This window comes from Meriones unguiculatus, chromosome 4 (genome assembly GCF_030254825.1).
Source record: "Meriones unguiculatus strain TT.TT164.6M chromosome 4, Bangor_MerUng_6.1, whole genome shotgun sequence".
Lineage (NCBI taxonomy): Eukaryota > Metazoa > Chordata > Mammalia > Rodentia > Muridae > Meriones > Meriones unguiculatus.
Window position 1 is genome coordinate 113,874,230 of NC_083352.1, and position 139,852 is coordinate 114,014,081.

The 139,852-nt window shown below is 50.4% G+C and overlaps 6 protein-coding genes and 2 long non-coding RNA genes across 12 annotated transcripts in view; 5 read left to right on the forward strand and 3 right to left on the reverse strand.

The window, feature by feature from the left end:
* Slc2a10 (solute carrier family 2 member 10) overlaps positions 1-2,426 on the reverse strand; it is a 14,709-nt gene extending 12,283 nt beyond the window's left edge. The window contains exon 1 of the mRNA XM_021638138.2: positions 2,204-2,426. Within this exon, the coding sequence (XP_021493813.1) occupies positions 2,204-2,207 (4 nt within the window). The 5' untranslated portion in view covers positions 2,208-2,426. The remainder of the gene's footprint in view (positions 1-2,203) is intronic.
* Positions 2,427-12,382: 9,956 nt separating this feature from the next.
* Positions 12,383-15,541, forward strand: Tp53rk (TP53 regulating kinase). The gene is made up of 2 exons (XM_021638149.2): positions 12,383-12,734; positions 14,775-15,541. The coding sequence occupies exons 1-2, from the start codon at positions 12,467-12,469 to the stop codon at positions 15,251-15,253; spliced, it is 747 nt and encodes a 248-aa protein (XP_021493824.1). The 5' UTR covers positions 12,383-12,466; the 3' UTR covers positions 15,254-15,541.
* A 13,371-nt stretch (positions 15,542-28,912) lies between these two features.
* Positions 28,913-94,183, forward strand: Slc13a3 (solute carrier family 13 member 3). Its single transcript, XM_021638162.2, has 13 exons — positions 28,913-29,075; positions 51,076-51,341; positions 53,873-54,036; positions 61,824-61,890; positions 64,224-64,403; positions 67,348-67,473; positions 72,334-72,429; positions 73,506-73,610; positions 75,025-75,122; positions 79,765-79,877; positions 88,120-88,281; positions 90,811-90,948; positions 92,669-94,183. Exons 1-13 carry the CDS (start codon positions 28,965-28,967, stop codon positions 92,843-92,845), a joined length of 1,803 nt encoding a protein of 600 aa, XP_021493837.1. The 5' UTR covers positions 28,913-28,964; the 3' UTR covers positions 92,846-94,183.
* LOC132653739 (uncharacterized) lies at positions 69,848-72,047 on the reverse strand. Its single transcript, XR_009591581.1, has 3 exons — positions 71,254-72,047; positions 71,034-71,147; positions 69,848-69,923 (listed from the first exon to the last, which is right to left on the reverse strand). It is a non-coding gene; the product is annotated as an uncharacterized LOC132653739 (long non-coding RNA).
* Positions 94,184-94,597: 414 nt separating the features above from the next.
* On the reverse strand, positions 94,598-97,171 carry LOC132653740 (uncharacterized). The gene is made up of 4 exons (XR_009591582.1): positions 97,098-97,171; positions 96,735-96,821; positions 95,067-95,087; positions 94,598-94,683 (listed from the first exon to the last, which is right to left on the reverse strand). It is a non-coding gene; the product is annotated as an uncharacterized LOC132653740 (long non-coding RNA).
* Positions 97,172-98,119: 948 nt separating this feature from the next.
* Ocstamp (osteoclast stimulatory transmembrane protein) lies at positions 98,120-102,922 on the forward strand. Of its 2 annotated transcripts, none has more exons than XR_009591583.1 (3): positions 98,120-98,622; positions 100,313-101,994; positions 102,143-102,252. XR_009591583.1 is itself a non-coding variant. In XM_021638675.2 (3 exons), exons 1-3 carry the CDS (start codon positions 98,579-98,581, stop codon positions 102,548-102,550), a joined length of 1,452 nt encoding a protein of 483 aa, XP_021494350.1. In that variant the 5' UTR covers positions 98,121-98,578; the 3' UTR covers positions 102,551-102,922. The 2 variants fall into 2 exon arrangements, 1 of the variants encoding a protein (XP_021494350.1); XM_021638675.2 differs by having other exon boundaries at positions 98,121-98,622; positions 100,313-101,312; positions 102,143-102,922.
* A 7,839-nt stretch (positions 102,923-110,761) lies between these two features.
* Znf334 (zinc finger protein 334) lies at positions 110,762-122,248 on the forward strand. 3 transcript variants are annotated; one of them, XM_060382828.1, is made up of 5 exons: positions 110,762-110,925; positions 111,835-112,048; positions 116,073-116,199; positions 116,476-116,568; positions 117,397-122,248. In XM_060382828.1, exons 2-5 carry the CDS (start codon positions 112,034-112,036, stop codon positions 119,196-119,198), a joined length of 2,037 nt encoding a protein of 678 aa, XP_060238811.1. In that variant the 5' UTR covers positions 110,762-110,925; positions 111,835-112,033; the 3' UTR covers positions 119,199-122,248. The 3 variants fall into 3 exon arrangements, with proteins under 3 accessions (XP_060238811.1, XP_060238812.1, XP_021493860.1); XM_060382829.1 differs by having other exon boundaries at positions 111,890-112,048; XM_021638185.2 differs by having other exon boundaries at positions 111,991-112,048.
* A 7,530-nt stretch (positions 122,249-129,778) lies between these two features.
* LOC110549475 (zinc finger protein 33B-like) overlaps positions 129,779-139,852 on the forward strand; it is a 15,319-nt gene continuing 5,245 nt past the window's right edge. Inside the window, exons 1-6 of one of the 2 annotated variants that reach the window (XM_060382830.1) lie at positions 129,779-129,997; positions 131,244-131,391; positions 132,029-132,114; positions 133,166-133,210; positions 138,595-138,721; positions 139,156-139,239. In XM_060382830.1, the coding sequence (XP_060238813.1) occupies positions 133,196-133,210; positions 138,595-138,721; positions 139,156-139,239 (226 nt within the window). In that variant the 5' untranslated portion in view covers positions 129,779-129,997; positions 131,244-131,391; positions 132,029-132,114; positions 133,166-133,195. Of the gene's footprint in view, positions 129,998-130,351; positions 131,392-132,028; positions 132,115-133,165; positions 133,211-138,594; positions 138,722-139,155; positions 139,240-139,852 lie in introns of those variants that run through there. The other variant, XM_060382831.1, reaches the window with a different exon arrangement.

The following is a 139,852-nucleotide window of genomic DNA, read 5'->3' on the forward strand; positions in this document are numbered from 1 at the left end:
CAATGAGGTGTTCTAGAAGTAAAAACACTTGCTGAACAAGCCTGACAACTGGGGTTTGAGTCCTGGAGCCCCAGAAAGCCAGACGTGGTGTCACATCTGTAATCCCAACATTTCTCTGGCAAGGTGGGAAGCAGAGGCAGTAGACTCACACAGAGGCTTGGGGACAGCTATCCTGGAGCTCACAGAGCAACAAAAGCGGCCAGAGAGACCCCACTGAGGTGGTGGGAAGAAAGGTGGTTACCAAAGGCTGTTTATTCACTGACCTCCATAAGCTCAGCATGGAACATGTCTTCTGTGCTCCTCTTCCCATCAGTCTACATCATCATCATCATCATCATCTCTCCCCCCCCTCTCTGTCTCTTTCACATACACACACACACAGGACAGAGAGAATTTTTTTTTTTTGGAAGTGATTTTTAAACAACTAAGCTGAATGGAAATTTCAAGGTAGTCCAGTGTTCAGGCTATGATACAGCCATTGCTAGCTGCTTTTTGCCAGGTTTACAGGGAGAGTTGAGAGAAGAGCAGAAGAACAGCCTAGCTTGGGAATCCTGTGTAAAGTCAGGGCTGAGAAAGGCAAGGTCTCTGAAGAGATTCACATCATTAAAAACAAGCCAAGCACACTGTACTGGGACAATAGGTAAGAGGCTTTGCTGGCATCTGAGAAATCCCATCCATTGCAGCAACAAAACTATAAGCTTAATTAAAAGGCTTTCCTTGAAGAGGAAGGAGTCTCTGGGGGATACCATGCTGGCCCAGAGCTACCTAGGAAGTGGTTTCCTAGGGGTTTACATCACCATGATCAGCCAGCCAGGGATTCTGAGGCTGCTGCAGCAGTGAATCCCAGAGGACCTGGAGTTGACGGCAGAACTTTGTCATGGAGACCTCAGGAAGTCAGAGGAACCAAACCCTCCACCAAGGAAAGCCACAGAAGAGCCGGCGCAGAAAGAGGCACGTGGTCTTTAGTGTCTCTGTTGATGGAGATAAGGTGGTTCAAGCCCATGGACACTCACCTCATCATGGTGTGAGTCCTGGATGCTGGGCACGGGTCTCCAGGAAGTAAGTACTGACCAACTTTCCGGGTTTGGTTCTCGTTTTGGCTCAAGTTTTCCTTGCTATTCTCCCTTTTAGAATGAGGGTATTTATTCTCTGACAGGGCTCACAGAATGAGCCTTTCTGAACCTCATTATCTACAAATGGGATAACAGCTATCTCACAGCCAGTGTTAGCTACTATCAGTCTCCACAGTACGCTCGGTACTCTGGGTAGAGCTTTCACAGACAACTCAAGTGACCCCACCTACCACCACAGCTGAAAACCTCCAGCTTCTGCTGTCATTTGGAACGACATCCAAAGTTCTCTTCACAGCCCTCAGAGCCCCACACAATCTGCCCGGCACTCACCTCTCAGACCCCACCCCTCATTCACTGAGTTGCTTGGACCCCACTCTGCATTCCTTCCACAGGGAAGCTCTTCCCCAGGTCTCAGCAAAACCCTCTTCTGGACAAGGTTTCAGGGCCGCCTTAGCCCCCTATGCTACACAAGGAACACACCTCCTACCCCTCATAACCCCGTGAGTTCCACGGCATCTAGTCCACTACCTGTCCCCGGCTCCTCGCCTCTGAGACCAGAGCAGTCTCGCTGGGTGCCCCAGCCCTTGTGTGTGGCCTGAACTACATGTCACTGAAGAACGAGGAACTGACAGTCCCTTTGAGTTTCTGAATCCAGAAAAGATAATAGCAATCTTGCTCCCCTGCAGGGGTACAGACATGTCCTCCTGGCTGGAACCCCTGCATCAGCAGACCTGCCCCCTCTCACTGGAGTCAAACCCAGCACAGGAGTTCTGTATAATCTGTACCTCTCGGTGCCCTGGCCTGGAGCAGTACCCAGCACTGAGGTGCTTAGCAATCTGCCGGCTGGCTTGGCTCCTGGGTGTACGGGCCCCATCTGCAGGACTGGAGTGTCCCCAGACCTGTCTGCAGAGCCCCCAGCATCCTGAGCACCCCGAAGCGACCCTGTCTGCACGCAGAATAGTCTCATTGGGGCTCCTGGGGGCTCCCTGTGGCCAAGCCACTCCCCAGGAATTCGGACGGACAGCAGGGGTGGGGGGTGGGCGAGCACCCTGCCTGACGGGGGAGGGGGAAGGAGGGCGCGGCTCAGGCCTGCAGCTTCCCCAGCTCTGAGCTCCGGGCCAGCGACTTACCCATAGCTAGCAAGTGGCGGGCCGGGCTCTGGGCCCCTGCACGTCCGGGTCAAATCACCGCTGTAGCAGTGGCCGACAAACTTTCCCCAGAGCTGGGGCCTGCGCCCTCCCTCCGCCACGTTGGCCAGCCCGACTTGAGGCTGGGGGGCGGGACGAAGGGGAGCCCGGTACCGCCCCGAAAGCTAATGCTGTGGCCGCCCTGCTGCTCCACAAGGGAGCTTACTTCAAGTTTCCCAGGAGAGACTGTCACTCTGCAAATAGTTTCCGCAGTCACTGCGGCCCACCCTTCACTGGCCTTCCCAGTGTATACACACACACACACACACACACACACACACACACCCTATATTGGCCTCTCCCATGTACACAAACACACATACAGCCTGTGCCAGGCCTCTCCCATGTGTACACAACCCACCCCTCTCCTCCCAGCACCTCTGACATCCCAGGCATTCAACACCATTCACATCACCTGTGGCACTTGCAAGCCATAGGAACACTCGCCTAGACTCGGGGTGGCCTAGGGAACGGGCAGACAAGTTTCTTGTTGCTAAGGAGCTTACTTCTAAAGTAGGAGAAAATGAACTGAAGGAGTCAGAAGAGCCCTGAAGCGTAAGGAAGGGCAGGGCAGGGCAGAACACTAGCCTGGGCTCTGAGCCAGGCATTTGGGGACTGCTGGGTTGATTTGTCTAAGGAGGGGAACCTTCAGCTGGGGCCTGATGGACCAGGCAGGCCCTGGGAAAGGCAAAGGAGCTGGGGTGGGCTGGGCTCTGGGGCCTGCACGTCCCAGTCAAATCCGGGACTGGATTTGAAGGTGGAGGGTCTGGAATCTAGGGATTCAGAGAGGTCAGGTGGAGGGGAGTGGATGGGCTGAGGAACCATCACCTGAGATCTTGGGCCAGTGTCAAGAATGTGGGGGAGTGCTGGGAGTTGAACTTAAGGCCTGTATGCTGGTTTGCTCTACCGCTGAGTGTATCTCCAGCCCAGGAATGAGGAGTTGAGCTCTGATGGGTACAGGGAACAAGGCTGGGAGCTGGGCAGTGGGTGCAGGACAGATGAGGACATTTTGGTTGGGATGGAGACAGGTAGGCAAATCAAAGGGAGACTTGGGAAGGACTGGGTGGGGAATGCCGTGGGGCGTGGGGCTGGGCAGGGAGCTCTGGCACTCCCTGCTTGATGCTGTATGGCTCTGGGCAACCATATGGAATTAGGGGGGCAGCTGGATCTGCACCTAGCCCAGGGATAGGGTCACTAAGCCTCACTCCGAGACCACTCAAGTAAGCGCAGCCTTCCCCAGCTTCTCACGTGTTCTCATTCATGTCTTCATACCAACCCACCCTCAGACTTTCTCCAAGAAGGCCCAAGTGCCGTAGACACAGACAAGTATTGGCATCTCTTGACAAAGAGGGTATAGAGCAGACCCGCTGAGGCAGCAGTCTGAAAAGAACAGCGGTGAGGGCAGTTTGACCACACGGCTCCGAATACTTCACTCTCTCCCTAGTGTATGCACACCAGGAGATTGCATGGAGCAGGAAGCTGTATGACTGCTGGGCTGGGACACCAGGACACGGGGACCCTGAGCCTCCGGGTGAGTCTGACTAACTGGGCATGGTGGCACACACCCGTAACCCTGGCAACTGGGAAGCCAAAGTAGGAAAATGGAGGGCAGTTTAGGCTATTTGTCTTATAGAGCTGACAATGACAATGACAAAGTCCAGCCGTCAGCCATGCTGTGAGGAAGCACACGCTAACAACAGTGACAGGAAAATGGCCTCAATATATAGTCCTAGCTGGTGGGGGCGGGGGTCATCTTGAAGCCAGGCTCTGCGTGATGATCCCTGCCCCCAGGAGCTAGCCCAGGCCTTAGACAGTATGAAGCAGTGACAGTTGAAATTCAAGGCCTCCAAATCCCATGCACAACTATAAGAAATGCTTGGTTAATCTTCAAGGCTTTCAATCAGATTGTACAGTAAGAATAACTGAAAACTGAAACCATGATATGAAATTACTTTTGATAACCATCTAACATTGTTGGTGTTTTATTTCTATGTTAACCCTACCATAGCCTAAGGAGGTAGAAATTACTACAATCTACCCCCATTTTGGGGACAAGAAAATTGAGGCCAAGGGAGATGGCACATTTGCTTGAGTCAAGCCTGGATACTTTGGCAATGCTCTGGCCTAAATAACCAACAGAATTGGCTTACGGGAGGGAAGGTTTAGTTTGACTCATGGTTTTAGAGGGATTTCGGTTCATCCCAGCAGGAAAGGCATTGTGGAGTAAATTCTGGCATAAACCTGTGTCTGAGGCATTGTCACATCATGACAGACAGGAAGCAGAGAGCTCTGGGCCAAAATGAACGGTGGGAATAACCTTCAAAGGCCTCTGACAAACCACTTCCACCAGTCAGCTCCATCTCTACTCTCCACAGCCTTCAAAACAACCGGCAAGCTGGACCTTCAGACTCGCAGGAGCCTGTGGGGGCATCTGGGATTCAAACCACAGCAGCGAGTTACTGGGAGATGGGGTTTCCTGGTGTGTCACTTTTAACTGTCCCACTATATCGCCATTCTGCATGGCCTGACTCTTGGCCAGTCCCCTGTGGTGGCTCTAACCTTCCTCTTCGAAACTGTCACCATCTGGTTCAGCATGGGCTGCTCTGCCTCTGTGGTATCATCCATAGAAGTTGTGTGGCCTCCATGCATTTGGTTTTCGTGGCTTCTGTGGTGCAGTGGGGATGGGGCATGCCTGCCACCATGTCTGTCTCTTCCAGAAAACTACGGCCTCCCTCCTCTTTTGCTCCTCTCAAGGAGGAAGCACCTTTCTCAAATGCATCCCAATGGTCCCTGCCCACTGGTATTCAAGTCCTAGGGCCATCCACTTCCTTGCCAGTAGTGTCAGAGACCTGGTGACAGGCTTCTAACAAATAGAAGATAGACAAACTGCCACTTACAATCTGGTTTTACGAGGCGGCACTGTCAGCCTTACCCTTGGTATCCTGGCCACTTAACCATTCCATCTGACCAAGCCACTAGCCACAGTGTGAGGTGCCCTGTGGAAGCCCCCTCCCCCCACACACCTGGTCCTCCAGGGCAAAGCTCTACTGAATCAGTGCTGATGCGTCCAGGCACTAACAGGTGGGAAACTGAGGGCCTTAGATCAGCTGCCTGTGAAGAACTGAACCTCAGCCAAGACCGCAGTGTGCCACTTCCCCAGGCCTGCCTGCCTGGCAAGTCTGCTTTGCTTTCAGCCTTTGCCATGCATTAAACACCATAAGGGAATTAATTTTGCTTTAAGTCATTAGGTTTGCAGTAATGTGTTATGGAAGGATAGATAGTGCATATTCATCACCATCAATTACCTTGGTTGAAAAAAGGAGAAAGTCACCTAAAAGGAAAAAAAGTGTGAACCAGACTGTACAGACACAAGTAACTGGGGGTGAGAGGATGGGGGCTTGTTTGCCTTTCTAAGACACAGCTACAATATGCTAGAGAGATGGCTCAGAGGTTAAGAGTACTGGTTGCTCTTGCAAAGGTCCTGAGTTCAATTTCCAGCAGCCACACGGTGGCTCACAACCATCTATAATGAGATCTGGTGCCCTCTTCTGGGGTGCAGGTGTACATGCAGACAGAACACTGTATACATAATAAATAAATAATTAAAAAAAAAAAGACTTCACTACATCAGTCACACAAACCTGTGACCTTGGACACCCTAAGGCTCTGATTTATTTATTCTGCCACCCCCACAAAAATGAAACCACATGAATGGAAACTTTTTAGAAGTCTCTTGTATTTTACTCTTTGCTCCAGCATGAGGTTCAGAATAAAACCTGAATGGAATCTGCCCTGTACACAGCCAATGATCAGTGACAGCTGTTGAGTGGTGTTTGCTTTCCTTGTGGTCCTCTAATTACCGGCTTAGAAAATGTCCTGGTGTAGACCCATAAGAAAACTGTAGACAAAATGAGACAGGCAGAGAGATCCAACCCTCCCCAGGGCACTGAGGCAGGAGCTAAGTACCATTAAGCATTGTTAACAACTTCTCAATATTTAGAGACTGTTAGTTCTAATAACTGTTAGTTTTAACAGTCTAAATTTCTTTTCTAAGTACTCTCTTAATAGGTTATTTTGTTTGTTTGGGTTTTTTTTTTTTGTTTTCTAAAGAGTAAAACCGTCTAGAGCAGGACTATTCAGACCTGTGAGCGGCAGCAGACAGGACCCTCCCTCAGACCTTAAAGCCTGGCAGGAGAGCCATTAACTGAGAAGTTATTTTTCTAGCAAGTGACTGGATTACTCTGATGGTGGGCTGGCTGTTTTGGATACCCATGCTCACTCTGAGGAAACTGTAGCCTTAAGGATCAGTGTGGCTGAAGCCAGAATTCCTGCCCCCCAGGAGGCCTTGTTCCAATCAGGTCTGCTCCAGACATCCTGCAATGGCCGCCAAAGGCAGAACCTAGATATCAGTGTGCTCTCTCAAAATGGAATGGGGAGCCCTTCCTCATTAGTCCAGAATTTCAGAGGTGGTGAGGAAGAGACTGGGAGATGACAAAGGCCAGTGGAAGGATGGAGAAGACCATGAAGAGCTAGGATCAGAGACTACAGGCCTGTCTCTGGAAGAGTTCCTGGGATCTGCCAAATCCTGAGGAAAAGGGCTCCAGCATCCAAAGCCCCAAGCTAACATTACTTGCTGTAAACGCTGAGCACTGACACCTGAGGCTCGGGTAGCCATAGCCACTATGGGAGCTGAGTGTCCTGACACCTGGTGGTAAGAATAAATATGCTTTCCCAGTGAGAAATCACTCCAAGCACTTAAGAGATTAATAAAGGAAAAACCCTTTAATAATAGCACTCGCTAATCCTGGCTAACATACAAAAGGAAACCAGCCCCAAACAGGAAAATTTGCCGGTGTATATAGGCCTTGGGCATATACATTATACATACACTATCATCCTTAAATCTCTTTTAAGTCCTGGCCTCAAGCCACACTCCTAATGATTTAAAAAAGATGACAAAGCAATTTCCTAAATTCGCCAGTGTTGCTCATTCAAATATTTTTTTCCATAGGAGAACCTGGGTTTGACAGCAGACTGAAGGCTGTTCTACGGTGAGGTCCCCTGAGTGGCATGTTCTTTGATATGAAAATGGACTTAATGCTGGGTTGTTAAGAGGACTTAATTCCGAAGAGCAAGCCAGTTCCAATCAGTGTTATGTAGCCTCCTGGGGCACCAGCCAATCCTAATCAAGGTTACGTAGCCACAGTAGGAATTCCCCTTTGTGGCTTTAAAAGGGGTCTTTGAGCTCCCCTGCATGCTGGAACTCTGCAGAATACATACTCTTTGCTTTTACATACTACGTGAATCTGGGTCTTTCCGCCAGTGAATTCTAGACCCTGACATCGGAAGTCAGGCTTGTCTCCCTTTGCTGTGGGAATTGAGTCTAACTGGAGGACAATCTTGGGAACAGAAACCTTAACAGAAAGCATAAACTTCAATTATGGCGATGGACTATAATGTGAATTTATAATCCAAGCAAACTATTTTCTCCCTGAGTTGCTTTTGGTCCTCGTGTTTCCTCACAGCAATACTAATTGTCTTAGTGAGGATTTCATTGCTGTGAGGAGACACCATGACCACAGCAACTCTTATAAAGGGAAACATTTTAACTGGGGCTGGCTTAAAGTTTCAGAGGTTTAGTCCATTACTGTCACGGTAGGAAGCACGGCAGCCTGTGGGCAGACACGGTGTTGGAGAAGGACCTGAGAGCTCTACCTTTGGATCCCCAGGCAGCAGCAGGAGACTGTTTGCCACACCAGGCGTAGTCTGAGCATATACGACCCTCAAAGCCTCCACAGTGACACACTTCTTTCAACAAGGCCACACCTCCTCATAGGGCCACTCCCTATGGCCAAGCATTCAAGCACATGAATCTATGGGGCCATTCCCATTTAAACCACCACACTAACCCTGAGACTTTATATTTTCTAAGCAAAATCCTTTAGAGCATCAACTTTATTCCAGTTTCCCCTGTGTCACTGAGGCTAGGGAACCGTGACACTAGTTGATCCTGACTGCTGCTATGAAGAGCCGAGAAACACACTAGTTGTGGAGTGCTGGGCCACTGGCAATCCAAAGCCAGAGCAACAAGCCTCTAACGTGGGCACCTGGAGCCATAGGTCTTGGCGCTAGAGCCTGGAATCTCAAGCTTCCTGGTGTCAGGACTTGAAGCTGTAAGCCTCAGTCGGCCACACCCATCAGCTTTTGGCACACATGAGTCCCCGTCTGCCAACACCAGAAGAGCCATTCCTAACTTGTAAGTTGTGATAGAGCAAAAGGGCCCAGCCAGCTGATAGGTGAGGCAGGCATTGCAAATTCAAACAACAGTCTCCGTGCAAGTCCACAAGTCTCACAAATGAGGGAGCGAGCTGGCCAGCAGGGAGTGCTGAGGAGTGTGGCCAACTGAAGGCTACAGGTCCCCGGCAGGAGGCAGCAGAGCACAGCCAGCTGTCCGTGTTGTTCATGAGGCAGGCAGCCCTGCCCACTCATTTACACAGTGCCCTGTGGATTCTGCAGGGCACAGAGGGGCAGAGGGAACGATCTGCATGGTCTTGTCTGTAAAGCTGTCTGAAGATTCCGAGGATGAAGAGCAAATCCACAACTGTCTTGTTAAAGCAAGCTTTATTTTACGTGTGTACCTGGAACTGGCCAGCCAGCTGTCACACCCTTAGTAGGGATTTTAGAGAGAGAGCCCTAGATGTGAGAAAGACACGGCTGTCATAGCTCAGGGGGTTTCCAAATGGGGGATTTGGTGGGCAAAATAGGTGGGTTACAGGAGCAGAACATAAACATGACCAGTTAGCCATAATGACCCCTGAAACAAAGACATGGTTGCCACTCCTGGAATGAGCAGTCCAGAACCATTTGTAGTTAAGATTCAGCCGGGACATAGCCCAATCCTTAAGACACAGAGGCTTAATCATAAACAGGAATGAATGAACTTAGTTTGTCTTTATTATAAGATGGCTTTCAAGCCTAAGATGGAAGCAGGCTGGTTCTTCATGACATCATAGAAGGGATTTGACAACCATAGTCTGGACTCCCCTGAGCAGCAGAGCTGGAGGTCAGCCTGCCATAGCCAGGGAACCTGACGCCTAGTGTGTACATTCTTCTACCATGGAGCCTTCTTTTTTTTTTTCTTTTCTTGTCTTGCCTTTCCTTTTTTCTCTCCTCTACTTCCCCTATACCTTTCACCTCCTTGACAGGGTCTCATGTAGCCCAGGCCTGCCTCAAACTCAAAGAAGACCTTAAGCTCTGCCCTGCCTCGGTCTCTCAAGTGTTGGGGTTGCAGGTGTGTGTGTGCCACCTTGCCCAGTTTATACAGTGCTGGGCTTCGTGCCCATCAAGCCCATGAGCTGGAGAAATTTAAGGTAAGGAAGGGAGAAGATCTGAGAAGAACCAGGGTGCCAGCGTGGACTCTGTGAGGGAGCCTGGGGGCCAGCATGTGCCCTGGTATGGTAATAGGCACCAGAGACAGCCGTTTGTCTCTTCTGCCAGTGATAAGGCAAATGGCTAGGTAACTGCTTACCAACTGATGTATGTGCCTAGACCTGATTTTAGTGGCAGTTGTCTTAATTAGGGTTTCTATTGTTGTTGAAGAGACACCATGACCACAGCAACTCATATAAAGGAAAACATTTAATTGGGGCTGGCTTATAGTTCAGAGGTTTAATTCATTATCATCATGGCAGGAAGCATGGTGGCACACTGGCAGACGTGGTGCTGACGAGGTGGCTCAGAGTTCTACATCCGTGTCCACTGCGGGCAGCAGGAAGAAAGAGTGGCCCCAGTGACACACTTCCTCCAACAAGGCCACACCTCCTAATAGCACAACTCCCTCTGAGTTCATAGGAGTCACATCAGTGTTAGAATTCTAACAAGCTAGGAACGCTACATGTTCAGAGCTAGCTATGAGGCGAGCTTTCACAGCTGTTAGTGACAGCCCTTGTCTTAGATGGAGTCACTCTTTGCTGCGGGCCTTCAACCCATTTCCATTCCTCTTCCTGGACAAAATTTCCATATTCTTAGGACCTCTCCCCTAATAGGGCACTGGCTCTCTTCGCTGGCTCTTGTTCTCAGTGGGATATTCGCTGCTCCCTAGCATAGCTGGCCAACCCACTTCTCACTGGCAGTCTCTCATCCCTACCTCACCCCTTTCTGACGTATTTCGGGATGAAGCTTGAACACATGACTTCACACTCAAACTTGCACTTGACTACTGTCTGCTCCTGGAAATGACCAAATGAAGAGGGACCCAGCCATCCCCCTTGATCATCAGCTTCCTGCTCTCCTGCCAAGTTACAGGGGCCAGCTGTGGACCGGCCTGTCTCCCATCACCCCAGCCAACTCATTTTCTCTCATTCAGTGCCATTAAGGTCTCCACCCACATCGCTAACTACCCTTTCAGCACTCAGATAGACAAGAAGCCATCAATTCCACTTCACCATTCAGCGCTTAGAAAAAAAAAAAGTCACACACAAAAAAAGATAACAAATATTTTTAAAAGGTCAAAGTTTGAATTTAAGTATCCGCATCTCCAGGCTCACTAAGCATCAGGCTTGCAGCCTGCTGCTTCAGTCTGTGAGTGCTGGGATCACAGGTATACACCAGCATTTTGTTTTTTTTTCCTTCTCTTATCCCTAAGACACTCTAGCGGTGCTCACCTCTCCGTCCCCGGGGGAAGGGTGGGAACCCCACAGTCCTCTGTCTGATCACTAGCTACATAGTGGGAAGCTCCATAGTGGGAAGTAGGCATCAATCAAGCAGTCGCATTGCCAAAAACAAAGGGAATCCGAGACAGGGCTGGAAACTAGAAAATTGGGGCTGATAAAAGCTGGACTCCTCAGAGAGACCAGAAAGGGCTTGTCTGGGGAAGTGACCCTGGACCTGAAAATAAAGGATTTCTATGGGGCTCTCGGTGATGAGGAGGGCGTGGAAGAACAGCTCCCTCTCCCTGCCCAGCAGGTGCTCTGGGCAGAGGGGAGGGGGGCGCTGACGAGGGGAAGGGTCTATAAGGAGTTCGTGGCTGAACTAAGGTTTAGATCTTTATCCTCAGCACAGTAGGGAGTCTTTGGATGGTTTGAAGCTGGTTTAAGGAGCTAATCCAGCCTGATTTAGCAAGCCTGGCTCTATCAGCGCCTTTGCATAGATTTCTAAGGCAAGAGTTTGGTCACCATAGAGATGGACGTGAGGACACAATTACGATAATGAAGCCACACACTTGAGCACTGGGGGAATATGAACGGAACCGGTCCTGGGTGAATTTTGCTGGAAAACACATTCTGCCCACACAGAGTTTGATGTATGAAAAGGGACCTGTCGTGAGTATGAACGAAACCCAGGGACCACAGGGCCAGGATGCTGGTGCCATAGCAACCCTGGACCTTCTCTTCTGTATTTCAACAGGGGCCCAAGGAGTGTGGGGCAGGAGCAGGGAGCTCAGAGGCCATGTGAAGAGGGCCCCTATCCACCAGCGCCGCGTAATCAGCCTCTTATTTAATTCTGAGATGGCTTCGCCCCCGGAAGAACCAGGAACCCTCATTCTGAAGACGAGGAAACCGAAACTCGAGAGATGGTGCTGGCTGTTGATGCTAGGCACTAGTGGTGTCGCCGGTTAGAAAATTCTGCCTAGCCCCTTCATTCCTCCGGGCTTACCAAGCATATTTACATGGACTGAAGAAGGAAGATCACGAGTTCAAAGCTAACCTGAGCTACACAGTGAGACCCTGTCTCAAAAAAAGAAAAGGAAAGGAAAAAGGGAAGGAAAAAGGAAAGGAAAGGAAAAAGGAAAGGAAAGGAAAGAAAAAAGAAAAGAAAGAAAAAGGAAAGAAAAAAGATAAGAAAAAAGGAAAAGGAAAGGAAAAACTAGTAGAAAGGAGCAGAACATCCACAAAAGTTTTCCCAAAAGAACCTCCAACTTGGAGGCGGGTCCCAAAGCCTGAGCATCACCAACGAACTTCCGGAGAAAACCGATCAGTGAGAAGCTGTTGACCGAATGTTGCCGAGAGCTCACGGAAATAGCCGAAGAGCTGGGGGACGAACCAAATAGCGCGTCCGGAGAGGCTCGGCTGAGTCGGAAAGGTCGGGAGGCGGAACCACTCTCTCAGGGCGGCAGTGTGTTGGGGGCGCGGTGTTCGTGCCGGAAGAGGCCGGAGGCTTTCCGAACCGAACGGAAGCGGCGCGGCTGAGTCTGCAGAAGCAGAGGGCATGGCTAGCGCGTCGTCGGAGCCGGAGCCTGAAGGGGAGGCCGAGGCGCTGGCCGCGGCCCGCGAGCGGTGCCACCTCTTCCTGAGCGGCCTGGAGCTGGTACAGCAGGGCGCCGAGGCTCGCGTCTTCCGCGGCCGTTTCCAGGGCCGCGCGGCGGTGGTGAAGCACCGCTTCCCTAAGACCTACCGGCACCCGGCGCTGGAGGCGCGGCTCGGCCGGCGGCGGACGGTGCAGGAGGCGCGCGCGCTGCTCCGCTGCCGCCGCGCGGGTGAGGCGGACGGGACGGGGGGCTGTCTGGGACAACGGTCCGGATGGGACAGACGGGGCTCCGAGGCCCGGGGGACGGGATCGGACGGCAGTGCTTATGAACTCAGGACACGGCTCCGCAGCTGTCTCTCAACTTGTCGTTTAGCGTCCGGAGCCTCAGTTTCCCCATTTTCATCATTTCCGCTTACCGTCCTCCCCTCTCCATCTGGTAGCTTTTAAGTAGCAGGTGTCCCGACGGGCCCGTTTCTGGAGCTCGTATCTCTGGATTCAGATTCTCCCTAGGCTGCTTCCCACGTGGCCCTTTTCCTTTTATGTAAAGGGAATCTCAGGGCTGATGTGACCATTACGGCGTATGCATCACCTGTGTGTATGCTGACATGGTGGTCAATAAACGTCTGATTTCATTATATTGAAAGAATCAGACTTAACTTTGTAACCTATGTTTCTTTAATTGCCTTATAACTTATATTTTCAAGTTTTAGGTCCATGTTAATTAAAGCCTCTTAGTGCTTCTCCAGAGAGCTGAGGAATGTAAAAGTTTCTGACATTAGCCATCTGTGAGGGCAGAGATAAGGAAAAGAACAAGCAGAGATCTCTGCTAAATGGAGAGAAAATCACCGGCTGGCGCCTGTGAGATGAGCTTTATTTGGAAACTGGGCCAAATGGCCCCAGTCCTTCTCCTGACCTTTGATCCAAAGCCTGTAACCCCCACTCCTCAGAACAGACATGGTATGAGTTAATCACTCTCCCACCTGTAACTGTGGCTATATCTCATATGGCAGGAAATTCCAAACTGACTTGAAGATCAGATATTTACGACAGGGCTGACCAAACAAGGGTGCCCAGAACCAACCAATTATTTTAAAAGTTAAATACTTAATTCAATCATGAATTGCCAAGAAGGCAACCCCTAGAATTTCCCACGCCTTGTCTTTTACAAACCTAAGGTCTTTGTCTCCTGGTGCCACTCCTTGCTGACCAGCAGGGGTGACCCCATTGCGCAATGGTCAAAATGAACCTCTTTCGATTTTGCATTGATGGATGATTAGTTTCCTGGGTTCTCTTCATACCTTCTTATATTTAGGCTCTTGCTGGGCCTAACAATATCATTTATGTTTTTCTTTAAAAACCATTTACACCCCTAACAAAAACAAAAGACTATCCTCCAGAGAAACTAAGGCACAAAGAGGGAAAGTGCCCGAGCTTCCACAGCTACCAGGAGGCCTGTCTGTGGCCCAGAAGCACTGTTCCTTTGCTTTTTTTCTCCCTACTGGTTTTTAGGTGCCTACTTTGCACCAGAACACTGAAAGATGCCAGGCAATCTAGTGAAACCTGACAAGCCAGTACTTTCTTGCCCTGGCAGAGTTACTGGAGTTATAAAGTAGTGTTTATACTTTCTGTTTTACCTTCTAAGTTTTATCAGAAAACAATGGTGGCTACCTCCAATCTCATTGACAGGTCTCCAGTTTCTAGGAAAGTGTCCTGAACATGGTTGGCATTCAGGAGAGACTCCTGGAGTTAATTGGAAGTATTGCTACCACTTTACAGTTGTGGAAACTGAGGCATAGAGTAGCTAAGGAAACCTTGAGGTTTCACAACTAACAAGGAGGAGCTGGGATTTGAACCCACCTGTTCGACAGAGATGAGTCTGTGAGATGACACACACTTAGCCTTCTGTCTGTGTCCTTGTCAGGTAGAAACTGCTCAGACTGTTGGATGCTTTCCTCTGGCTTCTTGTGTTTTTTTTTTTTTGTTTTGTGTTTTTTTTGTTTGTTTGTTTGTTTTAGGGAGTAACAATGAATTCCAGTCCTAAGATGGCTGGAGAAAGGAGGAGCAAACTTTGATACTTCCAGACTTAGGTGGGTTGCTCTCGGGCCATAGTCCTGCAGGGCTTAAGCAGGGCAAGCTTCTGGATAAGCTGAATCATTTCCCACACATTCGTGGACCCTGTTTCAAAGTAGGTGAATGTAGACTGAACACCTGCGTGGGGGGAAGCCCGCCTTCATAAGGAACACACTCGCTAACCCAGTGTCCATTGCAGGGATAGCTGCTCCAGTTGTCTTCTTTGTGGACTATGCTTCCAACTGCTTATATATGGAAGAAATTGAAGACTCGGTGACTGTTCGGGATCATATTCAATCCACTATGGAGACTGAAAAAGACCCCCAATGCCTGTTCGGCTTGGCCAGGAGAATCGGGCAGGTTCTGGCTAGAGTGCATGACCAGGACCTCATTCACGGGGACCTCACCACCTCCAACATGCTCCTGAAACGGCCCCTGGAGCAGCTGCACATCGTGCTCATTGACTTTGGGCTGAGTTTTGTTTCAGGACTGCCAGAAGATAAAGGTGTTGACCTCTATGTCCTGGAGAAGGCCTTCCTCAGCACTCACCCCCACACCGAGGCTGTATTTGAAGAATTTCTCAAGAGCTACAGTGCCTCATCCAAGAAGTCCAGTCCGGTGCTGAAGAAGTTAGATGAGGTGCGCCTGAGAGGGCGGAAGCGGTCCATGGTCGGGTAGCACAGTGCTGTGGTGACGCTCACAGTGATGGATGCTGTGGACGTGGCTGGACCTCAGCAAGGCTGCGGGGTCCTTAAGTGGTCATCTGTGGCTCACTGTCCTCAGGGGTTTAATGCACATAAGGCTTGTTCTTGGCAGAACTGAGTGAGTAGCCCAGGCTGGCCTTGAATTCATAGCAACCCTCCTGCTTCAGCAAGGGTGGAGGTTATGAGCCACCGTGCCTGGCTTTGAACTGACTCTGTAAGAAATGAAACAACTGCTATGAATATATTTTTATATCTTCTTATATTTATTTTGTGTGTGTGTGGAGCTCAGAGCAACTTTTGAGCATCAGGTCTCTGGTTCTACACTATAAAATCTACAATATGGATTTAGGGTTTGAATTCAAATAATTAGTCTTGGCTGTAATATCCTTTACTCACTGAGCCATCTCACTGACTCACAGAATGATTTTTATATTAGTAGGAGGTATGGAGATGGAACATCGGTTGTTGGCTGGCAGGGATTGGGCTAAGTCTGGTTGAAGAGGGAGTGTAGCGACTGCAGCAACTCCTGGTGTATGTGTGAGTTTTAGGATTTCTGTGAAATACGGTCCGAAACTATCCCAAGATTGCCTCAGATTTGCGTGTGTGAGCCACCACACGATTTGACAGGAAGTGAGACTGGATATGGCTGACTTTATAAGACACCAATTTGTGTAACATTTTCAAAGACTTCTAAGGGCCAGAGAAGCTGGCAATAACTTTTTCAACGTGACTGAGAAGGCCTGGCCTCAGTTTCCTCACATATACATATAGTAAGGGTGGTTGTATGAAGACTGTGAAGCCCACAGGGTCAGCAGATCTCTAAGCTTTCCCTGTGCTGGCCCTGGAGATATGGAAGGAGGCAGGGGCTGTGCCTCCTTTCCTGTAGGACAGAAAGCATGGCGGTCTCAGTGGTGAGGAAAGGGGTGAAGAAAATGGGCAGTTGGGAAGCTTGGGGAGGTATTCCAGGGGAAGCATGGTCATGGGTGAGGAGGTTGGTGGGAAGTCCTGTGGGCTAAGGCCAATGTGGCTGGCATGCAGCACTTGAGGAGGAAGAGCAGAAATGGATGAGGAGGGTAGACAAGGGCCAGTTCATGCAGCGTCCCCCATGAAGATAATTTTCTTTGTGGGCATCCTAGGGTTTTTAACTGGGTGACAGCGTCAGCGTTTTTTGGTGCATTGGTTGCTGGCATACCGAGAGTTATGGATAAGAGTAAAAGAGAGGCATCCACAGGCTGCTGCTGCGTTCAGCCGGGACAGTGGCCTGGGGAGGAAGCAGTAGTGAGCATGTGGTAAAGCTAGTGTGTGGCCTCATGGTGGCAGCAGCACCGCGGATAAGTCTTTGCGAGAGCGGCTGCTGGAGGCGACGAGCACAGTGGATGCCCAGCAGGAGTGCTATCCTGCTCCCAGCCCTTGCCTGTGATGCAAGTGAGTTAGCCCAGAACTGGAGTCTCAAAGGGCCCCAGGGGACCTGTGCAGCTCCAGATCCTCAGTCTACATAGGAGCAAGAAGTGTTTTTGCTGAGATGAATCAACAGCCCCGGCAGCTTGGTGCAAAGCCCAACCTGTTTGTGAAATCTGACCCACCAGGAATGGTAGCTGGGACTCAGACCCAGGATTTGACAGTGCTGGCCCAGTGGAGGTTCACCAAGGTCTTTGCACAGGAAGCAACGGGCACAGTGGAAATGAAGGCAGGCGTAAAGTGACTGAGTGCCAGGGCCAGGGAAGTACAACACCGACACGTTCAACCCTGAGAGGACCACTGTCTCCTATAACTGCTCTCGCAAGCCGTCCTTGTGGTCACAAGTGGTGGCTGCTCCTTTAGAGCTTGGAATGCAGGGTGCCTCCTAGAAAATGTGGTAAATGAGATGAGCAGGCCATGCCCACAGAATACTACTGTGCAGGACTTGAAGGCCCCACTTGTGGTGGGCTGGGGTGGGGTGAGCTGTGGCTTCAAAAGCAAGAGCTGATTCTAATACTGGCTCCAGCAGAGCTTTTCAAAAACAGGCAGCTGTAAGCTGCCATAAGCTATACTTTGCCATTTTTTTTTTTCAAGGTATGTATGTAGCTTTAGCTAACATGGAACTTGTTAAGTAGACCAGGCTGGCCTCAAGCTCAGATCCGCCTGCCTCTCCTCCCAAGTGCTAGGATTAAAGGGTGTACCACCATACCTGACTCCCAGTTTGGTTTTTAAAACTTAAATTCTCTGTCTTGGCTAGTGAGGGTTTCAGTGCTTGATCAACTCTGCACCCAAGCAAGCACCTCACTGCCCTCCCAGACAGGGCGTCGCTGCCCGCCCAGCCCTGATGGACGAGCCCCTCACTAGCAGCAGCTCACCAACAGTTTGGGCAGTCACTTGTCTGATTGAGGCATCTGACTCCAGGATAGGGTCTGCCTTGTTCCAGCAGAGGTCACTCTGTAAGACAGGTAGACATGAAGAAAAGCTGCCCTGTGTCCACTCCTGGCATGCTCCATTCCTCCTCAGTTCCCTCTCCTCTTCGTTGTTTCCCCCCCTTCTTGAACCGCTCATCACCTCACCGCTGACACCTCACTGAGCAGGCGCCGCTTCTGATCATCCACACTGGCAGACACTTGAGTGTTAACTCAGTGCCACAAGCAAGACAAACAGGTGGCTCTTGCTTCCCTGGTTCCTCACCCCACCTCTTCACCCCCACCTAGGTGTTGGGCAAGCACTTTGGATCATGGGGCAGCCCCCAGCCACGGGGAAGTCCCTTTGACTGCCCTGGGGCCCCTGGGCACTGCTGAACACCAGGACTTCCTGCTGCCCGGCCCTGGATTCTTCCACACTCAGCAGGCAGATGGACACTTTGGGAAAAAAAAAGTTTTTAAACTTACATTGGGGGTGGGGTGGAGTGCACTACCGCATGTGGAGGGCGGGGGACAGCTTGTACAGGTTGGCCCTCCTTCCACCATGAGTCATGGCCTTGAACTTGGGTCTTCAAGCTTGGCAGCAGGCGCGCTTACCTGTTGAGCCATCTACTGGACCCTTTTCAATGCAGCTGTGCTGCCCCAGCGTCAGGAAGTTTGCTAGCTTTCCATGCATGTCTCCCTGCTGGTAGCTGCAGGCCTGGACCCCCTCCTGCATGTCTGGGGCCTCCTGTCCTCACCTGGAAAGAGCTCAGGCAGGGCGACCCTGAGGTGCTTCAGTAAACAGTGTTGGCTCAGGTCCCCACTGCTGTGCACACCTCCGAGTCACGCCACACAGGAGAGCACTGGGAGAGTGGAGCCAGGAGGTGGAGCAGCAACACCCTCAGGCAGCCCTAAAGCTGTGCAGCCAGATGGCTGCCAGAGATGTCCCTAGATGGGACAGGGTGGCCAAGCCTTTGGTATATCCAGTGGGCCTCCCTGGTGTAGGGCAAGGCTGCTCTGCCCACAGGTGGGAGACCCACACCCCCAGTGGCCTTACAGCTGGAGGCTGACTGTTATCCCTCCCTGAAGCCCCAGTCCTTCCTTGAAGGGGAGTTGAGGCACACATGAGTATGCACTACAAACACAGGTCACCACTGATGTGGGACGAGGTCAGAATTGTAGGCACACCATTGTGAGCAAGCGTCATGAAGCCATACAAGTGGTATTTATGGATACCAAAGACAGGCTGTGGCAGTCCATTGTAAGCGGAGTAGCCAAGCCAGTTCCTGCTTCCCTGGTGTGTTGTGCAGTAGCTCTGTAGGCAGCCGAGGGGAAAGCTGACTCAACTTCTTCATCTGGAAGAAGCTAACGATAGCTGTCTCCTCTCCCAGCATGCACTTCCAGCTTTCTTCTTGGCATCCCTTGCTTCTCCTCAGAACTTATCCCCCAGGAGCCTTTGAGAACCCCAGAGAAGATAGTCTGCAGGCCTTCCTGGGGTCCCCTAGGCACCTCTAACTTAACATGTCTCAAATCACAGTCCCACACTTCCTCTTTGTCTCCACACACACACTCAGCATGCAGGCCCCGCCTTGGGGCCCTTAAGCTTAAATTGTCACCACAACCTAGTGTCACTTGGAAAGAAAGGGATTGTGTACATTGGGTCAGACTGTGGGCATGTCTGGGCTGGGGTTTGTTATAGTTAATTGATTTGGGAAAACCCAGCCCACTGTGGGCAGCACCATTCCCTTGGCAAGAAGCATGTACCAAATAAGAATGGAGCACAAGCATGCATGCATTCCCTTCTCTCTGCTCTTGACTGTGAGTGTGATATGACTTGATGCCCCAAGCTCCTGCCACTGTGACTTCCCTGAAGTAGTAAACTATAACTTGGAATTGTAGCTAAATTAAACCCTCTCTCCCCTAAATTGCTTATAGGATTGAAACAGAACAGTACTCTTGTCTCTTTAGTTCTGGGTAGTCAGACCAGCAGCCTAGGAAGGACAGTGGCTCCTGGACCTGCTCCTGGAAGGATGGCAGGTCCTGTGTCCTGCGCTTGGTAATGGTTGACCATAGACCATGCATGCTCTCGCTGTGCTACTCTGCTACCAAAACTTGTGAGGAAGTGAACAGGAAACTTTATTGGAGAGTATCAGGATTGATGTGAGCCTTCCTCCCTTTACCCAGAACACACCCAGACACATTTACATATATGCATGCATATACACATACATATACACATATGCATGCATATATATTCACACACATGCATTTATATACATATATACACAGACACCTACATAACCACACCTGCATGCATATTAAACCACATTCTAATACATACATATTCACACACATGCGTGTGTATACATATACATACACACATGCCTACAAATACACCACATACATACACAGATGCACACATAAACACATACATATATATGCTAATACACAGAGAGAGAGAGAGAGAGGAGAGCCATACACACACAGGCCCCACCTTCCCACCAACTTCCCTGCTGGAGGCAAAGCAGAATGTAATCCTGGCCTGGGATTTGGAACAAAAAACAACGCGAATGCTGGGGGTCTGATGCGATCAAAGGCCACTTGTGTATACCCTCCCCCTCTGCCAGGAGTCAGAGTGCAACCCTCCCCATAGGAAGGAAAGCCCCAAGGACGAGCCCCTAGGAAACTAGGGGCTACTAATCCCAGCCCCCACCGGAGGGCTCTGCTGGGACCTGCCTCAAAGCCAATATTGCTCTTGGAGCCTGCAAGCGATATCACACTGGGGGATGCTGACAGTGGCACGGGGAAGGAGCAGGGAGGAGCGGCTGTCCTGTGAAGGAAAGCCGAAGTGGCTGCCAATGCCCCCTCCCTCCTTCCTGCTTGGTTTCTTTGCAGCATTTAGCATTGTGAGGCTTGCTTTAAAGTCTCAGGTTTGGCCTCCTGTCTTTCTTTCCCCACTCCTCTTTTTGAAGCAGGGTCTCACTATGTAGCCCAGGCTAGCCTCAAACTTGTGATTCCCCTGCCTCAGTTCCCCAGGTACTGTCCAATTACTCTGGCATCTATTTCCTACATGAAGCTCTTGAGCACAGTTTCGTCAGCAGTGGACCGAGTCCCGGCAGAAATCCCAGGCATTCCTTTCCCTGACATCAATAACATGGTCGTATGACAGGTGCCTCCAGTCACATCCAGTTTGCCCTGGGTGTCATGGGCCCAACCCAGCCCGGCTCAAGAGGTCTCTTTGGACAGTGTGGCCAAGGGTGAGCAGCACGGGCCTGTGTCACTGCCAGCATCGCTGAGCTTCAGTCTCTTGCTCTGTGAAGAGGGCGATAAAAGCCTCACAGGAAGCCAGGGACACAGGAGAGGAGAGGAGCCAGGCAGCACTGAGCACGGTAAGAGCTGGGAGGGTTTGACCTGCCTAACAGGGAAGACAGAGGGAGGCAAGCAGGCTGGCTCCGGAAATAGACTTCTGGGCTCACTAATTTCAAGTTGCTGTTGCCACATTTGAGCCACAAGACAGAAAGCTCTGTTTTTGAGGCCAGACATTCTATTCCTGTCTCTCCACTTGTCCCACCCAGGGTTCCTTCCAACACTCTTGGGCCCCAGCTACATGCTCTCCGACCTCAGGGAATGGGTCAGTTTGTATCCACCCACCCACCTCAGGCTGGAAGATCCAAAGTGCCCTTTGCAGGCCCGGCCTCCCACTCGAGGTTGCCTGTGGCCTTTGATGATGCCGAGCTGGGGCAGCTTAGGGTCATGAGAGGAGGTTTCATCACAGCCTGGGACAGGTCTACCCAGAAGTCCCTTGCCCCTGGGATTTACGGAATGCCGCGCTTGCCTGGGTTGGGGGATGAGCCTGGGACCTCTCATCAGCCGCCTCACCCTCTCAAGGCATCCCGGGCTGCAAGTTCACTGTGGCTGTGCTCTTTGCTCCTCAAGGCACTTAGCCTCTTCCCGTATGTTCCTTGACCGTGTAGGCTTACATAGATTTTATTTAAAGGGAGAGCTTTTAAAAGTCGCAGATGACGTGAATTATTCACGTCCCCAAAGTCAAAGGTAACAGTGAGAAAGAACAAATGGACCACAGTACCACCTGATTCTGGCAAGAGACCAAAGTCTATGGCCCCAACCCAAGTCTGTGATTCGAGTTCTCAAGAACCCGAGGCAGGAGGATTGCCATAAGTTGAAGGCCAGCCTGGTTTACAAATCTCAGTCAGTAAAGTGTCTGCCACCGTAAAACTGAGGACTGAACTTGCTCCCTAGCACCCACATAAAAAGCCAGGTACACTGGTGTGCCCTTGTAATCCTGGAGCTGGGAGGTAGAGATAGGAGGGTTCCTTATGTCAGCCATCCTGGCTTTACTGGTGAGCCTCAGGACCCAATGAGACATCCTTCACAAAAGTTAGAGTAATCGAACAAGATACCCAGTGTCAGCCTCTCCCCTCCACAGGCACACGTGTGTACACATACCTGCAACCTCCCCCCCACACACTCAAAGCGGCACCACGCCTATCAGCCCAAAATGTAAACAGTCTTAATATCTGTCATCTGACGAATGAATGATAAAATGTGTCCTATCGCATAGCAAAGACGCAAAACAGGGATTCGCATGGAGAATGTGTTGGGTAGGGAATGCATCCAGCAAAGAACCCACCCAGATCCACCCTATTGGAATCTATTGATGAAGAGCCATTCAGAGCAGGTGGAACTCTAGAGATGGGAAGTAGGCTCTCAGTTGCCAGGGGCTGTGGGGTTTCTGCTCATGGTGTAGAACTTCATGGTGGGGGCACGAGCATCCCTAAGTCTCCCAGGGGTCCCCAGATGAGGCCAAGGTTGGGAACCACTCTGCTGGACATTTCAAGGATGCTAACAGTGGGGATCAGCCTGGAGGGTGAGCACACACAAAATGTTGAAGTTTACAGTACCTTGCAAGAACCTGGGATGGAGAGACACACTGGCCGCAATGGCTGTGTCCCACGTTATCACCAGCATCGGTGATCTTACGCCTGAGAAAGGCACGCATGACTGTCCCTTGGTGGCTGTGTTTCTGAAGTATCAGTAAGCACAGGAGTTCAACTGCCTCATACAGCATGCTTTTTAATATAGCTTTTGCACTTCTCCCTGCGTTTTATGTCAGTCTTGTGACTCATGGGCCCAATGTAATATAAACTATGTAGTTGTTTCATTGTACCTTCCAAAGAAGGAGAAGGAAAACCTGCGTATGCTCAGAACAGGTGTGATATTTGCTCCTGGTGGGTGGTTGAATAGGGACGTCATGAGCCCTTGAGTATAGAGGACCAGCCATACTGTGGGTCATGGCTCTACAGGGCTTGGCATGTGAACTTGGGCTATACCACTAGGCTTCAAGTCCCCACTTTGTGTCCTTGGATAAGTTCGTTGAGCTTTTTATGTCTCTTTCCCCCTCTGCAAAATGAGGCATCTGGGGGGCTGGAGAGATGGCTCAGAGATTAAGAACCCTGGCTGCTCTTCCAGAGGTTATGAGTTCAATTCCCAGCAACCACATGGTGGCTCACAACCTTCTAGAATGAGATCTGGTGCCTTCTTCTGGCATGCAGGTCTACATACAGACAGAACATTGTACACATAATAAATAAAATTTTTTTTTTATGAGGCATCTGAGAACCAGTTTTCAGAGTTGAACTTTCAATGGCTTAAGGTGTGGAATACTGTTGGGACTGAGCCGGGCTCAACAGAAGAACCCAGGGAGTGCTGGCTGTTGGCATTCATGAGTAAGAAGGATTGAAAGTGACACTCTGGAGCACATCACACAAATGAGGAGCTTCATTAATCCCTGTCCTACTTGCCATTCTGTTGCTGAAACACTCTGACCAAAAGCAGCTTAGGGGAGAAAAGAGTCTATTTCATCATACACTTCTACTGTCACAGTCCACTGTTCAGGAACTTGAAGCAGAAACCATGGAAGAATGCTGCTTGCTAGCTCACTTGTTCCCTGGCTCACGCTCACCTAGCTTTCTTATACATCCCAGGACTTCCTGCCTAGGGAATGGTGCTCCCCACAGTGGACTCCCTGCTACATCAATTACCAATCAAGACAATCCCCTACAGACACACCCACAGGCCAGTTTGCTCTGGAAAAATCCCTCTTCCTAGGATTAAAGCTGACGACTAGACAATTCCCTCCAACAGCCTGAACTGTAGCTACATGTTTCCATAAAGCCAACACTTATATGGTTCAAGCACTAGATATACAGAAATTTTCTTGTGATAAAACTCATGAGTACCTTGACACCATGAACAGAACAGCACAAAAGAGTCAAAACTGTTATCTACCTTCTAAATTTTACTTTTTCTTTTCTTTCCCTTTATTTTTTTCTTTCTTTTCTCTCTCTCTCTCTCTTTTTTTTTTTTTTTTGGAAGGGGCATATGGGGAGGGGGACAGGGTGTCATGTAGCCCAGCCTAGCCTCAAGCTTACCCTGTAGCTGAGGCTGCCTTGAACTCCTTATCCACCTTATCCACTGGCTCCTACCTCCCAAGTGCTGGGAGTGCGGGTATGTGTGCACTTAACAGGCAGCTTTTACTTTATTTCCTGGTAGAGCATTGCTAGAATCTAATTAGATCTAATTAGAATCTAATTAAACTCTAATTTGATCCCTTCCCAGATGCAGCAATTATATGTGTGTGTGTGTGTGTATGCACATGTACATATTCTCCTCATGGTGGGTTGGGGAGGTGGTTTAGTCGGTGCTTGTCATGAAAGCGTGAGGACCTGAGCTTGCATCTAGATCTGGAGAGGCAGAGACAGGAGAATCTCTCAAGTTCACTGGCAGCTAGCCAACTGAAACTCCAGGCTTCCTGAGAGATCCTATTGAGGAAGACATCCGTATCAACCTCTGGCTCCCAGGTAAACATGCATGCACAGGCACCTACATGCAACTACACACATGAGCATGTACATCCAACACAAACACACACACATCACCACCATCACCACCAGGTTGAGCCTAGTCCCATACTCCCACATTATTCAAGGTTGGGCGAAATTTTACCCTGAGACAGGCTCTTTCTGGTTAGACCAGGCTGGCCTTGAATTCTCCAAGCACTGCCTCGGCCTCAGCAGTTCTGGGGCTGTAGGCACATGCCTCCACACCCACTGCCTTTTCTTGGTGCAGTTTTACCCAGCCTCGTGAGGGGCTCCGAAATCGCTACATTCTATGCAGCAATACTCAAAGTCATCTTTGGTAGCGCCGTAGTTCTGATTGACATAGGAAGTTTACAAGATATTACTGGGGCCCTGGGCAGATGGCTTAGCCCTTAAAAGCTAAGGCTCACAACCAAGAGAATCTGCCTCTGCTCCACCACCCGACTCCACCAAGAAAGCAGGATGTAACCAGGAAATACAATTTGTAGAGAGCCGAGGACAAAAAGGAGCCTGAATGAAACAGTGTTTCTCACATGTGTATGTGTGGGTGGTTTGTGTGCATGTGTATGTGTGAGTTCACACGTGTAGGCGAACCTGTGGGGGGGTGCATGTGCACGTGTGTGTGTGTGTGTGTGTGTGTGTGTGTGTGTAGACACTAAGATTCTTCCTTCATCGCTCTCCACCTTGTTCATTGAGGCAGGGTATCTCACTTGACCCCAGAGCTACACGGCTAGTCTTACTCTTGGGGATCCCCTGCCTCCACCCTCTGAGCCCTCAAATGACAGGAATTAAACACATCTGGCATTTATGTGGGCTCTGGGGATCTGAACTCTGGTCCTGACGCTTGCATAGCAAATGCTTTATCCGCCGAGCCAGCCACGTAAGGAAGTACATTTTAGCAGACATGACAAGACCATTGAACAGAGGAAAGTCCCTGCTGCTCCAGGTCCAGACCAACTGCCTAAGAGCAAGAACCTCACCCCAGGCAGCTGAGGAGGCGGCCGTGTGCTCCACTGTCAGACTGGCAGGAACAGAGGCCACTTACAAAGGAGGCCTGCTCCTGCCTGCTGCAGTATTGTGGCATTCACCATTCACAATGACAAGACACCAAAAGGAAGGGATGGAGAGGATCCCTGGGGAGGAAGAGGCCTCCCTCAGAGCAGGAGCGGGGCAAGGAGTCCTGAGAACCAAGGGGGAGGCTGAGCTGGTGCACACACGCCTGTTTCACAGGAATAATGAGACTGAGCAACTAAGAGGCATCCTTGCTCCCAAGAAGTTCAGACTGGGCCTACCAGAGGCTGATTGAGGTGTGGCATATCTAAGAGTTAGCCATGCCTGGCATTTCAGGCCTTCAAAAATGTACAGGGTCACAGCCTTGCTGCCATCAGATGAATGACAGCAGGCAGCGCTAGCTAGTAGACTCTTCCAGGCCCAAGATATGGGGCAGCCTTGGTGGGAACAGGTAACCTCCCAACAACCATCAAAACCTGTGGCAACTCCTGCCGCTCCCAGTACAGGTGCTGGGAGCCAAAGAGCTCTGGCTTCCTCATGCTCCTGCCTCAGAGCTTTGGAGACAGAGGCCGATGAGGCTACACAGAGGCTGAGGCCCAGGATCTCCCCTCTGAAGGGAAATGGGATGGACACCATTCTCTGCTGACCCTTCACTCAGAATGTCCACGGTGCGTTCAATGATTAACAAACAAAATGTGACTGTGCTAGCTCTGTTAGTAACTGATCTTGTAGAGGATCAGAGTTCGGTCCTCAGTGCCCACACCAAGCAGCTTATGACCAAATCACCTGCAACTCCAGTTCCAGGGAATCTGATGGCCTCTTCTGGGCTCTGTGGTCATTCATGTGGCAGATACTCACAGACACATAGATTAAAAAAAAACAAAAAAAACCTATTTTAAAATATGACCATCGACGGGCAGTGGTGCTTTACGTCTTTAATCTCAGCACTCAGAAGGCAGAGTCAGGGGGATGTCTGTGAGTTCGAGGCCAGCCTGGTCTACAGAATGAGTTTTAGGACAGCCAGGGCTACACAGAGAGACCCTATCTCAAAAAACCAAAAATGAAAATAAAAATGCGACCATCAACAGAATCAATAGATATGGAGTTGGCTTAGGTTTTTTTTAAATCTGGGGACTTAAAAACTTGGACAAAAATGAAAAAAAAAAATTTAAAGAATAACATTCATAAGTAAATGGGACCATTCCTTTGAGACTTGAAAACCGTGACAAACTAATGAAGACGAAGATGCTAGGGTCAAATGCATGACCTCACGCACAGGGACTGAGCCGTGCAGCAAGCGGACACAGTGAAAACCAGAGACAGGCTATTTAGGGTCCCTAGACTGGAACACACAGAGGGAAAAGGCAGAAAAAAAATGTGGAAGAATCTGAAATGTGCACGCGAACACCAAGCGCTCCAGCGTAAGTATTGCCAGGGCTGGAAGGGCAGGAGAGGGCGTGGAGAGAGGGAAGCGTCCGGAGGGAGGGTGGTCTGTGTCACAGCAGGTAGGAGACATGTCTGCATGGGTCTGAGGACCTCAGTGGACTTCGAAGAAACAGGCACAAAAGAAGCCCGAGCCAAACCCCAACCAAGGCCACACACTGAGAGCTCGTCACAGCTCAGATGGACTCCATCAACAGAGAACTGGGATGAAGGCTGGCTCATTCATTCCTGGAACCATGGAGATGTGAGCACCAAGGCTCTCTCCCTCCCCCATTCCTTCCTTTTCCCCTTCTCTTTCTTGAGTATTTTTTATTTGAGAGAGAAAGAGAGATAGAGAGAGAGAACAAGGTATGTGTCACCACTTGGTGTGTGTGGAGGTCAGAGGTAAACTTGTAGGAGTTGCCGCTGTCCTGGGTCCCAGGATCAAACTCAGTTCGCCAGGCTTGAGATTGCCTTTCTTGATCTGCTGAGCCATCTCACTGGCCCCTCTTAGGTATTTTTTTTTTTAACTTCTGTGAGTGCGCGCGCGCGATAGGTGTGCATATGTGTACATGCATGTGAGAGCGTGGGCATGCACAAACCCCAGCACGTGTGTTGTCATAAGACAGCATTGGTGTTGGTTGCCACCTTGTTTGAGAGAATGTTACGTTTATGTGGCTATATCGAAGTCAGCCAGGATGACAAGAGCTTGGGTTCTCTAAGCAGGGTTGAGACAAAGATCCCAGTACCGTCGGAGGTCCAAGTGTGTGCAGAATAGCAGCATGGTTAGAAACAGATGAGGAAGAGGAACACGCAGATAAATAGGCCTTTCATACTTCACAGAAGCTGGCAAGATGGCAATGCCCATAGACTATAAGCTGCGCATATGCAACGCTTTTCTGGACCAAAAACCCCACAAAAATGACAAAAAGCAAGAAACTTCCCAGCAAGGATCGTAGAGCGCAGTCAGGCCTCCTGCCTCTTGCTTTGCATGCGCAAGGCCGTGTGTGTGTGTGTGTGGGGGGGGGTTGCTTCCCAGCATCTCAGGGAAGTAGAAGAGTCGGGATGCTCTGATACGGCAAACAAAGCTTGTGAGGGTGCCGAGAAGCTGGGGGCCCTCACCATGGGCTGCTGGCAGAAAGGGAAAAAGTGCAGAATAGGAGGAAAGAGTCCCTGGTTCCTTAAAACTGTAGAGGTTGGATCGTAAGCTGACCCAGCAGGCTGCCCGTATCGCACACTTCCATAATGCCAAGGCTCAGAAAGCAGAGGCAGGGGGATGGAAGTTAAAGGTCATCCCCAGCTGCATAGGTCTTAGGCCAGCCTAGGCTAAATTAGAGCCTGCCCTCAAACACACACAACCAAGCAGGCCACGGCAGCTGTCTCTGTGAAGGGAAGACTCCTATTCACAGGTGACTGGGCCCTTTGAGCTAAGCACTCTCCTTTTTTTTTTTCTTTCTTTTTCTTTTCTTCTTCCGAGACAGGGTTTCTCTGTGTAGCCTTGGCTGTCCTGGATTCGCTTCATAGACCAGGCTGGCCTCGAACTTGCAGAGATCCGTCTCCCTCCGCCTCCCTGAGTGCTGGGATAACAGGCGTGCACCAGGGGGCCCGGGTGCCGCACCATCTCATTGAAACTCCTCACCAACCTCCAAGTCTGGAAGAGTCTGCAGGCATGGTCGATAAAGTCCACTTGTGAGTCAAAGCAGCATGGTCTGTCCCGACAGGGTACGGACTGGGGTGACAGAGCTGAGGCCCCACCCGGTCTTTGCTCCATTTCCCAGAGTGAGTCCGGAGTGAGGCGCTGGGGGTTGGGGTGGGCTCGGGGGAAGGAGGGGGGCCCTTCCCTGCTCCTTGCCCTGGGACTCTCCCCGGCCCAGGAGGCGCGGCCAGGGCGGTTCCGCGTGGCTCCTCCCCGCCCCTCGGGGCTTTAGGTCCCTGCTGGCCGCTGAGGGGCAGTCGGGCCGCCCGGGTCTCCGGCGATCGCGCGCGGATGGCGGCGCTAGCGGCGCTGGCCAAGAAGGTGTGGAGCGCGCGGCGCCTGCTGGTGCTGCTGCTGGTGCCGCTGGCTCTGCTGCCCGTGCTTTTCGCCCTGCCGCCCAAGGTATGGTGGCCCTGGGCGACACCCTCCCCGCCTGGAGCCCGCCTCCCGCTAGGAGCACCAGCTCCTCTTCCTTCCTCGCCTGTCCCTGGCTTGCCTCTCTCGGCCCTCCGACTCTCCCCACTTCTGCAGCAGCTCTAGATTCTGAGCTCTAACCGCTTGCTTGGTGCTGTTGGGGCATCTCTCTTCTCCGTCTTTCCGAAGGACAGCTGTGTGACCTGCCGCCAGTCACTTAACCTTTCTGAACTTTGGTTTCCTTACCCCTAACTAAAGAGAGAGACTGTGATAACGCGACACAGGCTCATGTGTGAATATAAGGTAGTCAGCACACATGGGTATCTTAGAACTAAGCCTGGCGTGTAGCGCCCAATTTTTGCTCTGTACCAGTTGCTCAGAGGTTAGAGAACTACGCCTTTCTGGGTGCGTTCCAGAGGAGTCACCCGTCCGGCGTCGCCTCCGGAAAATCCCCTCAGAGACCCCGCTCAAGCTGGCACAACTACGGTTTGGGGACAGCAAGGGACATTCTCAGGGTGACTCAGAGTGGGGACCCAAGTGCTCATATCTGAGAGCCCTTGCTGCTCCCAGAGTTCAGTGTGATCTCAGAGGGAAGGCTGGGGTGAGCCCAGAGCTCACACCCTAGGGGTCCCAGCACACCTGTGCTGAGTCCCCAAAGGGCACCAGGTCCATCACACTAAGTCGCCTGTCCATCTCAGTGCAGTACTGAGTGGGCTAGCCAACGTTCACAAAATAAAGGAGAGGTGTCAGTGTCATTTAACTCGTGACACCCAAGAGCAAGGGGCTGAGCTCCGCGGAGCTGTCTGCAGAAGGCCTTCCAGCATGCCTGACAGGAAACGGTGACCCCGGGTGTGCACAGCGAGTCCTTTAGTGCTGACTTATCCATCCCATCTGACTCTGTTGACATTGATGAGAACAAATAAATGACCTCAGAAGGAGTGGGTCACCCTTGCCAAGGTCAGCGGAGCCCTGGGTGAATTGCTGGCCCTGGGGGTTCCCCAGCGTCCTTCCTTCTCCAGGTCTCTATCTCCTTGGTTTTAAAATGGGGTGATCATCTCTCTGCCTCTGGGAGCCAATGTAAGGTTAGATGAGGTTGGTGCAGCAGGGTTGAGGAAAGGTGGATGGTCAAGCCAGGACACAGGTCTTGAGGCCAGGAGAGGCCTGGATAGAGGTGGAGGACGCATAGAAACAGTATCTCTGCAGGGTCTCATGGTTGCTGGGTGGTCTGCCCCGGAGGCGAAGTTGAAAACCCAGGAAGGGGTCTATTGGCATGGGTCTCCAACAAGGTCCTGCCAAGAGAGAGGACACTCCCACTCTGGCTTTAGCTGGGTGAGGCAACTGCAGCCACTTTAAGTTTTGCTGGCGAGTGAGGCCATCCTGTTGAGGAAGAGTCTCAGGCTAGACACTGGGAAAGTCTCCTCTGCCATCCACTCAAGCAGGGCGGTGACTGCATTTGCCTTCCTGCTTGACAACTGAGAGAGCGAAGAAGGCTCAGTGGGCTGGGAAGCCTGCCCAATGCAGCCCAGGGTAGCCACAGGCCTGGGATAATCACAGGCCTGGGGTAACCGTGAGGGTAACTCAACACAAATCTCAAACTTACTTAGGGCACCACGAGATTTTTATACTTTACTTTTGGGGTGACTCAATGGTGAGGTCCTCAGGTGTTTGTAGACGACATGGCATGGGCAGTGTCAGAAGGTCACACACGCTTGGTGGGGCTGTGGGCATGGGGCTGGCACCTTAGTTATTCAAGACACACTGCTCATTGTTGGCGGCTCACTGCCTCGAAGTGACTGTCCGGCCACAGCCTCGCCTTGGAAGGCAGGTGGCTCAGCTTGGGTAACAAAGGATGCTCCATCTCTCTGCACCCAGGCTGCTTTCCACAGCTCCTCAAGCTCCTGGTTGGTAAGAGCTGATGTGTTCTACTCTGTGTCTGATGTGAAATGGGATGTGGTGGCCAGCTTTTGTTGCTAGCTCTGGGCATATGGCTGCCAGGTAGTGTAGACACGGCCTCCCCGGCGCTGGCGGGCCCAATCTGAAAATGCTCATCACAGCTGAGGGTGACTGTAGTGTCTGCCCCATTTCCCTAGTCGGATGGCCTCCTGGAAGCCTCTGAGGCCAAGGCCTGCCGAGGCCACGGACACGGCCTGGAAATCCAGACAGGTACCAGAAAAGGAAAGAAACTCGGAGGCAGGAGGGCGCCTGCCGTTTGGTGTGTTATGGAGCAATGGGGGCTGCCCCAGACAAGCTCTGGGTTTCTACCTCTGTGATCTCTCTAGGCCACATATTCTGCCATCCTAGAGGTCATTGGTCCAGATGGATCTGGTTCTCTGCAGGAAGCTGGGGTTGAGAAAAGAGAGAGGCACCTGACAATATCTATCTATCTATATCTATCTATCTCTATTTCTTTCTATCTATCTATCTATCTATCTATCTATCTATCTATCTATCTATCCATCTATCTATCTACATGTATATGTCAGGATTATAGGTGTGTTCCACTGTGCCCGGCTCCCCGACATCATATCTTACCTGCGATTCGAGATGTAAGCTAAGAGGAAAGGAGCAAGCCAAGCTGAGGCCTACAGTTGCCAGTACCCCATGAGTTTTTTTCCCTTTGGGCTCTCTTTTCATGCCCCAAGAGGTCACCAGAAACTCTAGAAGTCAAGAGCCCACCATGTTTTCCACCAAGGGTCATCTCCAGAGGTGGAAGTGTGTAGGTGGCCTGGCTGGCTGGCGAGTGGAGCTGGGACCAGAATAACACGCTTCTGAATTGACACCAGCCTGTCTGCTTACAGAGCCACCTTCTTCCCTTTGGTCCCACAAGCAACAAACGGCTGCTCTGGCCCTCTGTGAGTCCTTCGCCAGTGGGTGACTCTGAGGATACACTGAGGAAGGACGGTTAGGGAGGTTCCAGGCTGGACAGCTACTGACCATTTCACAGGTGGTACTCGGAGCAAGAAATGGCAGCTAAGTGGAGCCTTGGGGCATAGCTGGACCCCCTAGAAAATCCCCCTGCTTTTGACAGGCCTCTAGACAGGCCTGACCTGGGGTGGTGGTCTTTTTAGGGCCTGGTAATTTGGCTGCAAGTTCAGAGGTAACCCCCCTTTTTTTGTTGTTAGCTCATTCTTATACCAGTGGGTGGCCAATGAGAAGACATTTTCTTCTCTGTTGGTGGGATTTGAACTTAGTACTGGATTCTCATCCCACAGGCCCTCTCTGTGACCCAGACAAGTCCCCGGCTCCTTTGGCCCTCCTTTCAACATGGCCAGAGTGCTGTCTGCCTTCCTGGTTATCCTTTGGGCCCTATGGCCTAATAACCATGGAAGCATGGGACTTTGTGACTCTTAATTCAACGCTCAAGAATGGTAGCACTCCTATTTTCAGATAAGGAAAACTGAGGCCCGGAGAAAATTAAGTGATGAGAGAACAGAGACTCTGAAATGAAGGACTAGAGGGGAATGCCTCCTGGCTTGAAGGCTGTTTCTGAGCCTCACTTCCCTCCCTGGTAATCAAGGGGCTCATCGTCTCAATGGGCCGTGAGTAGGATTCAGACAAGGCTCGGAGGCTATACAGGGCTGCTACAGATGGGGCTTTCATTGCCATACTGAGGCCAGTGCATTGCCCCTCCCCACCTGAACTTGGCTGTCCCAGCACAGCTTATCCCACCCCCACCCCCAAGGTGGTCTTAAGAAGGGAGGATGATGGCCATGCTTACAGATGAGGATGTGGAGACAGAGAAGTTGTATCATGTTCCTGACATCACGCAGCTGCTGAGCACCACCCCAGGGCCTGCCCCTCCGCTCTCGGTCCTGGGCTTTGGAAGACAAAGTGCCCAGGCTGTGCAAGGTCCTGGTGGGGATTCCTGGAAAAACAATAGGACTCCAGCCCTGTGGGTCAATGCCTCCTGTGACCAGACCCTGCCGAGTGTACTTTGTTTATAGCGTTTCAGTGACACCCAGAGGGGGGCGGGGCTTAGGGGACAGACAGCACAGATTGTAGAGCGATGGCCTTGGGAAGTGTGGGAACCTGAGTCCAACCCCCAGAACATGGAAGGAAACGTGGGCATGTCATGTGCGTCTGTGATCCCTCACTGTGGGAGGCAGAGACAGGGGGATGCCTGGGACTTCCTGGACAGCCAGGACAGCCTCATCAGTGAACTCCAGGCCGCTGAGGAACCGTCTCAAGGAGGTGGATGGCCCTCCTCAGGATGGCCTTTAGCCTCCAGGTTAGGAGATATGCCATACGTGAATGCATACACACACACACACACACACACACACACACATATAAACACACACACACACCCCATTAAATCCTAGGAAGCTAGGAACAGGGTCTGATTTTCTCTCCTGGAATATAATGCCACCACCACGGTCACTGCTCATGCACAGCTCTGCTATTTACTTGATCACGTTCTCCTTGGTTGCCTTCAAAAGATAATCCCATATAGTCCCCCCAACTCCTTCTAGAAGACTTAAATACACCGACTTACAGGGAGCCTTTGTGTGGGGTCTGTGTATGAAAACCCATAATCGAATGAAGGGACATAGCAATGCACACAGATTCCAGGGCCTGGGTGATCCCGGCCACAGGGTGCATCCCTGAAGCCCAGGGCCCGAGAGGGGCCTTTTGGGGTGTCAAGCCATTAGCAGAGATGGCAGGTGTACACCAGAGGCAGGCCTAGACTCAGAAGGAAGAAGGAAGTGTCACACAGGGTGGCCTATGGGTCTTTAAGCCTCTGTGCCCCGTCCACTCTTCTATGCTGACCTTTTGTACCTCATCTGATGGATTTGGACTGCGCCCCTGCCCACCGGGCAGCTGTGAGAGTGCCAGGGGCCTTGGCTGCTCACTGTACTCCTATGGAAACACAGGGACCACCCAGGTGATCCTCAGTGGCTCTAAAGTTCAGGACGCCTCCCAACCACGGTCAGCAAAGATGATGACACCCAAAGCTCTTGTGTGTTCTGTGGGAAAGGGACTTCACAGAGGAGACCCACAGAAGGGGAGATCACTGCCGGCTGTCTAGGTGAGGCCTTATCAGATGACTCACACAGGATGGGCCAGGTGGTACTGGAGCTAGAACGTGACATGATGGCAAACACTAAAGAAAAGCAGGAGGCCTCAGGACTGGCTCTCACCGCAGGGCCTTTGCATATGAGTTTCCCTCTGTCTGAACCACTGATCCCCGAGGATTGGCTCCCTCAGTCCACCCATGTGGCTCAGATCACCAACTCCAAGGCCTTCCCTGCCCCCCTTGAAGTTTTGTCCAAAAGGGAAAATGAAATCTATTGTCCACCCTGCTTTCTTTCCTGCCCCTTTCTCTCACAACCTTTATCACCAGCTGGCAATCTGTCACGTATTAAATGATGTATCAGTCGGCATGCTGTCTACATTCCCCCAAGGTAGGTCTGCTCCGGGAGGGCAGGGTTCTCTGTCCCTACCTCCAGGTCTTCGGCCCAGCATAGGGCCTGATGTGTAGTAGACACTCAGCAAATACGTGTTGCATAAGAGAACAAAGGAATGCTGGTCCCCAGCCAGGCTCTTGTGGTGCGCTTCTCACAAATCCTCCGGTGACCCTGGAGCAGAGCTCCTGTGGTCCTTCGGTCTTCTCTGCCCTCCCCGAGTGCTGACGGATGAATGCTGCGGGGTGCTTCCCAGGCTGAGCCCAAGGTCTTGCTTGTCTGCCTTGGAGCCCAAGTCTTTGCCTTGTTTACCGTGGTGCAGGGGTGACAGGGACCAACAGGCTTTTACTGTGGGTCAGGCTGGCAAGCCAAAAGGCATCTGTCCCATCGATTATTCCTGGCCTGGATGGAACAGGGGCATGGAGGAGGATGGGACCCTGCTGGCTTTGCTGGTAGAGGCAGGAAAGTGGGCCTCCATCTGCCTCACACTAAGCTTCAGGGCACCATGACCCCAGAGGGCAGGAACTGGCAGGAACTGGCAGGAGCCACACTGGCTGAGAGCCTACTATGTGCGTGGCACATTATCTTCAATGGAACTGATCCTCTGATGCCAAGCAAGGCAGCCTCCAGGCCCAAGGGAGTAGAGCAACTTGGACATTAACCTGCGGCCTCTCCTTGTGGTGCTGGGATTTGTCTGTGACCTAGCCACAGGGTGACTGTCATGGAGGAAGAAACTCATCACACTCATAGGTGCCTAGAAACAGGAGCAGGCCGCCATGCCACCAAGGGTACCCAGGAAGCCCAGGGCCCGCCAGAGGCAGAGGAAGGGAGGAAGGGCTGTCGGGGCCTCTTTCATAGGAACAAAAGCTGAGGCAGGGCTGTAGGTCAAGGCTGGCTGCTGGGGGGACCTCAGTGGGCTCGGGGACACGGGGCCACCTCCAGATGGTGATCTGGGGAGGTAGATAGCAGCCTGGAGTTGAGTCCCTTTGAGCAGGTGGCTGCAGTGGGCTCTGCAGTGGTGACTTTGCCGTGTGAGCAATGCTACAGGCTTCTGATCTCTAGGAACAGATTCGAATTGGGTGGCGCAGGCCCTCCAGGTGGAGAAAACCCCAGCCGTGCTGGCCTCAGGACCTCTGCCCTCACTCTGCCCCTGCTGCAGCTGGATGCCGATGGTTATTGAGGTCTTAGGCACTTTGGGCACCGCCGCTGAGGAGTCCTCCTGGATGACCACTCTAAAAACCTTGTCCCATTCGCCCCACAGGACCTCTCCTAAGCTGCATGGCTTCATCGTCTGCATGGCGCTGTGTGCAGGTCTGTTGTTTGGTTCACTGTCCATCTCTCGCCCTGGGCTGTGGGCTGCATTCAGGGAAAACCCCATCTTTTACGGTTCCCACTGTGTCCCTACGGTCTAGAACTGACGCATGGAAGACGTTTGGCAACAGCAGAGCAGGCGGGCTTGAGTTTAAACACAGGTCCTGGTTTTAGAGTCTCTTAAAACCCCTGTCTGTGTCTGGATTGTGGCACATTTGGGCTGAGCACAGCACCCTCTGCTTCTGCAGCTGGGAGACTGAGGTCAGGGGGCGGAGGGAAGCCATCCTAGCCTCCCCATGAGGAACCCCAGAGCATCCTAGGAGTCCTCCCAGCTAGGTGGCCAGCTGCCCATCCCTCGTGGGCACCCCTAGCTCTGGGCCTCAGCTCTGAGGCCTGGCCAGCTTTCCGCTTCTCCATACTTCTGCCAGGTGTGTAAACAGGCCCACGTGGCTCCTGGGGGAGCTGCAGGGAGCTAGATCGAATGTCCTGACCCAGCCCCGTGGGATGGTGGCCTCTGCACTGATGAGCTGAGGGTTCTGATATCCCCAGACCCCGAAGACACGGTCGGCCGGCCAGTGCCAAGCTGCTGCCTCCAGCGCAGGTGCACCGGGGCCTGGGGGGGACACACGTGGCCCCTCAGCCTCCCCGCAAGCTGTTTCCCTCCCCAGCCTCAACTTCCTCCCAGCAGAGTGGTACAGCGAAACCCACTTGCCGGGAAAGCGAAAACACGTGGTGTTCAGCCGGTGCCTCATAAAGGCTGGCTGAAATGCACGTGAGGTGCGGCAGCAACCCAAAGGATGAAGACCCTGGAGAAGGGCCCTCCAGGGTAGCAGGCTTCTGTCACCCAGCCCGGTGCGGACTCAGTTTCCTGAGGAGGCCTTAATTCACAGGCTGGGCTGAGAGGGGCCTCAGTGTCCAATGTGTCAGACTCCTCTGCAGGGAAATGCTGGAGCCCAGGAGGCCGCAGGGAGGGACGTCTTTCTGTTTCCCAGAAGTCCTTTGAGAACCACAGTTCAGTGGGGCAGTGGTGGCACATGCCTTTAATCCCAGCACTCAGGAGGCAGAGGCAGGCGGATCTCTGAGTTCCAGGACAACCTGGTCTACAGAGGGAATTCCAGGACAGCCATGGAAAAACCCTATCTCGAAAAACAAAAACAAAACAAAAACAAAACAGCAAAAATACCAGCCCAACAAAAAGAACCACAGCTCAAGACCGACATGCCAGCTCAGAGATGTTCAGGAAAGCTCCATGCGTGTGTGAAGCAACCAAGCCATAGAATGGTTAAGGCATTCCATTAAGCTGCCCTGGCTAGCTTGTGGCAAATTAAAACTACTTTGAGGTAGCCCCTCACGCCAGACATAGTAGTTATCATCAAGAAGCCTGACAACCTGGGAAAGGGAGAGATGCCTCAGTGGTTACGAGCATTTATCACTATTGCAGAAATGTGTATTAAAAATATTAAAGAAGCCGGGCATAGTGGCACATGCCTTTAAGCCCCAGCGCTCAAAGAGGTGAAGCAGGCAGATCTCTGTGAGTTCAAGGCCAGCCTGATATACAACTCGAGTCCAGCTCAGCCAGAGCTATTACACAGAGAAACCCTGTCTTGAAAAAAAAGACCAAAAATATTAAAGAAATCTGACAAAAGTATTGAGGGGGATGTGGAGAAAGAGGAAACCCTTATTTACTGCTGCTGGGCATACACATTCATAGGACCATCATGGGAACGTGTTTGGAGGTTCCTCAAAACATTTTAAATAGAACTGACATGAGCCAGCTGTTCTGCTCCTGGGATATACCCAGAAAACCCCATGTTTTGACATTTGCATTTTGCTGATGGTTAGGGATATTGAACACTTTTAAAATTAAGGATTGGCTATTTGTGTTTCTCTTTTTCTTACTTTCATTTTCTTTCTTTCTTTTTGAAAACTGCCTAGTCAGTTATTTTGCCCATTTGCTGATTGGCAGTTCTATTTCCTTGATATTTGATTTCTGTAGTTCTTTGTGAATTCTGATCTTAGCCCTGTCTGAAGCAGAGCTGGTAAAGATGGCCGCCCACTCCACCAACTCTCCTGTGCTGACTGTTAACTCTGCCTGTTGTTTCCTTCTCTGAACTCTGACTTTTTTATTTCCACAAAGTCCCAGCCATTGGTGCTTGGGGCTGGCTCCTGAGTGGTACATGTTCTGGTCAGAAAGTTCTCGACGGCCGTGGCTTTGTCAGTTTACATCCAGGTTCTGTTCCGCTCTTCCTGTCTGTCCTTATGTGGCACCAGGCTGTCGTTATCACTAGTGTAACTGAGATCAGGTGCTGGCGATCCTTCCAGCTGTGTCTACTCCTTACGGTTGCTTTGGCTATTTGTGGTTCCAGATGACTTTCTGGGTTGTTTTTCTCTAGATTGGTGAGATGTGGCATCAGAATTTTGATAGGTATTGTAGTGAACCTGTACATTAATCTTGGTGCATTTTGGTATTCCCATTTTCACAATATTAATCCTGCCAATCTGGAAGCATGGGTGGTCTTCCCATCCTCTAGTATCTTCTGTGATTTCCTTTTTGGTAACTAAGCATGCCTGGGTCATACTGTTATGCAACAGATGGTGGGTCTTTACTATTGTCCCCAGACCTTGTCACTCCGTGCTTCACATCCCAAAGCCATCAACAGAGTGGGTGCCGGCTCAGGAGCCCATTGTCTCTCTTGAGTGCCCTCTTCAGTTCAGAAGAGGTTTTTCTGGTTACCTCTGGCTCCACACAGGGCAGGAAGGAGTTAAAGGGGGCAGAGAAAGCTTCTCTCCCTCTATCCCTGACCCCAGCTCTCCATAACCAACAACCAGTTTTCAGTAGAAAGAGAGAGAGAGAGAGAGAGAGAGAGAGAGAGAGAGAGGGAGGGAGGGAGGGAGGACAGGAACATGCACGGCACAGCTGGTGGAAGGTGAAACAGACTTTCCTTTGTTATCTCCTCCACTTCAAGGAAGGCGCCATCTAGTTCCCAGGAACCCAGAAGACAGAGGACTTGAGCCTGGAGATGACCAGAGCAAGGAAAGGCAGGATGGCCCCACTCCCCAGCCCTTACCTTCCCATGACCCTCTGAGGCCAGGTGGTGCCCACGGCTTGCTGCTCAATCTGTGGCCCAGCTTTGCTAATGGCAAAGCCAGCCTTGTAGGAAGACCGAAGAACCAACATGTGTGAGGCAGGGAGTCTCCCCCAGGGCACCCTGTACCATCAGATGACCTGACCAACTGAGGCACATGGAGGTGCCTCATCACACAGCTGACCCAAAGTGCAGGACTAAAACCAACCGCCACACCCATGCTCCCTTTCCTGCCTCTGGCTCACTGCCTATGTCCATTCCAGTCTCCATGATACCTAGCTTCCAGAGGGCCCCCAGAGACTTCCGGAGTTCTGTCTTGGCATGTGATTGTCCCATCATTCCACTGGGCAGCCACCTTCAATGTTCCTACCCTATCCATCACATGCCCCCGTTTCACCGCACCTCCCTGAGCACTCAAGCGGTGAAGCCACCATCTCGAGCTGGACCAATGCTGCCCTCCTCCGGGTGATAGATAAGCCACACTGATGGGCCACTGCCTGCCCTGAGCCTCAGCCTGTTCACCAGCACAGTGGGCCCATCTTTCCAGGAACCACAGCGGAACTAGGACAGACTCCAGAGCCACAGGCTGGGGTTGAAGCCAGCTCGGCTACTGCCACAGCTGAGACAATCACCCTCATTATGTTTCTGGCCTAGCCCTCCCTGCCTCAGTTTCCCCTTTAGCAAGAGGGAACCTGTAGCTCAGCTGACCCTCCAAGCTGAGCCACCCAGGGAAGGAAGCAGAAGGGCACGTAGAACCATTTCTGCTGAGGATCTTTTGCTGTGGACTGAGCAGGGGCCTGCCTCCCCGTGAGCTACGGCATCCTGCAGAATCACATCCCGGGTGGGTATGGACTCCAGCAGCAGGTGACATACTCGTCTGTTGCCTGTCTTGTTCCCCCACTTCCTGGCTGTTCGAACTCGAGAATGTTACTCCGTTTCTCTATGCTGCAGCTTCCACCTCCGTAAGATGGGAAGACTGCTGGTTAGGAGCTGGCAGGGATGGGGGAGGTTGGGCTTGTGTAGCTAGGAAACTGAAGGAGCAAGGCCTGTTAGAGGGGCTTGGGAAGCCCTCTCCAGGACTGTGGGCTAGTCTGGATGTTTGCATCCCAGTGAGCCTGTGCTTGGTGGCCTGGCTTTAATGGAACCTGGGGCTCATCCCTATACCCTCTGATCTTTCCTCTTCACTAAGGCCCTGGGTTCTTAGAGTCCCCCTTTCCTCCCCTCTAAGGTGAAATAAGGCTCATCTGCCCTAGTGGGCTGCTTATCAGGTCAGAGGAGATAGAAACCTCAGCAGCCACCCCCCCTTGTCCTTCTTGTCTTTAGCTCAAATCCTGGAGCCCTAGAGAGGGAGGGGCTGGGAGTAGAGGAGGCTGTCTGTCCAAGGGGACCTGGAGAGTCCTGGGAGTGAGGGCCAGTTTCCTGGGTAGGACAGTAGCCCCCATGCCAGGAAGCCCTGGACACAAGATGGAGCATCTGACCCACGGAGCATCTGGGCTTGGCTAAGATCCAGCTCTCTGAGTGAAGCCAGGCACATCCTCACTAGCCTCAGTTTCCTCACCCCAGCTCATCTCTGTACACAGAAGCACACTAGACAGGTCCATCATGCTCGCCCTGGCACCCAGTGCCAGGAACTCAGGTGCCTCAGATAACATGCTCGGAACACAAAGTCAAAGGATGCTTTCCTTTGCGTTATTTCTGAGACAGGGTCTCTTGTAGCCCAGGCTAGCTTTGACCTTGACTGTCTAGTCTTTCTGCCTCCAACTCCGAGGGAGCCTGGTCACAGAATGGAGAAGCCTAGATGGGGCTTGAAGCTCATTTCGCCTTTAGGCAGGGTTCCACCCAAGCCAGAGAAGGTCTCCTGACTTGACTGGGCCGCTAAGCATGAGCAGTCCCATGCTTAGAGTAGAAGGGATTGTGGGACAGTTAGGGAGACTGAGGCACGGCCAGGGAAGGAGCTGCCCAAGGTCACACAGTGAGTCAGCTTCTTTTCCCAGAGGGTCACAACAGTCTGCTCTAGGGCTGGTTGGGTCAGGCTGCTGGGTGCTCCTGATCCGGGGCCATTCCTGCCTGGAGCCTGCCTGACTGCTGGCTTGTGAATGATTAGTGAGGCCTGGGCAGCCAGAGTGTGTGAGCTGCCCCAGGAGCACTTTTAATGAATGGCTCCAGGAGCTTGAACTTGTCAGGACATCTGCTAATGAGTCCAGGGGTCAGCACTGCGCTGGGTGGAGGTGGGGGCAGCATTCCCGGCTCTTCAGTCTCTCCTCTCTCCCCTGTTGAGATCCCAGTGGGGCCTAGCTGCCTTCTCTAAGTCAGAGAGGGAGAACCTGAGAGCCAGACTTACGGGTTCCTGGTACCCTGAGAGCAGCCTCCTGCATACCCTCATTTATAGACGGACGTGGAGAGGCTCAGAAGGGACAAACACTTGTCCCAAAGCTCTTGAGGTTTGGGAGCTGTGGTGAGGATTCTACACCTAGCACTTCCTGCCTGGGCTTGTCTCTGAGGCCTTCACAGGACCCTTGTTTACGCTCAGAAGCCTCTGGCTAGCACGCTCCTCGGCTTTGTGGGCTGTGTTTCTGTTGGTGCTTGTTTGTGTTGTCAGGCCAGGACCTGTCCCAGGTTAGTGGTCTGTGCTCCAAGCTCCTGTGTCTGAATGGCACCCCACAGAAAAGACCCCAAGTCCCATGGGGATGTCAGAAGAAAAGGTCTGAGGCCTCCTTTCGTTTGGTGCAACAGGAGTCTCATTACATAGCCTAGGCTGACCTCGAACTTGGGGTCCGCCTGCTTCAGCCCCTAGAGTGTTAGGACTACAGGTGTGGGCCTCCAGGCCCGGCAAACCTATCGTAAGAGGAAAGAAGTGTGCACAGAGTGGCAGGGCCATTCTGCAGGAAGTGGCGTCCCACTTGTCCTGTGTGAATGTGGCTGGCTCTTCACCACGCTTGGCTGCCAGGTGTAAGAAATACAGACAAGTAGGAGGTTGAAATTCTTTTGAAAAAAGTTAAGTACTAGAGGCAGGATTCGAACCCAGGCACCGTGGCACTGGACACCACCTCAGAATCCACAGGTTCCTGTAGGTCCAGGGTTTTACTTCTGTCTCAGTTCCCTGTCTACTGCTGTCTCCACATAGGGGACCACCTGTCTTCCAGATGTCAGACCTCTCGATGGTGGTAATGGAGGCCATTGTCCCCACGCTATCTGCTTGCAAACAGGCTCAGGGAAGGGAAGCGGCTTGGCCAAGGATCCACACCACAGTCGGGGCATCCAAGCCTGACACCTCAAACCCTACTTGGCTCCTTCCCTGTTGGAACCCCAGGTTCAGGGCCTCACAGTGGCTGTGCATTCCTGGAGCCCACATGAGCCTCAAAGGGACAGCAGGTACCACGGTGGGCAGCTGGTCCCTTTCCTGGTTCCCCAAGGGTTGCCTGGCTCTCTATCAATCACCATCTGGGTCACTGCTCACACACACCCTGACAAAAGTCCCTGCCGTGGCCCAGGGAAGCTGGTGATGGGAAAGGAGATCTTAGTGTGGATTTAGTGGTCCTGTGAGCCTCTGCCCTTGGCTATTTCCTTCTCTTTCCCTCATGGGCAGAGGGGCCAGCCTGGAGCCAGGGGAAAAAGTCACCTGGGACTCCCTGGAAATCATTCCCCAGCTCAAAAATTAACCTTCTGACATGGCATTTTCTTCCCCTCCCCCTGCATGCTCCGTGTGAAGACTTTAATCCCTGTGGCGAGGGTTGCAGAAGCTGGTCTTTCTTTGGTGGAGGGATTACCACGCTTCCTATGAGGAGGCCAGGTCCTGGCGTGACTTTGGCTGAATCAAGAACGGTAACCAACTGCCAACTCTGTCATTGCTCCTAAACAGACTAGGACAAGGGTGAGCCCAGGGTACCCCACAGAACAGGTTGGGGAACGGGCTTTCAGTCAGAGGTGGTGAAAAACCTGTGTTCCAGTGAACAGTGGTACATGCATGGAATCCCAGAGCTCAAGAAGTAGGAGCAGGAGGATTAGGAGTTCAAGGCCGACAATGGCTACATAGTAAGTTTGGGGCAAGCTTGGGCTACGCAAGACCCCTGGCTCACAAACACCACTAGATGAAAACCAGAGTAGAGGTCTCTCCCAGGGCTTAAGGTGGGATGAGTATGGAGGCTGACTGAAAGGGGCAGCTTGGACAGGCCTGCTCCTGGCTGCCTGAGCACCTCCTTAGCTCCTGTCACTCAGTGTCACTTCAAAGGCCCCTCTAGAGGTTTATTCTCACTCACATACTGTAGGCTCTTATCAAGATTCTCTCTGCCTAAGCCTCTTCTCACTAGCTGGAGTTGATCGCTGCCTTGCTGTTCATCGTCTGTCCTCCCACCAGCCCTGAGGTCAATGTGGACAGGGCTTCTGACTGGCTCTGCTCACCTCCATGCCCAGGTCAATAGACACCAGCTACAGGGAGGAAGAAATGCTTACAAACCAGGCCATGCAGGCTCACAAGCAGGGCCCCGTGGCATGAGTGGTGGGCTCTCATGAGAAAAGCCACAGCCCTGCAAGGGTCACACTTGCTTTCCTGACAGTGCCGTGGGTGATCCTAGGACCCCGTGCTAAAAAAGGTCTGCTGTCTTAAAATCCCCAATTTACAGATGTCAAAGCTGAGGCCTAGAGGGGCAGGTGAACTTTCAGGACCATGGAGAGCGCACAGAGCGCTCCACGGTTCTGTCTCCAGCTCACCAGTGAAATAGTGGGCCAAGGAGGGGAACCCACAGGGATCACAATTCCATTGCACCCCACACCAGAGAGATTCAACTCTGTCTCTAAGCCCCTTGTTTCATGAGCTCAGGCAAGCCACATGGTCACACCACCACCTGCCAGCTACATCTGCAAAGAGCTGGCTTCCCTTTGCCCCTCAAGGCAGGTTGGGGTAGCAGTTGTAGGTCACATGGTCCCTAGTATTTTTCCTTTGAGTTTGCTAGAGGTCCTTGAGAAAGCACCTGATCTTCTCAGCTTCCTTTCTGGGACACCCTGGGTAACTCCTTTGCCTTCTTGCTTTGGTTCTGCTCAGAGGCTCTGCCTTCGGAGTTTGCTGAAGGACCAGATGACTTGGGGAGGAAAAAAACAAAAAGTGATGGATGGTGGAGGACCCAGAGAATGAGGCCTGGAGAAGATGGCAGTCTGAGGGGGCAGGTGCCAAAGCAAGAAAGCTTTTCCAGCCAGGGCTAGGAAGAAGCTGATCCAGCTGTAGTTGAAGTGGGAAGTGGTCATTAGCACAGGAAGAAAAGAGGAGTCTCTGCTGCACATACATCCAAACACCATAGCCCCATGTCACACACTTTACTAAGGTGAAATTGAAGACTCCAGTTTCTCCGTGGCTCAAACCACACTTCAAATGCTCACAGGGACGCCACTCTGGGACACTGAAGGATTCCATTGCTACGGGAAGTTGCAGTGGTTGAATTGATGTCAAGGGTCTGGAGGCCTAGGGTGGGGTGCTGTGGAGTTCCCCAGAACACCCTGAGCCTCACTTTCTTCCTTTGAAAACTGGGAATCATGATTTCTGAGAGGCCTGCCTGTGGGGATAAAATTCTGAGACTGCGTTTTGAAGTGTGTACTTGGTGGAGAATTGTCTTCGGCATGAACCTAAGAAAAAGCCTCCTTACTCATTGCTCCATTCTTTTAAATCTCCACTGCTAATGTGGGCATTCGTGTGCATGTGTGCATGTTTGCACACTCCTGTGCGTACGTGTCTGTGTGTAGATACGTGGTGTCTATTCTTGTTAGTGTATGGTATGCACAGGTGCATTTATTTGAGACAGGTTCTGACTATGTAGCCCAGGTTGGGCTTGAACTCACAGTGATCCTGCCTCTGCTCCTCAGGTGCTGGGATTACAGGTGTGTACCATTCGCCACTCCTGACCCTTTTATTGAGTCTTCTTGCCTTAGTGTGCTCCGAATGCTCCCCTTGCTTCCCATCTCTAAATGCCAGCTTTCTGCTGCCTCTCACTGCCCAAGCCCTGGTTTCCACCCCCATCTGCCCAATGTCTACTTTAGGCTCATTTATTGTTTATTTTTATTTATTTATTTATCTATTTGTTTGTTTATTTATTTATATTTTGAGACAGTGTCTCACCAGACTGACCTAAGGCCAATCCTCCTGCCTCAGCCTGCCCAGTACAGGGATACAGTACACATGGTGCCCTGTCTGAGGCTTCTGTTTCTTATTTAGAGATGGTTTCGGGGAGGCCTTTACCTCTGCTTCAGCCTTTCACAGAGGAACATTCACTCTGTGGTTCCTGCTCTGTAGCACAATCTGTCCTGGTTTTCTTGATTTCTTTCCCTTTCCAATCTCTTTCATCTCATTTCCCACAGCAGCATTCTGCAGGTCCCGCACTGGCTGCCTACCACACACTTGAGGCCATTTTTTAGCACCAAGTCATGGAGGAAAGTGTGGGGCCAGGAGCCAGAACTGCAGGTATCTTGGTATTATTGCCACCATGGCCTATCTCAGGACTCTTTCTCGTCAGTATTGCCTTTGCTTTAGAGTACTATCCTCTAGGCAGGCTGGAACATGGTGTGAAGATGTCCCATGCCTGGGCTACGTTTTGACTTTTATGTCTCTTTTAGTCAGAGTGCATTCCAGGCTGGGTGGGGTAACTCCTGTCCTCCAAGCATTCAAAGGCTGAGGCAACCTGAGATATCGAGACAGAGGTCAACCTGGGCTACACAGCGATTTTAAGCCGTGTGTGTGTGTGTGTGTGTGTGTGTGTGTGTGTGTGTGTTTTCTCCCAATCCCAAAATCAACTAAGGTCAGTGACCATTAGAACAATGACCGCGCCCACCATTGCTGTGCCACTCAGACGACCTGTTTCTTGTCAAGGGTCCTGGAGCCTCTAACCTGGACTCTGTACCATCCTGTATCTCAGGACACTCCCTTCCCCAGGGGCGTGAACCGTGAGGAAGGTGTTGCTTCCCAGAAAGCCACACACTGGGACGCCCTGAGGATGCAACAGCCAACAAGGGTCCTCCTAAGGCTGAGGCCTAATGCCACTGAGGCCACCAGCTTCTCTTCATACCAGGGGCAGGGGTGGTGGTAAACTTCACTCTTTTCTTTCATCATCAAAGGTGGCATCTTGTTCTGCTCTGACCACCCCCCCCCCAACACACACACCTACTAATTCTGCTCTTGGTAAGTGTTCGAGAGCTTGGCTCTGAGTAAGCTCTGTCCTCCAGATCCAGCTTGGTTGAAAGGACGTAAGGGGCAGTGACTTTCATCAGTTCCCTGGCAAACCTGAATCCATCGCCCATGGGATGCTCAGCTGGGGGAAGGCAGATATTTGGGCTCACCAGCACTGTTGCAATTGCTAACCAGAAAAAAACAATGAAACATATTCCTGAGCCGAGAGCTGCAGGAGCCCTGCTGGAAATGTTGCTGGCTGTCACAACACGTCTGCCTGGTGACAGGACTCAGGGCAGGGAAAGAAGCAGGACTCAGGGCTTCTCAGACTGATGTCTCCAGGCAATTCTGTGCACCCTCATAACTATTCTATTCTACTTTCTTTTCTTGTAACACCCTATTCCGTTTTTACTTTCTGTTCTTGTAACACTATTCCATTTTACTTTCTTTTCTTGTAACACCCTTGACAAGCCAGCCCCAGGTTATACTGGGCCCATAGACCAAAACAGGAAACACCCCTCTTTCTCTCTTCTCAAAGAATGAGTGCAAGACACAAGCCCTGCCAATTCCGCTATTTCAGCAGAGCCATGGCTGAAGCCAGCAGGGCAGGGGAAGGGAGAAGAGGGATGGAGGAGGGTCTTAATGATTGCTTCGGTTTCTTAAGAAGATGTTAGAATGTTTCATTTTTCTAGTTCTGTTTCTTAGAACTAAGTGAGTTATGCTTTCAAGATATTTGTTTCTCTTAACTTGTAGACATGAGGTTGTTCAGTTCCTCTTAATCGTCTTTCTGACACTCTGGTTCCTGTGTTGTCTCCTCTCAGTCTTTGTCTGATGAGTTACAGCCTAAGTGTTACTAGCCAGGAAGCTACACTATTGCCTGAAAGTTTTAGGTTGGGTGTTATATGAGAGAGCGCACGCGCGCGCGCGCGCACACACACACACACACACACACACACACACACACACACAAGCCAGAGGGTCCAATTTGCAAGATTCTTCTACCACCTCACAATTCTTGTCTGGAGTGTGAGCACAGGAGGAGAAACAAATACCCCAAAGCTGCAGGACAGCAGCAGGCTTGACCTTCGGACTCTGTGGAAGTGTGCGTTCTCTGAAATGGAGCTGAGAGCTCCTCCTGAAAGTTCTTCTCCACTTCCCTGTTTGGTTTGTAGCTAATTATTCCTCTGGAATCTCCTGCAGGAGCCTCCTAGGGCCACACCTGCTACTGAGTACTGTGCTGTGACTAGCAGTCTACAATCGTGACTGCAGCCACCTGCCTTGCTGCAGCTGAGGGCAGATGTTTCCTTTCTGCTTCTGTATCCTGAAGCTCCAGCCTAGGGCCTAGCCAAGAATACCTGTCTACCCTTCCTTCCACCTACCCACTCATCCAACCATCTATCTGCCCCTTACCTATCCATCCATCTATTCCTTTATCCATCCACTCATCCATCTGTTCAGAAACTCATCCATCCACTCATCCATGCATCTACTTATCCATGCATCCACTCATTCATCCATCCACTCATCCATCTACCCATCCATCCATCTATCCAGCCAGCCAGCCAGCCATCTGTTTATCCATCCATCCATCCATCCATCCATCCATCCATCCATTCATCTATCTCATTCCTATCTGCTTATTCATATGCTTATTGACCCATTCTCCACTGCAGATATCAAGATTAAGTATGTTGGGGACTGTGCTAGGTTCTGGGACACAGAAGAGAATGAGACAAAACAAACAGGAACCCTCTTCTCACAGAATTTCGGTCCTAACTGGTAGACAGCATAAGGAACTATTGCTGAATGCTGGAATCTTCCCAGATTGCATACAGTTGGGCTGATTTCCTAGCCGTTTCCATGGAAGTACAAGCTGGGCGTATTTAAGGAGAACTGCGGATGAATGCATTTTGGAAGACTACATTGAACAAATGCAACTATGAGTCTGTAACCTGTCAGCTTTCAATGCATCTATCACGGAGCTTTAGCACACGCCAAGGGGAAAAGTTGTTTGCAACCTCCCTGGCCTTCGAACTCTCCTTGGGAAAATCTGACACTGCCTTAGAGGATCTGATAGAGATTCCGTAAGGCTTGGTCAGCCCCTGGCAAACCCCCTTTCACAGGGGTTCTGCCCACTCAGAATGCACCACGTCCTTTGTGTCATCTCCTTTCATTCTCAAGAACGTCAATGTGTGACTGGTGCTACAGATAGCCCAGCTGGGGAACTGCTTCTCTTGCAAAGATGAAGATCTGAACCCAGTCTCCAGAACCAACACAGAGAGATGACATGGAGGCCTTTCCTCACAATCCCAACACTGGGGAGGCAAGAGAGGAAGGCCCCAGAGATCACTGGCCAGCCAATCTGGCCTAATGGGTGAGCTCCAGCCAATGAAAAATCCTGTCTCAAAGGAGGTTGACCACATTTCTAGCCTCTGTACACACACACACCAATATGTACATGAACACACACACATCCACATACATGCATTTTCAAAACAGAAAATATATGCTTCTCACTAGACATGGCAACTTAGGCCTGTAATCTCAGATACTTGGGAGTCTGAGACTGAAGGATTAGAAGTTCAAGGCCAGCCTGGGTAATGGCATATGTTCAAGGCTAACAAGTGAAACTAGTTAGACAGGGAGTGAAATCCCGTCTTAACATCTACAAAAGTAAAAAGAGGTCTGGAGACACAGCTCAGAGTTAGAGGAGGTCCCAGCATGTGCAAAGCCCTAGGTTCAATCCCTGCTCCTTCACAAAATCAAAAACCAGACCAAACAGAGCAACCTGTGTTCCCATCTGTCTCCCTCAGAACGTAGCAAATGGAGGCTGGCCAAACAATGCTCGCCCTTGTTAGCTGGAGCTGGCTTAGACAGGCTCTGGGTCCAGCTGGAGAGCACGACTTCTTTTTGAGTCCTACACAAAAGAAGCTTCCCACACAGGCAGAAGACTTCCCCTCTCCTTCCCTGTGCCAGATACCTCTCACCCGACGTTCAAAGCCTGCTGCTGTCTCCGGGAAGGCTTCATCCTTAGAACGGTTCTTCGAAGGACCCAGAGCCGGGAGCTGAAATTGAGGTGTGACGGTAACCCAGGATGCAGAGGTTAGGGCAAGGATGATGGACTCTCACTAGGAAGCTTGGGAGGCGGCGTTCAATATGCCCTTGTCATCTTGCTAGAAAGTCCACCATACTTCCCAGTGGGAACAGGTCCCAGAAGGCTGTTTCACTGGAAGTCTTGCCCAAGAGGCATCTAAAGCCAGAAGAGGCCAGAAGTTCTCCGAATGAGCAGGCATGATGTTGCCAAACTGGGTAGGAGGAGTGTCTCGGTCTATCTGAGCTTCTGTAACAAAACACCTCAGCCTGGATAGTTCCTAAGCCGGGAACCCCCATGCTTCTGGTTAACAGCCCAGCCAAGTGTCCAAAGAGAGAAGTCGGTGATTGGGTTCCTGGTAAAGGCAGTGCTCAGCCTCAGAGAGGTGCTTCGGAGTCCTCACAGAGCAGAAGAAAGACCTGGAGGCCTCTCACAAGGATACTAGTCCCATCTCTAAGGACCCCACCTCTTATTATCACCACAGTAGGGACTGGGTGTCAACAGAGGAAAGGGAGGGACACACACATTCAGACACTAGCTTCTGCCATTTTCACACTCAGCTCCCACACTGTCTATTCACACAGCTCCAACTCTGCTATAAACCTTGCCTCCTGGGGCTGGAAAGATGGCTCAGCATTTAAGAGGACTGGCTGCTCTTCCAGAGGACCCAGGTTCAATTCCCAGCATCCACATGGTAGCTCAAAAGCTGTAATTCTAGTTCCAGGGGATTGGATGCCCTCACACAGACACACATGCAGGCAAAACACCAATACACACAAAGTGAAACATAAAGATAAATAAAATATTTTAAAAAATACCTTGCCTCCATGGGGGTGAGTGTCTCGCTGCATGCCCCTGGATAATTGGAAGCTGGAAGCCTGCGATCTGGGGGCAGCAAGGCACCAAACAGCCCAAACAGCATGTAACCCAAAGTGCTGTCTAGCAGTCTGAATGTCTTGCATCGGACCCAAGATAAAACTGAACAATCTTATACATGTGTCCTTTTGCCCAAATGCAAAGATGTAAGATGGTCCAGGTGGATTCAAGAGTCGCTGATATTACACCCAGACATCCCTGGGACCACCTTTTCTGAACTGACTCTCACGTCAGGTGGTGCGCAGAGCGGGGCAGATGGCACGGATCAGCTCAACGAGTGTGGGCTCTTTTGTTCCTGATGGAGAGTGTGCATCTGACTGCCTCCGTGGCAAGCCTCTCTGGCTGGGGAGGCTTGCTCAAGCCTGCCCCTGGGGCATTTGGAAATGCTTCAGGTTGGTGCTCCCAGAAACAGTCCTCAACCAGGGATACCGAGGCATCAGCTGTGAAATGCGCCAGGTGTCTTTCATCTTAGAGAACAGCTTAAGATACGCTCTACAGCACGGAACTGCTGAGGATCGCCATCAGCGCAGCCCCGCACAATTTACTGAAGAGATGGTTTCTTCTTTCTTTTCATCTCTCTCTCCCTGTCTGTCTCTCTCTCTCTCTCTTTTGTAACTGGACTACGTGACTTTCAAGCATGATCTTTGCAGACAGCATCTTTTCCCAAGGTCAAAAGGCTGGACACATCTGTTCCCACTTCCAGGGTTCCCACCAGAATCATGATTCAGGTGTCCATGCAGGGAAACCCTCTAAGTACTCTTTATTGGTTTCCTTCTGTTTCACCCCCTCACACACACACTGCCTTTCCAGAACTTTCCAAAAGTCTCTAAAAGCAAATTGCTAACATTCTCATCCTCAGGGTTGCCCACAGAGATAGTGGGAGGGAGGTTTGTATACTTCCAACAATGTCTGGTTCACAGAGAACTTCCCATGTTTTATAACTGAGCAAGACGATGCTGTCCACTGCTGCCCTGAGCATGAGCCTCGCTGCCTGCCCCTCCCCGCCCCCTCGCCAGCGCCTCTGGCCTGCACAAGCCGCTGACCAAGTGTCTGTCCCCTGCTCCACACACAGGAAGGCCGCTGCCTATATGTCATCTTGCTCATGGCAGTGTACTGGTGCACGGAGGCCCTGCCGCTGTCAGTGACGGCTCTTCTGCCCATCGTCCTCTTCCCCTTCCTGGGCATTCTACCCTCCAGCAAGGTCTGCCCCCAGTACTTCCTCGACACCAACTTCCTCTTCCTCAGCGGGCTGATCATGGCCAGTGCCATCGAGGAATGGAACCTGCACCGGAGAATCGCCCTCAAGGTCCTCATGCTGGTTGGGGTCCAGCCTGCCAGGTAAGGCCAGGCCACAGAGCAGCCTGGGGTCCGTGGGGTTGCGGGGGAGAGGGGGCAAAGCTCTTCCTGTTTGACCACTGAACCAAGAAACCGTCATTTCTCACATGTTTTGGCTTACTGCTTTCTTGACAGTTTGATGAGTCCCTCACCTGTGCAGTGTAGAGCTGATTTGGTGACAGCTGTCTTCAATATGCTTAAAAGTCACCCCGAGCCAGCCATGATAGCACTGCCTCTAATCCCAGCACTCAGGAGGCAGAAGAGGGCAGGTGGATCTCTATGAGTTTGAGATCAGCCTGGTCTACATAGTGAGTTCCAGGACAGCCAGAGCTATAGAGTGAGACTCTGTCTCAAAAATGCAGTAAAATAAAATAAAAATATCGCTGGAGATGGATCTGGACTGCTGGCCCCTCAGTGCCTTGTGCATGAGGATTTTAGAATTGTGTCGCTAGGCTCCTTCAGCTGAGGCCAAGACCCTCTACTCCAGAAAGAGGTAGCACCCACCTCGGTGCAGCCAGGTGTCAGCACCTGCTTCATCAAGTCCTCGTGGGATTAAGTAGACAAGTACAGGGGATCGCTCAGACTCAAGTGATAGAGCTGACTGCCAGCTACCATTCTCGCTGGCTGCTGGTGTGGAGGGGTCTGGGGGAACCAGGTGGAGAATGAGAGCCTGAGACAGGAGGGAGACAGACAGACAGACAGACAGACAGAGACTAACCAGATATGGCCTCAGTCTCTCTGAGAGGAGGTGATCTTTTGTTGTCAGATGATTGGGTGCCTTGAAAAAGGAGTGTTTATGGCTATTTGTTTCATTTAACATATATAAATGATTATATATGTTAATATGTACAGTAACTACATATTTGATGTTTGTAACACATATATAGAACACATACACTGCCCTTTATGACCTAATATTTGTTTCAATCTATACTCCTCAAATAAAAATTATACTATTAAAAAAAAAAAGGAGTGTTGCTGGGCCATGGCAGTGCACGTCTTTACCCCGGGCACTTTTGGGGCAGAGGCAGGTGGCTCGCCGTGTGTTCAAGGCCAGCCTGATCCATATAGTGAGTTCTGGGCCAGCCAGGGCTACATAGATGGTGAGGCCCTGTCTCAAGAAGAAAAGAGCGTTGTCTTCCTCTATCTAGATGTGTGAGTGTGGGTGCACGTGTGCCTGTATTGATGGTTTCCCATGAACCCTGTGGCAGCCTGCTGATGCTCACCCTTTCTAGAAGGTTAATGGGATGATGCACAGCTCAGTGACAGCAAAATGCAGGTATCTAAACAGTCCCTTTAGCACACAGCTGTGCCAGCGTGCCCATACACAAACCTCTAATAATACAGCACAGAGAGTGGCCTAACAACAGCCATCATTTGGTGTTAGGTTTCACTGTCCGGACACCTCAACCTGTAGTGGTTCCCAACCTATGGGTCCTGACCCCTTTGATGGTGTCAAACAACTTTTCACAGGGGTCACCTAAGACCATCTGAAAACACAGGTATTTACATCTCGATTCACAACAGTAGCAAAATTACACTTACGCAGCCATGAGATAATTTTATGGTGGGGGGGGTCACCACAGCATGAAGAACTGTATTAAACAGTCACAGCATTAGGAAGGTTGAGAACCACTGTCTTACAGTGCAATGGGAAAGTACTCTTGACAACGTGTTTCAGCTACACAGTCCTGGGCTACTGTTCACGCTGCTGAATGCTCTGTTCCCGTCAGCAGACCTGTGGGACAGTCTCAGATAAAGGCTCGTTTAATGCCAAGTGTGAAGTCCCGGAGAGGAAGGGGCTTACTTCTTGATGGAGGCAGTCTCTGGGTTCGGTTGGGTAAAATGGACAGAAAGGCTAAGATGCAGCAAGGGAGCCAGGAAGAAACTGGTTTAAGAGGAGGCAGAAAGAGATGAATCCAGAAGCTGCTGGAGTCATAGGGAATGACAGGGTTAGGGTCCTTGGCTTAATCTCCTTAATACTGCAGTTTAAAGAGCTCCGGTGGAAACCCCGTGACACTTAGATTCTGCTGGTGGCGGTGGACCAGAGAGCAGGAACAAGGCTCCAGGTGGGCTTCGTGCTGGTGAGGGAGCAGCAGGGACAGGCAAGAAGGGAGAACAAGAAGGGACAGGTGGCAGAATGAAGCCTGCTCGCTTCATTCTGGAATGGGTGCCATTAAGGTCCTGGAGGTAAGGCAGGGAAACTCCGGGCTGGGGCTGACTTCGTGGTCAGGCTCTTTAAGCACAATGAGCCACGTTTCCCTTGGATCCAAAACAAGCCTAAGGCCGGCGAGGCGGTTCAGGGGTGACCTGAGTTAGGTCCCTAAAGTCCACATTCAGCTGAACCAAACGTACACCATCGTGCATACCCCAGATCAAACAAGATAAGCCTAGTCAGTTGCTCCCATGCTTGCTACTCATCTGCCTTGTCTGAATCCAACTTCCCGCCTGTAAAACCAACTGCGTAGGCTCCCCCAGGACTAGAATAGTCCCTCTTGGAGCCCGAGTTCTAGATCTCTCTTTCTGCCACCCAGGCTCATCCTGGGGATGATGGTGACCACTTCCTTCCTGTCTATGTGGCTGAGCAACACGGCCTCCACTGCCATGATGCTGCCCATCGCCAGCGCCATCCTCAAGAGCCTCTTTGGCCAGCGTGACGCTCGGAAGGATCTTCACCGGGAAGCCGGTGAGAGCACAGGTGAGTCTGGGCAGGTGCCAGGGTCCACACCACTGCTGGGGGGGATGGGCATCGGACGTCCACAGGCCACTGGGCACACACACACACACACACACACACACACACACACACACACACATGTGCTGGGCACATGCTGTGGGCTAATTGTTTTCGATGATGACAGTTAATTGAGAATCAGTTTACCACGCCAAACCATGGTACCCTGGACTTTTTAGACTCCCATTCACTGTACTCTAACCAATGGGTTAAGCCACCTTCCTATGCATCGGGGAGCAGGTGATGGAGTTAATTTTGTTTGCAAGCATTTGAATGGGTGCTCACAAACACTGAGACCCAGGAAACAGTGAGGCAGGGAGGCATCCGATGGCCAACTCCCAGGACTGGTGGGAACAGGAGCTGTGCAAATTCTCAGGCACTGCTGGCTGGAGTGGGGTCCAGGCTAGCCCTTCTCAAGGGCATTCTGCAAGAACTTATTCAAGCTATGTGAATGTTTGCAGTTTCTTTCCCAGATGTAAATGCTCAAAGAATTCTCCAGCCCACTGGCAAGGAGAGCAATGCGGTGCTGTTACTGCAGTGTTCTCCATGATGGGCTGGGGGCGGGGAGGGAGGGGAGGCGATGAAGGAGGTAGGGGTGGTGCCGGTCTGTAATGTCTGTAATCTCATCGCTCAGGAGGTAGGCTGACCTCAGGGAGTTGCAGGCCAGCCAGAGCTACATGGTGAGACCCCTCTCTCAGAGTAAGGACTGGCAGGAGGGGCATCTCACTGGAAGAATGCTCCTGTCACAGACTGAACTGGCCTGAGGGGTCTGGCCTCTCTACCCCCTGACGCTGGGCTCGAAGCAGATGCTGTGTTTTCGGATGACCGTGTAGGATTCAGACAGAAGCAACTGCCCAAGGTCACATAGACAGAGGGAGGTTAAGCCTGATTTTGAACCCATGAAGTGTGGCCAGAGTTCTTTCGGCAGCAATAGAAAGCATGTCTGCCTTCAAGTGGCCTTAAAAAATAGAGAGCTGTTCTTTTCAGACATGACAAAATTAGAGAAAGACATTGTGGGGTTACTTTGGAGGCACAAGGACATGAGGAGTTTTCATTGATAACTATGTGATTCACCCCAACCCATGGTGATAAAGTAGCTGGGTTACTTTGTCTTATTGATGTCAATATACTTTTTTTTTTCTTTTCGGTTTTTCGAGACAGGGTTTCTCTGTGTAACCTTGGCTGTCCTGGACTTGCTTTGTAGATCAGGTTGACCTCAAACTCACAGAGACCCACCTGCCTCTGCCTCCCTGAGTGCTGGGATCACAGGCGTTCTCCACCACGCCTGGCTGTCAATATACTTTTAAGAGAGGCCTAAGCTTCATCCCTGCATGGGTCGAAATTGCCAGCTCATCTCTGGCATTATTTCTTCCACAATCACAGACCCTACATCCTGCACATGCTGTGCTGAGAAAGGCTGCGTTTCCCACATTCCCCCCCGCTTATTAGGTGGTCAGGTGTCTAAGTTCGGTCTGAGAGAAACTAGTGGAAACATTCGGGCTCTTGTGGTTCTGCCCTTCCCAGAACCTGTCCCCTGTTGCATTGATATGACTGCAATGGTGAGAGATGGCACCTGGGATGAGAGAGGGAAGCCGTGCCTTGACAAAAGCGGCTGAGCGCCTCCACAGAGGTATCACTCAGGCCAATAAACACAGCAAGCACTGTTCCTGAAGCCACGGGGAGCATTAGCCATGGAGCCTCGCCAGCAGTGTTGTTTGCAAATATGTGTCAATACGCTCATCCTGGAACACGCTAGTCCTACAAGTATGAAGAGCTGAGTTCCACTCTCAGAGCCCATGTTAGAAAGCCAGGTGAAGTAGCCTGTGCTTGTGGTCCCAGCGCTGGGGACGTGAGCACAGGTGGACCCCTGGAGCTTGCTGGCCAGGCAGCCTGGCCAAACTGGTGAGACCCAGGCCAGCGTCCCTGTCCCCCCAAACCCCACGATGCCAAACAGCGTGGTGCAAGCCTTTGGCCTTTGATCCCAGCACTCCAATGGCAGAGGCAAGTGCATCTCTGTGAGTTCAAGACCAACCTGGTCTACATAAGGAGTTCTGGGCTGGTCAGCACAGCATATGAGACTCTGTGTCCAAAAAAAAAAAAACAAAAAAAAAAAAAAAATGGATGACTCCTGAAGAACAATACCTGAGGTTCACTTCTAGCTTCCACATACACAAACATGCTTGCACATATAAACCTGAACACATGTACACACACACACACACCTGTGCACATGTTCACATGCATACTTACATGCACTTGTATACTGCATATATAGATGCACAGACATGTACACATATGCACACATATGTACGCATGTACTTGTGCACACATGTACACACATGTATACCGCACACGCACATGCACACAGGCAAGTCGCTCACACATGCACACTGCATACGCATTCACACCTACGCACAGGCACACCTGCCCACATGTGTATACCCAAATGGCACACTGATCCAGACACTGTCTACAGACTGCCCGTGTGTGGCAAGCGTGGGTGTTTACCCCTCACACATGACCCTGAAAGCTAGAAGTAGAAGCACTTTGCAGGATGGGGTTTGGAGAGGCGGAGTGACACATGGAGTGTCGCTGTTGGTGAAATAACAGAGAGGGTCTGTCCCAAGGACAAAGTCTTCCAGGCAACTGTGGAGATTGGCCAGGTAGTGGCGTTGGCAGTTGTTCCCCGTAAATATAACCAGACAGTAAACATTTTAGGCTTTGTGGGCCACGCTGTCGCAAGTTCCCAGCTCTGCCTTTGAAGAAGGTGGCAGGGCGCCGACAGCTGGCTACACGCTAAGAAAAACCCGTGTGTGGAAGCCAAAGTTAAGGTTCCCTATAATTTTGTCATGCCCAAATGTTGTTCTTCTACGTTCTATGGATGTTGGGTGTTTCTGTGTGCACTGTACATGTTTATACGTGTTTGAGGGAGGCACACATGCAGCGTGTCCTTTGAGACAGGGTCTCCTGATGGACCTGAGTGCCCTGTAAACACAGCTGGCGGGCCAGCCCCGGCCAGGATCCTCCTGTCTCTGCCTCCCCTGCCCAGGGCTCACAGACACATGTGCACTTAGCTTTTTTTTTAATTTTAATTTTATTTTTTGATTTATTTATTTTACATGCCTTGTTCTGCCTGCATGTGTGTCGGATCCCTGGAACTGGAGTTAAAGACATTTGTGAGCTGCCATGTGGGTGTTGAACCCAGGACTTCAGGAAGAGCCAGCTGGTGCTCTTAACTGCTGAGCCATCTCTCTAGCACCTGCACTTGCCTTTTACGGGGTACTGGGAATAAAACTCAGATCGTCATGCTTGTGCAGCGAGTGCTTGGCTAACTGAGCCATCTCTTGAGCTCTGGATATTTTGAACTCTCTAAAATTGTAAGAGCTATTCTTAGTTGGCGGTCAGCTAAGACGAGGTGAGCCAGATGCAGGCTCTAAAACAAAGGCTGCCTAAGCCCGTCCTATGATGCTGGCTTCCTGACATTCAAACTGTTCCCTCCCAAGTTGTGGGGCTCTGAGAGGATGGCCTCACCATCATCCTGGGCAGCTGACACTGACTCTTTACTCATTTCCGCCTCAGCTGAACCTCTCCCTTCTGTTTTGCCTGATGTGTCTGCAGAAGAGCTGTGCTCTGTTTGAGGACCCTTCTGAGGGTCTGTGTCTGAATGGGGGTGGGCTCATTTTGATAATCGGGAGTTGAGGAAGAAATAAGGAGAGGATGAAGAAGACCCCAAGGGTTACCATGGCAACGTGGTCTGTGGCACTAAGTGACTGAGTTGAGCTAGCTGACTGTGGGGCTGTATTCCTTCCATCCCACTCTCCTGCCTCCCGCAAGATGGCCACATGAATGTTTGAATGTCCAGTCCCTCATAACAGAAACAAAACCTCTAAGACCTTTAAAGGACAGCGGGCTTGCCTGGGGTCATAGGCAGTGAGGGTTATGAACAGAAAGCTAAAAGCCATTCTTCCTCCTCTGCAGGCTGTGGGGAGACTGAGACCCTGGAGGCCAGGCTAGACATCTGTCATTAGGCTGCAGGATCCGAGGCCTGAAGGTTAATGATCAGCCTCAGAGGCTCAGGGCAGCAAAGAGAGAGGCCCTTTCCACTCAGTTTCTGTGCTTTAGGCAGGAGAGGGGACGTGCGGGTTTGTGCTAGTGGAGTCGGATCTGAACAAGGAGTTTCTCAGGGCTCCAAGTTCATAGGCAGGTCAACAACAATGCCAACGCAAGCTGTCCTGTCCTCAAGACCCTGAGTGTCAACTCGGCTCAGTTTCTCATTAGCCCGCTTCATGTTTATGGTCCCCATTTTAAAGGAGCAACGGAGGCTCTCAGAGGCAACAGAATGTGGTAAACAAAAGGCAGCTCTCTGAGAACATAGACAGATGGGAGCAGATGCTGGCCTAGGGTGGGGGTCACTAGGCAAGACCCCAAGAGGTCCTCCACCTTGCAGGGAGTCCCCGCCTCCTCTCCCTCCCATTTTGCTGCTTTCTTCTGAATGGTTCTGTGGCATCCTGTCATTACACTTTGCACTGTAGGGAGCGCTGTTCTGACCCAGGCTTCAGCCAAGGAGATTCCCTCAAGGCTGTGTTTCCTCTGAGTCCATCAGCCAGCAAGGGATTTGCCTAGGTTTTGAACCTGAACTCTTCTGTCTTTTCTCTGCCAGGAGCAGGCCGCCAATATGTCCCACCCATATGGTTGTAGTCAGGTTGAGGCAATCGGCTCCCTCTTGTGTCTTCCAGCACTACCCGGCACATAGTAGGTGCTCAATAAGTGCACGTAGGCAATGAGGAAGCAAATGAACAGACCAGCTAGCATCCATGCTAACCCTTAGTTTCCCTCTTCATCCAATGGAGAGATGAATACTTACCTCCAGGCTACTGTGTGTGTTGAATGAATTGTGTTCATTGAACTACCTAATGTGTTTGGCCCTCCATGGGGTGCTAACTCAACAGGCCAGCTCTTTCCTGAGGCAAACTCAAGAGGCTGGATAGGGAAGTCGGAATACTCATTAGTTCTGTGTCGGACCTACCAGGTGCTGGGTGAGGGCCCTGGACACATGGTAAGAATTGTGGGATGGAGATTGGCAGGTCAGTCCTGGGTAGAGCATAGGTTTGGCTCTGCCACTAATTCACTGGGTCTCCTTGGCCCCAACCTTGACCTGCCTCTCCAGGCCTCATTTTCCAAGTGCAGAGGATGGCAGCAGCCCGACTCCATGATCGCTGGAGGCTGTATGACGGCAAACATGGAGATTCCAGAACTCCCATGTAGCATATGCTCAAGGCTTGTCTGCACAGCCCTTACGCAAGCACCAAGCTCTGGGCTGACCGGTGGCTCCAGGACCCAGCAAAGGCACCCAAGAGACTTTGCCCCACAGGCCTGTTTCTATCAGTCTCTGAGGCCACTTGGGTCACGGGAACGCCATGGGACAGCCAAAGCAAATGGTGAGCAAGAAACACTTGCCTTGGTTTTCCTGTTTTTCCTACTTCGCCTTTGTCACCATCACCACCATCATTGTCATCCTAGTGCCCAATCTGCACACCCAGGTGCACACACCAGACCTCCTGTGCCCAGTGGAACCACATACACAGGGTTCCCCAACTCTGATGTAGCCAGTGAGCAGTCAGGTTCCACATGGGACCCCTGGAGTGTACGTGCCCACCACCAGGACTTGGGCAGACACTGCAGGCCTCAGTTTCCCTTCTGTGGCTTCAGACCTGTTGCTCTTAACCCCTACTACACAAAAGGATCTCCCTCCAGTCTTGTCAAGACTACCGAGGCCCTGCCCACTGCAGAGCCCCCTGCAGACCCTCCGGGTAGGACTCACACCCAAGGGAGTACCTGCGGCTGGCGGGTTCTGCCAATGTCCAATGCTGACCCAGATACATGGGGCTCCGTAGGAAAGCTACAGGGCAAGCTAGACACGGTGAGGGCCAGGGGTCACTAGGTCGGAAGTCATCTCCTGGGGAGTGACTCCCCCACCCTCCCAGCCCCACCCCCATCTGTGTGCTATTAACAGCCCTTTACTCCCTGCTTCAGTGCCCTGGGCCCAGGCCTCGTGCACTGTGTGTGGACATGAGTCCCATTGCCCCAGCTGCAAGCTGGCCTTTCACCTGGGACCCCTGCTGTGTTCAACAGGGAGGGGGCACCCAGGGCACAGCAGAAGTGACGCTGTCAGACACCGTAGTCTTGTTCTCCTTTGCTGCCAGCAAGAGAGTGGCAGCCTGGGGCAAGGAGGGGTGTCCCCAAGGTAGCGGGGGAGGCCAAAGCAAGAGACCAGAACCTTCCTTCCAGTGCACAGGCCTGACTGTATGGCCTGATGTCTGGAAGGAAACGCCCATGTTAAAAAAAAATCAGATGGTGAGTGAGTGAGCGTGTTTGCATGTCAGTGTTGGTGTATGTGTGTATGTGCTCGAGAGAGAAGAGCACCTCCAGTCCCACTGGCCTCCTTTGATACATAGCACTTTCCGCCTCAGGACCTTTTCAATCACTCTTCATCACCCTGAGAATCCGTCACCACTTGCCCTGTCCTCACCTCCTGCACATAGCTAAGAATGACGGATGTTGCTTACCATCCAGGTTTCCGGTCAGCCAGACTCTTGAAGATGATGTCTCATTCCCTTCCCTGCGCTGTGTTTCCTGTGACACTCACCCGTGTTACACAGCATGCTTGTTTATCTCGGCCAAAGAGACCTGGTGACAGGTCTCACCGCTCATCGCTGGGTACCTCGTCAGAAGGTTTTGTGCTTGGCCCATTTAGTAAAATTTGCATACTTGAGTTCCAGCCTCCGCTCCCAGTAGAGGTGAGGCCTTGATTTCAAAAGAAGAGAGAGAGAGACACACACACACACAGCATGGTCAACCTCCATGTCTGTGTGGTCACCGGTGTTGCCTGGCCACCTGTACTCCATCCAAGCCTACACCTGCAAAGTGTAGCCCCACAGCTTCCTTCTCGGGCCCTACAACCCACAGGGCATTTGAGTCCCCTTTGGCTTTCCATACCCTCTAACCCTTCCTGACTCAGCGTGCCGGCTCCCTCAGCTCTGCCACCTTCTCCTACCCCAGGGCCTTTGCATTTGATGTTCCTATTTGCCAGGGCCTTTTCCCATGGGGCTTTGTACGACTGGCCACTGTCATACCTTGGGCTTGATGGAACGTCATCAGCTCATAGTGATATGACATCAGTGGTATTTGACTGTCACTTTTTTTTTTCTAAGCCTGGTTTTATTTCATTGCTGCCTGAAATTGTCACTATTATCTTCTTGGCTTTTTTTCCCTATTCTAGAATGCAGTCTCCAATGGAGCAGAGACCTTGATCTGTGTTGTGCACTGGGTCAGCGACTATGTTTTGGATAAACAATTAAATGAGTGAATATGAATGAATGAAGAGCATCCCTCACATTGCTCATCTTTCCCAGGTAGCCTTTGGCAATGGCCCCTCCGGTCATCCTCTGTTTGAGTTCTGGGCTGTCAGTCAGCCTGGCAGTGGAGACACCTCCAAGCATAGACAGTGGGACCAAGTATGGAATGCAGAGTGCTGAGTTTTACTTCCTCCCTCCCATGCCCCTCTGTTCCTTTTTCCTTCCCTACTCCCCCCATACCCCTCACTGTCTCTTGACCTGCCTCATTTCTTTGTTCTTCAGTGAATAGCATGCCATCTTTCCGGCCAAATCTTGTTCCTGGCTGGCTGCACAAGATTTGCAGACTTCCGGTTAGTCCCCTTTGCATTCACCAGTGCGCCTGCTCTTTATTCCCAGCTGCTGTGCGGGGAAATGGACTTCGAACAGTGCCCACGGAGATGCAGTTTCTCGCCAGTTCGGAAGGGTAAGCTCTGGCCACATTCCCGGGGAATCCCAGAGCCTGATTCAGGGGGATGGTTGAAAAGGACTGGGTGCTGAACCAGCCCCACCAGCCCCAAATTCTTTCCAGATGGTCCAGGTTTCTGCCCTTCACTTCACTGGCTTAGGCGAAACCCTCCTTTTTAAAAAGCAGCCAGGTGGAGACGCATATACCTGTAATCACAGCCCTTTGGAGACGGAGGGAGAATGAGGAGTTGGAGGTTAGGCTGGGATACATAACAAGATGCTCTCTCAAAACCTTTAATTGTCTCAGACTAAAAAGCATCCGTGGGGCTGGGGAGGGGCCATCAGTAAAGTGCTTGTCTTGCAGACACAAAGATGAGTTTGGTCCCAGAATCCATGGAGAGAGAGAGAAAGAGAGAGAATAAAGGCCAAGCGTAATGGCCACAGGGAGACTCCTAGTGCTCACCAGCCAACTAGCCTAGCCTTCTTCTTGAGTTCAGACCAGTAAGAAATACTGGCCCTCCAAAATGGTGGACAACACCTGAGGGCGACACTCACGGTTGACCTCTGGCCTCCACAGGCGCACACGCACGTAAAGGCAAACTGGAGGCCGGCAACAAGATCCCCAGCCTTGGAATTCTTTCAGGCATTAGCTCCCTGCCATTCCATGGCTCTGTGTGTGTGTGTGTGTGTGCGTGTGTGTGTGTGTGTTTACAGCCACAGCGCACATGTGGAGGTCAGAGGACAACTTACAGGAATCAGTTCTCTTCTCCTTCTACCATGTGGGTCAAAGGGATCAAACTCAGGTCATCTTGCAATCGATCCTGTTAGGCAAGCCTGCTGAACCACATGCCCAGCTTGCAATTGCTTTTTGTTGGGTCATTTTGTTTTGTTTTTGGTTTTTTTTGAGACAGGTTTTTTTTTTTTCTGGGTAGGCCCTGCCTGTCCTGGAACTCGCTCCGTGGACCAGATTGGCCTCAAACTCAGAGATCCACCTGCCTTTGCCTGCCAAATGCTGAGATTAAAGGCGTGCATCACCGCTTCCCGGCACAATTTTTTCTTTTTTTAATCTTCATTCCTTTTTTGTTTTTCTGACTTATTGGGGAATAATTAACATTAAGATGTTTTGAGATACATGTATGCAGTGAACTGACTGCTTTAGACAAGGTGGTCAGCACCCCGCCATCTCAGACTCCACACATGCAATTCCTAATTCCAGCCACATAGAAGCACTTTACAGCGGCCTTAGAAAGGAAGCAGCATCCTTAAGGGATGGGAGGTAGCTCAGTCGGTAAAGCAGTCCTTTTGCACTAAGGATGTGAGTTCAAATCCTCAGAATCCAAGGAAAGAAAAGGCAGGCACGGCACTGTGCCCCTGTAACCGAGGAACCGGGGAGTGGAGACAAGACAGCACCAGCGGTGAACTGGTGAGCCAGTCCCTCTGAATCATGGTCTCTGGCTTCCTCACCGTCTCTCAGAGAAGCAATTAGGAACTCTTTGCTTCAATCTTTCCCAAACTGTACAAGGAAAACAATGCAGAAAATTCAAAGAAGAAATAAAAGCGAGGGGGAGGGGAGGGACGCATTAATTCTGTTCCTGAGGAAGGGAACAAAACAAGATTGTGTATACCATTTGGGACGGCAATACTTGTGCATCTGTGAGACACAGTATTACACGGATGTTTTTACCGGCGCTGATCTCAGTTGCCTCTCACGTGAGTCTGATACAGACACTTGTCTTAACAGATGCCTCTCCGATCACCCAGTTAATTTTAGTTTACGTTTAAAATTACATTCCTACATTTTAATTTTGCCGAGTTCGTGTGCTTGTGCGTACACGTGTGGTGGTCAGGGAACAACGTGCCGGGGTCGGTTCTCTCCTACCACCATCTAAGTTCCAGGGGCCTTGAACGACTCAGCTATCTCGCTGGCCCCCGAACGACACACTTTAACAGCAGCTACAGAGGTTTGCAGAGAGGGACTCTGCACGTAGCCAATCGCCCCTGGATGGACATTTAGGTTGCTTTTGATTGAAATAATATTTAATGCCATGGTGTACCCTGCTACCCACTGAGATGCTTAACTCTTTGTTTGTTTGGTAAATCCTTCAAGTAGAGTAGAAGGCTTTCAGGGCCCAAGACAGTTTTGACTCTCGAAAGACTCCTAAAGCAGCAAGCAGAGGGTGTGTGTGTGCGCGTGCGTGCGTGCGTGCGTGCGTGCGTGCGTGCGTGCGTGCGTGCGTGCGTGCGTGCGTGCGTGCGTTGTCTCCCCCTGAAGCAGCAAGCAGGTAGCTGGCTCCTCCTAGGGCCAGAGGCTCTGACTGCTCCGAATCGCTTCTCTCTGGTCCTTTTCCACAGAGGCCACCCTGAGAATGCAGAAGCCCCACTGGAGCTGCCCAATGACTCCAAGGAGGAGGAACACCGCAGAAACATCTGGAAGGGCTTCCTCATCTCCATCCCCTACTCAGCCAGTATCGGGGGCACTGCCACCCTCACAGGAACGGCCCCCAACCTCATCCTGCTCGGTCAGCTCAAGAGGTAGGAGTGGGGAGACGGCCCAATGGGTAGCATGTACACGCATGAGGACCTAAGTTTGGATCCTCAGAAACCACCTAAGAGTGAGGCATGACGATACACGTCTGTAATCCCAGCTCTGGAGAGGCAGCGAGAGGGAACGCTCCGTGGCCAGGCAGCGTGGTTGAGGCAGTGAGCTCCAGGTTCATGGAGTCTGCCTCAAAAAGTAAAGTGGAGAGTGGCTGAGGAGGACACTTACATTGACATCAGGCCTCCCCATGTACACAATGTGCGCACACACATATGCACACAAACATACTCATGTACACACATGCACACATACACGCACACACACAATTAAACAAAGTGTCCCCTGTAAGCCAAGGGTCCATTCTTCTCCTCCCCTTACTTATTTCCCAGTCAAGGATGCTGATGAAGTGAGCCTCTTGGCCTAGCTCTGGGGACACAGAAACACCCAGTACCATCAACTCTCCGCCTCTGGGGAACCTCCATTGTGGGGTAAAAAGACAGGCAATGAGCAAAGAGCAAATGAATGCTGAGTGTACAGCATGTTCTCCATCCTAAACAGGACTTAGAGACGGGAGGATCTGAGGTTCAGGGTCATCCTCATAGAGAGTCTGAAGCCTGCCTGGGCTACTTGTGACCCTCTCTCAAAACACAAAGCCGAAGAAGCAAACGGATGTATGCTATGCATTGGGGCAGAGACAAAGCAGAGCAGGCGGGGCCGTGGGACTGACAAGACCAGGGCCCGTGGAGACAGGTCCATCAGGGACACCTGTTTGCTGAGATGGCGTTTGAAAAGAGCCCTAGAGCGAGAGTGTAAGCTCTAGAAGCTGAAAGAGCAGAGGCTCCGAGGTGTGAGGACTCCTGGGAGTCTCAGGGAACAGCACGACCAGAGAGAGCAGGCAGGGCCACCCTGTAGGCTGAGGCAGGGGGATCACCATAGCTCACGTTAGATTCTAGCGGGACATCGTCTCAAAAATGAACAAGCAATTTTTATAAAGAGTGTGAGGGGGCTTACAAACATAGCATGCGAACCCCAACAGGTAAGACTGTGAGACCCCGAGGGAACAGGGTGTGACATGATGTCAAACTCAGATCCTGGCCTTGGCTGAAGGCAAGAATGAGCCCCAAAGAGGCTTCCAGCTCTGAGCCAGCTCCTGTAGGGGAGTCCTTCCAGCATACTGACTGGTCCCAGGCCTGAGAACAGGAGAGAAGGGTTCCCTCCTGCTTGGTTTCACTCTGATAGCCCAGGTTCTGGCTTATAAATCTTATTTCAATATTCTCTACAATTTTCAGATCCCTGGGCTTTCTCTGAATGCATGTGTGTGTGTTTATGTATGAGTGTGTGTGTGCCGTCTATTTGTGTAATTTACACAAATGTGAATGTAAACATTTGTCAAACAGCCCTAAAAAGGACCTGGAAATTCATTATGGCTGCAGAGGCTGGCCACCAGCCACACCTAGTGCTCAACCAGAGGCCAAACCCAAGAGGCAGGCGGTGGTGGCAGCTGGGGAGCTGGTGGCCATTTCTCACCTGCAGCCGTGATAATCAGGTGATGCTGAGGCATTGCCAGCACAGTAGAATGCTTCCCGCCCAAGCATGAGGACCCGAGTCAGATCCTCATCACCCCAGTAAAAATCCAGATGTGGCGGTATTCACCTGTCATACCGGCACTGGGAAGCAGAGAGGGGAGGGTCCCTCGGTCTCACTGAGCCCCCACAGGGACCTGGGAGAAAGGAATGGCCATGGTGAGCTGCCCTTTGCACGAACACATTTTTACCAGTTTATTCTGGTGACAAAATATAACCTCTTAGAAAATACAGAAAAATATTTAAATTGTAAACTCCTTCAATCACTGATAGTAGGCTTCCTCATAGTGCTTTCTATGGGTGTGCATATATTATATATGTCTATAATTAATATATATTAAGCATACATTTCCATTTAATACTATTTTACCATGCTGTCTGTGTACTTTTATAGCCTGATCTTATCATAAAAATCTCACAGAAATATTTCTACAGGCTAGGAACAGTCCTATCTTGGGCATTATATTGAATCAATTATGGGTCTTGATTACTTTCCTTTTAGTATTATTTTGATACATTAGGAACTTATACCACTTGCCCCATACTCACTAATATGTTAATATATTTTTTAACTATTTTGCTCTTTTCCTTGCCTGATTACAAGGCATATCTTTTTTTATTATTCTAGAAAATCAGATAAAGAAAACCAAAGACATGAAATCCTCTCAGGGTCTCACCCTTCGCTTTATTATGTTTTCGTTTGTCGGACAACAGTTACCCACTCTTTGTTCTGTCTTATTTATTTGCTTATAACTGGCTGCTGGTAGTTATTTGTCCATAGTATTTTATCTGCATCACTTAGTAACATTTTTTTTTTCTTTTCAAACTTTTTTTTTTCCATTTTTGTTTGTTGCATGGCCTCACTGTAGCCCTGGCTGGCCTGGAATTCCCTAGATAGACCAGGCTGGCCTTGAACTCACAGAGATCTCCTGCCTCTGACTCCTGAGTATTAGGATTAAAAAATTTCACCTCCAGATCCCACCCAAGATGTGGTGTGTTTGCTGTCAGACTCAGAGGAAATGTTTGAACATGATGTCAGAACTAATAGCACATAATTTCAAGTGAAGCTCAGATCTGGGCTGGACGCACTGTCTCATGAATAATGACCACTTGAGTTTGTCACGGTGCAACTTGCCCACATCACTGTCCGGAAGGGTTCTGCTGAGTCAGAACCCACCCCTCTCCCAAAAGGAAAGGTACCTTCTGTCAAGTAGGAGGGGTCTTCTGTTAAGGGGGAGGAGTCTTCTCTTCCTGTTCTAGGGTCCTTAGCTCTCGGTCCTGATCCCCTGGAGGGCTCCCTCCTCGCCCTGGTGGTCCTGACGGATGGCTGCCCTTGCTTTCCTCTGTTCTCCAGTTTCTTTCCACAGTGCGATGTGGTGAATTTTGGCTCCTGGTTCATCTTCGCCTTCCCTCTCATGCTGCTGTTCCTCCTGGCCGGTTGGCTATGGATCTCCTTCCTCTATGGCGGAATGAGCTGGAGGTATGTGGAACCTTCTAGAGGGCTGGTGGGAAAGCCCAGGCTTCCCTGCCAGGCCCCACCTATTGCAGTTTGAACAAAGAAGAAGTGACTCTGGTTTTGGGGTAGCTTGGACCAGCAAGGGTGTTGGACCAGGAATTAGCTAGCCTCTGCTTCCTTAATGCCGGGATTAAAAGCATGCAGCATTATGCCCAGCTTTGTTTACATACATCCTAGGGCTCAGACGCAGGTCCTTGTGCTGACAAAAGCAAGAACTTTACCCAGGGAGCCATCTCCCAGCTACATGACTCATTTCTATCTTCCAATTACAAGTGTGATATGAAGCTTGATCTTTAAATTCATTGTTGCCTGTTTATTTTATTTGTGGCTCCTGAAACCTAACCCGGGGCCTTGCACATACCGGGCAAACATTCTGCCAGGGAGCTGGGGCCCCCTCCCCTTGTCTTTAAGACAGAGTCTCACTATGTAGTTCCCCTTTTGTCCCCACTTACTCAGTGCTGGAATTATGGTATGTGGTACCTCAACTGCCTGGAAACCCATTTCTTTAATGAAAGTTGCGAGTCTCTAGAAACAAGGACTATGGAACTATGAGCCAGGTACCGTGCAGATAAGGTTAGAGTCAGGGAGTAATTAAAACAGGAGCTGAGCAGGTGGTCATCCCTCACCCCCAGGCCTTGACTGGATCCTCTGTGGAGAGGGGCCAAAGGGATCCACTTGGGAACTGAGGTATATACACTTTGAGGTGCCCACGGGATGCCCCTGGCCTCAGGTGCCTTCCAAGGTCCTGATGGCAGAAGCCCAGGCCGAGCGCCAGCTCAATCGGGAGAGCACAGCCAGACTTAGCCACCTGGCCATGGTTCCAGTCTCACTGTCTGCAGTTCTGAACTCTGCTACCTCCCCAGGCCTCCCAGCTCTTAATTCCTCCCCTGTAGACCTGTAGATGAAATCAAGCTACAGTTGAGAGAAACACTCTGTGAGGGGCATGGGCAAGAGGCTGAGAATGAGGCAGAGCCGGGATCCCTTCATCTCCTTAGTTGTGTGACACACGTGAAGGCCCGAAGGAGGAAGCACATGTAGAGGGAAGCTCCGAGAGAGGTTTCTGCGGAGCAACAGCCCTGTTTAGTTTCTTGACTCCATCTTCACTTAGCCGATGGCTTCTGAGCCTTGTGTGCCCAACAGTCATAAGTGCTGACATCGCAGCCTTCAGCAAGCAGAGGCTGACCCTGGTGGTGGGGAGCTGGCACTCCTGGTCAGGGGTACTCAGTAAGCAACAAGGCGCGGTGGAGTTTCCAGCCAGGACAGAGTGAGGGTGGGCCCCAGAGCCTCTGGCCTGACCTGCAGGCCAGGAGCTCACTTCCAGGGGCATGATGGTTGAACTGGGGCATGGATAATGAGCAGAACTACCCTGAGGAAGGAAGATGAGTAGCTGTACGTGAAGAAGGGCATTGCAGGGAGCTAGAAGAGCAAGTGCAAAGGCCCCAGGGAAGGGGGAGCCAGGGGTGTTCTGAAGCCAAGAGAAGGCTTAGTGGGGCTCAGGAAACCAGAGAGGGAGAGCTGTGGGACACAAGGCCAAAAACCAGATGAGGGATTGTGATGAGGGATGATTTTGATCTGGTGGCCAGAGGGGACATCTGGAAATGTTCTGGTTCTCGGTTGAAAAGAGCTACCGGACTTCCCTGGGTGGAGACCAGAGGTACTGCTTAATACTCTGAGATGCGCAGGACACCCCCACAACAAAGAATTAGACAACCGTGTCCAAATTCAAGGAGGGCTGAGGCTGAGGAGCCCTGAGTTAGGTTGTTGAAGGCTTTGTAGTCGGTCCTCACACAAGATAGCCAGTGTGGGTGGCTTTTGTTTGTTTTGTGATCCTTGGTTTCGTTTATTTTTGAGACAGTTACTTACTGTGCAGTCCTGGCTGGCCTGGAGCTCCCTGTGTAGACCAGACCGGCCAAGAACTCAGAGATCTGCCTGCCTCGCCCCCCCCCCCCCCCGAGTACCAGGACTAAAGCCATGTACCACCACGCCATGAATGGGTTCTCTTTAAAATGCTTTTCCCATTTGAAAAGACAATACATACATAACGGCTCAAAAATCCAAACAGCACAAAGTGCTGTGTGGACATATCGCTTCAGTCCGTTTGTCAGGTGATTCCAGATTCTGACAGATTAGCAGTGAGCGCCAACCATTACAGCCCTGCCCCTTGTCACCTTGACACCAAACACATTGCTTTAAGGCATAACCTTCAATGTTTGCCCCTACGGGCTTACGTCCATGTTATAACATAAAGTGCACCCAGACAACTTTAAGGTTCCCCGGATCACCAGCAGTCCGAACACTTGGAAAGTCTAAAGTCTTTCCACGGTGAGCGTGCACATGTCCTTCATGTAATACCACATGTATGTAGCACTACCCAATTCTTGGTGAGCTTATATGTGTCCTTCATGTAACACCACCTAATTAAAAGAGACCAGAAGTCATGTAGAACAAGGCTTAATCAAACCAGAGCCAAACCCAGATGCTCCATGCCTGGCGCCTGGGGCTCACGTTGCAGTCTTCTAGGCTCCAGATGGCTGGGGCAGGCCCACTCCCTAAGCCCTGCCTCCTGTAGCGCACACAGCTCCTCCCTTAGGGCAGCTCCACTCCCTGGCAGATGTCCCATGTTCCTGTCCTCCCCGTCATCCCTGAGTCTCCACCACAGTGCAGGCTTCATCTTCACTGCCTCACACTGTGGATGCCGGAGCCTGTTTGCGGGAACTCCAACCCTGCCTCAGCTTCTCCTTGAGCCTCTCAGTCTTGCATCTTTCATGTCTTCCAAACCGGCTCCATACAGGCAATGATGCCAAGTTCTGCTGTGGGCTGGAGATATAGCCTGGCCCCCTAGAGCCCGAGTTATGTCAGTCCCTCTATGCTGACTCTCTGAGGGTTGTCTCAGCTGTGGGCTTCTTCCTTTAGTGCTGATCTCTTTAACCCTTAGAGCCGCTTTCTCAGAGCTCGCCCCAGCACTCTCCTGCCCTGAAATTTCCTCTGCTAGACACATTAATCTACCACCTCTAACTCAGACTCTCAGAATATGAGCAGAATAAAAAAATCCTACAAACAGCCCCTATTCTAGGTACTGATGAATCCTTGTTCCCCCTTAACCCATTAACATTTCTCTTAGCGTTCTTGTCTTCTAAGCTCCTACCAGAAGGGCCCATTAAACTCGGCCCCCAGCATTTGAAAGCTTTTCTAGCCCGAAGCTCCAAAACTCATCTGCATTCTTCCCATAAATGCCAGTTCCAGAGGCCTGAGAGCCACATGGGCAGGTTAATCACAGCAAAGGCCCCGCTGCTCAGTGCCCGTTTCTGTTGAATGTCCTGGTGGGAGCAACTCAAGAGAGGAGTTTATTTCAGCCCACAGTTCAAGTGAACAGTCCCTCATGGCAGGGAGGTCAAGGCAAGGAGCACTTAAAAAAGCAGGTCACATTGCACCCCCGGTCAGCAAGCAGAGAGTAATAAACACGTGCTGACCCGCTCATTCCCCATCTTGCAATCCAGGACTTCCTGCCCAGGGAACTGTCCTACCTACAGTAAGATGGATCTTCCCATCTCAGTCAATGCAATGGTTTCTCACAGGCCTGGCCAGAGGCGATCCCAAACCCTGTCAAGGTACAGCAGGAGCCCCTGTGTAGGGAGAACCTAGACAAAAAAAAAAAAAAAAAAAAGTAAATACTTTACAGCACGGAGTGTCCACTAATTCCAGAACTGAAAACAAACCAAGGGCTGTCAGTCCTGTCTCACTGACCTGTACATCCAGCTCAGTGACTGAATGGCCTCTTTTTCCATGTCAGTTTGAGATGTTGTCCTCACGGGGACTGAGTTCTCACTTGTGATGGAGTCCATTTCTGTTTCATTCCACTGATTTTTTTTGTTTATCCTTGTGTGGGTTTGACCTGTGAAATGACTTAAAGCCTGAGAACATAGCCAATCACATTTCCCATTTTTAAAAGGCCAAATAGAACGTAAGTTTTAGGAAGGAAAGGCAGATGCCAGGAGACCATGCATCAGGTAGCAGAGCCTTTGGGATGGGCCTGCTGTGGCTGGGCCAGGTAAGCAGCAGGGATGGTAGAGGAGAAGTTAATTCCCTCAGATCATAATGGCTCACCAGGTAAAGGCACTTGCAGTGAAACCTGATAACTTGAGTTTAGTACCTATTACAGTTATTTTTATTAACTGTGTTTGTTTCTCCTGGTTTCACTCTTAACTGGGCTATCATGTGAATAATTGAGACTCTTTATATTTGTTTATAATAAGCTTCACAACACAAGAACTGAGCAGTTATCTCTCTACTCTTAACCCTCTAGGTTAATCTGGTTTCCTCCCAGCATCCATCCCAGGATACTTGAACCTTGTAGCTTTCCTACTGATGTCCTCTCCTGGTATCTCCTAGACCTCTGCCCATGGCTGAATCCTCCTACTTTCTATCTTTTAATCCCTCCCCACCTGGCTGGTAGAAAGTCCAGCCCTATTCTCTCCTGCTCAGTGATTGGCTGTAAGCTGCCTTATTGGCATAGCAGGGGACCATTGGGGAGCAGAGTCTATACAACATTAAGACAAGAGATTTCAGAACAATGTTTGCAACCAGATATGACGGATATGGAAATCAGCACTTGAATGGTACAATAACCTTATGCCCTACCCACAACCTACATGGTAGGAAAGAATCCTGCAAACTTGACTTCTGACCTCCACGGGTGAACCAGGACACTTGCAGGCTCCCAAATACACAGAAGTAAATTAACCAAAAAAGGGAATTTTAAACTGTAAAGTCATCTCCCACAACCCCCTGCAGCCACCACTTTTAACCTTGCTCTTTCCACCCCAGGGGCTGGAGGAAGAAGAAATCTAAGATAAGAGCTGACGCAGAGGATAAGGCTAAAGCAGTGATTCGGGAAGAGTTCCAGAACCTGGGGCCCATCAAGTATGAAGGAGTGGTGGGGTGGGAATGAGCTGCCCTTGGGTTTTGGGGAGTTGCCTCAAGCTTGGCCCTGACTGAGTCCCAGGTGTACCTCCGGACCAGTGGCTAAGAGCGGTGGTGACAGAAGATGGCTCCTGCTTTGCCCAGATGCTGGGGCAGACACCTTAGGGACCATTAAGCGCAGGGTGGCTTTGGTTGGGCATCTTTCCTGTTCCACTTGAGATACCTTTTCTCTTCTAGTACATGGGATCTCTGACACCACCTCCCAGAGCTGTGAGCCTGGTTAATGCATGTTTCCCATGTGATAAAAATTAAGTTGGCTTCAGCAAGCCCAAATTTAAGGAGTGGTTCGGCCGTTGCTTTCTGTGCCTTCAGACGTCATTCTCCATTCTGTGAACTAGATACACTGCTCGCTGCTTCCTCCAGACTTGGAGAGTCTGTTTTTCTACTTCTGTGTACCCCTTTTCCATATCTGGCCATGCCTCTCCCTGTGTACGACCCTCTTAGAATATCTGTCACCTTCTGTATGCCTGTCAGTTTGTATGGTTGGGTTTTTTTGTTTGTTTGGTTTGGTTTTTTTGTTTGTTTGTTTGTTTTTGTTTTTTGTGTCTCCAATTTTTTTTTTTTTTTTGAGACGCAATCTCTCTATATAGCTCTATTTATCTAAGAATTCACCATGTAGACCGAGCTGGCCTTGAACTCAAAGAGTTCTGCCTGCTTCTGCCTCCTGCGTACTGGGATTAAAAGTGTATACCGACATAGCTGGCCCATTCCTCTCCATTTTTACCTTACCCTCCTCTTTGCTTTTCTGCCTTTATTTTGCTCTGACTGCCTGTCTGTCTGGTTTTTGGGTATGACCCTACCCAATTCCCCTTAACAATGATGGAAGCCTTTGGGAACCCTGGGCAGATGTAAATCTCTTGTACCCTGGGATATACTCTCTCTCTCTCTCTCTAAGCTTTCTTGAGTGTGAATGGGTGAATGGGCTCCCTCAGTTTTTCCCAAAGCAGGTCAGGGCCACCCCAAAGGCACCAATCTGAGCCCAGGGTCACCAACATTCCTACATCTCTGCACCACAGGTTTGCTGAACAGGCCGTCTTCGTCTTGTTCTGCACGTTTGCCATTCTCCTCTTCTCCCGGGACCCGAAGTTCATCCCTGGCTGGGCCAGCTTCTTCACCCCTGGGTGAGATTCTGCAGACCTGGAAGGCAGGTCTTCATGAGAGGACCCTGGGGTGGGCCATGTGGAGCTGGAGGGGCAGAGAGAGGTTAGGGGGATGAGAACACTTGGTTTCTCTGGAGACAAGCACTCAGACAAAAGTGGGTTAAAATCCTAGCTCAGCCTTTATGTGACTCAGTGGACCATTTGTTCCTTCAGCCACTTACAGAGAATGTCACATGCTAAGCATGACAGGTGCCATGGGCACAGACAGCAGGGCAGGCACTAGACAATCCAGTGGCCACAGCTTGGACTGGGTGCGCTGAAGAGAGTCAGCTGTACTATAAAACAATGGGGTGGGCCTTGGCTGTGGTTAGTTCTGGAAGGAATGGAAAGGCAGGAACAGGCTCAACCGTTTGAGCTGGTGGGAAGGAAGGATGGGTGCTGTGGTTGGAAGGGTGGACCAACACCTGCCGCCAAGGCCCTTCTCAGGCTTTGTTGACCATAGGCCTTGCCCTGGGAGTAGGGGCCAGCTACTGGAGGGTGGGCATGTGTAAGCATCTTATTCTTGAGGATAAATGTCTACAAGTAGAATAGCTGGGTGGAGGAGGTCGCATGTTAGGAGTGTGGAACATGCTACCAGCCACTCTCGCAAGGTTAACCCCACGGAGTATCTCACGACCCAAATGACCCCAATGCCTTCACCAGGCTTGGCCTCCGTGAACATGGCAGAAAAGTGGCCCCACTTGCGATGTGAGATCGGCCCAGCCCCCTCCATCCTCTTGGCCATTTCAAGCACCCTTGTTTGGTGTGAGCTTCAAGAATTAGCAATGGGCTCTGGGCTTCCTTGATCTCAGAACTGGAAAAATCAGGGTTTGAGGCCCATGCCCTCCACAGACCATGGTCTGGCCGTAAGCAAGTCATGTGTGCTTTCTGAACGCCTCCTCCCAAAACCTGCTCTGAAGGCCTCATGTCTACCAAGCTCCCACAAAGACACGGTGCGAGTTCCTAGAAGATGGGAGCTGGGTTTGGAGGAGCCGTGAGGCTGGTGTGGGTGGCTGCCTCTCTGGTGGAGAGCTGCCTGTGCCAGGAGCCCCAGCAGAAGCTAGACACGCACATACACTCTTATTAGGGGCCCAGGATAGGTGATTTACATGTGCTCCATGGACCCCAATATCCTGAGCCTTTCAAACTCCTCTCTTTGGAAAGCCCCGACTCTAGGTCCTTAGATCAGGAGAAGAAGCTTTTGTTTGACAGCAGTGAAATGCCCTAGGGAGTCCTGGGAGCCACATCCAACCTGGCACAAAGCAGGACGGTGGCCCCACAGCCCCAAGCGTCCCCTGTGGCAGACTTCTCCCGTCCGAGGAGCCTCTTTTACAGGTCTGCCAGGCCACGGACTGTCAGGAGCCAGAGGCTCATGCTCGTGGCCTTCTTTCTGCAGGTTTGTTTCTGATGCTGTCACCGGCGTGGCCATTGTCATCATCCTGTTCTTCTTTCCGTCCCAAAAGCCCTCACTCAAGTGGTGGTTTGACTTCAAAGGTAGGATGGTCACGGCTGGAGTCTTCAGCTTGTTAAGGGCTGGATGGGGAGCGTGGGAATCAGGGAGCAGCTCTCAGAGCTGCTGACCGCAAAGTCAGTGAACGACCCTGTCTGAGGACTGGGAATGCCCGGGTGGCTGTCCAGGGCAGGTATTAACAGCTACAGTTCCTGGGCAAGATCCAGCAGCTATCTATCCCCAACACACACATACATACATACATACACACACATACACACATACCTCATGAGCTAAGTATACTGGTCACATTTTCAAATGGTTGGGGAAAAAGTCAAAAGAAAAATATTTACTGACTATTTATGACTATTATATGAACTTCAGCCTCCATGGTTCATAAAATAGGCTTATTTTATGAATAAAATAAAATAATAAATAAAATAAAATAATAAAATAATTTTATGAATATACCCAGTCGTGGAGGGGCACCTGCCTTTAATCCCAGTGCTCAAGAGGAAGAAGCAGGGCAATCACTGAATTCAAGGCCAGCCTGTTCCACAGAGCAAGTTCTACTGACAGCCAAGGTTACACAGAGAAACCCTGTCAAAAAAACAAAGAAGAAGAAAATAAAGAAATGAAAAGAATAGAAAAGAAAGAAAAAAGAAGGAAAGAAGAAAAGAAAGAGATAAAGAAAAGGGGGAGGGCTTTGCATTTCCTCAGTAGATTTTAGAAGTTTCATGTTTTTAATTATGTGAGTGTAAAGACAATGGCCTCAATCTCTTGGTCCACAAAGCCAACCATGTTTACTTTTGGATATTTAAGAGGAGACTCCTGCTCAAGGTAGAACTTGCAATTTAGATGCCTGAAGAGCCAGTCAGACAAGCCTGAGTTAGACTTAAACTGGATAGGCACTGGGGAGGCAAACTGCCCAAAGACGGTCAGTGAGGTTTCTTAGAAGAAGAAGAAGCCTCATGGTCTCCCTCCCGTCAGCCTCTCTCTCCACTCAGGCTCTCCCTCCCCTCAGCCTCTCCCTTCCCTCAACCTCTCTCTCCCCTCAGGCTCTCCCTCCCCTCAGGCTCTCCCTCCCCTCAGGCTCTCCCTCTCTCAGAGCTTCTCTCTTCTCAGAGTCTGCTTCTTGTGTCTCTGCTTTGAAGGCTCAGCCTCTTCCCTGGGCCTCCCTCCTGGGTACATCTGCTTTCCCCCAGGTCCACTTTGCATCTTCTCCCTGCTGTGTCTTCTCAGGACCCAGGCTATTCCTTCCCCACCTGTATTTTGTAGCACACAGTCATGCCCTTTGGAGTCTTCCTTGTACTTCTGTCTCTAGCCCTCATCCATGCTTCCAGACTAAGGGCCTTGTTGCTGTGGCCTGTTCGTACTTGGGCAGTCTCTCCCAGGAGCCCTCTTGTAGCAACGTGGACCCCTGACCAGTCTTTGACCTGACAGCCCTTAGTCTAGGATCTGTCCCCTATATTCTGCACTGTGGAGAGGTATGTTGACACAGAGGACTACTACCCCACTGTCATTCCACCTTGCTTTGTGGCCTCCACTAAGGCCCCCACATTTTCTGGGCCTGGCTTCCAGTTACACACGCAGGGGTCCTGTGGACCTTGCCTCTGGCATTGGTCATTTGGTAGATCTGGCTTGCAAAGTCTAATGCCTCTAGAGACAACATCTAGGTTCAGCTTAGTGGCCGCAAGAAAGTGCAGCTCACAGGACTGTCCTCTCACATCTTTGGAACAATTGACAGCTTCCACACCATAAGGACTCAGCAGCAGAGGGCAAATTCATTACTTTTCTCCCTACTGTGACCAAATATTTAACAAGAAGCCTATTGGAAAAGGTTTGATGGTTTTAATCATCTGGAATCACCTGGCGAGAGAGTTGCAATGGAGGACCGTCTGATCGTATTCATTGGTTTCGGAAGATCCAGTTTTAAAGTGAATAGAACCATTTTCTGGGTTTTAGTCCTGAACTGTTAAGGATTAGAGAGAGAGCAAGCTGCGCAGTGTGCATGAATGCATGCATCCTCCGCTCTTCTCTGCGGATGTGCTTGGCATCCTGTAACCTGGAATCATAGGCTGAGCAAAGCCTTTCTCCCCTCAGATGCTTTCTGTCAGGTTGTTTTAGCACAGCAAGAGAATGAAACCAGATTGCTTTGTCCCACTTTGAGGGGAAACAGTCTGTCATGGCAGGGGAAGGCATGGCGGCAGGATCTGGAGGGGGCTGGTCACGTTGCATCCCCAGTCAGGAAGCAGAGAGAGATGAAGATGGTGCTCAGCTTCCCATTTTTATATTCAGTCTCAAACCCTGCCCCATGGGATGGTAGGGTTTGCCCACACTCAGGGCAGCTCTTTCCTCTTTAGTTAAACCTCTCTGGAAACACCCTCACAGACATACCCAAAGGTGTGTTGCCATGGTGATCCTAAAACCAACCAAGCTGACAATAAGATTACTTACTCATCACAGAATAAGTTGTTATTATGTGATGGTAAGACAGGATAAATTCTGTGGTGGTAAGACAGAATACATTGTTATTCTGTGATGGTAAGAGCTCCATCCCTGGACATGTAATGGCCTGTACATACTTGTACCTGGCAATTCTGCTTTGCCACCATACACAAAAACGGAACTAGTTTCCGTTCAATTTTTCTGACTTTTCTCTCAAGAAAAGCAATGAATCTAGATTTCTGTGTGGAATCTTTCCTAGTTAAACATTGCTGAATAATTCAAATTGCAGCACCAACACACGGGGCCAGAACAGTAGTGTGAAGTCATTCAGTGTGATCAGTCAGGTCCATGGAGTCACTGTGTCCCCTCTGCAGTGGGCTGTCAGCCTGGGGTTTCTGGAATTTGTGTGGGGGCAGGAAAGGGGACTCCGTGCATGGCCACCCTTGGCCTACCAGTTGGCTGACACAGACATGACTGAGGCAACACTTTCTAGTGTTCCTCCACGGAGTAGGAACCATGGAGCCCCGGCAGGGGCCACTGGGTTTCTACAGGAAGAAGGCACCTGATGAAGATCACAGACCTGATTAAAAAGAGATACCCTGGTCCCACCAACTGCCTTCCCTTCGTGGCTCTGATAGGCCTTTCTTTAATCGTCAGTCAGAATTGGTCCAGGACCTACATGGCTAGGCACTGTGCTGTGGTTGATAAGAAGATGTTGGTGATGGCAATGGTGACGGTGATGGTGATGACAATGATAATGATGACAAGGATAACGCTTACTTCCTGCCCAGCCTTCAGATGTTTGCCTGGCTTACTCAGCTGCATCATTCAGAGCTCTGCCCAAATGCCACCTCCTGGGAGAAGCCCTCCCCCTCTCCGTGTTCTGTTGAAATCCCTACCTGCTGTAGGGTGTGGCTAAGGGCAGGGCTTTTCCTTTCCCAGAAGCCCCTCACTATACAATCCAGGTCCTCTCCCCCCCTTTCTCTTTTCCCACTTTCTCCCCTTCCTGCTCTCCCTATCCCTTCCCCCCACCCCGGGGATACACTCCTTCTCCTGCACTGCTCCTATTAAGCCTGCATTTATACAGTATAGCTTCTCACCATGAGCTCATTTCGTTTTATTTAATCAATCGTGTTCTATCACGTATTTGATTCTTCCTTATAAAACATGGTGTTTCCCAACACTGAGATGTATTTATTTATTACCTGTCTCCCCTGGGGGATGTTCGTTCACTCTCCGAAGAAAGAGTTGATCTCCATAGACTTTCTGTGTCTGTGCTGTTGAGAAGAGCATTAACCACAAGGTGGACATGTAGAATACAGGGGTCAGACGAAGAACCAGGGCTCGCTGTGGGCTGAGCTCCTCTCACTCCTGAGCCCCCTCTCGCAGATGAGGAAACCAAGACTCACAGAGGTGGACTCACTGGCCCACGGCACCCACCTTAAAAAGAACATATTAACTTGGTGCCTCAAGTCTGGCTGTCCCCTGCCTTTGTTTTTGCACTGCAGTTTGTTCCCAAGCACAGTTCCAGCCTGAAGAGCCCAGCCCATCTCCCTCCAACTCCAGGGGCACTGTTTGCTGCCCACCTACCCCCAGCGAAACCGCTGCTGTCCGGTGCCACTTTCCAGGAAACGGTAGTCACCCCACAATGCCAGGGGCTCAAGAACCCTGGAGTCTATTTTTCCCAGTTTCCTTCCTCTTTTTGCTCTTTGTTTTTGAGAATGAGCTTTCTAAACCAAAAGGTCAAATCCACCACTTCCGGGTCCACAGTCTCCATAGACTCTGGGCCCCGCAGCACCCATGCCTCCTGGGCTACAGTCCGGGACACAGAAAGCTGCACAGAGAGACCTACTCTGTCACTGGAGAATGGGCATTCAAAACCAAAATGCCAAAACCCCTTCTCCTGGGTCCACAGTCCCCACATTCAAACTCAGAGAAAAGGCTTTTCTCTTGTAAATGAGGATAAAAATAGCCCTTAGCCAGAAAGGCTGGTGAGACATTTGAACAGTGTCCTGGCTTTCGGAGAGCCTGGGTCCAGAATATTCTTAACTATAAGAGCCTTGAAATTGATTTTCATTCTGATGGGGGTGAAGGGGGCTTCTCCCTAAAGCCACAGCACAGATCTTAGAAGTAGACTTGGCTTCCTGGGGTCCCTGAAAATTCCCACAAAAATGAGGGTTGCTATCCTCCCTCCAGCTAAGCAGCCCTGAGCTAGACTGGGTCCCTTTCTCTACCTAGCTCCCAACTCGGAGACTGAGCCCCTGCTGAGCTGGAAGAAAGCCCAGGAGACTGTGCCCTGGAATATCATCCTTCTCCTGGGAGGCGGCTTCGCCATGGCCAAAGGCTGCGAGGTGAGAGCTGGGGTGACTTGGGGGCAGTGGACCAGAGGAAGGAGGACTGTGGCCTGGGAGGGGCAGGGGGCTGCAGGGAGGGAGGGGAAGGCTGTTGGGCATTCGGAGCAGAGGCTCTGGCCAGGGAGGAGCAGCTGCTGTGGGCACAGAAAGAACACAGACTTCGCCTGGAAGGAGGGGCCCCTGTGGCAAGGGAGGAGTCAGGGAAGAATCGTGGGTGGGGCCACTGCGGCAAGGGAGGAACCAGAGAAAAATGGAGGCCGTAGGCTTGGGAAGACTGAGGACTGTAAAGGGAAGGGCGAGGACTAGCACTGGAGGCAGGGATGCTGCAGGCCCAGGATCTGTGAAGACCCAGGAAAAGTGGTGTTTTGGGCCTGCTGTTGAGTAGACCTGGAGTTATACATGGGCCTGGAAAGTGTGACCAGTCTCCTAGCCTGGGAGCAAGTGAGGAGGACAGCCAGGCCCTGTTACCCAGGTTAGGACAAGTCTTGATTGTAGCCTGTTAATCTGCGTGCAGTGCCTGGCAGTGTAGAAAGAGAGGCATGAGTTCTGGTGCAGCCCCAGGGGTCCCACAACGGGTGTGTGCCAAGGCTAGCCCTAGCATTGGGGTGACACAGAGTGCATGCGTCACTCTGCTTCTGACGTATGACCCTAGGGAGACCTCCCCACAAACCTCTGAGGCAGATGCTGCTGTTACCCCATTCAGTGCAACAAAGCCAGAACTACAGAGAGTAGAGAGAACTGCCCAAGGTCACACAGCTGTGACGCTGGGATTCAAATCCAGGCAGTCTGACTCCAAAGCCTGTGGCCCTGACCCCAGGGACAGGAGTGCTAGATTTTGATGGCCATTCTATAAATGCCATTATGTGAAACCCAAATGTGCGAGGAAAAAGACCGTCAATTCCATGACGGTCTGATTGAAGCAAACTTTATTTTCGAGGGGTACCTGGGACTGTCCCTCTACCCCAGCTGTCTCACCATGGGTCAAGATTTCAGAGAGCAGCCCCTTACTAGCTTTTTGAGGTCCCTTTTATGGGAAAGGGGAGTCACACATCAAGGCGTAGGTGGCCAAGGGTATTGATCAAGGTAGCTTGAAAACAAGCTTTTGAAAGGCAAAGGGTGACCATGGGTCCCTGAGTTCAGCAAGGCAAAGGGTGGTCATCCATCACGGGGTCACAAGTTCAGTGCAGGTAGAAAAACATGTTTTGCCGGTTACTAGGTTTAGAAATAGAAACTCATTCTTGTAAGGCTTGGACACTTAATAACAATGTATAACAATGTGGCCCTTTAATGACCATGTAGCTCCTGGTCTGGTTTCACAGTTCCTACCACCCTGAGTTCAGAGGCTGGCTGGCACCTGGCTAGGTACCAACCAGGCAGGGACGCTCCAGCTGCCTGTTCACCTGTGAGGTCAGGGTGAGCCAGCCCTGACACCCGCAGTGCAGCTGAGGCACTGTCTCATGTAATCGTGACTCCCGGCCCTAAGATGGAAGTAGTATTTTACGGGTCGGGAAAGTGTGGCAGTGGATAATTAAATCTCCAGGAGCTCCGCATAAGAGCAGGGACCCAAACTGAACTTGGTTCTGAAGTCGAGAAGCCATACGGCACCCGCTAGAGAACTTGGATGCAGGGCTGAGGTGCATTCCAAGCAGTGCCTCATCCTCTTCACTACAAACCCCTGACTCAATGCTGCTGTCCTAGCCCCGCCCACTCCATTCCAACCCACGCTGTTGAGGCAGGATCTCACACGGCCAAGTCTGGCATCAGACTTGCTACCTAGCCAACGATGACCTTGAACTCCTAATCCTCGCACCTCCTGCCTCTGCCTCCCAAAATCTGGGATTACAGGCACGTGCCACCGTGGCTGTCTTAAGCAGTAATGGGGATCAAACCAGGGCATCAAGCAACTGAGGTATATGCTTAACTGCTGTCCCCATTTTAAAGATGCAAATCCTGCTTGCTCAGCTAGGGGAAGGCAGCACCAAGAGATCCCGGGGCCAGGCACTTGAGAATCAACTCCATCTTAGGCAATCAAAGCCATAGTCAGCTAAGGATGTCTCTGAAAGAAGGAAGGCTGTGCCTTCTTACATGGTGTATCTGGGAAGGCTTGCCGGAGGAAGTAGCATGTTGTCCACTTTAGAGGGTCAGGCCATGCAGAGGGACTAGACTGTCTCTACTAGAACCACAGATTCTTCTTGTGTGTGACCTTAGTCAAGTTACTAAATCTTCTGGGTCTCAATTTTCCCATCTGTAGAACGGGAATGACAGGGCAGCCACCTTCTGGAGTTGTCACAATAGTGTTATAAAATGAGACAGTACTTAGGACACAGCCCCCAGTGTGGCTGGCTATTTGGACATTAAAGGTCCAGGGGAAGATAATGGGGAGTCTTGGGCCTGCACAGTTCAGTGGCCTAGGTGCCTTTTGCTACAGTGACTGGCGCAGCCTGGCCCTGGGGCAGGGGCTGCTGGAGACCCTGTACCCCAAAGCATTCCTCAGGCTGGGGGATTGGTGGAGGGGCACTGGCTTGGGGCTGGGATGCAGGGCCGTAGTGCAATGATGGGAGGCCAGCGCTGGGCAGTCGGCCAGGGTTTCCATTCAGTGAGGCCTTTGTCTACTAGCTGCCCCTCACCCCAGCCTCTGTCCCCAGGCGGCATAATCTGGCCCAGTAGCCACCAGGAAGCTTGTGACACCTCTTTGCTTCTGGATCCTGTCCAGGGCCTTCACAGGCCACCCAAGGCTTGGGGATCTCTGGCTGGAACATAGGTGGGGCCTGGGCATGTGGCTTCCCTAGAAGCCATAACAGGGCTGCCTCAGACTGCCTGCTGCAGAGCACACATTAGAAACCCCATATACCTCAGTGCTGGCCATTGCCATGAGCACACAGAACCTCACAGCGGCCACGGCTGCTGGCAGGCGGCTGTCTTGTGTCTGGTTGTGTGCTGGTGCCTTCTTGCGTGTAAATCACATCTTAAGTACAAAACCACCAAGCTCCAGGAGCTTGAGGTTAAGTCAGAGGCTATGAGTCCCAGAGGCAGGCAGGGGTGTGTGCTGCTGCCGTCGTCAGCTGCTTTCCACTGGAAATTGCAACCGTTTTTTATATATGACCTGCTAATGGCCAAGACCCAGAGTCTAAGCTCAGAACCTGTCTTTCAGCTCTATTCTAGTCAGGCTTGCTATTGCTGCTGAAACACCATGGCCAAAGCAACTTGAGGAGGAAAGGGTTTATTTCAGCTCATTCTTCCAGGAAACAGTCCATCCCTGAGGGAAGTCAGGACAGGAACTCAAACAGGGCAGGAACCTGCAGGCAGGAGCTGATGCAGAGACCACGGAGGGATGCTGCTTACTGACTTGCTCCCCATGGCTTGCTCAGCCTGCTTTCTTATAGAACCCAGGAGCACCAGCCCAGGGATGACATCACCTACAATGGGCTAAGTCCTCCCCATCCATCACTAATTAGGAAAATGCCCTACAGCATGGAGGCAACTTGTGTCCGTTGACATGAAACTAGCTAGCAGAAGCTCATTGTGCCTCAGTTTCTCCAACCATAAAATGGGAAACAATGCACCATCCACTTTATGCATGGTCATGGAAATTATATTGATATTAGCAAAGGGAATATCTAACATGGAGGGAAACACTAAAAAATAATCTAAAAAAAACCCTCAAAAATAACAAATTCTTTTCTGTGCTTATAGATAGGGATCGCCATTTTTACATGGCCCCATTTAAGCTTCACAGTCGCTTAAAGAAACAGAGGAACAGAACCGTTGGTGGCTTCTCTGAGGTCACAGAGCTCTAAAGTGCGGCAATGGTTAAATGCTCACACTACAGCCTTCCCTTTCCTCAAACTTGCTTTGTCTCTCCTAAGAATTAGTTCACTGAGCTGAGTCTACTGTGTTTTATGAGGCCTTTAGAGAGATTTCCCAGGGCCCCAGTGTTACATTCTTGGGGCCTTGATTAGGTTTGTTTTCTCTGCCACTTAAAGAATTAAAAGGTGGGGGGGGAGGGGAAGGGGGAGCGTGGGGGTGATGATCTAGAGCCACAAGTAGAAGCCGGGAAAATCTCAAACACAGCTGACAGTAGCAGATGGAATTAGCGGTTAAAAGAAGATTTTTGTTTTGGTTTGTTTTTAGGGGTGAGGAAACACTCCTGTGCGTGCACACACACACACACAGAGAGAGAGAGAGAGAGAGAGAGAGAGAGAGAGAGAGAGAGAAAGGGAGAGAGTGAGAAAGCCAGACAAACAGACAGAGACAGAGGGAGACAGATACACAGAGAGAAGAACGCTGCAGATCAAGAACATAGCTTGAGGGGCTAAAAGCCAGCCTCTCCATGAAGGTTAGGGTTTTAAGGGTCTGTGAGGATCAAACCCCTCCCCAATTGAGGGTTGATCAGTTTGGGAAAAAAAAAAACAAAACAGGGAGGCCAACAACCCCACCCCTTTGAGGTAAGCACATCCTAGTCCGGCTTTGAACTTGTCAGACTGGTCCATTCTCAAGAGGGGGCTACTATCAAGAGATAAAGTCTCCAAGACTTTTTGCTTCAAGCTGTGGGACCTTTTTGTCTCAGGTCAGAAGGGTGAGGAAGAAGTGGGAAGCTTGCCTCTGTGGCCCTTCTGCCTGTCTGTCTGCCTGTCTGTTCTGCTCCTAGTCCCTCACCGGGACTAGGTTTTGGATTTTGAACATTGACTTGAACCGTCCTTAAGAAACATGGCTCCACTATGGAGTGAGGAGAGCAAGGAGAGAGGATCTAGCTGAAGAAAAGAGGGGAAAGAGAGACACCACCTGGATGCTCAGTCTTCCTCCATCTTCTTTTGCAAAACATCGTTAAGAGAAATGCCAGCCTTGGGTCTGCTGGTTGCCTTTGGGGGTCTCTAGGGAACAGTCAGACAGCCACTGTGTCAGTCAGCTGAGTTCCCCCATAGGCATCTGGCTAGTGACAGCCAGCCACATAGCACTCACGGTGCCCAGACATTTTAGGTCAGCTGCTTTTCTCCTCATGACATCTGCTTGACAGAAAAGGAAACTGAGGCATAGGGAAAGTGAAGGGTTAGCTGGGAAGCACACTTAGCCCAGTTACTCTCACTCCCTTAGCTCTGCCCAGGCTGCCTCTGGTGCTGCTGGTCTCTGGCCTCCCTGGGGGATTTTGGGGGCTGTGTTTCTAAGGCAACCAAGCCCATGATTCCTCAGGGACCTGAAAAGGACTGGGGGAAATCCCTTTAGTGTCCCCAGAAGAAACTCAGCGAGCTGAGAGGACGAAGACTCCCTTCATTGAGGACCCCAAGTCAAGGCACTGGGAGGCTGGCTAGAGGCCCCTCCCCCCAGAGGCCAGGCCACAGGAAGCTCTTGATTGGCCAGTTGCCTGGTCATTAACAGTCTCTCTCAGCAGTACATCGTGCCAGACCATGGCTTGAGGGAGCCCCAGCTACTCAGTAGCAGCGAAGGTCTGGCTCAGCCTCTCACAGAGCTCTGCAGATCGCAGAAAACGCCTTAACGCTATGAGGACTTTCCCGGGTGAACTATGTCTAAGCTGTCGTTTGTTTTTGTTTTGATTTTCATTCTTTGGTTTTGGTTTATTAGCATAGAGACCCTTGCAGCCCTGGCTGGCTTGAAACTTGTTCTGTAGCCACGGCTGCCCCCGAACTCCTGATCATCCTGTTTTCTACTTCCCCAAGTTCTGGGATTAAAGGTATAAACCACCTCACCCTACCAGCTTCTTAAGCTCTTATTACTCAGGCCCTCAAAGTAACTGCTAAGGTAAACCAGAGAACTGAATGTGCTGTTCTCTCTGGACAACAGCCGCTGTGCCCCAAAATCTATCAAGAAATCTTCTAAAGCCAGATATGGTGACACACGCATGCAACCCCGGCTACTCAGGAGACCGAGGTAGGGAGAGGAAAAGTTACAGGGTAGCCTGGGCTAATGAGTGAGTTCAGGGCTAGCCTGGACAATTCAGTCCCAGAGTGAAGAGCAAAGGGTGGCCTGGGGGTAGAGCTCAGTGGTGGAGCGCTTTCCTTACATGTGAGAAGTCCTGGGTTCAGTAGCCAATACCACAAAGGCAAATAGATTGATTAGTAAGAAATATAACTTTAGAATGAGCAGCGAGTGTTTCACTCAACATGAGGAGAAGATGTCAAGCACCTCTGACAGATGATGTGCTCGCGACCTGAGGGTGTGGGGTCGTTACTGGGCGGCGGCAGGCAGGCATTTACTTTGCAGGGCTTGAGGCTCATTCAGCTCTGCCTTGGACCAGCCCCCAAAGCTGCTACAACTCTCTTACCTTTCTCAGGAAGAGCCCTAGGCTGGCTGCACTGTTATTTAGGCCTGCCTGAGCGGCCGCCAGCTTGGAGGTCTTAGGAAGGCTGGCCTGGACCAGTGTTGGAAGATCTATCCGGTGGTGGGAGGTGGTGTATGCGTAATGCTCTGTTAAACAAGGTGGTCTCCCGAAGAGGGTACCCCGGTAACTGTGGGTAACTGTGTAGCATTGGTCAGAGAAGTCTAGGGAGCCTTCCTGTCCTTCCAAGCCCTGGAAACTATGGCCCACTTTGAACATTGATTTTCTTTTTATTTGTTTATTTTTTAAATATTTTTAATTTATTTAACTTTTTTTATTTTATGTGCATTAGTGTGAAGGTGTCAGATCCCTTGGAATTATAGACAGTTGTGAGTTGCCATGCACGTGCTGGGAATTGAACCGGGGTCCTTTGGAAGAGCAGGCAGTGTTCCTAAACACTGAGCCATCTCTCCAGCCCCGAACATTGATCTTCCTTTGTTTTGCTTGTTTGCTTGGGACAGTATCAAGCTGGCCTGGTATCGATGTGTTGGCAGGGGATCCTCTTTCCTCCGACTCCCGTGTATTGGCATTACAGGTGTGAACCACCACACCAGGTGGGCATTGCTCTTAATTAAGAGTCAAGTGACAGGGGCTGGAAAGATGACGCAGTAGTTAAGGGCACCGGCTGCTCTTCCAGAGCACCCGGGTTCAATTCCCAGCACCTACATGGGAGCTCACAGTTGTCTGTAACTCTAGTTTCAGGGGATCCGACATCCTTACCCCGACATACATATGGGCAAAACACCAATGGACATAAAATAAGTAAATCATTTAAAAAAAAAAAAAGAGTCAAGTGGCAGATCAGCTGCTCCAGAGGAAGGTGGAAACTGTAGGCAACTTTCTAGAAGTTCGTATGAATTTAGGTAGGTATCTCTGTCACTGCTATGAGGCCATGGGCAAGGTCACAAATATTTTTTTCTCTTCAGTGAAACAGGGACGGGATGGTAGGGAGGAGCCTGAAGATGGCAGCAGGTGCCCAGCCTTGATAATGGTGACTCTTATGACGGTGACTAATGATACCATGTTAATATTGGTTTCTTGGTTAACTGTCATTGTGGTAAAAATCCCCGAGGGCGGCTCATAAATCTGTCATTACTCACATTGTGTCACATTTGATATATCAGACACACCCTGTCCCTGTTTCCTTTCCTGTTGGTGTGATCAAAATACCCCCAACAACAGCAACTTAAGTGACAATAGGTTTATCTCTATTCACGATTCCGGGTTATAGTCCGTCATAGCAGGGAAGTCAAGGCAGGAGCATAAGGGAGGAGGTCAGATTCCACCCATAACCGGAAGAAGGGAATAAGGAATGAATGCATGCTTGTGCTCAGCTTGCTCTCCCCACTCTTACATAATCTATGACCCAAGCCCGAGGAATGGCCCTGCCCCTAGTGAGCTGAGCCTTCCCACCTGGAGGGACATAATTAAGACAATCCCTTACATACTTGCCCACAGGCCAGCTTGATGGAGAGAGTCCCTGGTTGAACTCCCTTCCCAGGTGGTTCTAAAATGGGTCAAGTGGGCAATTTAAACTAACCATTACCTATGTTTTATATTACCAATAGTAGATGAGATATAGATTTTATACATGTTAATGTGTCCTCATGTAGCCATGTGGTAATAATACGTAATCTTTTATGGAAGAAAGAGCAGGAATTTTAAGTGGTAACCATTACTGGAGAAATAAGACCCTAGCCATATGAGTCTGTTTGGTTCCCTCTCCCACTCAAGCTGGAACTTTGGGCACTGGGCCCAAATGGAAACAGAGACTCTGCTTTCTAATCAAATAGATCTTGGGGGTCCCAGCGGTCTGTAGGGGACCCTGTAGAGGCAGAGGAACTGCACTGGTTGCTGCCTGTAAAGGGTGGGACTGGGGAATGGCACTGAGGGCTTCTCTGCCCACAGGAGTCAGGGCTGTCAGCGTGGATCGGTGGGCAGCTGCACCCCCTGGAGCACGTGCCCCCAGTGCTGGCCGTGCTCCTCATCACCGTGGTCATCGCCTTCTTCACAGAGTTCGCCAGCAACACAGCCACCATCATCATCTTCCTGCCCGTCCTGGCAGAGCTGGTGAGGATCCCCATGGGACAAAGTGAAGGGACACCTCTGGCCCAGCTCCCAACTCAGGGACACCAGTACAGAGCTTCCCTGGGGCTCCAGCTGCCCTGCTTGCTTCCAGAATGCAGAGGGGAACTTGAACCACGGAGCCCATTCACAAATGGCAGGGGCTTCTTTCGTAAAGGAACACCTAAGTGGGGTAATTCTCAAAGAGCAGTGGGTCCCTTTGTGGGAGAATTAACCCATGGGGACACGCTGTGTTGCTTAGGGAGAGAAACGATTTGTGTTACACGGAAACTCTTGAGTCTCCAGACCAGCACAGGGGAAAGTCCAGCCACAGCACGGTTGCCTCCTGTGTCAGTCCAAGAATGTTCTGCAAGGAGGGTTGCCCTGCACATTGTGGGGTCTCAGAGCACTCCCCATCTTCCACCCACCAGAGGCCAGAAGCACCCTGTAACAGTGCCAATCCAAGACGTCACCAGACACTGCCAAGAGTTCTCCAGGGGAGGACAGGCCCCATCCTGTTGAGATCCTCTGCTCTAAGAGGCACCAATTTCAGATGGGCTGGGCTGGGCTGGGAGAGGTCAGGATGCTTTATCCAGAACCCTCCTTTGCTAGGCAAGATCCAGCAAACCTTCCTGTCAGTTTCCACCTCACCCCAACTATTCCCAGGGCATAGAAAGATATAGAAAGTCCTGCAGTCTATGATGGATTCAGCAAAAGTCCTGAGGAAACCAGGAAGAAGAAGGAAACAAAACAAAACAAAACAAAACAAAACAGGGGAAAGTTAGCCGGTATGCAGGGGTAGGGGGGCAATGCTTGGCTAAGATCCAGCCAGGACTAGCTAAGGGCACAAGCTGCCAACAGCATGTTAGGATTTAAAAGGTAGCCAGATCTGATGGTGAATGCCTTTAATCCCAGCACTTGGGAGGCAGAGGCAGGCAGATCTCTATGAGCTCAAGGCTAGCCTGGTCTACAAACTGAGTGCCAGGATGGAGGCTACATAGGGAAACCCTGTCTCAGAAATATAAAGGGGGGCCAGGGTGGATGTTAGGAAACTATCGATTTAGTTTTATGTTTAAGCAGATTGAAGAAAAGCGAGGCATAGCACACCATTCATAGAGTCCAAAGCTGATAAAATGAAACAGTGTTAGCAGTGAAGTACCCACATTTGGAGAGGGAGTGCTTTATCTCCTTATCTCTTTGTTTATTTTGTTTCTGTTTTTAATGGAGTTGACACTGTATCAGCCTCAGACGTACATGTGTCCTTTCTTTTTTAACCCCTGAAACAGATTCCATTGTAAATGGAAGCTGTAAATGGCTAGTGTTTAAGCTCTGTCCTAATGAACAGGCAGACATTTCCAGAAAGCTGTAAATGGTCAGAGTGTTTAAGCACTGTGCTAACAGACAGGCAGACATTTCCAGAAAGCTGCAGATGGTTATTACAGTGTTTCAGCTCTGTCTTAGTGGACAGGCAGACATTTCCAGAAAGCTGCAGGTGGTTATTACAGTGTTTCAGCTCCATCTTAGTGGACAGGCAGAGATTTCCAGAAAGCTATCCCCAGTAGTCCTTGCCTTATGTAAACAGGCCGCTAACATCAAGACAAGGTTCATTCCAGAGTTCCTAGGTGAAAGAGCATGAACATTGGAAAGTGCTGAATGCAAGCAAACTGCCCTCCGCAGGGGCAGCCAGGAGTCCTCAGGTCCCTGCCGAGTGGGGCTAGATGAATCAGATCCTGTCCTGGAGGCTGGGGTACCTGGTAACAGGTGCAGATGGGGATACTGTGAGGCAGTATAAAGGAGGAGAGGGAGCCTGTAACTGGCTGTTCTGGAAAAAATACCAATGAAGGATATTTAAATATGGCTTCCCCTCAAAATAAAAATACTTATAGACTGGGGACGATGCTTGATCCTTCCTAGAAAGTGCCTATACTTTGGGTTGCAGAAATTCCCTCTAGGGGATTCCAGAGATACAGTCGGCTTGGAGGGTAGATAGACCTGGGAGCAAGTCACACTGGACTCCGTTAGAGGAACATGGCAGCGCTTGCCAAGGAGATCCCCACTTGCTCTTTCAACTCCAGCCAGACCCTGACCAAAAGTGCCTCAAAGCGACCAGGATGGCATAGCTGAGGGCAGGGCCAAGCCTGGTTATGTGAGCCTTGGTTCTCAGCCTATGGCCCTGGGCCAGGTGTACCCAGGGCTCCTGGGAATGTATGAGAGGTACAGTCCCCCTCAGACCTCTGGATCTTACTCTGGAGGAGCTGGGACCACAGGCTCCCTCCTGTGGGGGGGGAGGGTTCTCAGTAAGTTTCCTTGTCTACTCCCTGGTAAAATGAAGTATGGCCCTGTTGGCATTGACCTTTAGAAGGTTCTTCCGTTCCTCTAAAGCTGCATGTCATGTGTTTATGTGTCTGTCTCCATTTCTGACCCTGTCGCTCCTCTCACGTGTCTCTACTGTTCTCTGTCACTCTGACAGTCTCTGTATTGTTAAGTCTCTCTTTCCAATGGCCTCAGTTTCTTACTGAGACTTCTTCTGGCCAGGCCATCAGACTGCACGTGCACCCCCTATACCTGATGATTCCAGGCACGGTCGGCTGCTCCTATGCCTTCATGCTGCCAGTCTCGACACCCCCCAACTCTATTGCCTTCTCCACTGGACACTTGCTGGTCAAAGACATGGTAAGTATGGGCCTTCTCAGCTGTGGCTTGGCAAGAGGAGGGGTGGGTGATGGCCAGACACAGCCAACATCGCCAGGCTGTTCCATGCCCCAACTGTATCCTCCCACTGAGACAGTCCTCCTTCTCCTCCTTTTTCTCTCTTCCTCTCCTCCCCTCCCTCCTTCTCCTTTCCTAAAGGGGTCACCACCCACAGGTTGAGAACCACTGCTTTATGCTCCACTTTCTTCTCTGCCTTTTCTTCCTCCTCTTCTTCTTTCTCCTCTTGCTCCTATTCTGCCTCTTCATGATCTTCCTCCTTCTTTTTCTCTTCTTCCTCTTCCTCTATCCATAGCCACCACCACCATGCATCCTCAGCTCACACAGCTAAGGACAATCTACCGAAGCAGACATAAGAGCCCAACAGGATAAATGGGGGCAGATCGAGAGTAAGGAAGAGGCAAGGGAAAGAAGTTCTCCAGGACTCTTTCCCTGGTTGGGTTTGCTCAGTGTAATCTGTGGTCCAGCCACTGGGGGGCAGCAGTGCAGGAGAGGCCTCGCCTGCCTCCTGGGAGAATACTTTCTGAGGCCGGAGACCAGAGGGAAGACTATGCCTTATGCGTTAAAAATAATGTGAATCTCAGAATTGCTAAGTGAAAAAAAAAATGATACAAGATGCTCGAAAGAGAATGATGGTGTGGGCAAGATGACTCCTCTGTGAAGGTGATTCGCCAGCCTTGCAAGGTGCCTCCTCCATGGTGTGGGGGTGGGGGTTGGGGTGGGACTGTCCAGGCAGAGAGCCCAGCCCATGCAAAGGCCTGAAGTGGGGAAATGGGCTCATTCCATGTCACCAGATACACAGGGCCAGGGACTGCTGGGGCTGGGTGGGTTCCAAGAGAATCAGGTTCTTAGATGTAGGGTCTGGGTCCCAGGAAGCAGGCCCAGAGCAATTGAGACGTCTCACTTTGTGACCCTTGCTGGCCTTCAACTTGCAGCTGTCAAAGCAAAAACAGCCCTCACCTCAACGAGGGGAAGAGATGGTTTATTCTGGAGCCAAATGTGAGTGAGCATGGCCCAGAGACAGCATGTTTCATCAAGCTTCATAGTAACACAAAGTCACAAATCAAGGTGCTTTGAAAATATGTTGGTAGAAACATCAGATAGACAGGTTATTAAAAAAAATAGCTGTAAGCCCAGCTTCTTGGAAGGCAGAGGCAAGAGGATCAGGAGTTCAAGGCCTACCTCGGGGACATGGTGAATTTGAGGCCAGCCTAGGTTACCTGAGACCCTGTCTCAAAAGGAGAATTTCCTTAACCGAATCTCCAACGTGTGTGTACTTGCACATGTGTAGGTACGTGTGTGCACGTGTGCCTGTGTGTGCATATGAACGTGTGTGTACCTATGTCTACACATGTGTGCTGAGTGTGGGGAGAGGCATAATGATCAAATAAGGCTATTGGACAAGGCTTGCCTTTCTCTGTCCCAAAGAGGAGTTGGTAACCTTTTTGACATGGTCTTTGTGCTTAATGGGCATAACCCATGACCACTCCGTAGCCAGGGGCCTGGCACCTAGAGACCCTCCATGCAGTGGGGAGGTCACCCAGCCTGGGGGCCAGCTGGGTCTTGGAAGCATCTGTAGTCTATCTTTATGGCTGACTGTAGTACTGCCAGCTGTGGGGCGAGCCACCATTTTTCATCTGCTTTGAGGGCCTGTGTTGCTCAGCTCGCTTGGTCTCCACTGCAGGTGCGGACTGGCCTCCTGATGAACCTGATGGGCGTCCTGCTGCTCAGCCTGGCCATGAACACCTGGGCACAGACCATCTTCCAGCTGGGCACCTTCCCAGACTGGGCCAACTCCCACTCTGCCAACACCACCGCACTGCCACCCACCTTGACCAACAGCACAGTTCAAACCCTCTGAGCCCCGCTGGGGGACTTCCATTTGGGCTGGGCCTTCCTTCCCCGAGGGCTGTTGCTGTCACTTGCTGCTAGGACCCTGCAAGCTGATCAAGCATTTTCTTTTCTGTAATCTGATAGCAGGCAGCAAGCAAGGATGGCCTCCAGTGGTCCACGTGGGCCACAGGCTCACTGTCTGTGGTACCTTCTCTTTCTTTCTCATGCATTTCAAAGCCAGCTATCTCCTGCATCTACTGCCTGTGGAACAGGCTTTTTTTTTTTTTTTCTTCTTCTTCACTGAGCTGGTCTGTGGTCAGGGTGCAGGAAAGTCCATTTCAGCCACAAGAAACAAAGCTGAAATGGCATTTGTTTTGCACACCTAGGGGAGGGGGCTATCCATGCTATGGCTGCCACTTTAAGTCTCTGTAAATATCGCCACTCTGCTGGGAAGGGCCTTTCTGGGTTCTGCCCTTTCTGCTTAGCCATCTCCCTTGTAGCCACCCAGCAGCCAGAGGCTGGCTTCCATTCCCTGAGGCAGGTGGAGAACATGGGTACTCCAGGAGTCTCTGCTTCTTCCAAAGCTTCCCACAGAGCACACCACAGGGGTCTGAGAAACCCCTGCTCACTCATCTACCCAAGATGCTTGGGCTTCTCTTTTTCTCACCGGATTCTCTTGGGCCCTAACTCTAGGCTAGTCCTGATGGGCCCCCATCATCCTTCTAGCCCTTGGCGGAGGCTCCATGGCTGCAGCCCCTTAGCTGTTTCTTACCCCCACAGCTGGGTTTGGCCTCCCTACTCCCAACCCACGTGGTCAATATTTGCAGTCTCTGGGGGTGAGAGAAAAATCTGAAGGTCGGTGGAGACCTCGGAGAAAACCAGGGCAAAGTGTCTCAGGCGGGAAGTATGCTGTGATGCATTGTGCAGACGGAGACCCCGGGACAGCCTTCCAACAGAGGCTGGAGCCGGGAAGTGGACAGTTGCTGTCCTTCTTCCCAGAACAAGCCTCTGGCACCCTGTGAGTGGCACAGTGTGGGACAGCGGCATCTTGGAACTCTGCTGACACCGGGCGTGGAGCCTTCACTTCCTCCCGAGGACGGACAGCCCACGGACGGACGCTCTCCGACACAGCAGAAGTGACTCAGAGTGTTTTCCCAGAGCTGGGGTGGAGGGGGCCTGAGCAGGAGGTGGCACTGGAAGACTGAATCAGCTTCAGAACCCTCCTGGGGCTGGATGGCGGTGTCCCTCAGGGGGCAGGGACAGGCCGCACGCAGAGACGCCCACCGCCTCGCGACCACAGCTCTCGTGATTTCTGATACTGCTGATCAAAAATGCTCTCAAATAAAGAATGTTGGTCAATACTGGACATGATGACTCTCAGCCTTTCAGAATGAAACCCCAGATTCCTGGTCGGGACTTCTGCAAAACTGACCCTGAGCACACTCACACTTCCTTAGCTCTCTGGATGTAGTGGTGCTCGTTTTCCTGTCTATTCCGCTCCTCACCCTGTACAGTATAAACAACAAAAGCCATTCTCAGGCTCCCTGATTGAACTCAGAGGTCTGGACCAGGTTTCCATAGTTAGTGCTCAGTAGATTCTTGATCCATGAACAGACAGACTGCAGGCTTGAACATGCCCTTTTTTCTTTATTCTTCCTCGTGGTCCATTCAGCAGGCGCCTAGCCTGCGGTGTGCTGCTTCAAATGCAGTAGAAGGACCAGGCAGTGGGATAGTAAATGGGTACAATGTCAACCACCATTTAATTGGCCACATGATGAACTGACTCAGGCCGTGGGTTTTGGGTGGGCTCCTCTGAGGAGGTGGCATTAGGCTGAAGCCAAACACAATGGCTGGACCCTCAGAGCCCTGTGGAAAGGAGAGTATGGGTGTGGTGGGGAGTTTGGAGGGGGTGAAGAGCGTGGAACAATGATATCAGGTTCTGGGCTATCAACTGGGTCTTGGACGTCCAGCTTCTGTCCCTTCTAGCTGGTGGCAGCTATCCTCACCTCTCCGGGGACTGTCACTGGTCCCCTTTTCTGATTGCCTGTGCATTCTCAGCAAAAGAGACCTGAGGGAAGAGGACAGGGCCCTGACTAGGCACTCACCATGGTGGTGTGGGGACTGGGGAGACTGAGTCACAGGAAATACACTGGGGCTCCTCTGGAGCCTAACAGGAGTGCCAAAGGTCAGAAAGGAGAAACAAGCCAATCCCAGCCCTGTTTGTCATCCGAAGATGCCCATTAACCTACCTCAGCAAATGCGGCCTCTCACTGAAGGGAAAACAGAAAGAAGACATGTTTTGGGGGTGGACTCACAGCTGTGGAGACTTGGTGATCCCACACTTTGGGGGGGGCTGGGGGCTGCGGGAGTGGCAAGCTGGGAGTGCAGAAAGAACGGCAGCTGGGCTCAAAAGACCCCCACCCCGCTGCAAACCACTCCATCCCGTTCTGTTCAGGCCTTCCCGTCGCTGATTAAAGCAGGCCCACCTTTATTCCGAGGGCCGCCTTTTTTACTCCAAGTCCCTGACCTACATGCTAATCAACCAAAAACACCCTCGCAGAAACATCCAGAATAAACCGACCCGCCACTGGCATCATGGCTTGGCCAAGTTGGCAACGTTCAATCTCACACGTCCCACCAATAGAAACACAAGAGTGCTTCCATGTGGCCTTGCTGGGTCACTCTGGGGCACAGGATAAGGAGGGGAAGCGGGGTCTGGAAGGAACAAAGCCCACAGTCAGGCTGCATGGTTCTCCCTGGCAAAGCTGTCCCCCAGCCCCACAGCAGTGCCTGCCAAGGCTTTCTTCTCTCTCCCTCCCTTTGTTTCCAGCTAGACACTTGTCACCAGACTTCAGTGTCAGGAATCTGGGGCCCTGTTTCTCTTGGGAAACAAAACGGCCAGCTGGGTGTGGCGGTACCTGCTTGGCATCCCAGGGCTTGGTAGACTGAAGCAGGACAATCAGGAGTTACGCATGACGGGGTAGCCTGGGCTACACAGTGAGATCCTGACTCCAGATAAAAACAAATGAACTAGCAGAGACAATTAGGAGTTGGGTGGCTCTTGCGGGAGCCGTACTATGAACACACTCCCACTCACCCCCCAGCCCCACCTAGCCCAAATATCCCACCCTGGCTCTCTGATTTCCACTCAGCCACTTTCCCGGCCTTTGAAGAATTATGACCTCGTAGCCCCACAGTCAGAGCTTGGAGGTCTGTCCCAGCCCCAGTGGTCACAGGCTCTGGCTGCCCACAGCACCTCCTGAAGTGCTAGAGGTGGTGACCATTTGCCCACCTAACATTTGGGCCATGGCATGAATGACTCTCCTCAGGCACTTGCAGTGACTCAAAAATCAATATAAATTATCCTGTCGTGCTAATTGTGCATTTCTTATACATTAAGCAGGTTGTATCTGGGATATAGTCAATAAAACAAATATTTTGTTAAAATGGATTTCAGAGTGGGCAAGGTGGCTTAGTTTGTAAAGGTGCTTGCTGCCAAGTTTGCTGGCCCTAAGATCAGTCCCTAGGACACACATGGTAGAGGGAAAAAACTAACTCTTTAGATTGTCCTCTGACTCACACTTACACACACACACACACAAATAAATGTTAAAATGGTTTTCAGTTTTAATGTCATTACTAGAAACTTCTATGACTCCTGCTGGCCGCTCCCATTCTGTTTCTGTTAGGTTATCTGTGCTAAGATGTGTGTGCAGGGGGCTGGAGAGATGGCTCAGTGGCTAAGAGCACTGGCTGTTCTTCCTAGAGGACTTGGGTTCAAATCCCAGTGCCCACATGGCCGTCTGTAACTCCAGTTCCAGGGCATCTGATACCCTCACCATACATGCAGGCAAAACACTCAATGCACATAAAAAATAAAAATAAGTAAATCTTTTGCCAGGTTCGGTGGCACATACCTGTAATCCCAGCACTAGGGGAAGCAGACCAAGGCCAGCCTGGTCTACAAAGGTTGTCCAGGACAGCCAAGGCTACACAGAGAAACCCTGCATAAAAAAAAAAAAAAGGTCTACCCACGTTCATGTGTTTTTGAGTGCACTAATGCGAGTGTCTGTAGAGGCCAGCAACGACCCTCAGCACCTGCCCAGCTAACCTCAAGGAACCTTGAGATGCCCTTCAGCCAGGCTAGCAGGCCAGCAAGCTCCAGGAACCCAGTTTCCACCTCCCCAGATTTGGGACTAGGAGTACATGCCATTTTTTTTATTCCCATGGGTTCTTGGGCTAGGGCTCAGGTCCTCATACCTGCACAGCAAATACCTTACCGCTTGAGCCATCCCCACAGCCTAAACAGATGAGGTTTTAGCCATCTCTGCGCTCTCAGCCACCTTCTCACCCCTATGCTGAAAACCACAAGAACACTAACACCCTGTGGCCCTGGGAACAGCTGAAGACTCCCACTTCCTCTCTGTCTCGTGGCTCTGATTACTTCTAGATTAAAGTCCCACCCCCACCCCCAGCCCAGCCCTGTTGATTTCCAATGACTCAGGAGCCCTTCAGGATGCTGTGGGCCTTGAGACCAGGTCAGCCTTTGTCTGAGCAGAGGTGACTGCCCTCTTGTGCCAAGAGAACCCAAAAATATCTCCTGCCCTTTTCCTCCCCAAGCCCTGTGTTCCAACTCTCCTTCAGCCACCTGAGGCCTCCCCAAATGGCCTCTGCCGCCCAACTAGCTACAGAGCTGGGCAAAGGCTGGTCATGTTTTATGGGATGTAGTTCTAAGTCCTGATGAGACCCAAGCCAGGGGGGAGGGGAGGAAGTGGATTAGGGAGTGGCAGGGAGGACATCAGGCCTGAGCAGCCAGGTCTGAGCATCCTAGAGCCCACTCAGGCAAGGCTAGAACTCAGGTTGGAGGAGCTCACGGCATGAGCTCCTTTATGTACTGCCTGCTGAAAGCTTTGTGTGCATTTCTAAGCCCATCAGGTAGGTGCTTTGCTCTCTTATATTGGAAGGACTTAGAGACCTCAGAGAGGAACAGTGCCTTACCCAAGATCACACAGCACAGTAGAGCGAAAGTCTTCATTTGCATTTAGCTCTGTTGCCTCTAGCCCAGGGCCCCTACAGAGGCCAGCTGAATGGCAGAGCTGTCCCTATGAAGGTTCCTGGCTTCCTGGAGGGGCTCACAGCCCTCTGAGGGTCTGCTGAAGGTGTCTCACTCAATTATGTACTATGTGAAGTCACTTCCCCATAGCCAGCAGAATGTCCTTATAAGGGAAAGTGGCTGGCAAGTTGAATCCCATCAGCTGCGCCCCAAGGCTGAGGAGGCCTCTTAAGGACCAAGTCCTGGAGGGCAATCACCACAAGGACATGCACAGTTATTGAGCACCTACTGGTTCCAATGCAGGCTGCATTTATTATTCCCTTTCTATGGCTTTACACCATGGCTAAGAACAGCACAGCGTGTCCCTTAGGGGGACTCCTGTGGGTTCCCATTCCCAGAGTCAGGGATTGGGAGGAGGGACAGGGGGAGAAGAGCATGGTTTCTCCAAACCCTGTGAAATAGGCTAATTCTACCTTCCTGCCCTCAGGATCACAGGCATTGCTTGGAAAATGTGTCTCCCTCCTCCCACGCCTGGCTACTCCTGACTGCCTTTCAGGAGAGGATGAGGCAGCAGGCCCAGGCCCCAGGAGGGTTTGATTAAAGACGGGAGGGAGGGAAGCAGAAGTGACAGGACTCTCCCATCCTCACACTTCCTCTCCACCTGCCGCGGCTGCCACAGCAGCTGTCTGAACACCGCTCTCAAAGACCATGAGGACCATCAGGAGAGCCACGGAACAGCTCATCAGGCTGGGGTAGGTCTGGGGATTGGGAGGCAAGGACCGCACGCAGGAGAAGCCCATTGAAATGGGCGTGAGCTCAAGCCTTCTCCTCACTAGCTGTAACCACCTGTGAACCCTCACCTTCCTAGGCCCTGGCTGTCTTCTTGTGGGGTGGGGATAATAGCAGCAGCACTAAGGCTGTGTGGGAACTGAAAGAGAGGCCCGTGCAGAGGGTGAGGTTCAGAGGGAGAGCCAGGCCACCCCCTGCTGCCGCTGGCTGAATGCCGGACACGGCTTCCAGTTCTTAAAACCATTTGGGCTAGCTGATACTACCGCAGCAGTTCCCTGTTCCAAAAATAATCATGCTGTGTGTAGAGTACTGTGTACCCTCACCCCTAAGGGTCCTCGGAGGCCAGGAAGGGGGCACAGGTGTCGAAGACTCCTGTGTGTGCACCTGTAGGGGACGCACTCGGGCATGCAGACACCCGAAGGCAGCGCATGTTCAGCTCCACCCAGCCATCTGCAGCACAGATGGCAGCGATAAGCCGATGTCCAGACTTCATAGCTGACCTCTGAATCCAGCCATTTTGTCGTCTCCCGTCTGCTGTAACGAGCATGAGCACCTAGGAAATCAGAGCTTATCTGCTCCCCTCACCGCTGGGCCTCCAATGCTGAGCTCACAGGGATAGCCGAATAAATATTAGTTGGGGCTGGGGAGATGGCTCTGTGAGGAGAGTGCCTACTGTACCTGCTCGAGGACCTGATTCGGATCCCCAGAATTCACGTGAAAGTAGCCAGGCATGAGAGAATGCACCTGCAATCCCAGAACTGGGGAGGTGGAGGCAGCTCCCTGGGGCTCACTGGCCAGCCAGCCCAGCCGAAGAGGTGAGCACCAGACCAGTGAGAGACCCTGTCTCAGAACAGGGTGGTGGAGGATCTGCGAGACATCCCAGTCAGGATAAAAGTGCCTGACACCAAGCCCGGCAACCTGAGTCAGTCCTTAAGACCCACATGATGGAAGGAGAGACACAGATCTGACTTCTACACACACACACTGGCATGCAAGCACCCACCCACGAAATAAAAAAATTAAGGTGGAGAATGAATGATGCTGACATGCAGGCAGAAATGTGTAATATATAATAAATAGATGGATAGACAGACAGACAAACAGATAGATAGATAGGTGTTTGTTTAATGACTAAGGCTGGTTGAAGAGAAAAGGTCCCCAAGAGATAGCCACCTAGGCCATCTCCTTGCCTGTAAGGGATGGAGGGGACACTGAGATCTGTAAAGAAGAATATGAATGGGACCAACAGTGAGGTACACACACACACACACACACACACACGGGTCAAATTGTGCCTCCTCACTCTTTCCTCTTCCTACATCCTCTATGTCAGCCATGCTCGTTCTCCCTCCACAGCTCAGCTGCTACTCCCCAGAGCATGTAACATGGCCTCAGTCCAGATACCTAGCCCCACATAGCCAAGTATGACACAGACACCGGGCTCCTGACTGACAACTCTGTCAAGCCTTCCTGGGGACTGTTTCCGCTTGTGTTGCCCCAGATGGATGGAGTTCCCTCTGATGGGTCTCTCTGGGAAGTGTGCCTGTTCCTGTGGCTGAGAGAGGGAGGGGTCTGCTGGCATCCTGGCTGGTGGGACAGAGGATAACCACTCCCTCCTGACACAGGGCCCCGCCCCCTATTTCCTGTGTGCAGGTGGAAGTTCTGGCGTCTGTCGATCTGCAACGCAGTGGTCCCGCTGCAGGCTGCCTGGACTGCCTTCTCTCAGCCTGTCCCAGCCAGCTGTAAGGAACTGCTGATCCAGCTTCTGTTATGCGCCTCCCTGGCCATTGTGGTCTCAGGCCTGGTTCATCACTGGCTGCTCTCTTTGCAGCTCTATCCTCTGGGACCCCCTGCCTCGGTGACAGCTGTCTGTGGTGTCCTGGTCTTCCTGAGTCTAGGCCTGGTGCCCCCCATCCGCTGCCTATTTGCACTCAGTGTGCCTACCCTGGGCTCCCAGCAGGGCCGCCGGCTGCTCCTGTCCTACAGCGTAGCCAACCTGGCCATTGCTGTGGTGCCAAACGTGTTAGCCAACGTGCAGGCAGCTGGGCGAGTGCTGAGCTGCGTCACCCAGGGCTCTTTGGAGAGTCTGCTGAACACTACTCACCAGCTGCACCAGGCAGCCAGGGAACTGGGCCCAGCCAGCCAAGCAGCCAGCCGGAGCCTGGCATTCGAGGCAGAGGGCAATGGCTCAGCCTTCCGCCTTCACACACACAGGGTCACTCAGCGGATCCTGGAGGACTTCTCTGGCCTGGAGGTCCTGGCTCAGGTGGCAATGGGGACTCAGCGGGTGATCACCGGCCTATTTATGCTGGGCCTCCTGGGCGAGGCGGCCTGGTACCTTCACTGCTACCTCACTGACCTGCGCTTCGACAATATCTATGCCACCCGGCAGCTGGTTCAGCAGCTGGCCCAGGCTGGTGCCACACATCTGCTGGCCTCCCCACCTCCCTGGCTGCTCCAAACAGCCCAGCCGAAGCTGTCGCAGGAGGAGTTGCTGAGCTGCCTCCTAAGGCTGGGGCTGCTGGCACTGTTCCTGGTGGCCACAGCTGTGGCAGTGGCCACAGACTACGGAGCCTTCCTCCTGGCACAGGCAGCTGTGGCCTGGGCTCAGAAGTTGCCCACTGTCCCCGTCACACTCACGGTCAAGTATGATGTAAGTGCCCGGAGGGGAGTGCTCTTGGAACATTCAGATGAGAGGGGTCTGGACTGGCTGGCCTCTGAGTCATCAGCTTTGGCTGCACCTAGGAGTCTGACAGACAGATGGCATGGAGGCCTAGGGGGACAAGAGACAGAGAAATGGAATACAGGAAGAGGCCAGGGCTAGGTACAGCCCCCAGTCACCCCCAGTGGCTGCTTCCTCCTGCTGGGCCCCATCTCCTGCCTTTTCACCTCCTTCCAACAATGCCTTTGTGTTGTAGACCCATCAATGAATTGAATCATTGGTTATTACAGGCCCCAGTGACCTAATTCTCCATGAAAACACTGTCCTGGGCATTTCTCGATCCCATCAAGTTGGCAAGACTATAAGCATTGATTGGTGGGGCTTTTGTTTGCTTTTTTGTTTGTTTTGTTTTGTTTTTTGACAGCAGGTTTTTACTATGTAGTTTTGAGTGACCTGGAATTCAAGAATGCAGAACAGGCTGGCCTCGATCACAGAGATCCACCTGCCTCTGCCTCCTGAGCGAGCCAGCACTCCTGGTATACACAGCGATTGGGTGGAACCGAAGGCTTCCGGCATTCTGCCCTTGGCTCTCCAAGGAGAGTCACTTTACCCTCGGAGCCATAGATCCATCCTCAACTTTTACTAGCTTTCTCTAAACACACTTTATTTAAAGGTAATAAGAATAACAGGTCAGACTTGTGTGGTGCAGCTTTAATGGCTACTGAGTCACAGTTCCTCCTCCCTCAATCCATTTTGTAGGCGGCAGAGTTAGGGAAGGGCCTGATGGCTCCTCTGGCTCAACCCTTTTCTCGTTTTTGAAGGTATCGTATAAGGTTCTGGACTTCATCCTCTTCGTCCTCAACCAGCCTCCGGTGGAGACCACGTTTGCCTCGGCACAGCGCTCCTTCCAGTGGGAGCTGCGCTTCACGTCCCAGGATTGTCGCCTGCCGAAGGCTCAGCCGCCCAGAGTCAGGGAAGCGCTGGGCGCGGGCGCCCTGCAGCTGTTAGCGGGCGCCGCCTTGGTGCTCCAGGCCTACGCCTGGCGCCTGCGGCACGCCATCGCCGCCTCCTTCTTCCCGGCCCAGGAGGCCAGGAGGCTTAGCCACTTGCAGGGCCGGCTCCAAAGGAGACATGACCGGAATGAAAACCTGGACAGACAGGCCTGCATCGGGGGGCGCCTGGGAACCCAGGGATGCCAGTCAGGGGGCCAGGGCTCTGAGATCCCTTGACCTCTCTCCGGCCTCCATGTGATCTTGGGTGGGTCGTTACACATCTCGGGGGGCCTCGCTTTCCTTATCTACGTAACGATCGTGCAGGGGAACAGTGACCTGCTTTTCACGTGGGATGTGCATGAAATCATGGCGAGTGGAAGGCCTGGGGGAGTAGGGATGCAGTGAAGAGTCGCGGAAGTTGGGGAGGACCAGGACCGCTCAGTTCCTTCCGGCTAGATGGAGATTGCCCGGTAACATCCTCGTGCGGCTTCTGCCTGTGGATTAATTCAGCTCCCCACTGACTTAGAAGCTTCTGAATCCTCAGAATGTATGTTAATCTGAAAGTCTGATCTCCTAAACAACTATATTTATTAAATATAAGAAGTGGTTTGACTGTTTCCGGCTCCTTTGGAGCCTTCCCATCTAGACTCGTTAAGCTTAGCAAATAAAAACACAAGACACCCTGCTCAATTTTGAATTTCAGAGAAGGGACAGACGCCTGGCCTCTGGTTAGCCATGTGTGGCCTTTAGTTTCCCATAGTAAAATAACAACTACAACAATAAAATAACAAACTGTAAGTCCTTGATTGACTTTCAAGAATAGAGCATCAGGCAACGCTCCATTCAGTAAAACAGAATCAACTGTTCTTTAAGACTGAAGAAGGTGTTGGCTCTGTGGAGAGGGAGGGTTGAGGAAAGCAGAGCAGGAAACGTAAGGAGTGTTAGCCCCAAAGCCTGTATAACTGTTGTGAAACACGAGGTTGACATTTATTTTCAGAACATCATGGCATCACAAACACACGGGTCATAAACCACGTCACTGTGGTTGTGGTTACAATGGATTCTTCCCCTCTATGGTGGTCTGAGTCATAATGTCCCCACAGAATCATATATTTAAATACTTGGTTCCCAGTTTGACAGAACTGCTTGGGAAGGGTTAGGAGGTGTGGCCTTGTTGGGGGAGGTATATTCCTGGGAGTGGGCTTTGAGGAAGTAAGAGACTCACCTCATTCCCAGTTATCTCTTCCTGCCTTGTGGTTGTTTCTCGAGATGTGAGCTCTCAGCTACTACTCCAGGACCATGACTGCCTGTCGTGCTCATTGTCATGATGGTCGTGGACCCTAACCCTTTGGAACTCTAAGTCCCAAATGAACTCTTTCTTCTATAGGTTGCCTTGGTCATGGGTGCTTTATCACAGCAATAGAAAGTAACTAAGATGGCATTTCTTTTCTTTTTTCTTTGTTTATTTTGTTTTGTTTTGGAACAGGATCTTATATAGCACAGGATGCCCTCAAACTCACTATGTAGGCAAGGGTAACTTTTGACTTTTGACTTCCTTTTTTTTTTTTAAGATTTATTTATTTATTTATATACATGAGTGCTCTGTTTTCATGCACACCAAAAGAGGGCACCAGATCTCATTATAGATGGTTGTGGGCCACCGTGTGGTTGCTAGGAATTGAACTCAGGACCTCTGAAAGAGCAGCCAGGGCTCTTAACCTCTGAGCCATCTCTCCAGCCCTACTTTGGACTTCTTGATCCTCTTGCCTCCACCTCCCAAGTGCTAGAATTACAGTTAGCTCAGAACACAGAGCAGAAGAGCAGAGAGCCAGCCCCAATCACAGGGAATGTGAGGGCTGGTGCCAGAGGCTCTCCCCTGACCTCCACATGCTTGCTATGCTCTCCATGTTTCCAGAGGCACACACGATCATGTTCATATGCACACGCTTACATACACAAACTGTGCACACACAGAGAAAAGAAAAGAGAAGAAAGAAAGGCAGGGTTTAGATATTTTCTTTTCAGGTATAGAATCAGATTATTATATTTAATATAATTTCTCCAAATTAAATACCTTCAGTGGTACTGAAAACAAAACAAAAAACAAAAAAAAAAAAAAAGGAGAATAAGTTCAAACTAGACAAACAGACTTGTAGTTGCCAGTCTGTGAGTTCACAGGACAACCGAGCTGGGAAGGAGGCCCTCTTTCTGCTGGCTGCTAACCCTTCATGGAGGCCTAACCACAGGAACCCCTGAAGAACCACCTCTTGAGACCATTACTTGAGAAGCTAGAACGTCAGCATCTGAATTTAAAGCACACACCGGTTACCTTGGGAACTTTGCATCTAGACAGATCTGTGGGAAGCGGGGGCCATACTATGGAACAACCTGAGCTCTGTTCCCAGCTCCCACACGGTGGAAGAATTGAACCAACTCCCCTGACATTGTCCTCTGACCTCCACATGATTATTATGGCACGGGCATGCGCGCACATACATACATGCACACACACACACACACACACATACACACACACACACACACGCAGTAAATAAGTGCATTGTACTCCTGAACTCACAGCAGCTGCAGCTGCCTACACAAAATAAGCCAGTCATGGACTGGGGAGGGGCACATGAGGCCTCACTCCTGGCTGAGGAGCTCTTGACAGCCCATGGCTACTAGGGTTGGGAGGTAATTTTTCTTCAGGGGTGTGGCTCCTGGAGGGCTGTGTCCTCTAGGATGGTCCCATGCCATGCACTTACTAATTGGATCCATACATACCTTGTATATATCCATGAAACTCTCAAAGAGCAAATTAAAATAGAATGAATAAATACATGAAATAAATAAATAAGTATAACAGAGCAGGGCTGGGCACAGAACAGGTCTCCCGGGTTTTGATAGGATGAATTAAGTTAGCATATGACCACTGAAGACTTGCCTTCATCCTAATGCAGACCCTCTCTCGGGGACCTAGCTCCCATCTTGGTGAGTCTGACATGTAGACTGACTCGTAGGAGTTAGGAAGACCCAGAGCCAGCAGAGCCCTGGAGACCCCTGTAGCTGCAATCACGGACAGTCTTTACGGCATCCGTGTCAGGACGAGTCAGTCTCCAGTCTATTTGGGGTCCAAGTTCAGATTCACGGTTTGCTTGGTTTAGGTCACATGCCTGCACCTTGGCTAGAGATAACGATGGGCCATCATTCTGCGGATGACCTTGACAGCTTTACAGGCTGGGCTCTGTCCAGTGGGTTCTCCTCACACCATGGAAATCGGCGTGTCCTCTGGTGCTGCGCAGTGCACAGCCTGTGACAGTGAATATACGTCATCCTTGAGTAAAGATTGGGGTGGTCTCCCACTGGAAAAGTGTTACCAGAAAAAGGAGCCAGTTTCATGAGCCTACAAAAATACTTGACTCACAGGATACACTATTTTAAGTATCAGGAAGAGCTAGAGCCTTCTCCAGCGCTTGCTCTCACCAAGCCTTCTGTGCACCCTCAGCTACTGAGACTTCTCACTTCCTAGCTTCTGAAGTTCGTGGGGGCGCCTGCCAAGGGAATTTGGCTGGGGAGTCTTCTGCCATCTCGTGGTCACTGTGGAAAACTGCAGCTCCCAGCATCTGCCTTTCAGCCTCCTTACTTTTCCCCTTCCTGTCTCAACATTCTCTTCACTTCCTTTTCCTCTTTCCTCCTCCTCTCTTTTCTCTCTTATTTCACTAGTCCAAGAATTTTGCTTCTTTCTTATTATTATTGTGTGTGTGTGTGTGTGTGTATATACAATGTATATGTGTAGGTGACATGCACAGGCTGTGGCCACCAGAGAATGCCTTTGTAGAGTCAGTTCTTTTCTTCCATTCTGAGTCCTAAGAACAGAACTCAGGCCCTCAGGCTTGAGCTGCAAGCGCTTTTGTTTTCGGAGCCAACTTGCTGGCCCAAGTCTTTTGAGAAACCTCCCACTGTATTAAAAACTCACCAGGATCCATGAATAGTCTGCTTCCTTGTGGTAATTGGTGGAGTTGCCGTCATGCACACATCATCTATTTAGCAGCACAGTGTTGGGGCCTTGATATCAACTCTATGGTCTTCACTCTAAGAGAATGAACGTGGGGATGACGAGGCCAGCAACCTTCCAGGCAACCCTGACTTGTGTCATCGGATGGTTGAAAGTAAAGCATGAAGAAGCAAACAGGACAGAGTGCATCATGGCGGACCACTGTGTTAGAAATAAAGTGGGTGAGGGGGTTTGAAAGATGATTCGACAATACAGGAGTGGAGATCTAAAGAGAGGAGGAGAAGGGAGGGGGTGTGAATAAGTTATGAGAAACACTGCTGTAGACAACAGGGAGTTGAGTCTTCCAGGAAGTCTCCCAAGGGTGAAGGGTGTTCCAGAACCACCTGCGGAGGGTTTGGAGGGGCAGATGTGGCACCTATCCATCACTCCATCCCTGTGCTCAGGTCCTAGCACTTGGGAGGTGGAGACAGGAGATCCTAAGTTCAGAGCCTGGGATAAATAGTGAAACGCTGCCTCACAATCAAAACAAAACATTTTGGGAATGTTGCTGACATATATCTTTATACACAAGTACAGTCATTTCTTTAAGATTCCCCTGAATCTTTAGAATAAAGGGCATATGAGCTGGGCTCGGTGGCACACACCTGTAATCCCAGCACTCAGGGAGGCAGAGGCTGTCTGATCTCTGTGAGTTCAAGGGCAGCCTGGTCTACAAAGCGAATCCAGAACAGCCAAGGCAGAGAAACCCTGTCTCAAAAACAAAACAAAACAAAACAAAAACAAACAAACAAAAAGAGAATAAAGGGCATATGAACTCCAATTTGGGTGCAGAATGTGTCTTAAAAATGTGACGGGAATGACAACCCTACTCAGCCTGATGAGCAACAGTTTTTCAACCTCATGACCGAATTGCTTTTTTAATATTTACCAAGCCTGCCTGCCAAAAATGTATGTAATTAAAAAACATTTTTTCACTTCTTTGATCTATAGTGTGGTTGACCACTACTTCATACACACACACACACACACACACACACACACACACACATCCGAATACATATCTAGGTGTCTTAGTTAGGGTTTTATTGCTATGAAGTGACAACATGACCAGGGTATCTCTTATAAAGGGAAAACATTTAACTGGGGCTGGCTTACAGTTCAGAGGTTACTTCATTATCATCGCACGACACATGGCACCATTCAGTCAGACCTGGTGCTGGAGACCTGCGTCTTGATCCGAAGTAAGCAGAATAAGACTGTGTCACACACTGGGATATGGTGGCACATGCCTGTGATCCCAGCACTCGGGAGGCAGAGACAGGCAGATTTCTGTGAGTTCGAGACCAGCCTGGTCTACAAAGTGAGTCCAGGACAGCCAAGGCTACACAGAGAAGCCCTGCCTTGAAACAAACAAACAAAAAGACCGTGTCTGTCTGACCAAAGGTTGAGCATAGGAGACCTCAAAGCCAGTCTCCACAGTGACACACTTCCTCCAACAAGGCCACACCTCCTAACAGTGCCACTCCCTAAGGGCTGAGCATTCAACCACATGAGACTATGGGGGCCATACCTATTCAAACCACCACATGTGGCCAATTTCTAATTCCTTTCCAAATCTTTTATATTCATTTTCTTGTTCACTCCTTACTCCATTTATTAAAAAATAATTAACACACCAATTGTAAATGACTTCTAGAAGCTCTATCAATAAGTTGAGCCCATTTTTTACATTTAGCATATATAGAACCAACCACATTTTTCCTCATACATTTGCTTTTGAAATCCATCTTTCCCCAAAGACATTTCCACTTTCTTTTCACTTGGCATGTGTGTGGGCACACATGCCCCTCTGAGAATGCCACAGCACTCGTGTGGAGCTCCGAGGACGAACTTGCAGACGTTGGTTCTCTCCCTCCATCCCGGGGGTCGCTGGGACCAACTCAGGTCATCAGGCTTGTTGGCAAGCGCCTTTATCCATGGAACCTTCTTGCAGACCCAGCATGCATTTATTGCTCCACAACAGACTAGCCCCCCCACAAAAAAAATTGGTGACTTAAAATTATGAAACTGGTTATTTTGCTAAAGCTACATATTTACTGGTATGGACCTTGTGGCTTCATGTGAATCTATATGCAGCTGAGGCCTCCCAAGGACTTGGCTGCACGCAATGGCTCACTCCTCGGGTCTGAAGCCTTGACAAGGCTGCCTGGAAGGTGAGGCAGGCTGGGAAAGGTTTGTCTGCTTCTCCACATTGCCCCTCTGCTTCTTCCAATTTCCACTCGATCTCTGGTAGCTGGGTAACTAAACTCATGCCCAAGCTCTAGAAACACTGCAAACAACCCTGACTGCCGTGAAATCACGGGTTTGTTTCTTGAAACCCGCCCTCTGTTGCCCCCTTTATTTAAAATCACAACGCGGTCACATTTGAAGCAGGAGACAATAGGCAAGCATTAAATCACTGGAAGTCTGGCTCGCTGGGAGCCATCTCTCAGCCTCTACACCTCAGTGGGTTTTGTTGTTGTTTTGTTTTGTTTTGGTATTAAACGATAACAGATAACTGTGTCAGAAACCCCCAGGCCTTCCAGTGAGTGAGACATATTACATGGTTTTCCTCTTTTAACACACACACACACACACACACACACACACACACACACACATATATATATAAAATTTGTCCTTGTGGATGAAGGGCTAGTTTCTATATTACTCACATTGTATATGATTGGTTTTGTTAAAATATATTGTTAAGGGTCTGGAGAGATGGCTCAGTGGTTTAGGGCACTGGCTGCTCTTCCAGAGGAACAGAGTTTGGTTCCCAACACTTACATGATACCTTCTCCTGGCCTCCTCAGGCACCAGGCACAGCACGCAAATAGTGGACAGACATACATGCCGGCAATATATGCAGTCCCTGAGCTGTCAAAGTGGTACACTATAAGAACTGCCAAAGCGGCTTCCCCTCCTTCCAGCCCCAGCCTGCACAGCCACCACAGGAGCTGTCAAAATGGAGGCACCTGTCAAGACAGTGACATCTCCTGAGCCTGCAGCCCTGAGTTACCAACACGGGAGCTGTCCAAGGTGTCTGCACCTTTTTTCTCACCTCAGCCTGCTGCCATAGTGGGATGTCACCCCAGGAGCTGTCCACGGTGGCAGGATCTCCTCTTCAGCCTCCAAAAGTGGCTCCACAACAACGGTGCCTCAGCCAAAGCCTCCTGCAGTCAGGAAGGTCTTCCCATCCTAACCCAAGGGTCTGGTGAAGGAAAAAGGGGGTGAAGAACCCCTGAGCAGGAAACCCAACCAATCTCTGGGCGCGCGCACGTGCGTGCACACACGCACACACACACACACACACACACACAAAGTCCACCAATCCTGAACAGGAAAACCCACCAATCCTTGAAATCCACCAACCCTCACTCTGGGGATCTCTACCCTGAAAAGCTCCTCCCCCTAAGATACACGGCGGAAGCCCTGCCCTTTGTTCAGTTCCTCTCCTGGGAGCAGGGTCAGGTAACCTGGGATTTGTCCCTTCACACCCTGGACACTCCCAATAATTTTATTTTATGAGATTGGCTGCCTGGGGTGACCCTCTCATTGGAAGAAGCCAAGAAGCAATGAAGAGAAGAAGCAAAAATGTGGAGTGGGGCTGAGGCTCCTGAGGTCCTGAGCTCAGCTGGGGACACCCTCCCTTGGGAACTGCAAGACCTCTGCTGAGGAGGCTTCCTCCCAGAGCTGTGTGGTTCCTGGGCTCTCATGCCTCAGGATGCCCTTCCCTTGGGACACTGTCCCACCTCAGAGTGGTGTGTGTCCTGGGTTCCCACATCTCACGATATCCTCCCATTGGGATGCCTTCTCCCCCTCAAAGCTGTGTGGTTCCTGGGCTTCCAAGGCCCAGGATACTTTTCCATCAGAGCAGGAAGGACAACAATATACCCATACATATAAAATACAATTTGAAAAAAGAAAGTATGCTGGTAAAATATTTTGTCATTAATTATGATTAATGATTTCCCCTTCTGTAAAATTGGCAGAAGAGTATTTACCTGCTGATAAACTCGGACAGCTGGGGACAAGCAATGTGACTATTGTTTTAAGGTCTTTAGAGGCGGTCTGGTTTGTCTTTGTTAGGTGTTTCTTCTGTAATTTTGGGAAGCTCACCGTTACTATTTTCATTCTGAGAGAACTCTTTGCTTATGATTGTTTTCTTAATACACTGTTGGAATTTCTTTCCAGATCTGTAATTTTCCTTTCTCACATTTCTTTTGTATTCCTGGTGTATAGCCTGGCGATTAAAACCCTAGAGCGCCCCAGGGGAAATCTGCTGGGCGGAGGCCGCAGCTCCTTGTGGGAAATGCAGTTCCGGACAGACTGCAGCACCCTTTGGAGAACCGTGGGAAGGGCCGCGCCGCGCCTCTGCGCATGCGCCGTCTCCCAGCCTCCACAGACGCGCATCCGGTTAGCGGGGCTTTTCTAGGCGAGGCTCCCGCGGTCTCCTGGCGCCACGATTCTCCGGGGCCTTCTGGGAACTGTAAGAGAAGCGAGGTTCCCCCGCATACCCCCGAACCAGAGGAGTTCCGGGTGGCGACCTCGGGACAGGGTAAGAAGGACCGGGGCCTTCTTGGGGCCTCGGATGCTCGCGATTTCCAGTGGCCGGGGGAGGTCACCGGGCGTCACGGGGCTTCGGGCCTCGGGGCGGGCAGCCTGGGAAGGACAGAAGTGTGTGCGTGCAAAAATCGGACCCCCAGCAGTCCTGCGGATACCTATAGACCGGTAAACTTAGGGGCCGCGTAAGGGTTGAGCTGCGATTGAGGTCCAGAATGGGCAGGGTGACGCTTCATTGGAGGGTCTGTCGTTTGGAGGGAAGGGATGCCAGCCATGGCTGAGGAAAAGGTTTCTCCATCACTTCGAACAAATGCATGTCTCTCCTTAGCGTCTCCATTCTGTTCCACTAGAGTTGCTCAAACCTCGACCGTCATCATCCTGGGGTTTGCTGATTTCTTTAATAGAGAAGAATGACACAGTGTACCGACAGAGAAGGTTTTTGAGATATTTAAACTTTTCAGATGAGGAAGGCAGCTGTTTTAACCATTTGGGTAGTTTGCTGGTGACAGAGCCAAGAATTGATTTCTGGCCTGTAGATTCCCAGGTCAGGCCTTTGTCTTCTGCTACCTTTAAGCAGAGGCCTCTTGTGAGGGGTAGAGGAGTAGAGTGATTGACAATCATCTTAACATCCTGACTCCTGTCTGGGTTTTCTCATTTCATCTGCTGAATGCATTAGTAGGAAAACAAGTAATTGATATAAAAAATACATACACATAAATAAATAATAGATAGATAGATAGATAGATAAGATCTCAGAGTCGCCTTTCTGCTGGCCTGCTGTTCCAGGCTTTATATATGCTAAAGTTTATTGACCTAATCTGGTATGAACTCCGAAGGGTTGCTTGTTTGTTTTTTAGGGAGGCAGAAGTAAGACAGTAAACCACCTTTGTTTCCATTCACACAGTAGGAAAAGCTCTGATTGGTTCATTCAAAGCTACTGTGGGCATTCCCTCAAGCAGTTGCTTCCTGTATGATACTGGTCAGAGGCTCCTTTCCATGTTGCGTCTGTAAGAGCTGCCAGCCAGTCTGCTGATGCCATTCCTCTTTCTTCGTCACCCAGCCTTCGATCACCATTCCTGGCCCTTTCTTGAGAGTACCTGAAAATGGACAGTACCCAGGTAAGTCACTGAGGGATTCACTTCCCACCTTTGGCAGTGGATCGTCATAGATTTGCAGCGTATGACATTCAGATAAAAGAGTAGAACTATATAAAACTCAGCATCAGGAACAATAAGGGAATCAGATCAATCAGAAAAGTAAACGTCAATAAACAAATTACTGCCAGGTGGCGCAGCACTTGGGAGGTGGAGGCAGGTGGATCTCTTGAGTTCGAGGACAGCCTGGTCTACAGAGTGGGTTCCAAGACAGCCAGGGCTCCACGAGAACCCTGTCTCGTGAGTAAATAAATAACCTGAAATGATGCACCCCTGTAGGATTATTCAGGTTGTGTGACAAAAGACCCAAATGACACGAAGTAGGCTGTTAACCATGGTTTTCTGTCACTTATTTATAAACGTGTTCTTAGAGAACATGAGCAGATGATGCAAATCACCTTTACCAGGAACAGCTGTGGATTTCCTGTGACTAACAATCTGGCAAGGCCTAGGAGTTATAGATGTCTACTCTGTTTTCAGAGGTGTAGACAGCCTTCTGATCGCGCTCCGTGGTGCAGTAATAAAACCTAGAATAAATGGGTTGCATGTGCCTCAAACGATGCCTGTTACTATTTCTTTTTATCTTTAGTGCCTTTTTTTTTTTTTTTGGAGAGAGCATGTGTGTGTGTGCATGTGTGTCTGTGTGTGTTGTGTTACTGTAGAGCCTCAAACTGATGATGCTCCTCCAGCCTCCTGAGTGTCTCAGCTCTGCCTTTAAAACAGACATCACAGGGCACAGCTTGATTTTAGATTCTGTGGTAAAACTATTTCACTCACTTGTCTAATGTCGACTCACGCCCTGTGCACCACCCCTGTTGTGGCCAAAATTAGTGACCATTCACTTATTTTCAAACCAAATAGGTGGTTCCACTCCATGCTCCACCAAACTCTTTGTTGCCCTCGACAATGTGGCCGTTCCTTCCTAAGTGCACTTCTGGCTCTTTCTAGCTGTCACTCAACTCTCTCTCTAACTCCCTAATCATTTCCTCCGTGTGTCAGCTGCTCCCGCCTTCTTCCACCAGCATTGTGTGCTTCTCCTATTATTCTCTCCGCTAGCCTTTGTGTCATCTAGAATTCTTAGTTGAACCCTTTGACCTCTGAAGTCTTCGTGCCTCTGAAGAGTCTCAGGGTGATTCTTGCGGTTCTCTGCAGGGGCTCTTCAGAAAGCACTTGGAGGCCTCCTGTGCAGAACAGAAATGAGGCCCCCGCCCCTGTCTGTTCAGTGTGCTTCTTCCTCATTGTTCCCTGCCAGTGTTGCTAATCTTTCCAGTTACACAAGCTAGAAAGAAAATGAGGCCCAGAGCTACGTGTGATGGCGAGGCAGAGAAGCCCATCATTGAGGAGGCTAATGCAGGAGAATTGCTATGAGTTGAGGCCAGTCTGGGCTACAGTGTAAAACTGTTTCCAAGAGGGGGATGGGGAGAAAAAGAAAACGAGGCCTGTTTTAAGTCCTCCTATTCCTTGTTTCCAGTCACAGGCAGTTGTCAAACCTTGCAACTATCAGTTTGTACCCACCTTCTAGCCCTACTCCCCGCCCCCAGTTCCTGCCTTTGGGATTGTCATACTAGAGTTTTCAAAGCTCCACCCACATCTCTCTCAAGTGTTTTGTTCACACTTACTTGTCTTGCTAGCAATACCCATCTGTAAATGTCTTGGGGCCGCAGCTGCCCAAGCAGGTCTGCGCGAATACAGGATAGAAGTTCAGCATCCTTGCTCTGACTTAACAAGGCCAGTTCCTTTCTGGCCTTTCTCTACTTTTCTTTAATTCCCGCCACTCCAGACCTTTCATTTAACAGCTGTGTATCAATCATAGCGTTTTGTACCGAACACTGCACCTGCAGCTTGGCAAAAGCTGGCACCTCTGCCCTCATGGAGCTTGCAGAATAGCATCTTTCTGGGGTTGACACCTAGGCAAGGCTCAGATCAGTATTAACAGATTTTACCATCGGTGTTACCAGGACATAGTATATAAGACTGGGGCTCATCTTTTCTGTAAGGCTGTCCCATACACTATAGGCTATACCATCCCTTGACCTACATCCCTCTGCCAGAAGTCAGTAACATCACTCTGGATTCCGAGACATTTGTGCCCCAGGAAGCAGGTGCCAGCCCTGTTGAGCCCTACTGCAGAAGGATGGTATTGTGCTCTAGTTATGCATCGGGTTTTACTTTAAACCAGCTCCCTGCTTTTTAAATAATTGTTAATTCTTTACGTGACTTGAGACCACAGCCAGACACTGGGCAGCTGTCTCCATTTCTGCATGGTCTGCACATGTGGGCTTCCCTCCATGGGAGGCTGTCAGCCCTCCAAAGCACAGCCCGGGGCCTCCCCTCTGCGTGCCCTCTCTGCCCCTGTGCCCCTCACAGTGAGGTTCCTCTTCTCTTTTTGGTTTCCCTTTGCTTTCTTCTCAGAGGGCACAGGGTGCTAACAGAGGTGACCTGAGTTACCAGAATATGGGGTTTTGTCATTCTTCTGAGCACCATTCAGTCTCTTCCAAGGGGAGTATGCTCTGTCCTCTGCTGTGGCCTGTGTGCTGTTGCAGGCGGCTGACTCTGTCTTAAGTCAACTGTCCTCATCCGACTCTCACTGGCCTTTTCCTCCTAACATTTTGTGCCGTCATTCTCTCTAGTTATCAAGAGCTTATGTAGTCCTCATCTTGCCTGGGTTATAATTATAAAGTACTGTGTATTACCAGGAAGCTTACTTGGGAGGGAGTGACTCAGAGAATATTTAATATGGGTAGTGAAATGCTTCTAGGAGACAGGTATTCGGTCCTGAAGGAACGGTGCTACGAGGCACGTGTGCAGATGTGTGACCTATAATAGCTGCACCTGAGGGGGTGCGTGTGGCAGGCTGGCACGCAGGGAGCACACGGGCTTCTGCAGAGCTGGGGAATGCTCACCTGTTACTGCTGCACTTTGAGGCGGATTCAGACAAATGGAAGTGCAGAAGTCATAGACAGGTCTCATTCACACTTCCCTGGCTTCCCGTGGCCTGTCAGGACCAGAGTGCCGTGGTGAGAACCAGGAGGAAAAGCCAACCCCGTTCTGTCACGGTGACAACAGTGCAGTGCAGTGTATGCCGCCTTCAGCTCGGGGGTCCAGCATGCCATTTGCCATGTCTCCATGGCCTCTTGCAGTCTGGGCTGTCCTTTGTCCTCGTGACTTTCAAGTGGCCAGTTACTCTATAGAGCACGTTCTGACTCCTTATCTGTAATGCCTTCGTCCTGTGACCACACTCTGTTGAATGACTTGTCCGGCCAGGTGTGGTGCTCTTTACAGACACCTCTGTGGATCTGAGTGGTCTCTAGACAAGAAGCACCCCAGCAGCCCCTGGACTTCTCGTCATGTTCATATCCTGGCCAGAAGCATGGGAAAAACAATTATTACTGGTGTTCACATGGTTATTGGTATTAACGCATAGCCTGACCTAGAATTACACTATGATTTTCAAGTAAACCATGGGCCATTTGTACATTAAGAGAGTGTTTTACTGCTCTGTTGCAGTAACAAAAAAACTATATGGCTGATTTTCGGGTAAAGTGCTTTTGTGCTCTGCCCGCTCTGCAGGTTTCTTTCCTTGTAGATCACCTAAGTGTATTTCTACATGCTTACGTCAGGACTGAAATGATCACCTCACAGAATCTGATGGCACATAATAGGACCTTTTGTGGTCACCCTTTGCCTAGCATGTATGTTCCTACCCAAAATGCAGGTCCTGCAGTGTCACCTGTCATAAAGGCACTCCTCGAGAGCAAGAACCACATTGCACATGAGTCAATAATCCTGGAATTTCAGGATACACTCTAAACTCTACGTTTAAAAAGCTCACTCACAGAGAGTGGGCAGTTTCTGTTCTTTCACCCCCCCGTGAAGTATCCCTCTATAGCAAACACTGCCCACTGGCAGTACCCTCGTTATACCTGATATTCCCACAAACACCCTGCTGCTCAGGTGTACTGATCTCCCATGAAACATGTTCTTTCAGAGATCACTTTCCTTCAAGGACTTGACTGTGGTCTTCACGCGTGAGGAGTGGCAGCATCTGGGCCCTGCGCAGCGCATCCTGTACAGGGATGTGATGCTGGAGAACTACCGTAACCTTGTCTCAGTGGGTGAGTGCAGTCCCCACGCCACACCCCCGAGCTGGCCTTTCTTCCATGTCAGGAGAACATGGGCAGATATTGGAAGTGAGTTCTCTCTCCCTCTGTCACAAGGGAGAAAGATGGTGACAGTTTGCACACACGCGCATGCGTGTGCACTGCTCTTCACTAGCTTGCGCCAGTCCCATTGAGCTATTGGTGAGCCTCTGCACTGCTCAGTTTCCCCGTCCTTCAGTCCTTGACGTTCTCAGAGCTCGGTTCAAGTTCTGTACTATTTTTCATTAACAGGGTTTCGTATTAGCAAACCAGATGTGATCTTAAAATTGGAGAAAGGAGAGGAGCCTTGGATAGTGGAAAGATCGCCATGTCAGAACCATGCAGGTAAGTGTGATGACCGAGCAGGTAAAAACCAAAGAATTCGAGTCCAGGCTGGTTCATGATCACAGTCACTGAGGAAACTAGCTCTCTTGCTGTAGATACTAAACTGTTCTTCCCAAAGAAGTCTGTTCATTTATTGGCAGCATATAAAAATGTTTGACTTTGTGTGCTCTGTCCAGAGAAGCCAAGCCCCTTCACCGCACACTGGTTCCTTCGTTCTTTCCTTCCAGGCCCACCCAGGTCCCCACCCAGGTGCCTTGCTTGTTTCCTGACCATCCATGCCCACTCCCCTCCCACTGTGCTTTCCATTCTCCATTGTATTTGCATAAACTCAGAGTTCTCAAGTCATTGAACAAAACGTCCAGTTCGCCCCGTCCTCCTGATGTCTTCTGCACACTGACTTTCTGAAGGCTGCTTTACCTGGCCCCGTCGCTGTGCTGCTCTTCTCTTAGGTTCAGACCAAATCCTTATCCATTTCACCCAGGCAGCTGTATTCCCAGGAGATGCCGGGGACTGTCCCATATTGGACTGTGTCAGTGTCCCAGGCTCTTGTGTTCTTTGCCAGTTTCTTCTTTCTTTGACCCAGTTTAGTAAGCTGGTGTAGGTGAATTTGCATTTCCCTCCCTCCTCTTCCTCCCTCTCATCCTTTGTGTTATTGTTTATGTATTTTCTCTATGAATTCCTAAAGTAAGATATATTTACACTTGAATCTCTTCAGGACTGGAAAGCCAGCACTGAAGCCTTGGTCCCCCATAAGGCCTTTGTGCAGATTGTTGTTTCAAAGGTTCACAGAACTCACATACTAATGTTCGTTCTGTTCCTTCCTTCCAGAAGACGGTGATGCCTTAGAGAAGGACAAGGAAAGACAAGACAAACATTTGAAGCGGTTTTCAGTCTTCAGTAACAAAACGATGCCAGAAGAAGCCAATCTGTGTGCGAAAACAGTTGCTCTCGACACGAATAATGTCTCTTCAGAAAAAATGCTCCATAAATATGATCCAGGTGGAAATGACTTGAAGACTAATTCAGAAGAGACTGTTGCAAAGCAAAACCAAGCAACTGCAAAGGTAACTGCTGAGCAAGATGGGAATGGGAAGCCAGCGCCCCGCAGGAAGCCTGACAGAAGTCACTCAGGGGCAAAACCAAACAAGCGTAGTGAAGTCAGGGATGTCAGTAGTCAAGGCGAAGATCCCCCTCAACACCAGAATAACCAGCCCTCGGAACAGAATAAAGGTGAGAAACCGCCCGAGGAGTCAGCCAATTCTGCAGGACCGGAGGAACGCCCCGAAAGAAAGCGAAATGAATGTGCTGAGTGTAGGAAAACCTTTTCTAAGAGGTCCACCCTCATTGTTCATCAGAGAATCCATACGGGAGAGAGGCCCTACGCTTGTAATTACTGTAGGAAAACTTTTCGTATAAAGGCAAGCCTCACTCGACACCAGCGAATTCACACTGGAGAGAGACCTTACAAATGCAAAGAGTGTGGGAAAGCCTTCATTGACAAATCTGCCCTCCTTGTGCATCAGAGAATCCACGGAGGGGAGAAGTCGTATGAGTGTAAGGAGTGTGGAAAGACCTTCTTTCGGAAGTCGGCCCTGGCTGAGCATTTCAGGTCACACACAGGGGAGAAGCCTTATAAATGCAAGGAGTGCGGGAATGCCTTTGGCAAGAAATCGTACCTCATTGTGCACCAAAGAACTCACAGGGGAGAGAAGCCAAATGAATGTAAGGAGTGTGGGAAGACCTTCTTCTGTCTGTCAGCCCTGACAGCACATCAGAGAATTCACACTGGGGAAAAACCCTATGAGTGCAACGAGTGTGAAAAGACTTTCTTTTGTCAGTCTGCCCTCAACGTGCATCTGAGAAGCCACACCGGAGAGAAACCCTATAAATGCCGCCAGTGTGGGAAATTTCTGTGCACCAAGTCGGCCCTGGTTGCACATCAGGTAATTCACAGAGGAAAGAAGTCTTTCGAGTGTAGCGAATGTGGGAAGCTTTTCTACCTTAAGTCAACACTCACGATACATCAGAGAACTCACACAGGAGAGAAGCACGGTGTGGTCAGTAAGTGGGGCCGCACAGCCACTGGGAAGTCAAACTGCAGTGAGCAGAAAAGAGCAGACACAAAGGAGAAGCCTTGTGAGGCCAGTGAGCACAAGCGCACGGGCCACAAAAACTCACGCCGCTTTGCACACAAGAGAACCATATGGGAGAGGCCTTACGAATGTAATGAATGTGGGCGGACCTACTGCCGGAAGTCCGCGCTCAGGCACCATCAGAAGACGCACTCAGGAGAGAGGCCCTATGAGTGTAAAGAGTGTGGGAAAACCTTCTGCCAAAAGGTCTCCTTCACTGAACATCAGCGAACTCACACTGGGGAAAAACCGCACAAATGCAAAGAATGTGGGAAATCTTTCCGCCATAAGTCAGCATTCACAGTGCATAAGAGAATTCACACCGGGGAGAAACCGTACGCATGTAACGAATGTGGGAAGAGCTACCGTCGGCTCTGGACTCTGACCGAACACCAGAAAATACACACAGGGGAGAAACCCTACGAATGTAGTATGTGTAAGAAAACATTTCGCCACAAATCAAACTTCCTTTTACATCAGAAAACTCATAAGAAGTAAATTCCAGCCAGGCAACAGATCATTTACGTAATGCTCCATTCCTGAGTTATACATAAGGAGTGAGACCATGTCAGCACACACAGGGACTATATTGTTTTTTGTTTTGTTTTGTTTTGTTTGCCAAAGTGAAACATCTCTTAACACCAGAGAGCTCTTGGGGGTGACATACAGTTCCTTTCACGAACATCGTACTTTGAGTGTGAACTGTGAAAACATTGAGCATTTCAAACATTACACCAGGTGTGCCTGCCTCCCTTTCAAACCTTGAAGCCAACACTCCTCCCTTCTTGGTCACCTCCACAGTTAATTTGCATCGTGTGTGCGAGTCTTGATCCCGGATCACCCGTTGCCGGTTGTCCCTGTGATAACTGAGTGGTTTCTGTTCACGAGTTTACGGTCTTAGCAGCTCAGACCCTACTACCTGCTCGTCTCCCGTCCCCGTTGTCTGCAGCGGGGAGGCGGACAAACCATTGTGCCCTTGCCCACCTGTAGTGACTCCCACACACGAGCAAGCACTTGCCAAAGCTGAGTCACTGCGTTTTTCTAATCCAGTGAAAGGCGTAAGGTAGCTTGTAAGTGTCTGGAGCCAAGGAAACAGCAATTGCAGTTACCATGACAACAGTGTAACAGGCAGATTTGAATAGCAAAGAGGATTTGGGGAGTGTTTCAATCAAAACAGTGTCTCTGCTGTTAGTGCTTTTAAATGCCTCTGTTAGTGGTTTAATTATGTCAGTATTCTCAAAAAATACCTTGATTTTTCTAATAAACGTGTCCATAGGGGTATTATTTAGAATTTACCTATCAGCCTCTTAGGAAAGGTCTCCGTGGTGCCGAATAGAATCACGTAGTGTGAATGAGTGCATAGCCAGAATGTCTGTAGTTCGTAGGGGGCTGATGTCCAGTGCTGGTAGCCAGCCACAAGTGGAATTTTCCACAAATGCAGCCCTGCTCTGATTGTGCTGTGCATTTCCTAGGACAATGAAGTGAGTTTAATTCATTAACAAAAAAAAGCCACTGGGTAACTGGCCATGGGCCTTGCATGCCTTGATTAAGCTGGCAAATTGGAGTGGCTGAAGCAAGTTGTATCATCCAACTCAGTCCTGGCGATGAGAGTCTCACGCTGACCTCCTGACCTGCGTGCGGCCTCTGCTTGAGATGTTGGGACCTTGGGTCAGGAAAGCCGCCCTTTGAGACCCGGCAGAAATCCCAAGATGATCTGTTTCTTCAGTTAGGATTTTACATCTCTCAGTAAGGTAAACACGTATTTGTGAGTGCACATGGGTTCCATGTACATGAATATAAATTGAAAACGTGAATACATGTGCACATCAATAGTGATATTTTTCTGAAATTTTTAATAATTAAAAGATTTGGTTGCTGTTGCAGATAGACTTTTACCATTGTTTTTAAAATTACCGATAGAGGCCCTGACAAGGACCAGCAAGCAAATGGTGCTTGTTGATGAGCCTGACAGCCTGAGTGTGATCAAGTGTGATATGGCGTGTACACACACACACACACACACACACACGGAATAAGTAAATACATAAAATCTAAAGTGTTTAAAAAACTCACTGATGGAATTCTTACCAAGTTTGTCAAAATGTGTCCCTTATACTTACTTTTCTTTGCCTGGTCTTCTGAGACTCACAGCTCCTTGTAAAGGAAATTGTGGGGCTGTCTTGTGTAGGTAGTTTTGTTCTCTGATGATCTGTACCCTAGCTGTCTAGTTGTGCCTTCTGCTTGCCATGCAGCGAATCACAATCCTGTGATTCCTGAATTGTTTGCCTTTATTGCTTAGACTCCGAGGATAGAAGGGAGTGCTGTATGCTGGGGGAACGTGTTTTTTTTCTAAGCCTGATTGGAAAAAAAAAAAAAAAAGTAAGCCTGCAAATGGAATGTCAGTGAGCCCTGAACACAGAAAAATCCTAAGACGGCAGACTAAAACGCGAAGGTCCAGTGAGGGCTCAGCTGGTAGAGGTGGTGGTTCTGCAAGCCGGCAACCCAGGAGACATGTGATGGTGGACGGAGAGATGCGACTCCACAACAGTGTCCTCAGACCACACATGGACTGAGGTGCAGCCATGCACACATACCATAACAGTGTAGTTTGTAAAGTTTTTTTTTAACTCTGAGACATAAAAAATCAAAACTAATTAAATGTAAAAAAAAAAAAAAATCTTTTGAAAGCAGCTGAAGGGATCAGCGATGTTTAGGGTCTGTGAGCTCTGTACAGCTGCTGGAAGCAACTGCCTCACTGACCCGAAGAGCGGATCTCATCTCACAGACCTGGGACAGTGGACAGCCCCGGTGCCGCAAGTACCCTCCCTTCTGCCTGCCGGAGACCGGCTCCGCGTCTGTTCTCACTGCGCATGTCTGTCTGCATTTCCGTTTTATCAGGACACGTCTGATCGGGGTCCCACCTTCCTGAAGCATGACCTCATGTCGACTGACATCTGTAACAGCCTACCTCCGTGAGGTCTCATTCGGAGGGATTACAGGCTGGGAGGACTTTATCTGTTGGTACCTAAAAGTTACCCCCACGTGTACCAGATTAAAATCACAGTAGATGTCTGTTGTGTGGACTTTTACTGGGGAAAAATGCAACGCACACACCCACTCGACCTAGGAAGAAGACCTAAGTGAGACCAAAGTGAAAATTCACCAGCTGAGCAAGCCAGTGAGTTTGTTGAGATTACTAACAGGACTGGGGGTGGTGGTGGTGCGTTCAGGAGCAGAGGTGGTCCAGAAGCAGCTGCATCACGAAAATCCTGCCCCAGTGAGTGATGACAGCTGCAGCCCCAGACCTCCCTGCACAGCCTGCGGCCAGCTGAGCAGTCAGGATCTGCAGCCTGGCTGGTCAGTCTCCTTCCCTAGTGATGGCGTCCAGTTTCGGCTTTCCTGGGCAGTGTCGCGTAAAATCACTTGGTAGAGGAAGAGGACCAGCTCCTGCACACTGTCCTCTTGTCCCCCCACACTCTGGCACGTGCATCAGAATCTGTCAAGCTCCCCCTCTCCATATACACAATAAATATAAGTTTTGTTTTGTTTTTTTTGAAACATTTTTCTATGCAGCCCCGGCTGTCCTGGAACTAGCTCTGTAGAGCAGGCTGGCCTCAAACTCAGAGATCTGCCTGCCTCTGCCTCATAAGTGCTGGGATTAAAGGCGTGTACCTCCACCACCTGATATATTTTTTTCGAAAAATGAATGTTTCTTTGTAAAGATTATGATAACTGCATGTTTATGTGCTGATAGAAATTTTAGGATCGGAAGTTTGCTTTCTATTGTTGTGATAAAACACAACATGACCAAAAGCAGCTTGGAGAGGAAAGGGCCCATTCGATCTCACGGCTGAGAGTCTATACCTGTATTAAATCATGGCAGGAGCCTGGATTCAGGAGTCATGGAGAAGCACTGCCTACTGGCTTGCTCAGCCTTTTTCATTCCACCCAGGACCACCTGCCACTCACAGGGGGCTGAGCCCCCCTCACAATCATCAAGAAAATTCCCCAGAGGCCAGTTTGATAGAGGCTTCCTCCCAATCGAGGTCCCTGCCTCCCAGATGACCTAGTCTGTGGCAAGCTGACAAAAGACTAGGAGAACAAGGATGGAAGGAAGTTGTGTTTGGGGCAGTGAGTGGAGCTGGAGTCTGGTGCTCAGGGGAGAGGAGCCTTTAAAGATGGCAGTAGTGAAAAAAAAAAAAAAAAAGATGGCAGTAGTGTGGCCCGCCCGTTTGTCCGTGCGCACAGAGGCAGTGAGTGGGTGGGCAGCGTGGGAACTCGTGAACTCCCATCGTAACTGCTCCTGTTGTGCCAGTGAAGTGGAGAATAACATCATTCTCCAAGAGAAGGAGGCGGAGGAGGCGGCAGGTTTTAGAAGTTGTCCGTGGTTGAAGAAGCTGACAGCTTTCAGTTCTGCCCTGTTGCTTTGTATTTATGTCAGTCCTTCATAGCATCCTCCTGTGGGGAGTCCGAAATCTCTTATTTTCTCAGCTAATGTTTTCATGTGACACCTCAGGGTGCCCTGTCCACTGACTACATACAGTCAGCTGGCGTTGAAATCGCTTGGTGATCTCCCTTCCTGGTTCACCCGGAAGCCATCCTAACAGGCTGTTTTCTAGTCTAAGATGGGCACAGCACCCCCTAACTTGCTGTTTGCTCACAGTATATGTCTGTGGGCTGTGTGTGAAATCAGTGGGACCACTTGGGAGAGCCTTGTCTTCCTCCTACACAGCACGTCCTTCACTCTAGTGTGAAAGTGTCAAAACCTATATCTGATGCCCCTGTCTCCTCAGAACCTCTCCACACCCAGGAACTGTTACCATCAAGGATCTCTGGCCACCAGATAGCTGGTTGGATGACCCTCTGCTGCAGTTTGAGCTCTCTCTAGGTCCTCAACTTGCATCCTTTCTGTGCCATTCCAGACTTAGTCCAAAGCAGAGCACTGCAACTGCTTGCACATGACCATCGTTGACCCTAACTCCAAAGGCAAAGGCATGACTGCCTTTCCCTCTCCTGCTTCCCAGAGGCTGTGCTTTACAGCATGCCCATCTGCCCTGTACTTTTTCTCTCAGACTCATAAAATGGTCTGTAATACATATATATAATATATATATATATATATATATATATGTGATTAGGCAGCTGTGGGGAAGCTGCGACATGACTGGGCCCATGTCTTAGGCCTCGGCTTGAAATCTACAGGCTGAGTAGTCAGCAAGAGAACCTGAGCAATGACAAGGTCAAGCACATGGGTGAGTGTTCTGTAGAAGTGACAGCGTCTGTGGTGTCATTCTCTCAGAGAGTGAACAGTTTGACACAAGCAAGGGTGGAGACCAGAAGGCCAGGGTTAGTGTGGCCCTGAGTCCCCCACAAAGCTTTCCTGCAGCTATTTCCTCAGCCCAGAGTGCACCGGAGAGACAGACGGAGGACTAGAATACCGTCGCTGCTTTCCGGAGGCCTTTCGTCTTCAGAGAACATGATTCCAGAAACCCAGAGAGTGTCGCCTGCTATATACCTGAGCTATTTATCACAGGCAGCAGGTTTCCCAGCAACAGGCTGCAAACCTGTCCAGTGCACTCTAGCCAGCAGAGGCATGGCGCTATAACCTACCCAAGCAGTACCACCAGGTGGAGACCAAGTATTTACACATTGGCCTCTGGGGGACATTTCACATTCAAGCCACAATACTAGGGCATAGGAGCCCTCAATTCCATCATATAATCTTATGAGCCCACTGTTGTCCACATGGCCTTTGTCAATCAAACATCACTACGTGACCCATACCTCTCTACACCAAATAAAGTCATTTTTGTCAATAAAAAGTAAATACTGGTCACCTTAGTATCTTTTCCTGTTTCTGTGATAAAAATAAACATGTGGACAGAAACAGCTTAAGGGGAGAAGGTTTTATTTCAGCTCATGGTTCAAGGTGCAGGCCATCATGGTGTGGAGTCAGGACACAGGAGCTTGGGGCAACTGGCCGCATTACCATGCAGGGTGGGTGTCCCACCCAGCTAACCCAGTTAGGAAGATCCTCCCAGGCCCGTTGCCACAATGATGGTGGATTGACAGCACTAACCATCACAGTCCCCATGGCCACTGGAGAGAGCAGGACTGTCAGAAGGTTGGCACCCGTTCTCCTTGGCTTCCAAGTATTTGGAATGGCCGCACATCGAAAAGGCGACGCAGAAAAGATGGGAGGACGGTGCCCCTTAGCACCCAGGAATACGGTGTATCAAAGGCAGGGTGACCGTGCCTTATACTGGGGTACAAAGCTCAGTCTTTCCCACACCCCTAAGGCGTGCATCGTGACAGAGAAGCGGCAACATGTGTGACTGTGAGCGAGCTCGGTGTGTGTTGTGACGCTGGCCTGCATCACCCTGCTAGGATGTGGTGGCGCTTGCTATATTATTTTAATGTGAACCACAAGGCATCCATTTAGCACGAGCGCTGCTGTCCTGTCGAGGAATCCGCTGTTGCCAGTGTTTTAGAATATTCTGAGTTATTTAGTAACTTGGATAATCACTTGAAAGCTCACTTTTACTAAAACTGTAAATCACTTCATTACTATGCCAGCCTCATCCTAAGTCATTAAGTGATGGTGCTTTTAGGGGCCTAAAATAAATAAATAAATAAATAAAATAAAAAAGACTCACGGAAGCCAATTACTTTGAAGTGGAAATTAGATGCTATAATGCACAACAAAGACACTTAAACAAGCACCATAATGCACTGCGCAGTTAATTTAGTGGCAAACACTAAATACATCATGGGTGTACACACTGGGAAAATTAAAAGAGCCAACGTTAGAGCGATGTCCTCCACAGAGAATGCCGATTCCTGCTCCTGGGTGCCCCACTGTGCCTGGGTCCTCCAGGAGGCTAGTGCCAAGTAATATGGATTAGGAGTTTTTGCAGTCCTTATTTATTTATTTAGAGACAGGACTTCTCTGTGTAGCCCTGGCTGTCCTGGACTTGCTTTGTAGACCACGCTGGCGTCAAACTCACAGCTATCCACCTGCCTCTGCCTCCCTGAGTGTTGTGAGTAAAGATATGTGCCACTATACTTGGCTTTTACAGACTTTTTTTTTTTTAAGATTCATTTATTATTTATACAGTGTTCTGCCTGCATGTATGCCTAAATGCCAGAAGAGGGCACTAGGTTTCATTATAGATGGTTATGAGCCACCATGTGGTTGCTGGGAGTTGAACTCAGGATCTATGGAAGAGCAGACAGTGCTTTTAACCTCTGAGCAAACTCCCCAGCCCCACTTTTACAGACTTTTTATAAACAAAACCTGTTCAAGTTTTTTTTTTCTATTGTTATGGGTGAGATTTTTTTTAATTTGTTGTATCTATATTTTGGTACTTACTTACATTTATTTTCAAATCCTAGGAAGGGCAAATGATTTTTTTTAAGATTTGTTTATTATTTATACAGTGTTTTTCCTGCATGTACATCTGCACAGCAGAAGGGCACCAGATCTCACTATAGATGGTTGGGAGCTACCACGTGGTTGCTGGGAATTGAACCCTGGTCCTCTGGAAGAGCAGCCAAGTGCTCTTAACCCCTGAGCCTTCTCTCCAGCCTCCATGGGCAAATGATTTTTAAAAACATGGCTTATATTCTTGTTGATTTTTTTTTTTTTTTTTTTTTTTTAGGTTTTTCAAGACAGGGTTTCTCTGTGCAGCCCTGGCTGTCCTGGAACTCACTCTGTAGGCCGGTCTCAAACTCAGAGAGATCTTTCTGCCTGTGTCTGCCTCCCAAGCGCTGGGATCAAAGGCATGAGCCACCCAGCTGTGGCTTATTTTTAAAGATTTGATCATTTTACTTTATTTTACAGTTGTGGATGTTTTGCCTGCAAGCATATCTGTGCAGTAGGTACACACATGCCCAGTGACCACAGAGGCCAGCAGAGGGCATTGGGTCCCTTGGAGCTGGAGTTACAGATGGTTGTAAGCTGCCATGTGGATGCTGGGACACGAACCAGGGTCTTCTGGAAGAGCCTGGATGTGGGTGGTACTGTCTCCCAGGCTGGGCCCTAGACTGAATGGAAAGGAGAGAAGGTGCTGAGTGGTGACCCTGCATTCATCTCTTTCCTGTTGCCTCAAGCTCCTGTGTCCTGACTCCACACCATGATGGCCTGCACCTTGAACCATGAGCTGAAATAAAACCGTTTACCTTTAAGATGTTTTTTGTCCAAGTATATATATATATATATATATATATATATATATATATATTTTTTTTTTTTTTTTTAATCACAAAAACAGGAAAAGAAACCAAGACAGAGACAGATAGCACACGACTTCACTGCCCACTTCTCTGGGGTTCCAGAATGTACTGAAGACCCCCTGAGACATCCAGTCTAGTAGCCTGAACAGCTACTGAAATCTTGGACTTTCCTTGCTGGATCAGCTGGACGCTGGTGGACTTAGCCTGTAAGCAATCAGGAACATAGCTGCGCGTGCATCACTGATTTCACTCCTTACATCGTCGTCCTGGAGACGGAATGCCTGCATTAACAAGGCACATACGCCTTTGGAACCCTGAAGACAGAGCGGCCTCTAATTCTTCTACAAATTACATTCCAAGAAGATATTTATTAGCAGGAGCATTTCTCCAAACTTCAACCACCCTGGATATCATATTTCTTTATAATCTTCGCCTACTGTGAAGGCAAGAAAGTATTTAAACACTTGCGGGTTTTATCCGTAGTTTATGACCAGCTTTCGCATATTTATTCCTCATTTGCATTTTCCTTTTATTACTAGTCCTTTGTATCCATAGATCATTTTTATGGGACTGTGATCTTCTTACAAATGTGGAAGAGATAATTAAATGGAGCCAGTAAACCATTTCTTTCATATACATATACTTACAAAATATGTTTTCCAATCTTTATTTGATTTTTTTTTTCTTTTAGATAAGGTTCAATTTTTTTTTTTTTTCAAGGAGTAAAACTGCGAGTCATGTCTTTGGTAGCTGCCCATGGATTAAATAAGACAATTCTTTTCTGGTTTCTATATAGTGCCTGGTGACTCACAGTCAGAATGTCAGGTCCCATCCATATGATGCACATGTGACTACATGTGCATTGCCCCCCTGTCCCCTAGTTTCCTAAGATGACCTTTTATGATTTCTTCCTTTCTCTTTTCTCTCACTCAGCCTCCTACATGGACATTTCACCTTCATCATATTACCAGGATTTCTTACGGACTTTTGGGTGTAGAGGAGGTTTAATCCAGCAACATGGCTGCTCTGGCAAAAGATCACATCCAAAGACCTTCTAGGTCTATGTGATCTGGCTGGAATGCAGACACACTCTGGATTACAGTAGGATCTGACTGGAATACATACACACCCTTGGTAAACTCCTTTAAAATCCCAAGCAATGGAGGTAAGGTTAGTTTATAGAAGGGAGCAACCTTGTTTGAAAGTGACGTCTAATTGAGGGACAGAAGAAGTGACAAATAAGAGACAGGTTTGACAGAATGAGTAAGAGATGGGATATGCCCAGCTCTCACAAGAACAGGACAGGAAAGAGAGGCTACTTAAGAACAGAGCAGGGAAAGGGGAGGTTTTACAGAGTTTTACAGAGACAGGTGACAGAGAGAACAAGCTAGACGCAGGTGAAGACAGATGAGGTAGAGAATGATAAGGATCCAGAAGATTAAAGCATGGCCAGAATTAGTTTGAGGCCAGGCAGAGCAATTCAGTCAGAAGCCAAAAGAAGGCGGTTCGGATCAGTCGGCTTAGAAAGGAGTTTAGGCCAGAACAGCTGAATTGAACCAGCCAGTGAGAATTCAAAAAGAAGTATAAAGGCTTGGAAACAGCTCTCACCTCATCCCCTCATCTGAGGAAACAATAACAACGTTTACACTTGGATTTACACCTGTCCTTGCGGGAAAGGGGGGGAATTTTCATATCTAATTAGAAATATCCCAAATTATCAATTTAAAATGCTATTTAGGTACTTCAGTTCTTCAGATGAAATTTACATATGTTAAGTAAAATAATCCAGTGTCATGGCAGCCTGCAGGGGTTTCTGATGTTTTTGCTTTTGTTGTAGACAGATTCGCTCTTGGCTGTCCTAGAACTCTCTGTGTAGACCAGGCTAGTCCGGAACTCACAGAGATCCTCACGCCTCTGCCTCCTGAGCGCTGTGATTAAAGGCGTTCACCGCAGCACCCAGCTTTAGCCTGTAGCTTTAATGGCACCCTCCAGCATGTGATGATCGCTTTCCCGCGAGTTCTGCCCAGTGCTTGCAAACTTAGTCTTAGATGCTGAATGCCACAGTGAGTAGACCCTATTGTAGCCCTTTGGGGGAAGATACAAACGTCATCACTGTAAAGCATGCTGATCTGCACGTTGTCAGTTACTCCCAGGGGCTGGAAGAGGGACTCAAGGTTAAGATACGGAGTTACTCTTCCAGTTCCCAGCACCCATTCAGCCCGTTCAGCCCCAGGACATCTGACGCCCCCTTCTGGACTCAACGGGTATCTACAGTCACACCGGCACACAGGAAGAAAATGATTAATAGGCTTAATGAAAAATCCAAAATTAAACTTCTATTGAAATAGAGCCCTATTTCAATAACAATGTTGCCTAGGAACTGGAAAGATGACTCAGTGGTTTGAAGGATTTCTTTATGATGGCAGAGGTCCAGAGCTCTACTCCCAGAACCCAGCTCGGGTGGCTCAACAATTGTCTGTAACCCCAACTCCGGGGGATCCGATGCTTCTGGCCTCCACAGGCATCTGGACTCACACGCACATAACCACACACATGCACAGACCTTTTAAAAAATCTTAACGGATCACTCAATATTCTCCTTTGCTCACGGGCCCCCTTGTGTGTTTGATTTTGTCTGTGGTTTGGGGCTTTACTTTTGATAACTCAGTTTCGTGTGGAGGTGTCATGCGCGTTTGGGAGAGAGAGCTTGATCTTCTATAATAATGCTTGGCTTTACTTTCTATAAACACTTCGCCTCCTGCTTTGTTTGTCGCGTGGTGCGGACACGACTCCTCTCTAAGTGGCTCTGCCTCCGAGGCGACAGTGGCGGCAGGTGGCTGGGCACAGCTCTGCAGCTAGGCAGGAGGGGCGCGGGCGCCGTGGGAACGGAGGCTGGAATGTGATGGAGGCCAAGAGGGTCGCGGGAACCGGTCCCTAGCTGCTCTGCTGCGCATGTGCAGTTCTTCCTCATTGTTCGCTCCCGCGTCCCGCTGAGCGCGCGGAGGAAACCCCTCAGATCCTCAGGGTCCGCTCGTCGCGTAGAGGCCCGGTCCCGTCCACGGGTGAGAGCCAATTTGGAGGGTTGCATTGACAGACTCGGGGGCGGCTTGCATGCCAGCACCTGCGCGGGTCCGGGGCGGGGGGGACCCTGACGCTGACCCTGAGTGGGTTTCGCACTGGGTGGGTTTCAGCGAGGAGAAGAGACGGGACATGGGCTTGGTGGTCGGGATAAGTGGGCTAGGGAAGGCATTCGGGTGTCAGCGCTCCCTGCTGGGTCTCCGAGGCAGCAGCCTGGCGAGTGGCTTCCACTCCTTCATAGGGCGAGGATGAAGTCCGATGACACCTGTTCTGGCAGGTAGGCCAAGGGCAGTGAGGGTCCTGAGCCGGAAAGGCGGCTTTCAGAGTCTCAGCTCAAATTCTAGTACTGCTGCTGAGTCCCCACGGGCAAGAAGAGGACCTCAAGACTCAGTTTCTCCGTCTCTACATGGGCGTTCTTCCTGAACTTGCTCCTGGGTTGTTCTGGGCAGTGCCTGAGACAGGCTTTGGCTGGGATGGTGGCATTTGCTCAGGACCTGAAAGGGCCTGTCTTCCTTCATTCCCTGTTCATTAAGCCCTGTTCACAGTCACTGTCACAGCCGTGTTCTAACAGAGAAGAAAGACTGAGGGGGCAGGGTGAAGGGCGTAGTATGCAGAAGAGAGTTAGGATGCAAACTCCAAATCGAGAATTTCCAAATTGCAAGATTGATTCAATCTAGGCTCTGTCTCTGTCTGTCTGTCTCTCTCTCTCCTTCCTTCCCTCCCTCTTTTCCTTTCTCCCTTCCTCCCTCCTGTATTAAGCTGCACATGGCTCCTCCCCAATGGCCATAGGACCTGCCTGGAGGGTGGAGAGCTGAGTCTTCCCTAGGGTTCCTGGGATTATTGCTCAGTCAAGGCTTCTGAGCCCTTTTTCTGGGCCACCTGTTCGTGCCCACTGCAGTTAACAGACCCCCAAGCTGGTCTTCCAGCAGTTTTCAAGAGTCACCCAATGCTCTAAGGCCCAACAGATAGCTGGGTACGGAGCTCCTAATGTCTGCAGAGAGGCCTCCAAATTCATCTTTCTGTCTAGTTTTGGTGGTGTAGCCATTGGTCTGGACTTTCACTGTGACATTCACCATGGTAGGGAGTAGTTATTCAAGGAAGAAAGAGGGAGAGAGAGAGAGAGAGAGAAAGTCCAGTCAAATTGAAAGTCCTCTGGATTACAGTTCCTGTGCACACCAGAAGCAGGACTCTTCCCCTAGGGGAACCCTTCCTCTCCTCTCTTGAGCGCAGTGCACCACAGCCGCAGGGTAGAGGCCCAAGAAACGGGCAGAGCCCACGTGCAGCTTGTGAAGCAGCTGCTGAGCCTTCCGCCCTGTGACACCGCCTCACTAGACACCTGTCCATCAGCAGCAGCTGAGCCAGCTTCCAAAGGAAGGAGGTAAGTGTGGCCAGCCAAAGGAGGTGAGCCAGAGGCAGGCTGCTTGGGAAGAATGAGGAGGAGGAGAGCAGGCAGATGCAATGGCTCCTCCTCCTGGAAGCTCCTTCCACAACCCTCTTCTCACACTCACGGGTCTAGCTGGACTTCAGGGACATACTGCCCACTCCCCTTTCAGGGGGCATGTCATTCTGCTTCGTAATTAGCAACCCTTCACTGTGTGGTTTCTGGGGACAGACTGCCAAGTTTTGAAACCCATCCCTCCCTAAGAATGGCTCTGCCATTCCTCACCTCCATTTCCTCAGGGAGTGACAGCGGTGCCTACATCACACCTGCTTGTAAGGACTTAAGCGAGGCCATGCCTGAAAAGCACGGAGCAGGGCCTGCCAGGCTCCAGCGCTGAGCAAGTCTCATCAGTCCCTGACATCCCAGCTAGACCGTTATCATCTCCAACCACTAGAGGGAGGCAGTGAGACCCCCTGGCCTCCAGGCCACCGTGCTCATGTCCCAGCTAAGTCGAAGTCCCCTGAACAAAACCAAACTCCTCTGAAGATACTGAAATCAAAGAACTAAGAGCACGCCGCCCCTGCTCTCAGAGTCCCAGAGTCCCAGCAGCTAAGGGCGCTTGTTTCTCTTGCAGAAGACCTGCGTTTGGATCCAGCGCTCAAAGCCACTCACAGTCACCTGTAACTCCAGCTCCAGGGAATCGGATGCCGTCTGGCCTCGGTGAACACTTGCATTCATGTTCCCATAAACACACACATACACAGGAAAAAAATACTTAAAAAATAAATGATTTGAGTTAAGGTGTTAGGGAGTCGAAGTAAATGAACAGCTTTTTATAACAGTTTCATTGTTAAATTGTTTTACTCATGTTAGTTCAATGACATACATCTTTAATCTCAGCAACCTGGGAAGAAGAGGCAGGCAGATCTCTAAGTTTGAAACCAGCCTGGTCTACAGAGAGAGTTCTAGGCCAGCCAGGGCGGCACAGTGAGCCCTCGTCTTAAAGCAAAGCAAAACCTGTAAATTAATTTACACTTTTTATTACAAAATATGCAAAATAGAAAACACCATAGTAACTTCTAAGTACTTGTTAGCGCTTGAGCTAGGGAGAGACAGTTTTATTGTCTGTCTACCTCCAGTATATACACATACATACATACATACACACATACACACATGCACATATGTGCTTAACACACATCCGTATTTTTCCTCCTTTCCACCTTCCTGTACAAGATTTTTATTTTGCTTATAGTGATGGTTTATTTGAAGCAGGCTTCAAATAGCTGTGTAGCTCAGGCTGCTCTCAAATGCCGCATCCTCCTGCCTCTGTCTCCTGAGTGCTGGGTACACTGTTACACTCTGAGCATAAGATTAAACCCCAAGCATCCAAACATAGAAATGGACTGAAGGCCTGAGGTCATCCTTTGCTCTAGCTGTTGGCTTAGCTGGCTCCTTCCCAGCTTGACTTCATGCTGCTGTGTTTGTTTGTTTGCTGTCAAATCCAAAGAGGCTGTGAGGTGATCACAGTGAAAGGCCAGCAGGAAGCCAGGGTTGGCTTCCCTCATGAAAAGCTGCTCTCTCTGAGCTCCAGGTAGTGATAAAATCCCCCTGAACATTCATCTTCCTGTCCTTCCGAAGAGTTGGAGTGACATTGCCCCTCCCCCATTTGATCATTTGTCAGCACATACAAATGGATTTCTAGCAAGGCTCTGAGGACCTTGATGATAACAGCATTCTCACGGCTTCTGCCCCCTTCCCTCTCTCACAGCCTCCGCAGCTCTCTCGGAAACAGACGGACATGAACACAACGCAGGTGAATCACTGGCTTGTAACTCACACCAGTTTCTTTGTGTTTTCGGTAACCATGTTTCCCTTGTCAGTCATTTTTATTCATTTGGTCATTTCCTTGCTTTCCTGGCATCATGGCTTTACTGTCTGCTTCTCTTGAAGTGTCAACACATGCGACATCGGGAACTGTTTTCATCCGTGATGTCACGTGGACAAACACAGCTCTCTTGAGTGTCTGTTTCATGGAACCCATCCACAAGAGCTTCCTTTTCCATGTCACGGCTTCCCTTACATAACACATATTTTAATCATCTGTAGCACACTGTCTAGCAACCTAAACAATCATAATTTGAATTGGACATGCGTTCTCTGGTAATTTTTGCATTCCTCTTTAGGGCATAGATTGACGATACTGTAGTACTTGGTCAGTTGTAATATTATTATTTTTGACTTTACTTGTGCGTGTGGGAGTAGTGTGTGCATGCCACAGTGTCCATGTGGAGATTAGAGACAACTTGTGTGAGTTATTTGTCTTTTCACCCTGTGGGTGGTGGGGATGAGATTCAAGTGGTCAGGCTTGGTGGCAAGCTCTCTTCCCCAGTAAGTCAGCTCACTCGCCCCATCTATAGCATTAGGTACAATTTAGCGGCACGTGTCTTGTTCCAGTCCCTGTCAACATCCCTCTCTGGATTAGCTCATAAGATCCTGACAGCACTGTTGGGTACACACTTTCATTACATCCTTTCACTGAGAGCTACGGACAGTCAGATCAGCTCTTCATCTGAAACAGCCCCCAGGCTGCATCTTAGCTGCTTGGTTATGTGGAGTCCACCTCAGGTACAAGTTCTGAGGGCTAATTCTCATCGTTTCGTGTTCTAGCTCGCCCACAGACTTTAAAATGTGAGTCTTTGCTCTTCTGATGCCCCTGGGAGCGTCTTAAATCAGCAACTCCGGCCCCGCTTAGGCGGCGAGGGAGTTTGGGGCGCCCTCTGCTGGCCACTGGCGCTGCTGTGCCTGACGCGGGAAACGTGCGGATCCTCCGGAAGAGCAGCTGCTGTGTTTTCAGCCGTGGATTTCACGGCCTCGTCCCACAGGGCCGCTCTGGAGTAATGGCGGGCTTCAGCTTCCGCACCACTCCCGGCAGCAGCTGCCCTTCAGGGCATCAGGAGTTCTCGGGCTTGGTGCCCAGGATGCGTGGCTATTGTGTGAGACTGCAAGCACAGGGCCTGCACACCCCTGGGGCACAGCAGCACTCGTGGCCTCCCGTTGGCCTCCGTTGCCGGGAGATGAGTTTTGTTCTCTCTGGGATCCTGCTGTGTCCGGATCGCAGGGAGAGAACAAGAGGTGGGAGGCCCTGGTGACAATGTAACTACCGTCACCTCCTCTCTCTCGTTGGTCCTCTGGTGTCAGATACTTAACCAGGCCGTCATGGCTGCTCGTTTATTCTTTCTCCAGCATGTCCACTTGGCTCAAGTCTGTCTTCACAGAGAGCAGCCTGGGCTCCCTCCTGAGGAGCCTCCAGTTATCTCTGCATTCGCTTTCTCCCCACCTTCCTCTCTGTCCTGGTCTCCCGGAAATTCTACCCAAGCCTCCCCTCCAACCACTGTCTGCACCCCTTCGCTTCCGTTTCCTCATCCCAAGCTTAGGGGTTGGCCACTGAGAAGGCTGTTCACTGGTCAGTCTGTTCTCATGCCTTCCTGTTTCCCCAAATCAACAACAAAATACTTAGCATTTCGGTGCTCACCCTTAGGGCCCAACTCAGGTCCTCAGGATTGGTGGCAAGTGCCTTTACTGGCTGAGCCACATCTCCAGCCCAACCTTATTTTCTTCAATATCTTTTTTTTTTCCAGTAGTGGGGATTGAACCTTGGGCCTTGTACATCCTAGGCAGACACTCTACCACTGAGCTACGCTCCAGTTCTCTCTTCCATGTTTTAATTGAAGTCGTTTTCCTCTTCGCTGTCTTCCCATCTCAGTGCTTTTTAATTCACGCTGCGTTTGTTCTTCGGTCTGTGAACCCCTTCCCCGGCTTGCTTTTCGGACTGCGATTCTCTCTCCTGTCCCAGGCCTTTTCTGTTTTCTGTGCTGAGGGAGGCAGAGGCCTCCCTGCCACTGCCCAGGTGGTCGCCCTGCATTTGTTCTGCTTCATGGAGCTGAGGCTCCCTCATCATCTCTCGCATGGGGTGGAGGCCTGGCCTGGGGCCTTTGATGTGAGATTCTGGAAGATGTCTGAAGATGTTGTCTTCAGACCATACAGACTGAGGGCAGGGAGGCAAGATCAAGGGGTCCCCTCCTCTGACAGAGAGTGGAATTACTTAGTGATCTGTCCCCATGGGGTCACCCAGAAGAAAGTAATGCTCTGTCAGGGTACCATGCGCGGTGCTCCTGACTGGCTTCAAAGTTCTCACGGACTCCAGGCGACAGTTCCCCGCTTGTCCTAGGGAACAGCCTCCTGGATATTAACCCTCAGGGATGAGAATCTTGCCAGGGTCCTGGCAAGCCATCTGCTGATCACAATTCTGGTCATCCCCCAGCCTCTACACCCTCTAAGCTGAAAGGCCTTGCTGGGCTCTGCAGGGAGACCGGAGGCGCTGCTTGGTCTGTGCCTGTGGTGTGGTGACCAGGTGCCTAGGTCATCTGCCAGCCACTCACTGTCTGTCAGAAACTAATAGAAATCTCTGGCCCACCCACAGCTCCTCCCTCTTTTCCTCTGTGGGGATAAGCTAGGGCTTCCCTGCTGCTCTCTCAAGATGCTGTGGAGCAGAAGAGCGAGGTATGTGACATAAGCCCTGGAGAGTCACTCAAGCTTGAACTTGTCTTTTCTGATCAAGAGCACATCAAAAGCCATGCTTCCGGTCCCTCTTGGGCCTCAGGGCCTGTGCATTGTCTCCACTGTTTATCTGCCTCTGCTTTTTCAACCTCCGTGTTCTTTGTGGACAATTTCCCTCCTGGCAGTGTTGGGTACTGCTGAGATAGGCCTGGTTTCTAAAATGTGGGGTTGTCCTTTAAACTTATGTCTATTTGTCACCTGGACGTCTCTACCTCAAGGTATTTTCTATCCCTAGAAAATCACATATTCAAGAACTCACTCACTCTCTCGCTCCCTTTCTCTTTTTCTCCTTCCCTCTCTCCTTCTACCTCACCTTCTCTCCTTCCCTCTCCCCACCTCTCTCTCTGTCTTTCCCTCCCTCCCTCCCTCCCTCCCTCCCTCCCTCCCTCCCTCCCTTCTTTCCTTCCCTTTTTGTCTCTCCCTCCCTTCCTTTTTCCCTCTTTGGTTTGTTTAGTCCCAGCTCAGGACAGTACGCGGCCCCAGCACCAAACCTTCAAGGCTCCTTTTTCCCTTCTTCCTTCCTGCTCAATTCCATGCCCACTGGCCATGGCATCCTCATCCCCACCGCTGACACCAAGGCAGAAAAGCATGTCACCAGCCTGTTACTACCGGCTCTAACTTCTCACTGAAACCACTTCCTAACCTGGGGACAGTGTTGGGGTGGGGGCGGAGGGGAGGTAGTTCTCCGTTGTAGGGAGCTTACCTGTGTATCTGGACAGATCCACTAGATGGCGCAGCGCCCTCTCAGTTTAACAAGTGTGATGGCCGCCGACGTTGCCGGCCTCCACTGCGCTTGAGAGCCACTTCTTTCTTTCTTTCTTTCCTTCTGAATTAAATGTTTATGGGTTGTCCACATGCATGCCTGGTGCCTGGGGAAGCCCACAGAGAGCATTGGATCCCATAGAACTGAAATTAAAGACGTGTGAGCCACCACGTGGGTGCTGGACTCAAACCCGGGTCCTCTATAAGAGCAGCCAGTGCTCTTCATCACGGAGCCCAAGATTTGGCTCCTTAAGTCAACCTCTAGCATGCTCCTGGAGAGATGCTCTCAAAATATGATTCCGCTTGCGGTGGTTGAATAGACTGTGTGTCTCCACTAGCCATGAACAACCACCGAGAAGGGCGATGCTCCCTGAGAAGTGAACAAACAGGCCAGGCCAGACGTGTGTCAGGGAAAATACTGGAATAGCCATTACCTTTGGAGTTTGGGGAGTGTTTTTTGTTTGTTTGCTTTTTGTTTTTCTAAGAAAATTAAGTTGTTTAGATTTGCTTTGGGGAACGGCTTGAGGGTTGAGTGCGTGCATTGAAGACTGCCAAGAGATGTGCTGACGGAAGCCGCTGACCTACGGAAAAGCGCCTTTCTCCCTCTGTCCCTTCCTGTGCGCCCCTCTGTCCCACCCTATCTGAACGTTCTGGTCTCACCCAGGCCTCTGGCCTCCTCCTCTCACTCCACCCTTCAGCGACTCCTCTACCGTCAGCTGTAGTTTCCATTACTCCCTAAGCTCCAGCTCCTGCTGCAGCGGCACAGACACACAGAGCTTGCCGTTCGCGGCCCACCAAAGCCTGACAGAAAGGCTGGGAAGACAGCTCAGTGCCTGCTGTGTGTGAGGACCTGAGTTCAGACCCCTCGTGCCCATGTTGGAGAGCCAGGCATGGTGACAGCACCTGTAACACCAGCCCTGGGGGGGGGCAGAGACAGGCAGATGGCAGCGTGAGTTTGGGTGGAGCGTGGTCACTGGCCAGCTATTACTGAGGAGATGACCCAGTGTGTAAAAGCTCCCTGTCAGGAGACAGACAGCAGAGATGGGAACCCCCCCCCAGCAGCCCACAGCTGGCTAGCCGCGGTGCACAGGCTAAAGAGACCCTGTTTCAAGTAAGGCAGAGAGGTGAGGACTGACGTCCAAAGGCTGTCCCCTGACCACCGCCACACACACACCGTGGCCTTCACACAGAAATGAGCATAAGTGCACACATAAACATACACACATACATACATACACATACACACGATACATACATATAGACATATACACATTTACATACATATATACACACAATACATGCATATACATACACACATGCATGCACAGACACACACATATACACACCCACCCCACACCCACACCCAAACAAAATTGATTTTAAAAAGATAAAGGGAAGAGCTACTGAGGAAGACACCCAACATTGACCTCCACGTGAGCACTCACACACACACAAACTTGGTGACATATGCCCTAAAGAAAGAAGTACCTTTCTCACAGGTCACTGCTGCCAATGCTTGCATGCATGGGAAATCTCTAGCCTGTGAGATCCTGAAGCATGAGTTCCCGGTCTCATTTGCCTAAGTGTCCTCCCCAGCCAGAGCAGATCCAGGGTTGCTTTACCAATCATCTGTGAATTATGGCTTGCCTGGTGTGTCTGCGGTGAATCCACCACTCCTCGGGAGCTTAGCACGCGCCAGTGTGATGTGAAACAGTCCTGTGCTGTTTCCCGGTACGCCTGTGGTGTCTCATCCCCTAGGTGTCTCTCCTGTTGCCTTGTTTGGGGCCCTCCCAACTGAGCCCCACCGGTCTGTTGCAGGGACAAGTGTCATTCGAAGATGTGTCTGTGGTCTTCACTCAGAAGGAGTGGCAGCTGCTGGACACCTCACAGAGGCACTTGTACAGGGAGGTGATGCTGGAGACCTACAGACACCTACAAGCAGTGGGTGAGCCCTGCCCCCCCCCCCATCCTGCTCCCATCAGCTTACGTAAGAAGCAAAATCAGTGTCATGAGTAAAGCTTTAAGCTTGGGGCTGGAAAGATGGCTCAAGCAATTACGAGTGGGTGCTGCCCTCCCAGAGGACTTGAGTTCAGTTCCGAGCACTACACAAGGCAGTTTACAACTGCCTGAAGCTCTGGCTCTGGGGGTCTGCTGCCCTCTTCTGGCATCCTTGGGCACCTGCACTTGTGTGCACAGTCACTTATGAGATGCTTGCTCCTCTAGCTGAGGACATAGACACTGGTCCTAGCAGTGACAAGACAAACACATGTCACCCCTTCCCTCCACTAAGGGCTTAGCCACTCACCAGAGCCCCATCATTGTGTACCCCTCCCTCAGCCCTGAGCAGCTTTGCCAAGCCTTGTCATTTTCCCATCACAGGACACAATGTAAGCAAACCTGAGCTGATATGGAAGTTGGAACAAGGAGAAGGTCCCTGGGAACCTCCATACCACAGCCTCTCAGGTGAGTTGAGGTCAAGTAGAAAGAAGAGGGCAGCAATAAAGTCCTGGGTAGCCAGAGCAAGGCCTTTTTTTTATGTATCTATGGCTCAGTTGGTAGTGTGTGTGCCTAGTTGGCACAGAGCCTCAGCTTTGATCCCTAGCACAGCATCAATGGGGCATGATGGCACAGGCCTGTGATCCCAGCACAAAGGCAGGAGGGTCATCTGGGGGCTATGTGAGGTCCTGACGCAAAAACATACAAACAAACAGACCGAGTACCTTTGAGAGGCTCTAGGCTTTCAGAGAGATAAAGAGAAATGCTCACAGCCTGCTATCAACCCCTCTGGTACAAACGTTCTCTGCAGGCTCTGTGTGGCTCCCGCCTTTGATACCAGCACTTGGGAGGTAGAGGAAGGTAGACCTGTCTAGCTTACACAGAGCTCAAGGCCAAATGGAGTTATGTAGGAAGACCTTGTCTCAAAAATAAACAAACAAACAAATAATACTAAAAATAATAAAATAATAAATATAAAATCTTTACTTCTGCTTGACTCTCCGCAACTAACATCTGTATTGCCCCCAGCACCAAATGCCCCAGATGTGCTATGTACACTCATTCACACATTCCTCTATTT

Bases quoted from the DNA above. Each gene is read 5' to 3' on its own strand.
- Tp53rk (XM_021638149.2), top strand. From the start codon at position 12,467: ATGGCTAGCGCGTCGTCGGAGCCGGAGCCTGAAGGGGAGGCCGAGGCG. The intron at 12,735-14,774 runs GTGAGGCGGACG...TGTCCATTGCAG, and splicing joins GCTCCGCTGCCGCCGCGCGG to GGATAGCTGCTCCAGTTGTC.
- Slc13a3 (XM_021638162.2), top strand. From the start codon at position 28,965: ATGGCGGCGCTAGCGGCGCTGGCCAAGAAGGTGTGGAGCGCGCGGCGC. The intron at 64,404-67,347 runs GTAGGAGTGGGG...TCTGTTCTCCAG, and splicing joins CTGCTCGGTCAGCTCAAGAG to TTTCTTTCCACAGTGCGATG. The intron at 67,474-72,333 runs GTATGTGGAACC...TTTCCACCCCAG, and splicing joins TATGGCGGAATGAGCTGGAG to GGGCTGGAGGAAGAAGAAAT.
- Ocstamp (XM_021638675.2), top strand. From the start codon at position 98,579: ATGAGGACCATCAGGAGAGCCACGGAACAGCTCATCAGGCTGGG. The intron at 98,623-100,312 runs GTAGGTCTGGGG...TCCTGTGTGCAG, and splicing joins GAACAGCTCATCAGGCTGGG to GTGGAAGTTCTGGCGTCTGT. The intron at 101,313-102,142 runs GTAAGTGCCCGG...TCGTTTTTGAAG, and splicing joins CACTCACGGTCAAGTATGAT to GTATCGTATAAGGTTCTGGA.
- Znf334 (XM_060382828.1), top strand. The intron at 116,200-116,475 runs GTGAGTGCAGTC...TTTCATTAACAG, and splicing joins CCGTAACCTTGTCTCAGTGG to GGTTTCGTATTAGCAAACCA. The intron at 116,569-117,396 runs GTAAGTGTGATG...CCTTCCTTCCAG, and splicing joins GCCATGTCAGAACCATGCAG to AAGACGGTGATGCCTTAGAG.